Here is a 135442-nt window from a genome sequence, read left to right on the forward strand (position 1 = left end):
TTATGAGATCCAGAGACTTACAGGGGAGGGGTGGATTTTGCGGAGAGGGGAACCTCTTAGAGAAAGGGAGGAAGTGTGTCCAGTACTGTCTGCAAGGAGGGCACCGGGACACCGTAGGGCTTGTCCTTTGGAGCATCCTCCTGGTTCTGGAGACGTGCAGCTAGCTCCTGGTTTATTGAAGAGACAGAAGAACTGACCCCCTCCCCCGGCAGGGCCTGTGATCTCTGGTGCAGGGCAACTCACGAAGTGACCTCTGGCCTCAGGATTCTCACCTGGGTAAAGGGAATGGGGCTGGGCCGTGTCATCTCTAAGATTTTGTCTGGCTCTGACTTCTTACGGTTTCTGTGTGCCCAGGAGCCAGGAATGGAGAGGAGAGTAACGGTTTCATCCCTCACTGTAGAAAACTGTGGAGATCATCAGAGAACACGGTGAAGTATACATGACAGAAAGGGCAGAGTCGCAGGGGGTGTGGTTCACTGAAGGAGAGATTCTGGAGACGATGAGTTTTGCATCGGATCTGGCAGAGTTGCGCAGGGGGAGAGGCAGCAATGTCCTGTCTGCCCATGGCTCGTGCTCAACCTCACCTTCCCCAGATCTGAAATCTGGAGATCTTCCTTCCATCACTGAAAGGAAAACTGCTGTCCAGCGGGGGTGCCTGATCCCCCAGTGTTAACGTTTGTCACAGCTGAGGCCAGGGTGCTTTCAGTCGGTATCAGCAGAGTGCATGTCCCCTTTCTTTCATCGGCACTACTCAGGTGACAAAGCCCTTCCATGCAGGTGACCTCATCTGAGCTTCCTGACAAAGGAGCTGCTGTTAGACCCCGTTTCACAGCGTGTTTGGGTAGGGAGGGAGCGTACTGGGTTGGGCAGAGGCCTTGGCACCGGACCCTGCTTCCTAGCCATGCGCCACCCCCCCAAGCTGCGTCACCCCACTGAGCCTCAGTTTCCTCAGAAGAGTGTCCTGAGCGTGACGTATCATAAGCTGTGAAATGGCAGGTATGGCGAGTCCTACATAGATGCCATTGCCAAGAAGGTGTTAGTCACCTGGTTATTGGGTTCCAGAGCCTAGACTTGAAGCTGGGTTGTTCAGCCCCTGGACTTACACCTCGGATCTTACGTGCATTCAGCAATTCCACAGTAAACCATCTTTCAGTGTGTTATACGTGCTATGATATGTTAAGATGGAGTCCGTATACCCCAGCGATGGATTGAATATAGAGGTTATGGACCAGAGCGAGAAAGTCAACCACGAAAGACTGATGGAATTTAGTGAGTCTTTATTAGCTGGCCAGCAGCACTCTCTCCAGCAGGGAATCCCACCGAGCTCGGAGTGCGGCCCTGAGCACGGGTTTTGTGACAACTTATATACCCTTCACCATTGCACCATATGGAACATTAAACATATACACCTTGGGACATCTTAGGCAACAATTTCCAGCTTCAAGGTTATGAGATCATCCCAAGACCCTCCAGTCCTATCTGATTAACTATTTTAAACAATCGAGTAAAAAGCAAGCAGGTTTACAGAAGCAGATAGCATCAGTTAGAACAAAGTACAATTTCCTACAACCTAAATAAGCATTGTAAAATTTAACTTCATATAACTGGGTAGTATTTGTTAAATCGACTCCCCCTTCCCTCGGACCTAGGACCTGCCTTAGGTCACTTTGATTATGCACCCATTGTACTATGCTAGCAGATAATCATCAACACAGTCAATAATCACGAGACCTTCTTTCTTTTCTCTGCATCTGGGGTGGATGCTGGCCTTCCGCCTAACTGGAGAGACCAGAATTTACATCTGCTTATCACAGTGGTATTTTGTTTCATTTGTCGAATTAAAGCAGACTCTCAAAAACAAATGGTTCTATATGATTAACATTGACTTCAATTCCTCTAAATCCATTCATTTGTTCAACAAATGTGTATTGAGCTTCTTTCTACAAGGTGTCAAGCACAGTGATCTCCATCTCAGTGATTTAACCATTTTTGATGGTTACAGACCCTTTTTAAGAATGTGATAGAAAACTCTAACCCCTCTCCTCAGGAAACTGTTCTTTTTATTTTGCTTTGATGAACCATTTCAAATGACGCTGTAGTCATGAAGCTCTAAATACTATGGCATCTATTGCCTAAATGTACAGACATTCTCACATATAACCTCAGTAAATACCATTAATAAAATAATTTCTTAATATCTAATACTCAATTCATTTTCAAATTTCCCCTAATAGTCCCAAGACTATTTTTATAGCGTTTTTTTTAAAAAAAAAACTAGAATCTAATCACAGTTCACACATTGCATTTGGTTATTATTTCTCTTTAGTCTTCTGCAATCAAGAACAATCCTTTTAAGTTTTTTATGATATGGACTTTTTAAAAGACCAGGTGAGTTGTCTTGTGGAATGTTCCACATTCTGGACTTAATCTGATTGTTTCCTCATGGTGTGATTTAACTCCTCTATCAGCAGTTTCCAGTTGTAACATACTGCAAAGTGTTCATTTATCCTTCATATTGTCTGTAAACTGGAAATTAATTCTAAAGGCTTCACTAGATTCATTCAGGTCAAACATTTCTGGCATGAAAGCTTCATAGGTGACGCTGTGTGATTCATATGGTGCCACTTTGCTCTTCTGTTACTAATGCTGGGTTTGGTCACTTGGTTGAGGTGACCACTAGATCTCGCCCTCGTCAAGGTGCGTTAGGAAGTAATCCACTGGGTGGTACTTTGGCACCATGGGAACTATCCTGTCCCCCAGGACCTTTTACTTAATGGTTTTAGCATCATCTGTCGAAGATCCTTGTGCTATTATAATGTCAGCTGCAAAATGATTTTCTGATTCTGTTACCCCTCTACTTATTGGCTAATGTTCTTCTGTAATCCCCTTGGCAGTTTTATTTATCTAGTTTATATACAGTGTTTCTTATACAGTGTCAGCAGTTTTAGAGACCACTGAAGCCCAGCATGGAGCCTGGGTTGGTGTCAGCTCCAAGTGACGACGGAGTCATACTTTGTGGAAGGGGACCTGTGGCCGAGCTCTTCGCAGCCCTTTCATACTTCCAGTAAATTGCCAAATGCATCCCTATCCCCAAAGATAACACATGTCCCCCAACAAAAAAACAACCTCAGCTTTTAAACTTCCAGGCCATCCAACAAAGTGGCGTGGTAGAGCACTGGGCCTGCTTTTTCCTCAACAGTAGAGCCCGGGAGTTGGGCCAAGCAATTCATTCCCGGCGTTTCTCCCAGCCTTACTAACATGCTAGAAACTTGGTACATTACCTTCATGTAACAGTCAATTCCTGATCCTTTTATATGAGCTTTGGACGTACATGTTTTTCACCTCATTACAGCTCTAAAAGTCACACATCTCGATCCATTAGTGCTTCAGTTGGGACTTAGGATCAGCAGTTTAATAAGCCCTAAATCTGTACATTCCTTTCATTTTGTAAAGCATTAGATCATCAAGGAGTAGGCATTAGATTCCTGTTTTGTTTTCTTTTGGGTCTTAGAGACTGGAGTTTTTATTTCTGTCCCATTAAGGTCACCACCGACAAAGGCCACTGAGCCCTGTTGTGATAGACTTCCACTGTACGTAATCATTAATGGCACTGATTTGGCTTCCTTCCAGCCTCTGCGCCCTGCCGGCTGTCCTCCCAGGGTGCTCCGGCGGCTTGCGGGGGTCTGCGGCAGAGCACGTCCCCCAGGCCCTGCCCTGTGAGGATCTCACACTCTATGGCACATGTGTCGTGGGACTGTTTCCGCTCACTCCCTCCCTTGCTGTCACTTTGAATTTGAACTCTTTCTTTGTGATTCAAGCACTCACTGGATTTGGGAATGAAACGCTCTGGGTTCTTCTAGATTCCTCCTGTGTACCAGGCTTCGTACTTTCAACATAATTCTTTCACAGGACCTGCTTAGAAACCCTTGAAGGTGGATAAACTGAGGCTCAGTGCTTGAATGACTCCTGTTGTCACAGTCAGGGGCAGGAGGCTGGTCACCTCATACAGGAGCTGGGCCAGGACTGCAAAGGGAGACAGGAGCAGAGCCCTCTCTACGCAGGCTCTGTGCTCCCTCACGGCAGCCACGGCCCCCTGTGTCCCCAGATGGTCCCCTCGTGAGCTCAGCTCGAGGGGGAGTCGCAGCTGAGAACGAGTCCACCGTGGCCAGCTGTGCCCCTCGCGGGGGTGAGTGTAGATGGAGTCCAGCCTTTAGGGGAAGTAAACAAACCAAAGCTACAAAGCAGCCCAGGGAAACACTCAAAGGGGAATGTATTTATCGCGACAGCCTTCTAGCAGGTGGTGATGGATGGGCCTATCACAGCCGGCGCATCAGAGGGATTCCCCGGCGGAAGCAGGAAGGGGTGTTGAGACGGGACTGCTTTCCCAACAGCAAGGTGTGCGCGGGTGGCAGTCTTGCTCTTCGCTCTGCCGAGCTGCTGTCTCCCAGCTGGGATCTGAAAACGAGGGGCTGGCCGAGATGGGCAAGGTCCCTTTCACTCTGACACTGTGTCAGCCTTGTGGGAGCTGGTGGTGTCTGGGGCTGGCGGCCCTGGGCAGGCCGCCCCCTCTGCCCTTTTGCTGTCCCTGCTCTCGACTCCCTGTCTGGTCTCCAAGGAGAAGAGGCCCCCACCGGTGAACGGAGAACCCTGTCAGCTAAGGGCACCACGGCCACGTCAGCCCCACTGCGGAGCCTGGAAGAAGAGGTGACCTGCTCCATCTGCCTCGATCACCTGCGGGACCCTGTGACCATCGACTGTGGCCACGTCTTCTGCCGCAGCTAACCGCCGATGTCCGCCCCCGCTCAGGGGGCCGCCCCGCGTGCCCGCTCTGCAAGAAGCCATTTACGAAGGAGAACACGCGACCTGCGTGGCAGCCGGCCAGCCTGGGGGAGAACATCGGGCGCTGAAGGCGGACAAGGGCCGGCAGCCGGGAGAGGAGGCGCGGGCGCAGCCGGCTGCGAAGCTGTGCGGGCGGCACCGGGAGAAGCCGCACTGCTGCTGCGCGGACGAAGGGACGCCGCTGTGCGCGACATGGCGCGCGTTCCGGGCGCACAGGCCCCGCGCGGCCGTGCTCGGGCTGGCGGAGGCCGCCCAGCCCCGCGGGGTAAGCCCGCCCCTGCCGGCCCCTGCCGCCTCCCCGGATGCTGCGCTGCCGCCCTCCTAAGACCCCCGAGTCCGTCCTTCTGCCCCAGCCCAGAGCATCCACCTGTCCCCGCTGCGTCTAGTTCCACAGGAAAAGTCCTGAACCACCTGAGTACGCTGAGGAGGGACAGAGAGAAAATCCAGGGCTTCCAGGCCAAGGGGAAGCTGACATCCGGCTGCTCTGGTTAGCAAGGCTGCTGGGAAGCCCGGTGGCGCCCGCGCGGAGCGGGTGAGTGGCGGCTGCTGGGACGGTCCCTGGGAGCCGCTCACCGGGAGGACGGGCGTCGGGCTGGCAGTGGTGACCTGACTTTTAGCCCAAGCTCTGTCCGTCTGAGCTGTGTGGCCTTGGGCCTGTTTCTCGTCTGAGAGGTGAGTGGGTCGCCTAGATGTCAGCCAGGGTCCCTTCCCGTCTCTGTGACTGTCACCTCAGCTGCAGGGTCCATGTCTGGCAGCTGCTTCTCTTCTGCCAGCTGGCTGAGGAGGGCTGGCGTCATTCTTTTAAAGACGGGGAGAAGGCCAGGATTTGCTGAGGGCGGAGGGAAGCCGGCGGGTTTGGCAAGAGGGAGCTGGCTCCAGGGTAAGAACTGAGGGGCCGAGGCGGCCACGGCGGCCTGACCAGCTCTGCTGGCACCGTGTTGGTGAGACGGGCCGGCCGCGGTCGCCACCGCAGTCGGCCCTGCCTGTCGCGGGCTCTGCGCCCGTGGACTCACCAACCACAGAGTGGAGATATTCAGAAAAAGGAAAAGTGCCTCTATGGAACATGTATAGAATTTCTTATCATTTTTCTCTAAACAGTACAGTGTAACAAGTGTTTGCACAGCGTGTTCACTGTACGGGGTGTCATGGGTAATCCAGACGGAGGCTGTGCGCACACTGTGCCCTTTTGTATCAGGGACTTCAGCATCCTCACATTTTGGTATCCTCGGGGGAGGGGGTCTGGAGCCGATCGCCCACTGGTGCCAGGGACGCAGTGGTGATGACGGGGATGGGGGGTCTGGAGCCCTTCGCCCACTGGTGTGAGGGACGCAGTGGTGATGACGGGGACCGGGGTCTGGAGCCCTTCGCCCACTGGTGTGAGGGACGCAGTGGTGATGATGGGGACCGGGGTCTGGAGCCCTTCGCCCACTGGTGCCAGGGACGCAGTGGTGATGATGGGGGAGGGGGTCTGGAGCCCTTCGCCCACTGGTGTGAGGGATGCAGTGGTGATGATGGGGATGGGGGGTCTGGAGCCCATCCCCCACTGGTGCGAGGGACACAGTGCTGATGAACAGGCAGCATGACGTGTGCTTGATTAGACAAAGGCGCCAGGAGGGAAAAACTGATGAGCTGGTTCCAGTGCTCTGGGGAAGCATGTCTGTTGGGAAGTGGGCAGTGGAGGGATATTGGGGCCCCGGGAGAGGAAAGATAAAGGCAGGGATGGCCCAAGCCCAAGGTGCATCTCCAGGCCCTCATTGTCGAGGACACCTCCGGCCCAAGGTCAGTCAAAGGGGCACTGAGGTCTGCAGCCGACTCCCGCGGGGGCAGGGCGGCTGGAGGCAGGGGCGGACCCGGGCCCTGAGGAAATGGCACAGTCCCGTGTGGCAGGGACGGGTGCACATGGACATTTTGGACCTGCTGGCGGGGTACTGAGGAGAGAATTGAGCAGGCTCGGATGGCGTTAGGTAAGCAAGCTTCCGGGAAGAGGCGACAGGCGGATTCTGCCCAGGAGGGAAAGTGGGCTGGCTCAGGAGTGAGACCCGAGTCCCTCAGGGCCCTGGGACATACCGGTTTGCTGGAGCAGATCTGGCTGGCCAGGCAGGCGGGGTCGGGGTTCTGGTCGCGCAGGGGCTGCGTGAACTGAACTGACTCGCTGCTTGCGCCTTTGGGAAGAGGAGGGCGGACCAGGAGCCCTTGTTAGCTCCTCCCGGGCAAACGCTGCAGAATTCCCGAATGGGGTAGGGAGGGAAAAGACCATCCTCGTGTGCCTTGGATGCCGGGTCCTCCACCCCGAGGCAGAGGTGTCAGCCCTTCCCCCGTCCCGCCCCTGCAGATGAAGCTCCAGGACCAGAGGCGGCACTTGGTGGCTGAGTTTGAGCAGGGCCACCAGTTCCTGAGGGAGCAGGAGCAGCACCTGCTGGACCAGCTGCAAAGTTGGAGCAGGAGCTCTCTGAGCGCAGGGAGAAGTTCAAGGCCCGGGCATCGGGGAGCTCGCCCGGCTGGCCTGGTCGTCTTCGAGCTGGAGGGCAAGGCCGGCCGTGGAGCTCACGAAGGTGAGAGACCCTCGCAGGGCAGTGGGTGATGGCCCTGTCACTCACTGCAGGACCTTGGGAGGTCACTGTCTCTTGAGGCTTCAGTTTTCTCCTCTGAAATATGGGGGTGATAATCCTTAACCTCCCATTATTTCAAAAATTGCATGAGCATAAAATGAAATAACTGGTATGATGTCACTTCAAAAAATAAATTTTCTACAAAAATATGCTTAAAATATTACATTTAAAAGTGTAAAAATGGAAGGGAAAGTTACTAATATTACTGTCCTCCATTCTCGTCACTGCCATCTAACAAGACAGTGAGGGACACTTGTCCCATGAAGGTTTTTATGGTGTCGTGCTTGTGGGTGGCTGGGGAGGGCTGACTGGCAGCTCCTCTCAGAGACCCGGAGGGTCTGGAGATGGCAGCTGGGGAAGGGGACAGGGTGGCGAGGTTTTCTCCGGGACCGTAGGGGTCGCCCACAGAGAGCAGGATGGAGAGCAGGCTCGAGGCCCAGATGCCGCCTGGAGGAGAAAGGGAGAGGGTTGGCAGAGGTTTGGCGCAGAGCGGGCTGTGAGGATGCGACCCCACTGCACCTCCTCCCTGGGGACCTCTCATGGCACTGCCCCGAGCAGGGCTCACAGCCTCACAGGGGCGGAGGGCTGCCCTGCTCTTCCGGCTCGGGGCACACTGACGGTGAGGAGGGGACAGATGGCAGGTTCCCTTAGTAAGTGTGCCATTGTGGACCCCGTAGCCAGGTGGCCTCTGCCTGCTCTGGCATCATGGATTCAGGCACACAGAATGGGGACCCGCGGGGATTTTAGACTCTTCCAGTCCAGCCCCTACTGATGGAGTCACAGGGGTCCAGAGAGCTGAAGGGGTTTGTCCTAGGCCGGCCGGGCAGGTCAGGAATCGGGTTAAAGCTCGACTCCCATGTCCCAACTCTTAGACTGTGCTCTTTGCGTTTCCTCATTTTGTCCAGAATCTGCATCCAGCGTCTCCTCCCCTCTGATGCTGTGCTTCCTCACGTTTCTCTCCTGGGACGCTCCAACTGGCTCGCTGGATGCTCTCCAGTTCCCCCCTCCTCCCTTCCTTCCTCCCTTCGTTCCCCCTCCTTCCCCCCCTTCCTCCCCTTCTTCCCCCCTCTTCCTCCTCTACTTCCCCCCATCCTACTCTCTTCCCCTCCTTCCCCCCCTTCCTCCCCTTCCTCCCTTCCTTCCCCCCTTCCTCCCCTACTTCCCCCCATCCTACTCTCTTCCCCTCCTTTCCCCCCTTCCTCCCCTCCTTCCCCTTCAGGGTACACGTCCTTCCTTTCCCCAGGCACCACCGTGTGTTGACCTGCAGTTGTGCTGGAGGCTTAGGATGCTGCTGGGGGCTGCAGTCCACTGTGTCTGCCTGGGCGGGTGCCTTTTCCTAATCCATCGGAGCAGCTGCCCCCAAAGCAGAGGTTCTGCCTTCAGTGACTCAGCGCTCACATTGAAGCTGTCCCTGGGGGGAGCTTCAGTAAGGTCAAGGGAAGGGAGAGAAAAATGGGTGTCTGCTTAAAACCAGTGCAGGAAACGTTGCTACTGGTGGGGTTTTTTGGTTTTGTTTTGTTTTTTCCTCTTATTTTTAATTGACACTGTAATAATTGTACATATATATGGGATACAGAGTGATAATATGTACATAATGAATACTGATCAAATCCAAGTACTAATAATTACCGTATCCATCAACTCAAACATTTTTAGCATTTCTTTGTGTTGTGAACATTCAAAATCCTCTCTTCTAGCTTTTTTTGTTGTTGTGTGGGGGTTTTATTTGTTTGTTTTGTGTTTGTGAGACAGGGTCTTGCTCTGTGGCCCAGGCTGCAGTGCAGTGGTGTGATCATAGCTCACTGCAGCCTCGAACTCCTGGACTCAAGCAATCCTCCAGCCTCAGCCTCCCACGTAGCTGGCACTACAGGTGCTGCCACCATAGCTGGCTAATTTTTCTTACTTTTTTTGTAGAGATGGGGTCTGGCTGTGCTGCCCAGGCTGGTCTTGAGCTCCTGGCCTTAAGCAGTCCTCCCGGCTGGACCTCCTGCCGCCTCCCATTTCACCCGCTCGCCGCTCTTCCCCGGCCAGTCCTTCCTCATCCTTCCGTCCTGGGTACAGATGTCTCCCAGATGGGTTGGCCCTGTCGTCCCCGACCTCAAGTGGCTTCTGTCACTGTGATGATTTTGTTTTCTTGTTTCATCCAGCGCCCCCACTGCAGTGCCGGCTCCACACGGAAGGGGCCGCGTTTGCTCTGTTCACTGCTCGGCCGCCGCCAGCGCAGTGCTGGGCACGGCGGATTCCAGTCGTGCCTGGTCCTCACTGACGCTGTGCTTTCTTCCCTCGCAGGAGGACTCCAGGGACTCCCGCAACAGGTGAGAGCGCTTCGTCCCCACAGTGCCCCTTGTCCCCTGTGTTTCCTCCCTCTTCCTCACCGGGTCCCCCTGGATCAATGAGGAGCCACAAGGCGCCAGAGGGGCTGCGTCCCGCGATCATCCTGCCGCCTTTCTGGGCAGGACAGCACATTCTCGAGAACTGGGGACTTGCTCTGACCCTGAGCACATCCTCCCTGGCTCCTCGGCCACCGTCCCTGGTAGAGGTGGACAGTGGGGAGACTGGAAGTGGGGCCGAGTAGGCAGCGCGCTCTGGAGGTGGCGTCGGCGGATGTCCTAAGCCCATCTCAGCGGGTGTCTTCGGGCCCGTTTTTCTGTCACTTGTCTGGGAATAATCGTACTTTTCCCGCCCACTTCAAAATTGTCCTGAGGATTGAGAGATGAATATGCAGAACAGCAAGAAGAGCTAAGTAACAGGCCGTGATGTGTGTCACCGTCTTAGGTACCCACGGAAGAAGTTCTGGATTGGGAAACCCATCGCGTGGGTGGTTAAGGGCAGCAGAATTCTCGGAGAAGCTCCTCTCTCTGCAGGTGGCCTGCGGGAATCCAGGGGAAGGGCTGGGGGGAGCGTTCAGGTGGGAGTCACAGTGGGGCCGACATGCAGAGAGAGGGTCCTGTCTGTCATATTCTCCAGCCTTACTCTTCCGAGGGTCCCCTGCTTGTTGTCGTGGGGACGAGCCCTGTCGGGAAGTCAGTACCGCCCGAGGAAGAAATGAGCCCACCGATTTCCTGGGCTTGAGGGTCATTGCTGTCCTTTGTTCTCCTCAGGGAAGCTGCTGAGAGACTGGAATATAAGACAGGTGAGCGTCCAAAGGGTGTTCCCACAAGTACGTCACACGTAGAGAACTCCCCGTCCTGAGGGCTCCCTTGGCCCCAGGTAGCCCTCCTTGCCACAGGGAGAATTTTCTAGCTGCAAACCAGAAGCTCCCTCCCTCCTTGCATTTTCTGACCCTGCACTGGAGACCTCCGCTTGCTATTGCGACCCTCCTCTGCCCGGGTTTGGTTATTCTGTCCTCACAGGTCCTTTCCCTGTAACCGAGCTTGCTCTTGTCTGCCTGGCCTCGCGGCTTCTGCGTTCTGAGCACACGGAGTGGCAGCCTCAGGCCACAGGCCGCCTCTGCCTCGGCCCCACTGCCGTGCTGCCTCGCAGCCCTGCAGTTAGGTCGCTCACTGCGCACCAATAGGCCAAGACGTGAATGGCGCCCCTCGGACTGTGGAGACTGGTGCCCCCCAGCTCTCTCTTACACGTGCCGTCCCGAGAACCGTGGCGTGGGTCAGGCCTGGCCGGGAGCCACCCAGGCCCCTGAGAGTCCGCCCCGTTCACAGGATGGAATCTTGCAGCGGAGCTCCCAGTCAGCCGCAGCAGACCCCAGTGGCTGCAGCCCCTGCGTTAATGCCCGGGCTGTGTGCGAATGCCCCGCGTCTCATGAGCAGGGTATTCTAATTGCACAGACTCCTCTGGGATGGCTGTGAGGGTAACCCTCACGCATGCTCAGGACTTTTCCAATCTCCTTACAGAGCAGCCTGGCAGTGTTGAAACTGAAACTGAACAGTTTGCAGAGACCCGAGTGGTTGGGTTACAACAGAGAGTGCTTTGCAAGAACGTGTGGAACTCATTTATCCACAGGCCCCGTCTGTCCCCGTTCTCACGCAGGCACCCGCAAGTGGAGTCACCTGTGCCGCCGCAGACCAGGAGCCCACAGAGCAGCGCCTTCTGCCGCTGGCCGCTCCTCAGATGCTGGACCAAATGTGACGTTAAAGATGAAGCTGCAAGAGGGATGAGGTTACTCACAAACAGTTTCATGCGTTTGTAGTCTTCTGGGGAGAGCTTTGTCTTAACCTGGAGATCTGGGCAACAAATGGGCAGGTTACAAGAGCAGATGTTCTCCAGGCTGGTCTTCGGTAAATTGCTGAATACCTTCTTTTCCTTTTTTTTCATTTTTTGAGACGGAGTCTCACTCTGTTGCCCTGAGTAGGGTGCTATGGCATCAGCCTAGCTCACAGCAACCTCAAACTCCTGGGCTCAAGCGATCCTCCTGCCTCAGCCTCCTGAGTAGCTGGGACTACAGGCGTGTGCCACCATGCCCAGCTAATTTTTTCTATTTTAGTTGCCCAGCTGATTTCTTTCTATTTTTAGTAGAGACGAGGTCTCACTCTTGCTCAGGCTGGTCTCGAACTCCTGAGCTCAAGCTATCCACCCGCCTCGGCCTCCTAGAGTGCTAGGATTACAGGCCTGAGCCACCGTGCCTGATCAAATATCCTCTTTTCTAATCCTATGGATGGTAACTTGATTTGTGAAGTAAATTTACTGAAGTTGACAGGGTTTTCGGAAGATGCCTGGAGGGAAAAAGGAAAGACTGACATGGAAGAAATTATTCAGAGAACTGAAAATGTTGTCCTAGATGCAGACTGCAGCAGAGATGCAAAACAGAAACTCCGGAAGCTCGTAGAACTCCGGCTGAGTAACTGGGGCAGAGTCCACACAACTTCAACGTCCAGAGAAGCAGCACCTGAAACGATCCTAACTACTTTACGCGTGAACCAATGTCACACATGTGATGGTGGCCTTCACTGTGGCCAGTCCGGATGACCAAGAGGAGCATCAGGAATTACTTGAAAGGGAGGACTGCCCTCCAGATTATGAAGAAGATGGAACAGTTCTGTCGGGGCTGGTGATCCATGATATCGATGACGGGGTGGACCCAGAGGTAGAAGCAGCTTATGAAAAGCTTCGTTTGCAATCAGAGCATAAGCGAGAACAGTAAAGTTAAATTTCAGCATCGTCTTATAAAGCAGTTTCGGTATAGTGATTTAACAGAGCCTGGGAAAGCGAGAACATGTGTCACCCTTAACACCGAATTCCAGATGTCGAGTTATGTTACTAATGTATGCAACTTTAATTTTGTTTGACACTATCTATCAAAATAAACGTTATTCCTTATAACTTTTTCCCTTGTCCCCGCAGTGAGTGTCACCCTGGACCGCGGTCGGCCGTGGGTGCCTGCGGCTGTCGGGGGACTGCAAGTGCATGAGCGCCCTGTGCGAGGGCGCCTGCCTGCGCCCGGCTTTGACTTCGAGCCGGGCGTGCTGGGCAGCAAGGGCTTCACCTGGGCAAGGACAGCTGGGAAGTGAAAGCGGATAGGATATGGTGGGAAGCAGGGGAGGAAAAAGAAGCAGTGAAATACAGGGGTGGAGCCAGGTGTTTGACAGTAGCTATCTTGGTGGATTCATGGACATCCCTGGTGGGTGTAGTTTTCTGGATGTAGAAATGAGAATGAAGAGTTGGAGGAGGAATGGTCTCAAGATAATAGAAAATGGCCAACATTCTCCCTGGTGGCGGTGGCAAGAGAGTCAGGGGTGACAAGAGGATTTCTCAACTTCACCCCGAGGAGGGATTCTGGACTTTGCAGCTGTCGTCAGCTGGGGTCTATGTACGTACTAGCCCCGAGCCTTTCCAGATCCTGTCCTACTGTCCAGCGCAGACTGGAGTTGCTTTGGATTCCGACAGCGGGAAGGTAACCTTCACCAATGCTAGAACTCAAGAGTTTAACTTATGCTGCTTAAATCTGAGAAGGGAAACACACACACACACACACACACACACACACGAAAGAAAGAAAGAGAAAGGAGGGAAAGAGGGAGGGAAGGAAGAAAGAAAAAAGAAAGAAAGAGCGAGCGTTTATCAGTGAATTCTCATCTTCCTTCACTGGGAGAATTTTTCCTTTCCTGTGGCTTAATTACATCAGATTTAGACTTATACTGAGACCCTGAGAAAAGACCCCACGGGCATGGCCCTGGGTATTTTCATCTGTCTCTTATTCCTCTACATATTTTACAACTGTTTAGCTCTGCTAGACTGTCCTGCTGGGTTTCTGAATCCCTTTAGGCTGACGGGAGCAGTCTAAAGGTCAGGAGTCTCTTATTCTCTCTGCTTTGTCTCTAGAACGGAAAGGATAATACTTGATCTGATTTATCTACAGTGGAAGAGGTGAAATGTCTTTAAAGTATTTATTAAAACATGTGTTACTAGTCTTTTGTTTCTATTTGATTTGGTCGTTGTCTTCTGCCACTGAGACAAAGGCATGGGAAGGGGCGCCTGTGTCATAGGGTTACGATCTCTACCACTCACAGTAATTGATTACAACGTCTGTATGGATTTCTCAAGGGCCTTTCCTGTACTTAACTTCTCCTGCCATCCTTCTAAGCATCTGGGAAAAGAGTAAATATTTTGGTGCAACTCATGCCTGATCAAGCATTTGAACTTTATACATTCTGGTATTTGAGATATCTACAATGAGAATTGGCTTATTAATTTCTACTATGTTCTCATAATTTTTATAATAAAAAGGGGGAGGGAAAAATAAGTTGGGAGGGAGCCATGCGAGGTTTAGCTTATATGAGTTTTGGGGAATTACTGGGTCCTGAAGTCAGTTTTATGTTAGCTGGGTTTTAACATAGTAGAAATAGATATTTAGCTTAAGGTTAAATCAATAGTTTCAGCTACAAACAGCAGAAAGCAAATCTGGCTAATTTTAGCAGCAGGAAAATTTATTAAACAATATTGAGGCCTGTAGAGTGCAAAGGGGGAGGGATATCGGTGTCCACCTGCATGCAAATTCTGGGAGCACTTCGATGTTGCCAGAAACGGCCTGAGAAGGAGTCAGTGTGGGAGCTGCAGGGGGAAGGGGGAGGAGGTAGAGGAGTCAACAGAACCTGAGAGGAGACAGGATTTGCAGTAGATAAACAGAACACACCGCACATGAATACAAGCTAGTAGTCCTGGGTTCAAGAGATGTGGGGAAATCTGCTCTGATTGTTCAGTTGTGAAGGAATGTCTTGTTGAAACATGTGACCAAACAACACAAGATTTCTACATCCTGCATCTGTATCCATCACACAAGCAAGTGGAAGTAGACTGCCTTCACTGTATGCTCAACTCCTCAATACAGCAGGAATAAGGCCATTTACAATCCGATGTTTTCATATGACACATAGCCAAGAGTTTTAACTTACATATTCTTTTAAACATCTCAGTCATGTTTAACAACTTGGAGGACCCAAAGGAACAGAATTTAAGGGGAGAGGATGTAGATGTTCCAATGATTTTGGTTAGAAATAAATGCAAGACAAAATATGATGAGTTACAAAACAACAGGGTCAGAATTTAGCAAGACAGTGGTGAAACTCTTCCTCTTTAGAATCTCTCGCAAAGTCAAAAATTAATCAGATCTTATTAGACACATATATAGAAAAACGCCAGCAGCAAAAGGAGCCTAAGAAATCATGTCTGATGCCAGCCCCACAGTTAACAGCAGGAATGAAGATTGTTGCCTATTTCAGAAGTGCCAGTATTAAAAAACTAATCTAAAGACCATTTTTTCCTGTTTTATATATTTTGTGAAGAATTTAGATTTTATATTGGTTTGCATAAAATTCCCGCAGAAAAATTGCTGTGTATTTGTTTTTCCAAAGCAGATAATAGAATTTTCTCCTTGGCAATAGGAATTATAGCAGATGTGCAAACAAAAATACTTACCTCTATACATCATGGTGATAACAATATATTGTATGCTTGAAATGTATAATTAACACATTTTAATAACAATATATTGTACACTTGAAAACTGCTAAGAGAGATTTTAAGTCTTCTCACCACAAAAAGTACATAAGGTAATGCATATGTTAAATGGCTTGATTCAGCCATTCTACAATGAATACATATATCAAAACATCATGATGGGCCAGGCGAGGTGGCTCACGCCTGTAATCTTAGCACTCTGGGAGGCGGAGATGGGTGGATCGTTTGAGCTCAGGAGTTCAAGACCAGCCTGAGCAAGAGCAAGACCCCGTCTCTACTAAAAATAGAAAGAAATTAGCTGGACAACTAAAAATATATATAGAAAAAATTAGCTGGGCATGGTGGCACATGCCTGTAATCCTGGCTACTTGGGAGGCTGAGGCAGAAGGATTGCTGGAGCCCAGGAGTTTGAGGTTGCTGTGAGCTAGGCTGACGCCACGGCACTCTAGCCCAGGCAACAGAGCGAGGCTCTTTCTCAAAAAAAAAAAAAAAGAAAGAAAAGAAAAGAAAAAACCATCATGATGTACACCATAAATAGATACAATTTTTACTTGTCAATTAAAAAGTACCCAGCTCTAACATGATTGTCATAAAGAGAATAGATGCATTTCAGTTATTAGTTTGACAAGAATAAAATTTCATATTGACCTTTTTTTTTTATCATGATTCCTACCTGTCACATACTAAAATGTGAAACCATTATATATATTTTCTCTCTTTTTTTTTTTTTTTGAGACTTTGGAGACAGAGTCTTGCTCTGTTGCCCGGGCTAGACTGCAGTGGCGTTCGTTATCAAAGCTCACTGCAGCCTCAAACTCCTGAGCCCAAGAAATCCTCCTGCCTCAGCCTCCCAAGTAGCTAGGACTACAGGTGTGCGCCACCATGCCCAGCTAATTTTTTTTATTTTTTTGTAGAGACAGGGTCTCGCCATTGCCCAGGCTGCTCTTGAACTCCTGGTCTCAAGCAATTCTCCCATCTCAGCCTCCCAAAGTGCTAGGATTACAAGCATGAGCCACCACCTCCAGCCTTTATTTATTTATTTATTTATTTTTTGAGACAGAGTCTTGCTCTGTTGCTCAGGCCAGAGTGCAGTGGCACAATCATAGTTCACTGCAGCCTTGCACTCCTGGGCTTAAGATTTCTACACACATGTATTTTCTATCAAACTCATTGTAGCAGGTAAATTTTTGGAGTTGAAACCATTTCATGACAAGAAATATCATTCTGCTTTATATTCTAATTAAAATTGTGCATAATGCTTTGGAAAAATGGGCCCTCTATTAAAAAAAAAAAAACCAGAATGAATCCTTTCCATAGCTTTCAAATCTCAAACACTATTCTAAATCTTGTGCTTTATTGTCAAACTAAATTGCAGCTTTTATGGATGTTTCAATTTTAGCACATATAAAAATGATAAGGGAGAAATCACAGAATTGGTGGGCCAGGAGCTAGTTTGTTAACCAGATACCGGGAACAGTGTTCACAGTCATGTCACAGAGCCGATCCCATGAAGACAGCTGCCTCAGCCGCTTGAGAACACGTTGGTGTCGGACACTGACCACTGCTGCCAGAACTCCTGCTATTTTTGGAAACTGGACATTGCCCTTGCTGTTGTTGTCAGACTTGTTAGAATAGATTATTCACGGGCCTGAGTTCTTCATGTAATTATCTCTGGAATCAAAATCTAGCGTAAGTGCATCTGATTGCCAGAGTATAGGGTGCCTGCACGTGCCTGGCAACAAGGGAGATTGGGACAGTGTATTTTCAGCTTCTGTAATAAATGGTGGTCCTAACTCACGGAGTGAACCAGTCCCAAGTCACGGGAGCAGATGCTCATTGACTGAAAGGAATGATGAAAGTTAAATTATAGTCCGCTTCTTCGTCTCCCAAACATCAACATCTACCCTTCTTCCCACAGGTAAACATCCAACAAACAAAAGCAAAACTTCTTCCACCCAGCATCTTGTATACAACCCAAAACATGCTCTCTTTCTCCCTAATGGAAAGAATAAAGTTTCATCAGTTATTGGTCTAACTCAAAGGTCAGGATCTTTGGATACAAAGTCTATTTTAGTAGTTCTATTATGGTTTCACACTGAAATTCTTGAACTTATGTATTGGTACATATATTATATATAGTATACGCTATGGTTTGGATGTTTGTCTCCTCCAAACCTCATGTTGCAATTTGATCCCCAGTGTGACAATGTTGGAGGTGGGCGTGGTGGGAGGTGTTTAGATCACGGGAGCAGATCCCTCCTGAACAGATTCCTGCCCTCTCTCAGGGGTGAGAGAGTTCTCACTCTATAAGTTCCTCCCAGAGATGGCTGTTAAAAAGAGCCTGGCACCTCCCTCCTTGCTTCTCCTCTCACCTTGTGATCCCTGTGTGCGTATGCTGGCTCCCTTCGCCATTCCACCATGGGTTAAAGCAGCCTGAGGCCCGCACCAGGTGCAGGTGCCCATTCTAGAATTTTCCAGCCACCAGAATTGTGAGTCAAATAAGCCTTTTCTTTATAGACTACCCAGTCTCAGGTATTCTGTTATATTAATAGCAACATGAGGTAAGACAGTCTACGTGACATAAAGTTAACCCCTATCAACATACTCTATATAAAATAGTAGAAAAGATAAAGAAGGAGGAAATTAGTTTTAAAAAAACAGATGAACTTATTTCTTTAGCGGTACAGCAGAGATGAAAATATGAATTGATAACGGTGTTTTTCAATTTTGCAGTTGTTGAGACTCAATAAGTTTCCCTTTTCACTACACAGTCCTGATTTCTTTGCTCATTCCAAGACCAACTGCTTCTGGATGATAGGATAAAAGGTAAAAACACTGATTTCCATCAGTATCATTTATTTTTTTTATTCAGCAACAGTAAATCCAGAGACGGTGAGCTGGACAGAAGCAAGGTGAGTAGGCAATGGAAATCCAGAATGAACGATACATTCCAGTGTGGATAAACACTCATTCCATGGTGGAAGGGATCCAATATAACCAATCTTCCACTAGGGGCTACTAGTCCACATTTGGATATGATAACATAGTTGGGTTTAGGATTCATAACTGCTGGCAAACTGAGTGGTCAGCTATGGTCCAAGCAGGGACACCTTCACTGAAGGAAAATCCATACATAGTCTCTATGCCACCATGGCTTTTTTTTTCCATCCAAAATTGCGATGGCTGAGAAAGAGAAGGACTAACAAATACAGAAGGTCATCTAGACCACCTGTTGAGCCTCGTCTTCAGTTTGGGTGTTTTGTTGAACATTTCCTTGGAATACACATACATATTTGCACATTCTGAGCCCATCCCAAGAATTCAGTGCCTACAAACACCTCCAAAGGTCCTGTGACTAGTCCTCCAGTTTTTATCTTCCATATATGTGGACGTCAGCCAAACATTTGGTCACTACCTGTGAATTTCTATAGAATCTTAACATACCAGTCATTGCTCAACTTCCAGGCAAATTGAGCAATGAGATATACCTTTCAAATCTCTGCCCAATGTGATATTTTGATTTCTCTGTTGTTCTTTAACCACAAAAGAGAGTGTATCAGTAGAAACCTTACTCCTCCCACCTACTCCCAAATCCCTGGACCCAGGAGATTTCTTGAGAAAGTTTTATAAAACAGGGAAGAAATTATTCCGACCTTTCAAAAATTCCTCCAGGAACTAGAGAAAAAAGAGACAGTGTTCTCCAGCTCATTTTATAACAAAATGTGTCAAGCACAGTATAAGACGAAAAGACTGGAAAATTTCCCTCATGAACAAATTCCTAGAAAAATGCTAGCACAACGAATCTTGCAATATACTTAAGGATAAAAACACATAGCTATTACCCCAAGATGTAATATTTGAATACCAATTAATGTAATTAATTAAAAGATGTAAGGAGAAAAACACAATCAATTCAATAGATATGGAAAAAAACATTTGATAAGATTCAGCATACCTTCATTAAGAAAAAAGATATATTACAAACTAGTAATAGAAAGAAACTTCCTTAAAGTAAAACAGGCTGACAATGTACTTGAATGTAAATAGTTAAGTTAAATACACAATATTATATTTACTTTTCTTTGGTATTTGAAATAAATTTATAAATAATTTGAAATTACTTGACTTGCTTTATTTTTATAGGAATTCATAACAGTTAAGTCAAATTTGGAGCACAATTAAAGAAACAGCAATCCAGGACCTCTGAGCAGCTTCCTCTCCCACAATGCAAGGGGATGATCCAATTTCTGGAAGAAGGACCACTGTTCTCAGTAGTTTTGTTTTGTTTTGTTTTGAGACACAGTCTTGCTCTGTTGCCTGGGCTAAAGTGCCGTGGCGTCAGCCTAGCTCACAGCAACCTCAGACTCCTGGGCTCAAGCGATCCTCCTGCCTCAGCCTCCTGGGTAGCTGGGGCTACAGGAGCGTGCCACGACGTCCAGCTAATTTTTCTATTTTTTAGTAGAGACGGGGTCTCACTCTTGCTCAAGCTGATCTTGAACTCCTGACCTCAAGAGATCCTCCCGCCTCAGCCTTCCAGAGTGCTAGGATTACAGGCGTGAGCCAGCACACCTGGCCTGTTCTCAGTTTTGCCAAAATAGTGGGAATGTACAAAGTTGGCTGAAAGGAGGGTGGCAGTCTGTAAGGGGCCGTGACTTTATTCAAATGCTCTGCTGAAGCAAAGGCAAGGCACTGTAACAGCACTTCACTGGAGGGGCATTACAGTGCTTGCTTTCTTCACCTTCCATCTCGTCATTTCTCATCTCCTAATCTACATGAAAAGAGAAAGAAAGCAGCATTCACTTCATAAACTCATCCTGTTCCTAAGTGTATGCAGAGGGAGTATTCTTATTTTGGCTCAATTTATTCAACTGCATTTAAAATTTATCTCTGTTCTGGTCTTCTATTAATTTTCCATAAACAGATGTGACCTTTGACTCTTTTCTATGTGGCATTAAATGAGGTGATCTTTTTTGTCTCTTTTCCAGCTCAAGGTCTTGTACCTTCCTTCATTGTATAACTTCCTTCTCTAGATTTCACTGCTCACATATTCCAAAATACACACATAATCTATGACTTGCTTTTTTCACTCAGTGGTATACTTGTTAGAGCTATTCATGTTGATGCATGTTGATTTAGCTCCTTTCAACTGCTTAATGTATTGAATGATAAAATATTACCTGTTTTGGTTTCTGTGGTAAAGGAAAATTATAAGCTCCATATTTTTTACAGCCCCATAAACATAACAAGTTAGAAACTGCTGGTCGGAGGCAGCCGTTAACAAAAACCTTGGAAGAGATATGAAGACACAGGTGTCTACATTCCCCATGAGACTGCGTGTGGGCCTGTTGTGTTTGTGAGGCAGCCGCTGTACCTTGGTATAGAGATGAGGAATAGTGAAGATTAAAAATATCTCTAATCCTGGCAGAGGGACATGAGTAAGTGCTGGGTTCAGAACTACAGCAGAAAGGAACAGAAACAATGAGAAAGACACACCCCTGAAAACCATTACCTTGACTCCAAAGTCAGGTAAGGACAGACATCACAAGAAAGAGAGCAACAGACAAATATTTTTCATGAATACAGACACAAAAGTCTATACAAAATGTTAGGAAATCAAATCCAAAATATACATGAAAAGGAACATACACTTCTCCACATTAGGTTTTATCATATCATAGGAAATCAAGGTTGATTGAACATTTGCAAAATAAAACACTTCAATCTGTCAAATTACTAGTAAGAAGAAAAGCCATATGTTCATTACAAGGCATGCAGAAAAAGCATTTGTCAAAATTTAACATCATTTCACGATAGAATCTGTAGCAAACTAGGAATAGAAAGGAACTTTCTCAGCATGGTTAAGGACGTTAATTAAAAGCCTAAAGCTAACATATTAATGATGAAAGGCTCAACACTTTCTTCCCAGGATCAGCAATAAAGCAGAGATGTCTGTTAACGCCATTTTTACTTAACCTTGTACTGGATGTCCTAACCAGCACAAAAGGCAAGAAAATAAAAACCTATAAACAGAAAAAGAGGAAGTAAAATTGTCCTTATTTGCAGGAAGCATAAAACATACATAAAAAACCCTAAGGAACTCCCAAAAGTTATTAGAATTAAAGAATCAATTTAGCAATGCCACAGGATACTCGATTAATATGCCAAAAATTAACTGTATTTCTATATTATAGCAACAATTAGAAAATGATAATTTTTTTTACAGGCCGAAATCTTTATTTTCATCTTAAAACCGTTTAGAGGTTTAGATCGATTAGGATCCATCCTCCCCCAATAAAAACCACTAGTCAAGAAATCCGTCTAAGTTCTAGCCGTATTTGGGATACATAAAACAATTTTTAGTTAGTAACAGCTAACACAAGCGCTTTACACGCGTTAATTCTTTAAAATCCTAGTCGTGGAAGCCCTTCCCCATCATCTACCAGCTAGCATTTACACTGCCCTCTGGGACCAATAAAAAGATTAAAACCAAAGAGAAGCAGGAAAGTTTGAAGCCCAGAGGCCGGGCTTATTAGCTCACTATTCCTTTTCACATCCCAGCATCTCTAAAACTTTGAGCAAAGGAGGGAAGGAGGGAAGGAGGGAGGGAGGAAGGAAGGAAGGAAGGAGGGAAGGAAGGAAGGAGGGAGGGAGGAGGGAAGGAGGGAGGGAGGGAGGAGGGAAGGAGGGAGGGAGGGAGGCAGGGAGGGAGGGAGGAAGGAGGGAGGCAGGGAGGGAGGGAGGGAGGAAGGGAGGAAGGAAGGAGGGAGGGAGGCAGGGAGGGAGGGAGGAGGGAAGGAGGGAGGGAGGGAGGGAGGAAGGAAGAGAGGGAGAGAGGGAGGGACGGAGGAAGGAAGGGAGGGGTCTCCGGTCAGGCCCAGGCAGCCGCCACGCAGCCCGTTACCACGTGTCCAGGGAACGGGGGTGGGGAGGTGGGGGGCGGGGGTCCCCTCCCAGCGTGGCCACCGCCCCCGGGGGCGGAAAGCCCGGGGGCTCCACAACCCCCCCCCTCAGGGGCCTCCTCCCTCCACAGCCCCTCCCCTCCCTGGGAATTGCAGCCTCCGCCGTTCTTTCCACCCCCCAGCGGCTCCCCCTGGGGCTTATTTTTGAGGGAAAAGCAGGGGCGTGGAGGAGGTGGCGGGCTCCACACTTGGGCCTGGCCCCACTCCCGGCCCCTCAATAAGCGGCCCCGACTCTCCGAGCACCGGGGCGTTGCCTCGGTCTCGCTCCCTCCCGTCGCGGAGAAGACGGTCGCCGGCCCCCACGGCGCCTCAGCCGTCTGGGAAAAAGCGCTGGCCGACCCCAGGGCGCCTCTCAGGCCGTGAGATCGGGACTCCGCCGGCCTCACGGGACGACCCAGGAGGCCCCGGGTGACCAGCGGCCCCTCCTCGGGGTTCCCTGTCTCTCCGTCTCTGTCCTTCCCGGCCAACTCCTCGTCCCCCCTTCCCTTCCGTCCCCCCTTCCCTTCCGTCCCCCCTTCCCTTCCGTGTCCCCATCCCTCACCCTGGCTGTCCGGGAGCCCGGCGGCCGCAGCTGCGCAGTGACTCGGGGCGGCCGCGGCGGCGGCGGAGCAGGAGGCGGCGCCGCGAGTAGATGGCGCTAAAAAAGGAGAAAGTGGTAATTTTTTAACTTCCGTTTATAATCATATCAAAATTATGTACCTAAATGCAATCTGGTATCCCGGATTGGATCCTGGAACAGAAAAATGTATTAGTGAAAGAACTGGTGAAATACAAATAAATTCTGTAGTTTAGTCAGTTATAACAATAATGTCTTAGTTAAGTTATAACCAATATACAGTGGTCATGTAAGGCACTAACATTAGAGAAAACCGGGTGAAGGGTAAATGGGAACTTCTTGTGCTATCTTTGCAACTTCCTATATATCTAGAATGATTCCAAAGAATAAATTTACCTAAAAGTAACAAAGAATACTTAAATAAATTTAATTTAAAAGATGGAAGTCTTTTACTCTCAAAACTACAAACTATCATAAAGGGAAATAACAGAGAAGACATAAAAAATGGAGGGATATACCATGCACATGGATTAGAAAACTCAATATTGTTAAAAGTCCTCCCCAAATTGATTAATTAGATTTAATGCAATCCAAACAAAATCCTTATAGGTTTATTTTTTAATTGATATGTTCATTTAAAAATTTGTAGGGAGAGGTAAACAACTTTGAAAACAAAAGAACAAAATTGGAAGTCTTAAGATGGGGTGAAAAACAAAAAGAAAAAATTGAAAGGTACTTGTGAAAGTCACAGCCCAGGGGCACAGGTTTACTGAGACTAATCATGGGACTGTAGAACTTTCCCCCTCCCCACATCTTACAACCACATCACTAAAAGCCTATTTGCCAGAGTTCTTTTGATCCAGTACATCATGTCCAATGTCTGCCTCTCAACGAAAAATTACAAGGCATACTAAAAGGCAAAAATAAATAAATAAATAAATACAGTTTGAAGAGATAGAGTAAGCATCAGAACCAGACCCATTTGACAGGGATGTTGGAATTATCAGACAAAATATGAAACAACTATGATTAATATGCTGAGGAGTCCAGTGGAAAATATAGACAGCATACAAGAACAGATGGAAATGTGAGCAGAGAGATGGAAATTCTGAGAGGGAATAAGAGAGAAATGCTAGAGATAAAAAATGTATTAATAACAGAAATGAGGAATGCCTTTGATGAGGCCATTAGTAGACTGAACACAGCTGAGGAAAGAATCTTTGAGCCTGTGAATATGGGAATAGAAACTTCCAAAACCAAAAATCAAAGAGAAAAAAAGGCTGGGGAAAAAAAAAAAAAAACGGAACAGAATATCCAAGAACTGTGAGACAACTACAAAAGGTAGTATGGGTATAATGGCAACACTGGAAAGAAAATGAGACAGAAGAAACATTGTTTGAAGAAACAATGACTGGCCAGTGAGGTGGCTCACACCTGTAATCCTAGCACTCTGGGAGGCTGAGACGGGAGGATCACTTGAGGTCAGGAGTCTGAGAACAGCCTGAGCAAGAGTGAGACCCCATCTCTACTGAAAATAGAAAAAATTAGCCGGGCATGGTGGTGCATGCCTGTAGTCTCAGCTACCCAGGAGGCTGAGGCAGGAGGATCGCTGGAGCCCAGGAGTTTGAGGTTGCTGTGAGCTAGGCTGACGCCATAGCACTCTAGCCCGGGCAACAGAGTGAGACTCTGTCTAAAAAAAAAAAAAAAAAAACAACAGAAATAATGACTGAGAATGTCCCCAAATTAATGACAGACACCAAACCACAGAGCCAGAAAGCCTAGAAAACACCAAGCAGGACAAATTCTGTTATGGTCTGAGACGGGAGAAATGACCACCTAAAGACCGAATTGAGCCAAATCAGGAGTCTTTATTAGTTGGCCAGCGACTACCCTCTGCACCGCCCAAAGGCGGCACAGAAAGCAGCAGGGAGCCTTCGAAACAGAAAGTTTTTATATTGTAAGTTTGTGGGTGGAAAATTACTAAGATAGAGCAAGCACGTGTACAAAAAGCCTTGAGTAAACATTACATCATTTTCTTATCTTTGGTGTAACAGGATCTGGGCAGTTTGGGCTCTGGGCCATATCTTCTTCACGCAAAACATGAGTGTTGTAATAGCTTCATGCAAAACGTGGGGGCTGTAATCATTTTACGCAGAACATGGGTGTTGTAGTCACTTAGGAATTTCTGTGTTGGGGGGAGCAAGCAGGAGCAAGCAGGTTTTACAGAAGCAGATTAATGATTTTTCAGTGCGAAACTCAGACTCTAACAATTCCAAAAAAAAAAAAAAATCTATATCTAGGCATGTCATATTCAAACTGTAGAAAACTAAAGATAAAGGGGGAAAAAAAGAGAAAAAAGAAAAAGGAAAAATATTGAAAGAATCCAGAGGGGGGGGAAACACTTTACTTACAGAGTATCAAACAGAAGAATTAAATCTGACTTCTCAAAAACCATGCAGGCAATAAGAGAAAGGAGTGAAATATTTAAGTGTTGAAAGGATAAAAAAAAAAAAAAACCCACCAACCTAGAACTCTATATTCTGTGAAATTATCCTTCAAAATTGAAGGAGAAATAGATTTTCTCAGATTAACAAAAATTGAGGAACTTTGTTGACAGTAGACTTACCTTGCAAGAAATGTCAAAAGAAATTCTTCGGGGACTAGAGAAATTATATAGGTCAGAAACTCAGATCTACATAAAGTAAGAGCATTAGAAAAAGATTAAATGAAGATGCAAACAACTATTTTTCTTATTCTTTTTTCCCACAATACTTCTATCTTTATTTTTATATTATTTTTCATTGACAATAATTATATGCATTTATGGAGTACAATGTGGTGTTTTGATATGTGCATATAATATGGCACGATTAAATCAAGCTAATTAATATATCCATCATTTTTATGGTGAAATTTACTGTTATTTTGAAATATATAATACATTATTATTGATTATGTCCACCCTGCTGTGTAATAGATTTTAAAACTTATTCCTCCTCTCTGAAACTTTGTACCCTTGATCAACAACTACTTATTCCCTCCACCCAAGCCCCCCTCCCCCAGTCTCTGGTAACCATCCTTCTACCTCTACTTCTCTGAGTTCAACTTTATTATAATATATTCCACATACAAGTGAGATCATGTGGTATTTGTCTTTCTGTGCCTGGCTTATTTCACATAGCATAATGTTCTCCAGATTCATCCACAGTATCACAAATGATAGGATTTCTCCCCTGTTTAAGGCTGAACATTATTCCACTGTGTACATACCACATTTTATTTATTCATCCCTATGTTAATGAGCACTTGGGTTTTCTCCATATCTTAGTTATTGTGACAATGCTGCAACAACTATGGGAGTGCAGATATACCTTTGACCTATTGATTTCAGTTCCTTTGAATATGTACCCAGAAGTGGGATTACTGGGTTGTATATTAGTTCTATTTTTAGTTTTCTGAGAAATCTCTATACTGTTTTCCATAATGGCTATACTAATTTACATGTCCACCAACAATGTGTAAGAGTTTCCTTTTCTTTGCATCCTTTCTAACACTTATCTACCATCATTTTTATAAGAAGCCATACAAACAGGTGTGAGGTGATATCTCACTGTAGTTTTAATTTGCATTTCCCTAATGATTAGTGAGGCTGAGCATTTTTTCATGTATCTATTGACCATTTGTATGTCTTCTTTTGAGAAATGTCTGTACAGGTCTTTTGCCCATTTTTAAATCAGGTTATTTGTTTTCTTGGTATTGAGTTCCTTATATATTTTTGTTATTAACCCCTTATCAGATGTATGGTTTGCATATATTTTCTCCCATACTGTCAGTTGTCTCTTCACTTTGTGAATTTTTTCCTTTCCTGCAAAAAAGCTTTTTAGTTTGATGTCATCCCATTTTTCTATTGTTGCTTTTGTTGCCTGTGCTTTCAGGGTCATATTGAAAAACATCATTGCTCAGACCAATGTCACAGAGCTTTTCCCCTATGTTTTTTTCTAATACTTTTACAGTTTCAAGTCTTATACTTAAGCCTTTAATCCATTTTGAGTTTATATATATATATGTCTAATTTCATTTTCCACATGAATGTCCAGTTTTCCAAACATTTTTCTTTTTTTTTTGAGACAGAGTCTCGCTTTGTTGCCCAGGCTAGAGTGAGTGCCGTGGTGTCAACCTAGCTCACAGCAACCTCAAACTCCTGGGCTTAAGCGATCCTACTGCCTCAGCCTCCCGGGTAGCTGGGACTACAGGCATGTGCCACCATGCCCGGCTAATTTTTTCTATATATATTTTAGTTGGCCAGATAATTTCTTTCTATTTTTAGTAGAGACGGGGTCTCCCTTTTGCTCTGGCTGGTCTCGAACTCCTGACCTTGAGCGATCCACCCGCCTCGGCCTCCCAGAGTGCTAGGATTACAGGCGTGAGCCACCGCGCCTGGCCCAAACATTGTTGATTGAAGAGACTGCCCTTTCCCCATTATGTGTTCTTGACAAGTTTGTCAAAAATCAGTTGATCATAAATGTGTGGGTTTATTTCTGGGTTTTCAATCCTGTTCCATTGATCAATGTGTCTGTTTTTATGACACTAACATGCTGTTTTGATTACAATTGCTTTACAATATGTTTTAAAATCAGGAAGTGTGATTCACCTTTGTTCTTTTTCCTCAAGATTGCTTTGGCTGTTCAGGGTCTTTTGTGGTTGCACACAAAATTCAGGATTGTTTTTTCCATTTCTATGAAAAATGACATTGGAATTTTGATAGGGATTGCACTGAATCGGTAGATTGCTTTGGGTAGCATGGACATTTTCACAATATTAATTCTTAGAATCCATGAACATGCGCTATCTTTCCATTTCTCTGTGTTTTCTTCAATTTTTTTATGTTTTATAGTTTTCAGTATACAGCTCTTTTACCTCCTTTGTTAAATTTATATTTAAGTACTTAAAATTTTTTGCTCTTGTAAATGGGATTCTTTTCTTAATTTCCTTTTCAGATAGTTTTATTTTATTTTATTATTTATTTATTTTTTTTTTAATTTTTTTTTTGAGACAGCGTCTCACTCTGTTGCCCAGGCTAGAGTGCCATGGCATCAGCCTAGCTCACAGCAACCTCAAACTCCTGAGCTCAAGCGATCCTCCTGCCTCAGCCTCCCGAGTAGCTGGGACTACAGGCATGCACCACCATGCCTGGCTAATTTTTTCTGTATATATTTTTAGTTGTCCATATAATTTCTTTCTATTTTTAGTAGAGACAGGGTCTCACTCTTGCTCAGGCTGGTCTTGAACTCCTGAGCTCAAACGATCCGCCCACCTCGGCCTCCCAGAGTGCTAGGATTACAGGCGTGAGCCACCGCGCCCGGCCTAGATAGTTTGATTTTAATGTATAAAAACACTACTGATTTTTGTATGTTATTTTTATATCTTGTAACTTTACTGAATTTGTTTATCAGTTCTCATAGGTTTTCTTGGTGGATCATGTCATCGGCAAATAGGAACAATTTCAGTTCTTTCTTTCCTATTATGACGCCTTTTATTTTTTTTCTCTTGCCTGATTGTTCTGGCCAGGTCTTCCAGTACTATGTTGAAAAAAGTGGTAAAAGTGTGAATCCTCACCGTCTCTCTCATCTTGGAGGAAAAGCTTTCATCTTTTCACCATTTAGAATGATGTTAGCTACAAGTTTGTCATATATGGCCTTTATTGTCTAGAGGTACATTCCCTCTATACCTAATCTCGTTTTTTTTTTTTTTGAGACAGAGTCTCACTCTGTTGCCCAGGCTAGAGTGAGTGCCGTGGCGTCAGCCTAGCTCACAGCAACCTCAAACTCCTGGGCTCAAGCGAACCTCCTGTCTCAGCCTCCCGAGTAGCTGGGACTACAGGCATGCACCACCATGCCCGGCTAATTTTTTCTATAAATATTTTTAGCTGTCCATATAATTTCTTTCTATTTTTAGTAGAGATGGGGTCTCGCTCTTGCTCAGGCTGGTCTCGAACTCCTGAGCTCAAACGATCCGCCCACCTCGGCCTCCCAGAGTGCTAGGATTACAGGCGTGAGCCACCGCGCCCGGCCTCGTTTTTTTTTTGTTTGTTTGTTTGTTTTTGTTTTTTGAGACAGAGTGTCACTCTGTTGCCCAGGTTAGAGTGCTGTGGCATCAGCCTAGCTCACAGCAACCTTAGACTCCTGGGCTTGAGCAATCCTCCTGCCTCAACCTCCCAAGCAGCTGAGACTATGGGCATGCGCCACCATGCCCGGCTAATTTTTTCTGTATATTTTTAGTTGTCCAGCTATTTCTTTCTATTTTTAGTAGAGACAGGGTCTTGCTCTTGCTCAGGCTGATCTCGATCCTCCCACCTCGGCTCCCCAGAGTGCTAGGATTACAGGTGTGAGCCATGGAGCCCGGCCCCCTGAGTTTTTATAATGAAAACGCATTGAATTTTGTCAAATGTTTTTTGTGCATATATTGAGATGATCGTATGATATTTACCCTTCATTAGTGTATCACATTGATTTGCCTATGTTAAACCATGCTTGAATCTTATGGATAAATCAAAGTCAACCATGATGAATGATTCTTTTAACATGCTCTTGAGTTTGGTTTGCTAATATTTTATTGAGGGTTTTGCATCTATGTTCGTTGGGGATATGGGCCTATGTTCTTTTTTTGTAGAGTTCTTGTCTGCCTTTGGTATCAGGGTAATGCTAGCCTTGCAAAATGAATTTATAATTATTCCCTCTACTTTGATTTTTTGGAAGAGTTTGAGAAGAATTGGTGTTAGTTCTTTAAATGCTTAATAAAATTGATCAGTGAAGCCATGGGCTTTTCTTTGGTGGTAGACTTTTTATTATGGATTCAATCTCCTTACTTGTTATTGGTCTGTTCAGATTTTCTATTTCTCCATGATTCACCTGCTTGGTAAGTATTATGTACCTAGGAATTTATTTGTTTCTTCTGGGTGACCCAATTTGTTGGCATATAATTTTTCATAGTAGTTTCTTATGATTCTATTTTGGTGGTTCAATTGTAATGTTTCATCTTTCATTTCTGATCTCATTTATTAGAGTAGGTAGTCTCTTTTTTTCCTAGTCTACCTAAGGGTTCGTGGATTTTGCTTGTCTTTTCAAAAAACCAACTCTTAGTTTTATTGGTTTTTTCCTATGAGTTTTATAGTTTCTATTTCATTTATTTCTGCTCTGATCTTTGTTACTTCCTTCTTTCTGCTAACTTTGGCCTCACTTTGTTCTTTTTATAGTTTCTTGAGATTTATTTTTATTGTTAGATTATTTATGATCTTTCTTTTTTGATGTAGTCATTTATTGCTATAAATTTCTCTCTTAGGACTACTTTCACTGTATCCCATAAGTTTTGGAATGTTATGTTTCCATTTTTGCTTGTCTCAAGATAATTTTTTAACTTTCTTTTTGATTTCTTCTGTGACTCATTGGTTGTTTAGGACCATGTTGTTTAATTTCCAAATATTGTGTATTTTCCAAGATTTCTCCTTTTATTGATTTCTAGTTTCATGCCATTGTGATTCAAAAGGATATTTGATATGATTTTAATCCTCTTAAGTTTTGTTAAGACTTGTTTTGTGGCCTAACATAGGATCTATCTTGGAGAATATTCTGTTGCTGTTGGCTGGAATGTTCTATATATGTCTGTTAGGTCCATTTGGTCTAAAGTGTAAATCCAGCCCAATGGCTCTTTATTGATTGTCTGTCTAGATGATCTGTCCATTGTTGAACATGGAGTATTGAGGTCCCCTACTATTAAGTATTGCAGTTTATCTCTTCATATCATTTAGTATTTGCTTTATGTATTTAGGTGTTCGAATGTTGAGTGTATATATATTACTATTTACAATTATGTCTTCTTGTTGAATTAATCCCTATATCAGTATGTAATGACCTTCTTTATCTCTTTTTATAGCTTTTGGCTTAAAGTATATTTTGTCTGATATAAATATAGCTACCCATTCTCTTTTAGTTTCCATTTGTGTGGAATATCTTTTTTCATCTATTCTTTTTTACTCTGTGTGTTCTTAATATTAAAATGAGTGTCTTGTAGGCAGCATATGGTTGGATCTTGTATCTTTGTCCATTCAGCCACATTCTGTCTTTTTATCAGAACATTTAACCAATTTACATTCAAGTAATTAATAAGTAAGGACTTGCTACTACCATTTTGTAATTTATTTTCTGCTTGTTTTGGAGGTCCCTGTTGCTTTCTCTTTCTTCATGTCTTCTTTTGTGGTTTGACAGTTTCTGTGGTGGTATGCTTTGAATCCCTTCTTTTTATATTTTGTGCAACTGTTTTTTTGCTTTGTGGTTATCATGAGGCTTACATTAAAAAAAAAAAAAAACTTACCCTTATAACAGTCCACTTTAAGCTGATAACTTGCCTTTCATCACATACAAAAACTCTACATCTTCACACCCTCCCCCTACCTTTTATCATTTTCATGGCAAAATTTACACTTGTTTTTGTAATGTGTATTTCCTAAGACTTTATTGTACCTAGTTTTAAATAGTTTTGTCTTTTAACATTCCTTGTAAGGATAAGTTACTTTACTTACAACTCTTAAACAATATTAGAGAATTCTGAGTATGACTATGTATTACTTATATCACTGTTCTTTATTATTATATACTTGTTATTACTAATAAGAAGCCTTTCATTTCAGCTTAAAGAATTCCCTCTAGCAATTCCTGTAAAGCAGGCTTAGTGGTGATGAATACCCTTAGGTTTTGTTTGTCTGGAAAAGTTTTTATTTCTGTCTCATTTTCTTTTCTCTTTTTTTTTTTTTTCTTTTCTTTTTTTGAGACAGAGTCTTGCTCTCTGGCCTGGGCTAGAGTGCCGTGGCATCAGGTTAGCTCACAGCAACCTCAAACTCCTGGGTTCAAGCAATCCTTCTGCCTCTGCCTCCCACATAGCTGGGACTACAGGCATGTGCCACCATGCCTGGCTAATTTTTTCTATATATTTTTAATTGTCCTGATAATTTCTATTTTTAGTAGAGATGGGGTCTCACTCTTGCTCAGGCTGGTCTCAAACTCCTGAGCTCAAACGATCCGCCCACCTCAGCCTCCCAGAGTGCTAGGATTACAGGCATGAGCCACCAGGCCCAAAGACAGGCTTTCTGGGTAAAGTATTTTGGGGTGGCAGTTTTTTCCTTTAGCACTTTGAATATATTGTATCACTCTCTCCTGGCTTGCAGGGTTTCTGTTGAGAAATCCACTGAAAGCCATACTGGGGCTTTCTTGAGTGTAATGTTTCTTGTCTCTTGCTGCTTTCAGTAATTTTTGTCTATATATATATATATATATATATTTTTTTTTTTTTTTTGGTGAAAGCCTCCACAAGTATGGAACAACTTTGTCTTTAATTTTCGATAATTAGATTATTATACATGTATGTCTTGGTTAACTCCTCTTTGGGATGAATTTGATTAATAACCTCTGAGATTCCTGTACTTAGATATTGTCTTTTTCCAGATTTGGGAAAATTTCAGCCAATATTTCCATAAATATGATATCTTGTTTAGGGAGGAGAGAGAGGAGCCCTTTTTCTCCTCTTCCCCTTCATTATCTCCTAATTTGTGAAGGTTACTTCATTTAATGGTATCCTGTAATTCCAGTAGGTCTTAGTCATTCTTTACCATCCTCTTTCCTTTTTGCTCCTCTGATTGAATAATTTCATATGTTCTGTCTTTGAGCTCACTGATTCTTTCTTCTGCTTGATCAAATCTGCTGTTGAGCTTTCTGTTGAATTTTTCAGTTCAATTATTGTATTCTTTATCTCTAGGATTTCTTTTTTTGTTTGTTTGTTTGTTTTTTTGGCAGAGTCCTGCTCTGTCACCCTGGCTAGAGTGCCGTGGCATCAGCCTAGCTCACAGCAACCTCCAACTCCTGGGCTCAAGTAATCCTCCTGCCTCAGCCTCCCAAATAGCTAGGACTACAGGCATGCACCACCACGCCCGGCTAATTTCTCTCTATATATATTTTAGTTGTCCATATAATTTCTTTCTATTTTTAGTAGAGACGGGGTCTCGCTCTTGCTGAGGCTGGTCTCAAACTCCTGAGCTCAAACAATCCACCCACCTCGGCCTCCCAGAGTGCTAGGATTACAGGCGTGAGCCACCGCACCTGGCCTAGGATTTCTATTTTTCATTGTTTCTATTTACTTGTCAAACTTCTAATTTTGTTCATAAATTGTTTTCCATATTTTAATTTTATATCTCTATTTTCATGTAGTCCCCTAAACTTCTTTAAGGTGATTATTCTGAATTGTCAGTCATTTCATAGATCTCCATTTCTTCTGGGTCCATTACTGGAGTTTTATTTTCTTTTGGTGGTGTCCTATCTCCCTGATTTCTCATAATCACTGTGTCATTATGTTAATGCCTGTGCATTTCAGGAGATGGCCACCTCTTCCCAATTTTGCAGGTGTCCTTTGGTGTTGATAGACCTTTAGTATTTAGTCTAGCCTGGGTTTCTGGATGGGCTGGCTGATAGCCATACCTGATAGGCAGACATTGGTGTCAGGTTCTCTAGTTGGGCTGGGTTCCTTCCTGTCCTCTGACGTTAAATGGTATTGTTGGCTGTGCTCTGTGTTCCAGTGAGACCAATGGCTGGACCACTGGCTGTCAGGAGAGGTTACTGGCTGGATTCTGTGACTGTCTTTGATTGGGCAGGGTTTTAGGTGTCTTCCCTGGCAGGGAAGTACTGTTGTTTAGAATCTGTAGATGGGCAGGATTGTGTGATGGGCTCTGAGCCTATGTGAGATCCTTGGGGTTGCTGCTTATCCATACAGGGTGGGCAGTGCCAGAGCCTATGCTCCACAGATATGTGTGGATTTGGGGTTGCCTCCCAGCCTAGGGTAGGCTTAAGCAGAGCATTGAGGTTTGGAGTCACCACTTTGCAGCTACGGTTGTGTGGGTCCAGATGCTCCCTTTGTGGATAATTACTGACCTATAGTTGCCTCCTGGCTTGGGGAAGACCTAATAGGAGCACCAGAGATTAATTAGATCACTTCTCCCCAACTAGGATTGGGTGGGGCCGGATGCTCCCTCTGTAGGCAACTCACGACCTCCAGTTGCCTCCTTGTCTGGGTCTGGAGAAAAAAATGTGAGTACACGAGTTGCGTGGGGAAGCTGGAAAGAGATTTAAGAGTGGAAGATCTGTGGACTGTGTTACCTGCAGCGTGATGCTGTTGGCTAGTTTCTCTGGGTGCCACCTTCACTGGCCAGAGTGCAGAGCAGTCACCAAGATCTGCACTCTGGTTGCTATGTGCCCCACTCGAATTCTTTGTTTCTAACTGAACTCAAGTGGTCTAGCCCTGATGGTACTCCAAATAATTCCTATGGGACTAAAAAGAAATGAGCCCCCTGTGAAGGATCCCAGGATGGTGGAGAAGCTAAATATCTCCCTCCAACTCACTTTTTCCGCTGTAGAAACCATGAGTCCAGGGGAATTCGCAGTGTGTGGAACTGTGCCTGCTTGGGGACAGGGAGGCACAGTTGAAGAGAACTATTCCTCTTGCATTCCACCACAGCTTTTCTTGGCTCTGCAGTGCAAGGGAGTATCTCAGCCTCACAGTGGGGAGCTGCTAGTTGGATTTCAATACAGGGCATTGAAGCCTGAGAACTATTCTGCCATCATGCTGATGTCACTCCTGCATTTTTCTTAGTCTTAATTAATCTAGCCAAAAGCACATTGTTCAAAATAATAGCAACAATATATTTGATGATTATAGTTTACGTTTAAGTGAAATGAGTGACAACAATGACACAAGGGAAGGGAGGGAGGAATCTGGAACATTTTGTTGTTCTAATGTATTTGAACTCTTCATGAAGCAGTGTGGTGTTATTTGAAAGGGCAACCACAAAAAAGAATTAAAAAGTATAATGATACACTAAGAAAGGAAAGAAATGTAGTCAAATAAAACCCTCAATTAAAACTGCAAAAGGCAGAAAATGCATGGAAGACAAACATAGGAACAAAGAACAGAAACAATAAATAGAAAACATGGAGCTATTAATCCAATTATATCAACAGTCAGTTTAAGCTTCAAAGGCCTAAATTTGCCAATCAAAAGACAGAGATTGTCAGAGTAGATTAAAAAAATAAGACACAATCATATGTTTATACCAGAAACCATCCTTAAATACAAAGATACATATAGATTAAAAGTAAATGGGCCAGGCGTGGTGGCTCACGCCTGTAATCCTAGCACTCTGGGAGGCCGAGGTGGGTGGATTGTTTGAGCTCAGGAGTTTGAGACCAGCCTGAGCATGAGCGAGACCCCGTCTCTACTAAAAATAGAAAGAAATCATATTGACAACTAAAAATATACAGAAAAAAGTAGCCGGGCATGGTGGCACATGCCTGTAGTCCCAGCTACTCAGGAGGCTGAGGCAGGAGGATTGCTTGAGCCCAGGAGTTTGAGGTTGCTGTGAGCTAGGCTGATGCCATGGCACTCTAGCCCAGGCAATAGAGCGAGACTCTGTCTCAAAAAAAAAAAAAAAAAAGTAAATGGATGGAGAAAGATGTACCCTACTAAGACTAATCAAAAGAAAGCTGTAAAAGCTATATTAATTTCAGACAGGCAGAGGTCACAGCAAGGAAAATTAGCAGGGATAAAAAGAGATACTACTTAATGATAAAGAATTAATTCTCCAAGAAGACACAGTAATTTTTAATGTGTATGCATGTGAAAACAGAGCATCAAGATTCATGGAGCAAAAACTGATAGAACTTCAAGGAGAAATAGATGAATCCATTATTAAAGTTGGAGACTTCAACACCCTCAATCAGAAATAGACAAATCCACCAGGCAGAAAATCAGTAAGGACATGATCAAATGGCACCGTAATTAAGTTGATATGATTGACATCTATAGACTACTTAATGCAACAGCAGAATACACATTCTTCTCCAGCTCATGTGCAACACTCACCAAGACAGACTACATGCTGGGTTATAAAACACCTTAACAAATTTAAAAGAATAGAAATCATACAATGTCTACTTTCAGACCACAGTGAAATTAAATTAGAAATCAATAATAGAAAGATAGCAGAAAAATCCCAAGTATTTGAAAATTAAGCATTACTCTTCTGAATAATACATGGACCAAAGAAGAAATCTCAAGTGAAAGCATGAAATAGTTTAAACCATAATAAATGAAAATGACGATACAACTTATCAAAATTCGTGGTTTGCAATCCCATGCTCACGGACTGAAAGAATCAATATTGTTAAAATGACCACACTGCCCAAAGCAATCCACAGATTCCATGCAATTCCTATCAAAATACCAATGTCATTTTTCACAGAATTAGAAAAAAATCCTAAAATTCATATGGAACCAAAAAAGAACCCGAATAGACAAAACAATCCTATGCAAAAAGAATAAAACTGGAGGCATCACATTACCTGACTTCAAAAATAACCCACGGAGACACCAGTGGAGGCAGCTAAGTCCCTGTGTCACCCCTTCCACGACTCCAGGCAATACAGCTTGGGGAGAGTCATCTACCACGTGGGAAAGGAAAGGGAAGAGTACAAAGGTCTGTCTTGCAACTTGGCTGCCCACTCAGCCACAGTAAAACAAAGTACCAAACAGACTCCTGAAGCCAGTGATTCCAGGCCTTAGTTCCTGGACAGCATTTCTAGATCCCGTTGGGCCAGAAGGGAACCCTCTGCCCAGAAGAGAAGGACCCAGCTCTGGCAGGATTGACCACCTGCTGACTAAAGAGCCCGTGGGCTCTGAATAAACATCAGAGATAGCCAGATAGCAGTCACCACTGACTGTGTGTGGGTGAGACTGCGCTGGCTTCAGGTAGGACCTGGCGCAGTCCCAGCTGTGGTGGCCATGATGAATGCCCACATCACTCTTCCCAACTCCAGCAGCCCAGCACAGAGAATGAGGGAAGAGAATGAGAGATTTTGCCTGGTAATCCAGGGATTCTCCTGTATCTCACTCAAGTTCACCAAGGCAGTACCACCAAGAGTCTGCAAAAATCGCAGCACTACAGGGCTTAGGGCACCCCCAGTGAGAGAATTCAGAGAAACAAAAAAAGAAATGTAGGTGCAAGGCCTCAAAAAGAAGGTTTCCAAGAAGTTGTTCTTTCATGGGGCTTGAGGAGTGGAGGGATCTGGAGCCGTGGAGGAGATTTAGAAATAGTCTCACGGCTTGGACTGAGGTGAGTCCCCTGACATAGGACTCTACTCCAGGTCCCCTGCTGAAGCTGTAGCATCTGAACCCCTGAGGCTTCCTCCCTCTCCCTCCTAACGTCCCCTTCCCCAGCACCACCTTTGGTGTCTCTGTGGGAAACGCCCTGTCCTCAGTCGGGAGCTCCAGCCCTGCCACATGCTGTGTCCCGGGGACAGCCACCGCCCTCTGCAGGCTTCAGCTGCTTTGAGTCTAGAACAAAGCAACAGGCTTGAAGGCCCAGGGCCTCCAGCTCCTCTAACATTCTGTAATTCCAGGGCCTCTGAAGTCACGCGGTGGCCGTATGTGATGAGCGTGTGGGAGACGGTGCAGGCAGAGGGAGGGGCCCCCGGACAGGAGGGACAGCCAGCAGCGATCCCTGTCCCAGCAGCCTGGTCTTGTTTCTGTGCCTCAAACATGTCCTTTCCAGCCCAGAACTTTCAATCCCTTATTGTTCCCTGGTCTGGAATCCTCTGCCCCACCTACCGGCCACCTTTGGTCTTGCCCTGTTCAAGTCTCTGCTGACTTGTTACTTTCTCAGGGAGGATTTGCCTCACTCCCCACCCTCAGCCCAGGCGGGGTTAATTCTCCCTTGTGTCCCAGCACAGCCAGGGAGCCTCACACGATTACGCGTTCACCATCCACCTGCCAGCAAATCCACAAGTTTGCTTTCTTATTGGTCACTGAACTCTTAGTGCCTATAACAGCATCATATTAAGGTGCTAGAGAGAAATGGAACCAGCAGGGTGTGGGTATATACAGAGAGATTTATTTTAAGAAGTTGACCTGCAAGATGGGAGCTCCCAAGTTCAAAATCTGCAAGGTAGGCTGGCAGGCTGGAGACCTAGGGAAGAGTTGATATTGGAGCTTGAGTCCAAAGGTAGCCTGGACAAGCAGTGTAGCCGGGTCGTATGTTCTTTGCTCTAAGATTTTGAAAAATTGTCAGTTTATCATTATCCTAATATTGTCATAAGCTTTTAAATAGCATGTTTATTTGCTTTTACTTCGTTCTTTTTGTTAGTGTGTTATTATTGTGCAGTGTGTTGATATCAAGAACTTAGAATACTAAAACAGTAAGAATAAAGTGACAAATGATGTTTGGATACATTTTTAACATTCCTTATAAACATGATAAACATGAATCTTCTGGATCTCAGAGGGAACAAGGAAGCAACGATATTAATAATGAATCACAGCCAAGAACATCTGACATTGTACAAAAATTTTTTTTTTTTTTTTGTTGAGACAGAGTCTCACTTTGTTGCCCAGGCTAGAGTGAGTGCCGTGGCGTCAGCTTAGCTCACAGCAACCTCAGACTCCTCGGCTTAAGCGATCCTCCTGCCTCAGGCTCCCGAGTAGCTGGGACTACAGGCATGTGCCACTATGCCCGGCTAATTTTTTCTATATAGATTTTTAGTTGTCCATATAATGTCTTTCTATTTTTAGTAGAGACGGGGTCTCGCTCAGGCTGGTCTCGAACTCCTGACCTTGAGCAATCCACCCGCCTCGGCCTCCCAGAGTGCTAGGATTACAAGCGTGAGCCACCGCGCCCGGCCCAAAAATTTTAATAACTGGGAATGCTGTTGCTATTGTATAAGACTCGGTTAAAAAGAAATAATAGTTTGCATTTCTAAAATTTAGAAAATCTCTGATGATTCTGACAAAACTCACAGGTGGCTTGTTATTGCTAGCAAGGTAACTACTGGATGAAAATCATGGTCAAAAGCCGTGTGAAAAACTGTGCCACGCACATCCTGTCAGTGGTCAGAGTTCAGCGAAAAAATTAGCAATAATCAAGGACAAAACTGTGAAGAATATTAAGAATATCTTTGTATAATAAAGTATTTGAAATAGTAAAACCTTCGGAAACAATACTGTATTCTACCATAGTAAGACAACTTTTTGGAAACTTACACATCTAAGTAATAAATCATTATCAGTGAGGCGTCAACTGTTTCACAAAAATGTATTTTAATCAGTCACTCAAATATTAAATGTAAGACTTGCAGGAATGATGGTCTTTGTTGAAGTGAGGAACTCAACCAATATATCAGCCTTACTTATCAGTGCTCGAGAAAAATGGTTCCACTGTGAAATATTAATAGTTAGATGATAGTACAGATGGTGCCAGTATGTGCTACAAAGAAAATTTGGGTCTCACCAAAATTTTAGAAAAATTTCTGAGTTTTTAGATTTGGCATATGGTAGCAGAAGTCACATGACATTCTCACGTCTACCCTTTTCCATATCTGGCCCCTGCTGACCTGTCCGCGTGGGCATCTCCATACGGGGACCAACTCAGAAGGCTGCACGATACTTCTTCTTTGCCTGTTTCCATGAAGCCAAATCCTCTGTCCGCTCTGGTTGCCAACACTAGTTCTGCTACTGGGCTGCACACGTGTGGGCAGATTCCATGAAAATATCAAATTCCCTTAGCAGCTTGAACTAGGGGGAGGAGCAGGGGAGAGAGTTCCTGAGCCACTGACTCACTGAGATGCCCAGGCTGTAGACAGAACCAGGTAGGAAAGGAATCATTTCCTGATCGCCTATGGGAAAAACAGACTAGTCCTCATGCAGAACAGTCTGCACAGGCTCCTCCACCAGAAAGGAGAGTGAAGGCGGCACCTTCTCCAGAATGGCAGACAGGGGTGCTGCCTCCCACAGTCCCCGCAGGGGTCTCCTGCCTCCCAGAGTCTACTCCTCAGCCTTCGGGCCCCACCCAGCCTGAAAGAGGGGAGGGGGCGGGGGGAGTCAGGCTGGGGATGGGGCAGTGAGTGCCCTGGCCCAACCTGTTGCAGGTTGCAAGCGCAGGATTAACCCAGGGTCAACACCAATTACTTAGCCCAACATTTGGCTAATGTTCTAGGAAGGGAGGGGAGAAATGGAACAGAGTCTTTTTCAGTTCCAGAAGAGGGACGTTTAACTTCAGCGAAGGTGAAACTGTTCTTTCCTTTTTTCTCTCTTCTGGAGTTCCCATCTCCTCCCAGGTTGTAACACTCCCGGCTGCAGGAAACGGAGGATCCCAGGCAAGACCCAGGCTTTTCCGCTGCCTGCCTTCCTTCTGCACCGTGTGTCCAGGATGAGTTCTCTTGGAATTGACTTGTGGAAGGAAAAGGGCAGACAGGCCCGGACCCGAATCTCAGTCACGAATCTGCAGAGTTCCTGGAGACGGAGGATGGCAGAGGAGGGTGACTGAGGCTGCTCGATTGCTGGGGAATGCAGACAAAATGGTTTCCACTCTTTTTTGTCTTTCTCAAATCCATTCCAACTTTCTCTTCAGTTTTCCCTCCACCTCTCTAAAACCACCACCAATTCTACTGTTCTATCATGTGGAGCTACTTACGGGTGGCAAAGGGCTTGGCATTACCCGCATTCACTTAACACGGTATTAAATAGAGTAATTCCTCCTGTCAGGTCCCAAAGCCATCCTCAGCTGCAGTGGAAGAAAATAGAGGAAAAAAAAAAAAAAAAAAAATTATTGTATTTGGTTGTGGGTTTGCAGGTGAGTTTATTTTTCATTTTAAAAATTCTTGTTATGATTATAATAATGTGAATTTCTTTTTTAAATGGAAGAAGGAAAAAGTTGACTGGTGATTTCATAATACAAAGAAAAAAGCAAAACACAACAAAGAACAACAAAGAAAAGCAAACAAATCAGAGATTCATACGTAATACCCCGTTTAATTCATTTAAAACTCTGTGCAGTCAGTCAGGTGTACTTTCATTGTTACCTGCTATATAACTAACAGATGTTAGGAATGAGACTCAGAGGCGCCCGGTCCGTGTGCACACAGCTCGCGGGGCCCAGGTTCTCTGAACTCGCCCCGTGCTCCACCTACAGTGGTGACTGAGTGAGGAAAGGGCCTCAGAGATCAGGTGGTTTACCCTTCACAGTGTCCCCTCTCTACCCATTCTCAGACCTAGTGGTTGAATCTCTTTAGTGATGGGGAACTCACCACCTGCCAAGGCCACCCATTCTATTATTAAGTCTAATTTAAAAAGAAAAAAGACCCTCATGATGAGCCCAACTCTGTATCTCTCATACTTCTACAGAAATGAGCAATTTCTGACCCCTACATCAGAAAGAATAATTCTTCACATTACAGCCCTCCAAATATTCGCAATCTCTGTAGTGATAGCAAGGTATATCGCATCACAATAAATGCTGTGTTCTGCAAGAGGGTTGGTCTAAATACCCAAGCCCTCCCTAACTAGTTTTTGGGGAACTGTATAATCTATTAATTCAAATTGTATTTATTTGGGCGGGACATGTGCCAGGCGCTGGGGATGCAGCAGTACACAGGTCGAATAGCCCAGCTGGAAAGACAGGCATTTGGAGCATAGAAGTAGGTGCCCACCCTAGGCTGGGAGCAGCTTAGGACATCCTCCCTGAGCAAATGATGTGTCCACTGAGCCCTGAGTACAACAGGCGTTGACAAGGAGGCGTGATTCCTACAGAGGGACCAGCGGGGGCAAAGTCCTGCATGTTGGACAGGGTTGTGGGTTCTCAGACTCAGCTTTAGTCGTCGCCTGTAAAATGGGAAAAAATGTTAGGGACGTTGCAAGGACTGTGAGTTGACACACGTGAAGGGTTTAGAACAAGCCTGGCTCACAGCTGACATTCAACCCGTGTTTGCTTCTACAAGGCAGGAGAGAGAGGGGAGGCTGGTGATTCAGGCTGGGCTTTGTAAGCCTTCCGCAGCCTGGCACCGTAAACAGAGAAGTGAGGATAAGACTTCCACTTTGAGGAAGGCCACTCTGGGCACAGTGTGGAGAGGCGATGGCAGAGGGTAGGAATGTGCGTGTGGACAGTTAAGAGGTGACCGCAGAGCCAGCACCTGTGGCATAAATTATCTCCGTCCTGAACAACTCTTCTTTCCATCTCAGTTCCTTTGCCCATTGCTGACCACATCCTCCTCCCATCACACAGGCACAGGCACAAGAAGTCGTGAACGAACTGCTGAGCACACCTTGGACAGCAGTTATGGCAACTGGGCCCACTGCTGGGGACCTGCTGGAAGAGGTGGCCTGCAGTGTCTGAGTGGAATTCATGAGGGGCCCTGTGAGAATCTTCTGTGGCCACAGCTTCTGCCAGGCCTGCATCACCAAGTGCTGTGCCACCCTCAGGTCCACCAGGGAGCCATGTGCTGTCCATTCTGCAAGAAGCCATTTCGAGAGGGGAACATCAGGCCCAACTGGATTCTGGCCACTTGGGTCTCCAGCCTCCTCCGCTCGAGCCCATGGGCAAGAGTCCAGCACAGGGAGTTTGGTTCTGTGAGTGCCCCCGGGAAGGCCTTTTTCTATTGCCAGGAGGACCAGCAATTCCCGTGCATGGTCTGCGAAGATGTCACAGAGCACAAATACCACCTGGTGCTACGACAGAAGGAGGTAGACACCAGGTCCTACAAGTTAGGTAAGGCCTTTTGCTCTCTTGTCTAAAGTGGGAAGGAACCTGGTTGACTGCATTACTGGCTTCAGCACTATTACCAAAAAATTGACTATCGTATTCTAAACACAGTTCTAAATGCAACAATGGCTTCTCTTTTAATCCGGATTATGTAGTTTTACTTGCAAATGCACACCATCTCACTCCAAAAATTCTCAGGCACCAGAAGATATCATAATTTCTCTGCCTGCATGACATGGAAACTTCAATGTCACTGTAGGATTTCACACACCTTTGGGAATCCACTGGAGGCTTCTGGGTATAAAGGAAACATCACTGGACACAAAGTTGAAAATGGCAAAAAAAAAAAAAAAAAAAAAGCCCTGAATGGATAGGGCTTTTTTTTTTTTTCCCCTCAGATCACACAGTGAGATTTTTTTTTTTTTTTTTTGAGGTGGGTTAAAATATCTGGGCAAATAAAAATACTGTTACTCCTAGAAAAGATATTTTTGGCTAGAAGTGACAGAAATGTAACTCTAGCTTGTCAAAATGGGGATTCATTGTCCTCTTTAACAAACTAAAGGAAAAGCAGGGAAGCAACTGAACCTCAGGTATAACAAGGGACTTGAATGCAACTGAGACTCCCCGCTCTTATTTCCTCTTCTCTGTATTGGCTCAATTTGTTCAACTCATTTCCTGTATCAGCTGTAATTATAGCCATGTCTAGGCTTCTAAGTCTTATCTTGCCAACAAAGAAAGACAGAGTTACTCTCTCTGGTCACGAAGCAGCGAATTCCAGGAAAGAGCTCTGAACCAAGGGCCTACATCCTGCCATGCCAAGCGCTGTGCAGAGCTGAAAGACTGGCTGAAGCCCGAGCTAGCAGCAAGCTATCCTAGGCTGGGCGCTGCCCTAGGAGTCAAAGATCCTCCTGTAGCAGTATAGCAGGATAGCCTGGGTTAGGCTGCAATTATATACAACTCTCATATCTCAGGGGCATAAACCAAAAAGATTTCTTTCTCAGGCTACCTGTCTACCAGAAGTTGCTCAGAGGGGCTCTGCTCATTGCAGTCACTCGGAGACCCAGACTCTTGGCACAGCCTCCATCTTCAGCACTGGTTATTGTTATGCCAGTGGCAAAGAGAGAGTCTGCAATAACTTGCACCAGCAGTTAAATTCCCAGCCCAGAAGAAACATATATCAGCCCTGCTTACAACTCATTGCACGACAGCAATATGGCACCCCTCCCTCCCCTACAAGCTAGGCCCAGGAAGTAATCGTGACCACGTGCCTGCAAAGGGGAGAACCAACAAAATTTGGTGACCAACTATGATGCCGCTGCACCTTAGCCATGCTCATGGTGGACTGATCAGCAGTAGCTGGGGACGGGGTGGAGCTGCTCAGGGACTGCCAAAGAGGTGGCTGATCACAACTGAACCCTGGCGGAGGGTGCAGCGTGGGACTTCCTGGAAGAATGGGGCCCTGTGCCGGTTAGATCAAAACACACAAATAAAGTTTACTACATTGAGTATAAAGCTGGGCAAGAAGCTATTATCCTAAAACAAGATCTTCATCATTCTCTACTTGTTTGTTGGGACTCCTATATTGAAATCCTGGATAAAATGTCCCCTAAGTTTTTCCTCTAACAATGAAACTCTGTCCCCAACCTCCTGTTGACTTTAATTGCCTGTAATCCCAAAGAGGTATTAACCTTGACTTGTACAGGCTCACTCATTTATAGTTTCTTCTCTTCGCTTTTAACATCTGACTTTCTCCTTCCTTCTGTTAAAACCACTAGCTTGCTCTTCAGCCAGCCTCTCCACTCTGCAGAGTTCCAGACGTGCCAGGACTCAGGCTCTTGATTCCATCACTAAATGCGACCTCATTCTCTGAAGAAAAGGCCATCAATAACGCAATCAACAGGAGAACAGAAGACGAGGGAAGTATTCCTCATCAGACAAGCGGGTAGAGTGAGGCAGGTTGATCAGGGACAACTTGCTGGAAAACCCTCTGCTTCACGATCCCCAACACCAACTTCATGTACTTGTAAGTTTATAGAACCCTCATCCTATTCCTGATGACACGCTTAATTCACTCCCTAATCCCATTTCTATCTCACTTTCTCCGTGAGCCCCTTTGGATGTCTATGAATTTGGTTCTGAATCTGTCAGTAACCTAGTTTAGAATATGAATCCCGGAAATACATAAGTGTTGGGATAAAATGTTTTGATTCATAAACATGAGTGTCCTCTTGTCATGGGATTAATTCCAGAGCTTCTTGAGTCTGAAGAAAGAGAGGGAGGAGATTAAGATGAAGCAGCCAGCCATGGGGGCTCACACATGTAATCCTCCCAGCACTTTGGGAGGCCGAGGCAGGAGGATCACCTGATCCTGGGAGTTCGAGACTGCAGGGAGCTGTGGTGACACCACTACACTCCACCCAGCCTGGGTGACAGAGTGAGACCTTGTCTTGGCAGACAAAAAAAAAAAAAAAAAGATGAAGGAGGCGGGAGAACAAGCAACACAGGTTTTAATGGTGTGTGAACCATGTCTTGCTTTTCTATTAGAGTTTCCCAGCTAAGAGATTCAGGTTGTTTTTCCTGAGGAAGATGCCACTCACCAATGGTGACCTGAGTAGTCACAGGAGAAGAGAGGAGAGAATTTCTTATCTAAAAGGGAATATGAGAGATCTGACATTGTGTGCTTGGGTAGGAAATAAGAGTCATAGCCACCATGTCTGGAGAACAACAAAAGATCTAAAAGGAAGCAAAAGTTTCTTTAGCTCCAACTTTTGACCTTTGAATCCAGCTTTCAGTGAATTTCCATTACATCAATTCCCATCTACTAAACGTTCCCATTCACATAATTACACCAGAATGATCTGTCCATACTTTCTAGACTTCTGGAAAAAAACTGAAACCCAAAGAAGCAAATAGTGTTCATGATGAGCCTAGGACTCTGAATGGTCCGTGAAAACCAGTTCTTAGAGTTCAGTCCTCTTTTTTATGTTAACTTTCTTATACTATGTGCCATCTGCTAGACACTAGGAAACAAATGCAGGATCCAGCAAGGTCTAATAACAAATTATTGGTACCCCTCAATGGGTTGTGTTCATTGGGACTCCAGGTTCCAGACCGTCACTTCCTTTGTATTTCTTCTCTAGAACCAGATGCCAGCCAAGAAGCAGCAGGGGGTGCCTGAGTACAGGCAGACTCGGGAGCTCTCGAAGCCCAGGAGCACCTCTTCCTGGCCCAGATGGAGGCGCTGGAGACGGAGCTCACCAGTGGAAAAGATGAACATGTCACCAAAGTACCCAAGGAGCCGACCGATCCTGACAGGCTGAGGAGTGAGGTGGAGGAGGGGAGTCCTCACTCAGGGGTGGGGACCCACAAGGGCACGCCCTCTCCTCTTTTCCCACATTCCTGTCTTCCTTCTCCATCTTCACCACAGTCATGCCTGCCTCTCCAATCCTGCAGCCCAGGACCCAGAGACACGGGTCAGGCCAGGATCAGAGCAGGCACCAGCACCGCCAGGCCTGGTGAGATGGGAAGTCCAGGTAAGGCGTGGCCCCCGTCCATGTTCCGCCCACTGTTCTCTCCCGCTGGCATTGTTACCCAACAGACAGAAGTTATAAAGGGGGGGTAAGGGACAGGGATGACAGCCATCTCCATCTGAGTATGTGATACAGGGGCAGGCCGGAGCCTCCCATCCACATATTTACAGTGGATAATTATATCCAGGCAGCCAAGAATATAATTCCCAGTAATGGGGCCTGTGTTCTGCTCTTAGAAAGAGGGTGGAGCGAGTGCTGCTTCAATGGAAACGGCTGAAAAGGGAAACTGGGAGAGGGAGATTTGTAGAATGAGGTTTGTAAGCCAATGGGGGCCTTATCGGGGTAATTCAAGAGGGAAAAGAAGACAGAGTAGCTCCTTCCCTGAATGTGTGGCATAGCACTAATCAGTGTCCCAGCAGAGCGTCAGGGACTGACCCCACCGCAGCGCTCAGCTGCCTCTACCCTTGGGGCAGACGGGAGGCAGTGGTCCCACTACACAGCGGGGGCTGAACCCGCCGCTGCCCTCTGCAGGGTGAGTGCCCAGCACCACTTGACAGCTCCCCTCTGTGCGGCCCTGAGAAAATTGCACTAAATGAGGAAGGCGAGGGGACAGAAAGTCATGACTACCAGGAAAAGTTAGACTTTAGAGCTAGGAAAGACTTTAAAAATCATTCTAGGCTGGGCGCGGTGGCTCACGCCTGTAATCCTAGCACTCTGGGAGGCCGAGGCGGGTGGATCGCTCAAGGTCAGGAGTTCGAGACCAGCCTCAGCGAGACCCCGTCTCTACTAAAAAATAGAAAGACATTATATGGACAACTAAAAATCTATATAAAAAAAAAAAATTAGCCGGGCATAGTGGCGCATGCCTGTAGTCCCAGCTACTCGGGAGGCTGAGGCAGTAGGATCGCTTAAGCCGAGGAGTCTGAGGTTGCTGTGAGCTAAGCTGACGCCACGGCACTCACTCTAGCCTGGGCAACAAAGTGAGACTCTGTCTCAACAAAAAAAACAAACAAACAAAAAATAATAATAAAAATAAAAATCATTCTAAATTTTATAATGAGGGCAAATCAATTTTTAACGGCCACTAAGGCCAGCGAGTGGCACAACGTGGACGCACACCCAGGGCTCCTCCCGGCTCGTCCGGTGCACTTTCCATCACGCCATGAGGAAGGGCAGAGCAGGAAGGGCCCAGAAGGGCTGGGGCTCATCTCCTTCCACTTCTTTTCCTCATAGAAAAGGAAAGATTCACATGGAGCCCAAAATTCAGGCCACTGGAAGCTTCAGGTCTGTCTTCGAAGAGACCCGGGGTTGAGTTAAGTTAATGTGTTTGACCATGGCGCTTTAAGCCACAGACGATAACATTGCAAGAGGTGGGAGCCAAGTATCAGACGGTTTCCGTTTTCTCTATAAACCGTTCAAGCCACCTCACAAAAAGGTTGTTAATATAGAGGAAAAATGAGGAATCAACATTAGATATAAAAAGGATACCCCACCTTTTAGGAAGACTGGGTATTGTAAGTCGTAAAACCCTTATAGCAATGAAGATGAATTTCAGAAGGACAGTTTGCCTCTTGCTCAAGAACGCCATCCAAGAACAGGACTGTATGCACAAGGCTAAGAGCCCAGTTTAAGGTTCACAGGCAACACAGACAGCCCCGTCTCCTTCCTGGTGGCTCCTGTACAACATCAATAAATATTCATGAAGGAAACCATGAAAGGCCCTCAAAGGTCTGTGTTGGAGGAGCAACTGTGGTTAAAACTGGATAGCGGGAAAAGTTTAAGATTCCTGGATAAGTAACTAATAATTCAGACTTAAGACTTTTTAATAAGATGATGATTTTAAATTTTCTTCCAGGGCCATGGGCATCAACCCAGAGAGAGAACAAGGACACCTAGGCCTTTTGTGAGCCGCAGGTTGAGGCGTCCACATCAGTCGGCAACAGCTTCTACAGCAGCAGCCACAGAAAGCGAGTAATAAAAATTGGAGGAGAGAGATACATAGAAGTCCCCTTTCCTCACCTGGACAATGAAAGAAACAGGAAAAGGTCAACGCTACGGTTACAGCAGAGCTGCTCCACAATCGGAGGTAGCCAGGGGCTAGGCACAAACCGCCCGGCCTTTTGAGCCTCAGCTGTCCTGTAAAGGAGCAAGGGACTCCCTCCCTCCATGCCTCTCAGAGTTGTCTTTTCACTGTATTCTTTGCGTGTTGTAAGATACCATGTAAATTTAAGTTGTTTTAATAGTATTCATCAATGATAATAAAGACTTTCCCCATCTTGTGGAGGGGGAAACTGAGGAACAGATCACTGAAGCGATCTGCTCCAATCCAGCCAGGGCGGTATGTCGGTTTCCTACATCCAGTCCAGTGGTGCTCTGACCCTCGGTCTTTTTCTCTAGCTGTGGGAGTGGCCTTGGTCAAGACATTGCTCACACAATGTCCTGGTCTCTGAACAGGGCCAATGTGTGACCACAAGAAGTTCTGCGAGGGTTGTCTGCTCATCCCAAGAGATTCAACACCAGCCCCTTTGTGCTCCCTAGGGAAGGCCACTTCTCCGGGACCCGCTGCTGGAGGGTGGAACTGTCATAGGGGGAGACTGCATCCTAGGCATGGCTCGAGAGTCGCTGAGAAGGGAAGGACCTTCCTTTGTCAGAAAGAGGGGGTCTGGCCTGTGAGGGTCACCAGGGCATAATTCTGGGCTCCTACCCCAGAAACCAAACTGACCCTGTGTCAAAATCTCCAGAAGGTACAGTGACCTTTGCCAATGCAGATAAAGAGGCCATCATTTTTGCTTTTCAGGATTGTTTTACAGGGAAAACAGTCCCACTCTTTGGTCTTCAGGGACCAGGGGCCAAGCTGACTCTGTGTCTCTGAGACGGACATGGCTTTCCCACGGCCTGAGTACCTGCCCAGCAATGAGTTTTTGATGAACAGGATCAGTGTGGTTCCTATCATCGATTGGTCACTGAGGGGACATATGTGGCGGTCTCCTGCCATCACATCCATGTGACTATTGAGCACGGCTATGGAGAGGTCTATGTTCTCCACAATCAACTGGATCTGCCCCACTGATTCCCAGCAGGAGCCGTGGCATGTGTGTGTCAGTTTCTGAACATCGTCATTTCATTTCCAGCCCACAGCCCACCCCTGCCCAGATTTCCCACCATCTAAAGCAGGGGTCCTCAAACTCGGTGTGCACAAGAGCCTTAGGGCACTTGCTGAAAATGCAGAGTCCTGCACCACACCCAGAGAAGCAGCTGCAGTCCCTCTAGGGTAGAGCGTGAGAATTTGTTTTGTTGGAGCTCAGGTGTTTTTGTATAACACTTAAAGAAAGGCAGTCCTACAACACTGCTTCTAAAATTTAATACATAAGCAAATTATGGGCAGCTTGTTAAAATGCAGATCCTTATCCTGTAGGCCTGGTGTTGGGCCTGAAATTCTGCATCCAGAGAAGCTGATGCTGCGGGTCCTTTTTGACCACACTTTGAGTAGCGGGACCCAGGGTATTTCCAACCTGCATTTGGGCCTGAGAGAGCAAAAATGCCACAAATGCAGTCTTAACCTTCCCTTAATTCTCTGTAAAGCCTTTCTCTCACCTCCAGTTAGACATGTCTCCATGGATGAAGGGGTACTGCTTTGGCTTGTGTATCCTGAGTTTCTTGCTGTGGAACTCTGTTTTGATTTCACTAGCCCTGCTACTGGAAGTGCTGAGCATTGGTTTTCTGTGTGTACAAAGTAGCTAATAGAAAAAAGAAACATCACACATGAAGGTGATAAAACATTAGGAAGGAAAACCATTGGAAGCCTTGGAGTTTCCATCCATAGAACACATCAAGAAAATAATGTGAACTGTTAGCCATCCCCCAGAAAGCGGACAGGTCACTTTTCAAAGGTCCTCCCAAGTTTGGGATCTCAAACTCTTTCTGATAATATCCATCTTGACTCATTACTTTTTTTTTTTAACTTAAAAAATGAGTTGCATTTAAGTTTTCTCCTGAAAGAACTGCAAAGATGAACCTCGGCCTCGTTATATATTCAAAATTTTTGTCCAAGGGTTTAAAAGACTCCCTTTTCGACTGATAACTAGAATCTATTTAGAACTCAGGAAAATCAGCAAGAAAAAATCAAACAACCCTATCAAAAAGTGGGCAAAGGACATGAATAGAAATTTTTCAAAAGAAGATAGAAGAATGGCCAACAAACATATGAAAAAATGCTCACCATCTCTAATCATCAGGGAAATGCAAATCAAAACCACAATGAGATATCACTTAACTCCAGTGAGAATGGCCTTTATCAAAAAGTCCCAAAACGATACATGTTGGCGTGGGTGCGGAGAGACAGGAACACTCATACACTGCTGGTGGGACTGCAAACTAGCGCAACCTCTGTGGAAAGCAATATGGAGATACCTTAAACAGATTCAAGTAGACCTACCATTCGATCCAGCAATCCCATTATTGGGCATCTACCCAAAAGAACAAAAGACATTCTATAAAAAAGACACCTGCACTCGAATGTTTATAGCAGCACAATTCACAATCCCAAAGGTGTGGAAACAACCCAAATGCCCATCAATACATAAGTGGATTAGTAAAATGTGGTATATGTATACCATAGAGTATTACTCAGTTATAAGAAATAATAGTGATATAGAATCTCTTTTGTTCTCCTGGAGAGAGTTGGAACCCATTCTAAGCGAAGTATCCCAAGAATGGAAAAATAAGCACCACATGTACTCACCAGCACTTGGTTTCCCTGATCATCACCTAAGTGCACACTTGGGAATAACACCAATTGGGTGTTGGGCAGAGGTGGGGGGAGGGGATGGGTGTATACCTACATGATGAGTGCAATGTGCACTGTCTAGGGAATGGACACACTTGAAGCTCTGACGGGGGGGGATGGGCAATATACATAACTTAAACTTTTGTACCCCCATAATATGCTGAAATTAAAAAAAAAAAAAAAAAAAAAAACTCCCTTTTCATCAGCCTCTGGACCTACCTAATTCTTCTCTAGTCCTAACCTCCATAACCCTAAATCTGAGCAGTCTTGTCAGCAGCTCCAGGAGTAAATCACAAGACTGAGACCACAGCAACGAGAGAAGCAGAGTCAAATGACTCAACAAGGCAGCCAAAGGAAGGGACTAAAAGGAGAGATGGAGAAATGCAAAATAGAAAATCTGACTCTACCACCTGGGTAGTTCCCTCCACTCTCCTGTGCTTTCCTTTAAGTCATTAACAGATGACCTATTATCTTTTTGATTTCTTCAAAAACAAATAAAAACTCAAATCTGCATTTGGGAAACTGAGAAACTTTCAGGAAACACAAGGACATCTCTTCAGGACCTAGGACAGCAGACGATGGCCAGGCCTACTAGGGAGGAGCCCCCCAAGACTGCGGAGGACATGCCACATCTCTACATGCTGATGAGGGAAAGAAAGAGCAGAGGATCGTACAGTCACCAAGGCAGAGTGTTCAGGTGACTCAGGATGTAAGACTGAGGATACAGTAGTCAAAAGGGGCCCTACAGAATGTCTACAGTCAACCTCCTCATAGAAAGGCTACTCCGAGCTAGATGATAAAGAAATTTCAGGCCAGGTGCGGTGGCTCACGTCTGTAATCCCAGCACTTTGGGAGGCTGAGGTGGGAGGATTGCTTAAGGTCAGGAGTTTGAGACCAGCCTCTACCAAAAATTTAAAAATTAGCTAGATGTGGTGGTGTGTGCCTGTAGTCCTAGCTACTTGGGAGGCTGAGGTGGGAGGATCACTTGAGCCCAGGAGTTCAAGGTTACAGTGAGCTGTGATCATGCCACTGCACTCCAGCCTAGAAAGACCCTGCCTCAAAAAAAAAAAAAAAAAAAGAAAGAAAGAAAAAAAAAAAAGAATGAAAATTTCATAAAGATAAAGTACCTCATCAATGCAGAGTAACACAGGAGTGCTAACCCAAGATTAGCTCTCAGACATCTGACTTGCGTGCGGTCTTTTCTTCTCTCTAGTTGGTGAGTGGTTAAATTTCTGGAGTCTGCTTCTGGCTCTGCCATACACCAGCTGTGTGACCTTAGGCAAATTCCTCAACCATTCTGAGCCTTGGTTTCCTTCTTTGAGTTGGGTACCTCCTACGTGTCAGGCACTGTTAGGAGATGAAAAACAAAAATAGTCTCTGCTCTTAAGTAGCTCCCCAGTCTAATAGAGGATATATGTGAAAATATCAATAATCTAACAGTACTACTTAAAAGTACAAAAGTAGTGCAGAGAAAAACATTAATAACCTGGATCTAGGAGCAAGATTAGGAGGGCTTCACAGCATAAGCAAAGGGAAATTCAGGAAGAAGAAACAGCAAAGACATCAAACTGTGAAATAGGGCATCAGGTTTAGGGAACTACTAATAACGTATTAATAGTTTTGATGGATTGTGATGGTGGGTTGTGGGGGAGCAGTGGAGTGATAAAACCTGCCACATACAGGTGTTGTGGAACTCCAATGAGACAGAGCACTACAGATGATCACTAGCTACTATTACACCAAGAGCTACCCCTAGCATGTAAAAAATTCCTTAATTTAATAAACATTTATAGAATATTTCTCTGTGCTCACTATACTAGGAGCAGCTTCTTCTTTTGTCCCCTTCCTAAAGAAGTAGAGCCAGTTTGGGAATCAGGAAAATCAAGTTCTGCACTTTCCTAGCCTATGGAAGACCAGTCAAGAGGTAAAAGTCGTCTTCTATCGATATCCTGTAAAGGGGGGTGGAGGAGAACTGGACAATCACTTGATTCTTCCACTGAAGTGCTGCTTAGTTGAGCACGTCTTGCACTTTGCCTAGAGACCAGAGTAGGCAAGGGATCACCTCTCTGGGAGGACACCCTTGTCACTGAGTACTCAAGCAAGGCGGTAACATGACACAGAGTCAGACTCGATAAATCAAGTAAGGTTCCCAGGTCCAGCTGACCAAAAAACTGGTCTGAGGAATAATATTCATGCCTATTAGCATTTTCAACCTCTTGTACTTAATACTAATTCTCTTAGCTTCCTACACCCAGATATGTGCATATGAACGTGTAGCAGCCATTGCCCTGCAATTTGACTAGTTCACTGCCCAGCTCCATGCCTGCATCAGGGACATCTGGCTACTGTAGCGTCATGGAAACTCTCCTCTCTGGTGAAGAGTATCTAGAGACACCAGTGAATTTTAATATCTATACCCTGTACTGTGTTAAATAATGCCCCCGCCCCCCGCAAAACTCATGACCATCAGGAACCTCAGAATTTGACCTTATTTGAAAATAGGGTCTTTGCAGATATAATCCAGTTAAGATGAGGTCATGCTAGGTTAGGGTGGGCCCTTAATCCAATGACTGATGTCCTTGTAAGAGGGAAACTTGGACACAGACACACAAACATGGAGACTGTAATGTGATGTGATGATGGAGGGAGAGATTGGAGTGATGTATCTACAAACCAGGAATCACCAGCAAACACCAGGAACGAGGAGAAGCATAAAATTTTCCCTCAGGGCCTCCAGAAGGAACCAACCCGGCTGATACCTTGATTTCAGGTGTCTGCACTCCGTAACTGTGGGAGAATAAATTTCTATTGTTTTAAACCACCCAGTTTTTGGTCCGTTGTTACAATAGCCCTAGGAAACTGATACATGCCACCATCACGCCACAGAACATGTATTTTCCTTCTGTGTGTCCTAGTATTTGGGATACTTTTTAATCTTCTTAGAGAAGGGCAGTTGTCAACGCTAGTTACTGCGCCAACACATGGAAAGGGCACAGGGCAGAACAGGAGGATGAGGGAACAATCAAAATCAGATTAGCAACTGCACAGTAAGGCAAAGGGCACGGGAATTTACTTCTGAAATGGGAGATTCTTGAAACCCTGTGATTGTTTTTATATAGAGACAAATACTTTTCCCTTGAAAAGGCAAAGCCTAATTCCCCTCCCTTTGAGCATGGGCTTTTCTTATTGACTTGCTTCTAAAAAAAACCAATGTGGCATCAGTGACCATATGTGACTTCTGAGACTAGGTCATAAAAACATGGTAGCCTTCTCCTTGCTCTCTCTCTTAAATCACTTGCTTTGGGGGATGCCAGCAGCCATGGCATGCAGATACTCAAGCAACCCTAAAAAGAGATTTATGTGTGGGTGTCCTGTCAACACCCCACCAGGCATGTGAGTGAGGCACCCTGGAAGAGGTGCCCCCTGCCCCGCTCACGCCTTCAGATGACTGGGGCTGCAGTCACGTCAGACTCTGAGTCAGAGCCACGTAGCTAAACTGCCTCCAGATTCCTAACCACAGAAACTGTGAGATAACAAAAGTTGATTGTTTTCAACCACTGTATTTGGGATAAAATGGGGCAACAGATAACCAACATAAGACCTTTTAACAGAGTCCTCAAAGCCCAAGTATTCTTCCTGCCTACAAGATACTCCCTATGTGATTTCCTTCAGCCTCTGACACACCTCTGCGAACAAGTTTAATTTAAAACCCCTCACCCAGCCTAGAACACAGAATTCACAGATCTCTGCTGTTGTCCTCCCCTCCAGCTCAAAGACTGTGATGGCCACGTCCCGAAGGCGCTCAACTAGGCAGAAGCAAGAGTGGCCTCCAGGGATGATCAGTGGCCAGGAGGAAGGACACTTGAGATAAGGGTCCTTGGGTTCTGTGAGATTTTCATTTGTGAAAAAGAATTAAAATGGAAAACAAAATTTAATCATTTAAAACACATATTCATGGAGGATATTGCGTGTCCAACATAATACTAGAAAGCAGGCATAAAAAATGGCCCATTTATAAATTCACAGAAATGACAAATAGGTTTTGTAACAGAAGCTATTGGTGCCCCATTCATACTCCCTTAGACTCAGGTCTGGCTCCAGAATTTGTGGAGCCCAGTGCAAACATTATTCAAAAAATATTCAAAAATTACTAAGAATTTGAAGAGGGCAGAAGCAGAGCACTAAGCCAACTGCACACGGCAGATGCCCACGAAGCCAGCCCCGCTCAGGCGTTCCCCTCTATGTGAAGGCTGCTAACTGCTCTTCTAGCAACTTTGTCTCTAGCTGACTATCCGGCTTGCACCCAGGGGAAGCAGGAACTGCTTAATACTCCTGGAAACAGACCTCAATGAAAGACAAAGTGGGAGCTGGTAGATAAATACTTCAGCTTCCTCATCTCTTGGTTGGTGTAACTCTGGAGTATGCTAGTTTTCAGTTTTCCAGTGGGATCGGGATGCATGTGCCCACAGTGGTAACTGGGGCATTTCCTGGGGTCACGTCCAAAATAAACTACTTGTACTCATATTCCTGTCTCATAGTCTGCTTCTCAGGGAAACCAAACCAAGACAGGTTTCACCTCATAAGCCAACTCTAATTAGTACTGGCTGCTTGGAACACAGTATAATAAAGCTCGTCTGGATTCAATGGGAACGAATGTATTAGTAATATTGGCCATCGCCATGGCAAAGACTGGTGGCTCTTTAATCTGAAAGATGAAAGACCTTGTATTAGGTCATTAAGTATGAAATGTCCGATTTCCTTAAGTACTAAGTTTGACAGTTGATATCTCTGATATTTCACTTTGACACTTCTTGGTTTTTTTTTTTTCCTATTGTGAAGGCACATCCTCAGTCTTTCAAATGCATGTTTTGGTTTGTGATTATCTTTCACATTTTTTTAGAGCAATTTTTGTGAAACCATGGAAAAGTCAAAAATTCGTGTTATTTTTGAATGTCAGTTCCATCATGCAACCAGTGCAGCACAGACAGCTCGAAATATAATCAGAGCGTTTGGGAAGTATGTGGCTAACGAACGCACAACACAGCAACACACAGTTGATGAGAAGTTCCATTCTGGTGATTTTAATTCTGAAAGTGAGTCATGTGGGTGACCTGAGACCAAGGTGGATGATGATGAACTGAAAGCTGTAGTGGAAGCAAATCCATCTAAACCTACATGTGAATTAGCAGCAAGGTCTGACGTTACTATCCCACCAATACTGGACCATTTGAAACAAATTGGCAAAGTAAAGACGCTGGACCGCATGTATTAAACAAGCATCAGAAGAGAAATCATCTTGAAACCTGCCTTTCTTTGCTGTCACAACATAAAGGTGAACCATTTCTACACCGTATTGTTCCATGTGATGAAAAATAGACTCTTTTTGACAATTGCAAGCATTCAGCACAATGGCTGGATAAAGATGAAGTGCCAAACACAGTCCACGATCAAATATTCATCAAAAAAATCTAATGGTGTCTATTTGGTGGTCCAGCACTGGTATTATTCACTCGGCTTCATGAAACCTGGTCAGTCGATTACAGCGGATGTCTACTGCAACCAACTGGATGAAATGATGAGGATGCTTGCGATTAAGCAGCTGAGATTGGTCAATAGAGACAGGCCAATCTTCTTGCAAGACCACATGTTGCAAAAAATAACGCTGCTCAAACTACAGCAGCTGGACTTGGAAACTCTCTGTCATCACCATATTCACCAGACCTTACACCAACTGACTGCCACTTCTTCCAAGGACAATATCCAATTCTCAACAAACTGTGGAAAACACCTTTTGTGATTTCATCACCACTCGCTCTCCAGGCTTCTTACGCTGCTAGTGTAAATAAGCTACCCTTAAGATGGCAAAACTGTGTGGATAGTTTAGGCGCATACTTTGACCAATTACACCGCTTCTTGTTTGAGACATAATAAACTAAACTTCTGAGTCAAAACCGGACGTTTCATATTTAATGACCTAAATATTTGGACTTGAGAGACAAACAGCAGTTATTGAAGGCTGTTAAGTAGCAGTTACAGGGTCTTACTTCTGTTTTAGGTAGTTTTTTCCCCACGATGTATAAAATGTATTAAGGGGCGGCAAGACTGAAGGTTATGAAAGAAGCTAGCACATGGTAAGACAGGATAGGATGTCTACCTGGGTAACTCCCCACATCACTGACCAAAAGGAGAAAGCAAACTAAGCTGTCGTGGATAAATTAATCTGTGATGCATAAGGGACCAACAGTACTGGGAACACCTAACCATCAAGCCCCTGACCTAACTAGCAAAGAATGGGAAACAAAGAAGGCCAAGAGGAGACTTTTGAGAACTGGGAACTGATGGCTCTTTCTGACACTTAGGTTAAACTAGGAACACAAAGCACTGACAGTGCTCACTTCGGCAGCACATATACTAAAACTGGAACGATACAGAGAATATTAGCACGGCCCCTGCACAAGGATGACACGCAAATTTGTGAAGCGTTCCATATTTTTACAATAAAAAAAAAAGAAAGAAAGAAAAACAACAAAGCACTGACAGTACAGCCCCATCCCACCACTGACTTTCACCAAGGAATACTTAATGAAATCAAAATAAGAACTTGTGTCCCAAACACAATTCCATAATCTCAGGGCCACTGGAAACTAAACCTTATGACTCTTCAGCAATTTAGGCGATCACAACATGAGACATTGCCATGGTGTCTAGTTTATACAAGCTAGAAGTCTATTACTCTGACATGTGATGGTCTTCTATAGACAGTCCTGGACTAGCATGCTGTCAGCAACATAAACTTCTTCAGTGTCTTGTTCTGCAACCCCCAAAGCAGTGGTGGTTATCAAACTGTGCTACACACTGGAATCACTTGGAGATTTTTAAAAACACTGATGTTGGGCTTCCACCCCAAAACATTGTCATTTGATTGGTATATGGTGTGACCTAGGCATTGGGATTTTTAAAAGCTTCCTAGCAAATTTTTTTTTTTTTTTTGAGACAGAGTCTCACTCTGTTGCCCGGGCTAGAGTGCCGTGGCGTCAGCCTAGCTCACAGCAACCTCAAACTCCTGGGCTCAAGCCATCCTTCTGCCTCAGCCTCCCGAGTAGCTGGGATTACAGGCATGCGCCACCATGCCCGGCTCATTTTTTCTATCTATTTTCAGTTGTCCAGCTAATTTCTTTTCTTTCTTTTGAGACAGAGTCTCACTCTGTTGCCCAGGCTAGAGTGAGTGCCGTGGCGTCAGCCTAGCTCACAGCAACTTCAAACTCCTGAGCTCAAGTGATCCTCCTGTCTCAGCCTCCCGAGTAGCTGGGACTACAGGCATGCACCACCATGCCCGGCTAATTTTTTCTATATATATTTTTAGCTGTCCATATAATTTCTTTCTATTTTTAGTAGAGATGGGGTCTCGCTCTTGTTCAGGCTGGTCTCGAACTCCTGAGCGCAAACGATCCGCCCACCTCGGCCTCCCAGAGTGATAGGATTACAGGCGTGAGCCACCGCGCCTGGCCTGTCCAGCTAATTTCTTTCTATTTTTAGTAGAGACAGGGTCTTGCTCTTGCTCAGGCTGGTCTCGAACTCCTGACCTTGAGCAAAACTCCCGCCTCAGCTTCCCAGAGTGCTAGGATTACAGGCGTGAGCCACCGCGCCCAGCCATCCCTAGAAAATTCTAATGAGGAAAGTTTAGGGATTACTGCCCTATGAAATCGGTCATATCACATGGTTCAAGATGGCTTACCACCATACCTGCATTCCAAACAGTGGAAAAAAGGAGAGGGCAGGAACCAGAAGCTGCACACCCCATTTCCACTCACCCTCACTGGTCAATCACACAGCCATACCTGGTTGCACGAGGTATGGCTCTGAAAAATGTAATTTTTACTCAGCCACGTGCCAGCTAAAAATTCTTTTATTAGGGAAGAAGAAAAAGAAGACAGGTATTGGGTGATAACCAGCAATCTCTCCCACCACCACCTCTTTCTTTTCTAAACGAAGTAGTCCCATCTGGCAAAAGTACCAATCCTTGGATTTGGAGACAAAATTTGTAACAGGCTTCTCTGACTTTATCAGACATTCTACATCCATTTGTAGATGCAGCCAGAAACTGTAACAAATCAGCACCAGAGGGAGGAAGATCCAAGCTTGATGACATGTGTCAAAATGTCTACTCGAGCAAATTCCTGAATTTTCACTTGAGTTGGAAGAGTAGATTATTCCACTGGCCAAAGGCAGGCAGCAATATCAAAACTCCACGTACATGCTCTAGTTTAGTGAATACAAAGAGGCAGTCTCAGCACAACAGTACAGAGAAGGGCTGGGCGCAGTGGCTCACACCTGTATTCCTAGCACTCTGGGAGGCCAAGGTGGGAGGGCTGCTTGATCTCAAGAGTTCGAGGCTGGGTGTGGTGGCTCACGCCTGTAATCCTAGGTCTCTGGGAGGCCAAGGGGGGCGGATCGTTTGAGCTCAGGAGCTCAAGACCAGCCTGAGGAAGAGTGAGATCCTGTCTCTTAAAAACAAACAAACAAACAAAAAAAAAACCACAGAGAAACTTCAAAGCATTCTAGATTTGTTTGGTGCTGCCTGTGCATTCAAGTCTTATTTCCCAGAAGTGCAGACACAATCCAATTGTAATTGCATCATTGCGCATCTTGGATGCTGCAGTTAGCCTAAATGAAATGAAATATACGTAAGTAAACCAAGTGACAGCTTGTCTTAAAAAGTGATATTCAGCAATGTATAAGAACTCAACTTTCACATTACAAACACGGCATCAACTAAACAATTCCTTTATGATACTCTACTATTAGATACTGTTTACAGATGAAAAATACTGAAGTTTGGAAAAATAATTTGTTTAAAGTCACATAACTAGTAAATGACTACTTAAAACTATTAAATGACTAGACTTCTAGATTTGAACTTCTGATGGTCTGACTTCAAAACTCCTATTTTTTTCACTACAACACAGAGCGCCCCATATATCACCAGACAGCTATATTACTGCTGGTTTTTTATGTCTAAGCTATTTTCTCTTCCTTTTCCACTTCCGCCCCTCCACTCACCCTGCTTCTCTCCTACTAGACAAGGTCCTTTGCCTAGCTGCCGACCTCTGACCCCACGCACGCATCGTCTCACAGGAGGAGGAAAGCAGGCAGGGCAGACTGGCCCACCGGCCCACCACCTTCCAACAGCCCTCTGTAGAGTCTGGGCCCCGTCAGGCCCCCAGTCACAGCCACAGCAAGCTTCTGGCGACTGCTCAGCACACCCTTAGGCCTCATTTCCCTGGACTCCATTTGTATTATAATTTTGCTTTTTAATTCGTCTGGTTTAGGCATTCCTTCATTTCACATTAAGCATCTATTTCTTCTCTGAAATCCCTGCCTCTGGTCCCTTTTTTGTCCTATTCATTTGGACATCTATTACTAAGTAAAATATTCGAAATTCCATTTTCATCATCTCACTCCCTAGCCAAGATCATCAGAAGCTTCCCATTATCAACTGACATTGAAAAATCTCCAGTGTTATCATGAGGAGACTACTCAATGTTTGCTTGGACATTATTAAACAACACTGAGAGACAGGGCAAGATGGCCAGATAGAGACATTGCTCACCCAGCCATCCTGAAGGGAAGAAAAGGTTTCAGATAAAGGAGAGGAGAGAAAGGATACAGCTCAGTACAGTGTAGGTCAGAGAAAGAAAAAAGACATTGGCAAGGATCAAACCCAGAAAGGCTCGGAGCCCAGTGAAGGGTAAGTGGGGGATCCCCTTCTTCTTCCCACACTACTTCGGTGGTCAGCGGGCTACCAAGTTACTTGGAAGCTTTTCCACCCTCATGAGCCCAAGCACTGCAGCAACCGTGGAACGTGGGGGAACTCGCATGATCCCAGAGCTTGGACATTCTATGCGGGAGACAGACCTGAGAGGCAGGAAAGCCACCTTTCTTCCATTCAGACTCTTAACCTCCCCTGCCCCTCCCCAGCCCAGCACAACTGGGAGAGCAGTTTGAGCCAAGAGTTTGGAGAGTGGCCACCTCTCGCCGACCCGGCGTGTCCTCCAGTCTGAAGTTTCTGCAGAGAGTGGGGCCCACGTCTTTCCCCTTGAGGACCTACAGTGGACCCCGGACGCCTGATCTAGGAGCTCCCCACCCACCAGCATTTCCTGGAGACACACAGCAGCCGGTGAGACATGCAGACTGGATCCTGTGCCCCTAGGACTCCAGCGGGTTGCTGAGGGACACAGGGGAAATTTGGGAGCTGGCCTCAGGAGGCAAGGGAGCCCACGTGGGTGCAACTGATGGGAGAACACTGGGGGCGGGGGAAGAATGGTCCGAGACACTGCGATCTGGGGGGGCGCCCATCCCTCCACAGGAAAGCCTTGCCATTGGACTAGGGCAGGTCCCCAGGCGGGAAAGATCCCAGCCTGCAGCACCATAGCAACCAAGTACGGCGCGTTCAGGCACACACTTGCAACCGGACGCTGGAAGGCAGGGGTAACACAAGAGGGGCGGAACTTACTCCTAACAGCCAGTCTGGGAATTGCAATCCCTTCCTCACAAGCAGCCTTCCCGGTCTGGAGAGCCTGCCTTCACCTTCCCCCCTGCGGATTTCCCTAGCAGCCAGGAAAATGACACTGGAACCCTGTTGAGGCTCAAAGCTGAGCTGTCAGACTAAGGAGGGTCCCCTGGGTAGAGGGGGAACCCCAGCCCACAGCTCCACAGCAACCAAGGGCAGTGCATTCAGGTGCCTATTTGCAACCAGACACCGGCGGGCAGGGGTAACGCAAGAGGGGCAGAGCTCACTCCTGACAGCCAGTCGGGAATTACCACCCCTTCCTCACAAGCAGTCATCCTGGTTTGGGAGCCTTTCTCAACCCTCCTCTCAGCGGCTCCCCCTAGCGACCAGAAAAACAACCTCTGAGCCCTGCCAATGCTTTTACAAAGCCTTTCAGGTTCTCCCACCCTAGCCACGCCTGCCCTTACTCCTTCACCTGCCTCTGCTTTGATGGAGAACAAGCAACCCCCTGGGAGCTACAGGGCCCCATAGCCTGGGGCATTCAAGTGCTCCTTCTGAGGGACTAGAGCTTATCATAGGCCCAGAAGAACAACCCTACAGTTGGCTTTTTCCTGCAAGCATCAACCACCGGCAGGGGGAACAACTCTACAGCTCATTACAGCATCTACCGACTCAGTCAAACAGGGTGTAGCAGATTCTTACAAACATCACCCACCAACTCAGAGATTAAGCTGGGCGTCCCAATACAATTCACACTGCTGAGAAGGGGTGAGGGCAGCAGGAGAGAAGCAACCTGAGTGGACAGCGCTTCTTAGGAGAGAAACAAAATTTACAGAGCTCGATCTGTGAGGGGTCTCCCTCTTCCACTGCAGACCACTGGGCTGATCGGGGAGCTGCTCAGAGTCTGTGCAGAGTCATTCCACTGGAGAACAGGTGCAGCTCAGATCTGGTGCCTGCCATCTCCAGGTTCTGCATCCAACCGCCATCCTGATCACTCTGGCACACGGAGTCAGCACCACTCAGGACCCAGGTTTCCAGCAGTAGTTTTTGCATCGCCCCCGCAGGGTTGGGGAGGAAACAGAGGCTCCCCTGTGACTGAGGGCTGAACACACCTCCTTCCCAGTGTGGGAACCGAACAGGGGAGGAGCCCCAGATGCCACAGGCACCACCTGGGAAGCTCTGGGCAAGAAGCTCTACAAAAAAAAAAAAAAAAAAAGAGGACAGTCACATATTTCCCTTGTCTTTTGTTTTCCTTCATGTACCATACAGCAGGACATTTTAGGCTAGAGTTTGGAACTAAGACAAATTTTCTTTGGAGAAATCGAAAGCATGCAGCTAAAGTCTTGCTGATAAAGAAGGGTCAAAACTGAAAGAAAAGCAGCTATCTGATTCCAGAGTGCTTTGTACTCACAAAGTACCAGAGCACACAGAAATGGCACATATTTCCCCTAACGTTTATGATCATAAGAAAAGATTCAAGGTGAGTCTTCTACTTAAGCCTGAGAGAATGCCAGGACTAGCTTAAGCAGCAAATTGGTAGTTAAAGTTTAGTAAGAATGGCCAAATTGTATCTTGGGGTTTACAGAAGGGGTGGATAGAACTTCTGAAAAGTTTCCTTAAAAGTGAGGAGGAGATGTTTTCCCCTTCTTCAATCCTGTTGCTGGGTACACAGATATGACAGCTAAAAGTCTAGTACCAAATCTAGGCCATGACAATTCAGAAGGCCACAGCCTGGGGATGTCAGAATGTAAACCAGAAGGAAACTGAGTCCCAGAAAACTATGATGAACTGTCAAACAGATGCTGGTGGGCCTACCTCCAAGCATGTTTTACATAAGAAAGAAACCTCTAAGCTGTGTAAGCCACTGGTATCTTCTGTCTATGATACATGGCCAAACCTAACCTGAGAGGCTCCATCTCTCTCCAATAATCCAACCGAGTCTCAGACTGCCTTTCTCTACAAAGTTAACACCACTGTCTCTTCCTACTATGAACTGTTCCTTTATGAAATGTTTCAAGAGCACACAGTAATGCTTGAAGAACAAGAAGGTGAGAAGACTTTTTTCTATCAGCTATCAAGACTTAAGACAAAGTTACAGTAATTATAACAGTGGGGTAATAGGCACAAAACCAGAGGCAGGCAAATATAGATAAGGGATTGTTGACAATGATGACATTACAGAGCAGTTAGGAGAAGAACACTCTTTTCAAGAGTGGGAAATCAACTGAATGTTCTCATGGGGAAAAAAATATAATTTGATCCCCCATCTCGAACCATACTTCCTCAAATGTATTCCAGGTGGGCCGTGAGATTTAAGTGTACAAACACACAACAATAAGCTTCTAGAAAATAACAACAAAATATCTTTATGACCTAAAGCTAGAGAAAAGACATCTTAAACAGGAAATAATAAGTATTAACTATACAAGAAATACTGATAAACTGGATTACACTAAATTTCAGAACTTCTGCTCATCAAAAGACATCAAGAATGCAAGCCATAGAGTGGGAGAGCTCATAACTAGACTGTATGAAGAAATCTTCCAGGTGTAGAGGATGCTGACATGGAGTCACGGGAGACTACTCTCCAGCTTTAAGATTTAATGTCTACCCTCTTGGCTTTTGGACTTGCTTGGGGCCTGTTAACCCTTTCTTTTGCCCTGTGGGAATGTCTACCCTATGCCTATCCTGCCACTGTATCTTAGAAGTAGATAACTTGTTTTGATTTCACATATGGGACTTCGGAGTTTTGAGTTGATGGTAAAACAAGTTAAGACCTTGGTACTATGGGAATGGAATAAATGTACTTGTACGTGAGAAAGACAATGAGTTTGGGGGCCAGGGATAGAATGCTATGGTTTGAATGTTTGTCCCCTCCAACATTCATGTTGAAACTTAATCCCCAATGTGGTGATACTAACCAGTAGGGCTTTTAAGAAATGTTCATGGGTTAATGGGTTATCATGGGAGTTGGACTGGTGGCTTTATAAGAAGAGGAAGACACCCCTGAGCTAGTATGCTCAGCCTCCTTACCATGTGATGCCCTGTGCTGCCTCAGGACTCTGTAGACTCCCCACCAACAAGAAGGCTCTTGCTAGATATATCCTCTTGACCTTGGACTTCCTAACCTCCAGAACTAAAAGAAATAAATTTTATTTCTTAATTTTAAAAAAAAAAAGAACTCCCCCATAAGAAAAAGGTTGACAACTCAACAGAAAAGATGGGCAAAAGAGACGTTTCAAAAAACAGAATACCAAATGGCCAATAGACTTAGGAAAAGGTATTCTATCTCATTTGTTTTTTTGTTTAATTTTTTATTATTTAGAGTCCATCTACACTGGGATCTATCTGATTTGTAATCATGGAAGATAGGAAAAATGGCTAAAATTATATTCATGTAAGATACATACATGAATATTCACAGCAGTCAAAAACCAGCAAAGAACCCCAGAGTTTATCAATAATGGCATGAATAAATTGTGGCACACTGATAACATACTACAAAGCAATGAAAACAAAGGAACTACAAGCTACAAGCAACAACAGGTGAATAAGAAATGTAATGTTAGCAAAAGAAACCAGACATACAAAGGCATTCAATACATGATTTTTTTTACATAAAAATAGAGAAACAGGCAGAACTAAAATATAGTGTTTAGGGATGCGTACAGAGGCAGTGAAGCTATAAAGAAAAGCATGGGCAGAACTACTGCAGAGGTCAGGGCAACTGCACAAGAGGGAGAGGATATAATCAAGAGGCGGAAAAGGGGGGAATTCTGAAAGGCTGGCAATGTTTTATTTCTTGAGCTGGATGCTGGTTAAACAGGTGATTTTCCTAGTGAAAAATCATTGTGCAATACTTCTTTAGTTTTATGAGTTTTATGACTTTGTTAATTTCACAATTTTAAAAAGTATATCTATATCTACCTATCTACCTGTGATACCGACTTTGTTAATATCTACCTATCTACCTGTGATACCTTTCCTCCCCATCATCAGGGTCACAGCTGACACTTCTACAGCAAAAGACAGACTAACAAGAAAAAAGCATAAGAAATTCATTTAATCAAAGTTTTACATGACACAGGCACTCTCAGAATGAAGACCCAAAGATCCAGGGGGAACTATTCACTATGTTTACGTCTGACAAAGCACGGACAGCCATGCAGAAATGTGCTTGGACAAGGGTACGATCTGATGCTGACAGACAGAGTGGGGAAACCCAGTAAAGCCTGTCTGTTCACATTCTTGTTAGACTCTCTGTATAGTATTCCTTCTTATGGGGTACGGGGCAGGATCCCTTCTTGAATGAGGGTCTTAGGACCTATCATCAAACAAGGTAGGTTAGAGAATTTCTTTATGGCCAGCTCTTACACAAAAAGGTGGAGGAGGGAGGGGAAATTAGAGTAGTATTTTAGGTTTTATGGCTGGCTTTGGGGAAGACAAGTTCTAGTTTCTATGAACCCCTCCTTAGGGAGAAGGAATTCTACTTTCTATGGCTTGCCTTGGGGGAGAAAAGGAATCAGGGGAAAGGAGGGCAGGTGAAAGTCATACAAGACTTTGCTTCTGAGGTCTACTTTCCTTAAGTTCAAAGTATTCAACATGCCAAAGCATCATAATTTGGGGTATTACTTTCTAAGCCCCAACATTATCTACCTGTCTAGTTTTAAAGTAATTAGGGAGAAACAATTATTCTTCATTCTCCTAGTTTTCTTGAGAAAGGTTATCCCCAAACTCCCTTCTCTCACGCTAGCATTCTGAGACTGACCTAACCAGCGAGTTTGGGAGCAGGAACTGAGCGTGCTTGGCGAGGCTCCTTGCCCTCCTCCTCTTCACATCTGCATGCAGAGGAGATGATTTTCATCTGCTCCCAGCCATACAGAAACTTAGCCGACAAGTTCGATGCGAGAGAGGGTAAGCAAATCAAATGGCTATTTGTAAGCTATTCTCTCCAATTACAATTTCATAAAATTAATAAAAGGGGTATCTTAGACTCTGCTTGACTCCTACATCTCTCCCTTATTTTGAAATTGGCAGGGAGAAAAGGGAATGTTATTTATTGTGCCCCTAAAATCTCAAAAAGCAAGAATAAATGATTTTTGCTTCTTAGCACCAAAAGAAAAGTTCACTATTTTCCTTTCCTTACTACTGACAACCAGGGAGTTACTATTACATACATTAGAATCCAACTCTTAATTATGAAGCAACAAAATCAGCAAGGAGGACCTATGCTATCTATATGTAGAATCATAAATGATACTATTATCTTTTAAAAATTTAGAAATTTGGGGGGGAGATGGGTAAATTCACACCTAACAGGTACAGTGCACACTATCTGGGTGAGGGACACACTTACAACTTTGACTCAAACTGTAGAAAAGCAATTCATGTCACCAAAACGTTTGTACCCCCGTAATGTTCTGGAAAAAAAATTAGTCATTTACAATCTTAATGAGTTAAAAATTTAAACATGTGGGAAGAGGTGAGGAAAGCAAGAGAACTCCTCAGAATACTACAAGGTGCTAAAATCTCATGCTCAAAGAGATGATATAATGACAGAGGTTCCAGAAAGAGAGAGGCCACAAAATCCACATGAAGAAGCAAAGCAGGCTGGGAAACCACAGGCCTTGCTAGCTGAGATCTGGTCTGCTTTCCCTAGTAAAGCTGTCACACCCACTGTATTCCTCGAAGTCTCCTAGACAAGAAACTGTGCAGTAGGATAAGAGAAAAAAACTCCTTCTTCAACTCCTTATTGCTTTTGAAAAAAGCACTATTCACCTTCTCACTTTGAACATTTTATTGATAATCACTATGAGTAAAGGGACAGGGATCATGAACTTGAGGAATTCATTCTATGCCTATTGTGCACGTATGTGCTATAAAATGTATTAAGTTGCTAGGGATGAAGATAAAAGACCATTTTTATTTTTTTTAAAGACCATTTTTATCCCTCAAATGCTCAGTACAGCTAGGGAGACACAAAAACAAAAACGAGGTGTGCAGGTGGGGGATGTGCATTCACGGGTGTTTGAGAACCAGAAAAGAGTTTGGATAACCAGCTAGATGTTTGAGAAATGACACCTGTATGAAGTTTTAAAAGATAATTAAGAACTAAAACAGCACTTACAGAAGTATGTAAAGCTCAGCATGGGAGGTGAATGTGGTACAATGAAGTGAGCTGGGCCCCGCACGGTGGCTCACACCTATAATCCCAGCATTTCGGGAGGCTGAAGTGGAAGGATTGCTTGAGGCTGGGGGTTCTAGAACAGCCTGGGCAACACAGCGAGATCCTATCTCTAATAAAAATAAAACAAAAAATAAAATGAGTGATTTGGAGGGGTCTAATCATGTCTATTGTGCTAAATCTGCTATGTTAAAAAGTTTAGACACAATCCTGAAGGCACTGGGCAGCCACTGAATGGTGGAGGAAGAAAATGAAATCTATACTTGAAATGGAAAGGGAAAAAATGGCCAGGGAGCCTACTGCAAACTCCAGGTAGAAGAGAACAGCAGCAGTGGATAATAAAGAATTCTTGAATCTAAGTAACAATTTAGTTGTAAGAGGTAAGAGGGAAAAATCCCAGGTCTTGTCCTGCGTAAGTGAATACACCAAAACTTAGCCACTATCCAGTTTGTGCAGAGACCTACTGGGAGACACGCACGTATCTGAGATGAGACAGGCTCTTCAGCTTCGGTCTCACAGCAGATCCTCACAGGGCCTAGTCTCAATCTCCAGCCAATAAGCCATTGGCTGTGCAGGAACCTGCTGGGAGGCACGCCAGTCTGAGTCACCGGGATAGTCTTCCAGGCTCAGGTTCCCAGCCGGCTTTCTCACACAGCCCAAGTGGCCTCCTTGGGTCTTCCCAGGTCCATTTGGGCTGAAGAGCTGTGCCAAATTCAGAGCCTTCACATGGCCAACCTGGGTTTAGAGCACCCTCCAGAGCTGAGACAACTGCGGTGGTCAGAAGCTCAAGGAACAGAACAAATTCTGCTTAGAATTTCTGGAAAGCCCTCTGGAGAAGGATGGTACAAACAAAGCCAAACTGCAAAGAATGTAGTATTATAAATACCTAATCCCTCTATGCACAAACACTTGCACAAGTCCACAAGCACCAAGAACATTCAAGGAAATATGACCTCACCAAACTGACAAAATAAGGCACCAGAGACTGACCCTAAAGTGATGGAGACGTGTGATCTCTCAAACACAGAATTCAAAATAGCTGTTTTAAGGAAGCCTCAACAAACTTCAAGAGAACAAAAAGAAACAATTCAGAAATTTAACAGAGAAACTAAAATAAAAAAAAAAAAATCAAACAAACTCTGGAGCTGAAAAATACCATGAAGTAACTGAAAAATGCAATAGAGCACATCAACAGCAGAACTGATCAAACACAAGAAAGAATCAGTGAGCTTGAAGATAGGCTGTTTGACAATACAGTCAGAGAAGAAAAAAGAGAAAGATATAGGCCGGGCGCGGTGGCTCACGCCTGTAATCCTAGCACTCTGGGAGGCCGAGGCGGGTGGATCGCTCGAGGTCAGGAGTTCGAGACCAGCCTGAGCAAGAGTGAGACCCCGTCTCTACTAAAATAGAAAGAAATTATATGGACAACTAAAAAATATATATACACAAAAAATTAGCCGGGCATGGTGGCGCATGCCTGTAGTCCCAGCTACTCGGGAGGCTGAGGCAGTAGGATCGCTTAAGCCCAGGAGTTTGAGGTTGCTGTGAGCTAGGTTGACGCCACGGCACTCACTCTAGCCCGGGCAACAGAGTGAGACTCTGTCTCAAAAAAAAAAAAAAAAAAAAGAAAGATATGGATATCCAGATATAGAAAGGTCAAAGGTCACCAACAGGATCAATCCAAATAAGAATACCCCATAATCAAACTCTCAAAGGTCAAACACAAAGAGAGGAATCTGAAAGCATCAAGAGAAAAGAAGAAATAGCATGTAAGAGACATGCAATATACCTGACAGCAGACTTCTCAGAGAAACCTTGCAGGCTAGAAGGGGATGATATATTCAGAATGCTGAAGGAAAAAAAAACAAAAAAACAAAAAACCAAACCCACAAAACAACAACAACAACAAAAAAAAAAAAAAAAAAAAAAAAAAAAACTGCCTACCAAGAATACTATAGCCAGCAACATTATCCTTAAAAAAATGAAGGAGAAATAAAGACTTTCCCAGACCAAAAAAAAAAAAAAAAAAAAGCCAAGGGAATTCATAGCTTCCAGACCTGTCCTACAAGAAATACTAAAAAGGAGTCCTTCAAATCAAAAGAAAGTGATAGAGTAACATGATTGTTATTGTAATACTGGAATTATGGTGTGGAAAGCACTTCTATCTTCAGCATGAAGACTAAAAGACAAAAAACTATTAAAAGTAAAATCTTCAACAATATCTTTACACCAGAAAAACAGATAAAAGTAAAACCTACAATAATTTGTTAAGAGATAGGAAATATTAAAAAAATGTAAATCGCAAACTGAAAATTCAAAATGTGGAAAGGAGAATGGAGTTAAAATGTACATTTTTTTTGTTTCATTTATTTTCTTTGTACTCAAGATTAAGTTGTTATCAGTTTAAAATGACTTGTAATAACTACAGTTGTCCCTTAGTATTACTATATGCAAGGGATTGGTTCCACGACCCCCACATGCACCAAAATCTATGCATAGTGAAGTACCATAGTCAGCCCTATAGAGCCTGCATATATAAAAAGTCAGCCCTCCATATATGCGACTTTTACATCTTGCAAATACTGTATTTTTGACCCACGTTTGGCTGAAAAAAACCTGTGTATAAGTGGACCCACAAAGTTCAAACCTATGTTGTTCAAGAGTCAGCTATATGGGATTCTTTCTGTAAACCTCATCTTACCACAAGGCAAAAACTTATTACAGACACACTAAAAATACAAAGCAAGGAATCAAACATACCACTAGAGAGAATCACTTAATCACAAGGAAGACTCTAAGAGAGGAAGGAAGAAAGGATACACAAAACTAGAAAACAAGTAACAAGATGGCAATTATAAGCCCTTACCTAGAAATAATTACCTTGAATGTAAATGGATTAAATTCTTCAATTAAAAGACGTAGAGTACCTGAATGGATTAAAAAACAAAAACAAGACCCAACTATATATTGTCTAAAAGAGACCCACTTTACCTGTAGGGGATAGAAAAAGATATGGCCTTGCAAATGGAAAGCAAAAAGAGTAGGAATAGCTATGCTTACATCAGATTAAACAGATGTTAGTCAAAAATTGGGGGGAAAAAAAGGCGGCAATTATATAATGATACAGAAGGAAGATATAACAATTATAATATATATGCACCCAATAGATAAAGTAAATATTAACAGACCTAAAGGGAGAGAAAGGCTGCAATACAATAATAATAGGGGATGTCAGCAACCCACTTTCAGCAATGGACTAATAGATCATCCAGACAGAAAATCAACAAAGAAAAATCAGAGTTAAACTGGCCTTTAGACCAAGTGGATTTAACACATTTGTAGAAGATTCCACCCAACAGCTGCAGAATACACATTCTTCTCAACAGCATATGGAACATTCTCCAGGACAGATCATATGTGAGGCCACAAAACAAGTCTTATCAAAGTTAAATCAAAATCATATCAAGTATCTTTTGACCACAGTGGAATGAAACTAGAAATCATTAACAGGAGGAATTTTGGACATTGTAAAAATATATAGAAATTGAACAACATGCTCCTGAACAACCAATGGGTCAATGAAGAAAGTAAAAAGGAAATTAAAAAATTTCTTAAGACAAATGAAAATGGAAACACAACATACCAAAACCTAAAGGATATAGCAAAAACAGTTTTAAGAAGAAAGTTTATAGCAATAAACATCTACATCAAAAAATAGAAAGATGTCAAACAATTTAATATTGAACCTCAAGGAACTAGAAAAACAATAACTAAATCCAAAATTAGTAGAACGAAAAAAATTAATAGAGATTAGAGTAGAAAGAAACAATAGCTGGGTATGGTGGCTCACGTCAGCAACTCAGGAGGCTGAGGTGGGAAGATGGCTTGAGGCCAGGAGTTCAAGACCAGCCTGGGCAATATAGCAAGACGTTGTCTTTTAAAATATTGAAAGAAAAATTAGCCAGGTATGGTGGCACACATCTGTAGTCCCAACTACTTGGGAAGCTTAGGCAGGAGGATCCCTTGAGCCCAGGATTTCCAGGCTGCAGTGACCTATGGTCATGCTACTGTACTCTAGCTTGGGTGACAGGGGGAAAAAAAAAAAAGAAAAAAGAAAAGTGACCATTAATAAAAAAAAAAAAAAATACAAAATATTAACAAAATGAAGAGTTGGTTTTTTAAAAAGATAAACAAAATTGACAAGCCTTTAGTTAGACTACCTAAGAAAAAAAAGAGGTGACTCAAATAAATAAAATCAGAGATGAAAAAGGAGACCTCAAAACTGATACCACAGCCTGCAGTCCCAGCTACTCCGGAGGCTGAGGCAGGAGGACAGCTTGAGCCCAGGAGTTTGAGCCTCGTTGTAATGGGGACTTCCCTGGAACCCCGAGACAGAGCCGTTTATTAAACAAACAAACAAACTTCTGATACTACAGAAATATAAAGAATTGTTAGAGATTATTGTGAACTGATACACCAACAGATTGAATAATTTAGAAGAAATGGTTAAATTTCTGAACACATACAACCTACCATGACTAAATCAAGAACTAGAAACCTGAACAGACCAACAACCAGTAGTAAGATTGAATCAGTAACAAAAGTATCTCATCCAAAAAAAAGCCCAGGACCTGATAAAATCTACCAGACATGTAAAGACTAACACCAATTCTTCTCCAACTATTCCAAAAAATTGAAGCAGGGAGAATTCTTCCCAATTCATTCTACAAGCTCAGCATTATCCTGTTACCAAAACAGAAAAGGATAGAATAAAAAAACAAAACTATAAGCCAATATCCCTGATGAACTTAGATGCAAAAAATTCAACAAAGTGTTACCAAACTGAATCCAATAGCACATCAAAAAGATCACTCACCATAATCATGTGGGATTCATCCCAATGATCCAAGGATGGTTCAAAATACACAAATCAATAAACATGATATCACCTCACATTAATAGAATGAAGGACAAAATCATAGACTCAATTCAAAAACCATTTGATAAAATTCAACATCCCCTCAAGAAAAAACCCTAAACAAATCAGGTGTAGAAGAAACAAACCTCAACACAATAAAGTCCATATATGAGACACCCACATCATACTCAATGGGAAAGACTGAAGGCTTTTCTTCTAAGATTGGGAACAAGACAAGGATGCTCACTCTCATCACTTCTATTTAACATATTACTGGAAGTCCTAGACAGAGCAATTAGGCAAGTAAAAAAAAAATAAAGGGCATCCAAATTGGAAAAGAGGAAGTCAAATTGTCCCTGTTTACAGACAACATGATATTTAAACCCTACAGCTCCACCAAAAACCTATTAGGACCAATAAATGAATGCCATAAGGTTTCAGGGTACAAAATCAATATACAAAAATCAGTAGTATTTCTGCATGCCAACACCAAACAATCTGAAAAATCAGGAAAGCAATTCCATTTATAGTAGCCACAGATACGTAGGAATAAATTAAACTAAAAAGGTAAAAGATCTCCACAATGACAACTACAAAACACTGATGAAAGAAATTTGGGAGAACATTAATGAATGGAAAGATAACCAGTGTTCAAGGATTGAAAGAATTAATATTGTTAAAATTTCCATAACACCTAAGGTGATCTACAGATTCAATGCAATCCCTATAAAAATATCAATCACATTTCTCAAAGAAATAAAAAAAAATCCTAAAATTCATATGGAACCAAAAAAGACCCCAAATAGCCAAAGCATCTTGAGTAAGAACAAAACTGGAAGCATCAGACTACCTGACTTCAAAAATAAACTACAAAGCAAAACAGCATGGTATTGGCATAAAAAAAGACACACAGACCAATGGAATAGAATCAAGAACTCAAAAATAATCCATATATTTATAGCCAACTGATTTTTTGACAAAGGTGTCAAAAACACACAGTGGAGAAAAGACATGTTCTCTTTAATAAATGGTGCTGCAAAAACTAGATATCTACCTGCAGAAGAAGGAAGCTAGATGCCTCTCGCTACCCATAAAAATCAACTCCAAATGGAATAAAGATTTAAATGTAAGACCCAAAACTATAAAAGTACCAGAAAAAAACAGGGGAAATGCTTCATGACATTGGTTTGGGCAAGGATTTTTTTTCGATAGAACCTCAAAAGCACAGGCAACAAAAGCAAAAATAGATGACTGTGATTATATTAAACTAAAAAGCTTCTGTACAGCAAAGGAAACAATCAACAAAGAGACAACTTATACAACAGGAAAAAATATTTACAAATTAAGCATCTGACAAGGGGTTAATATCCAGAATATATAAGAACATCAATTAAATAGCAAAAATAATACTAATAATTACAAAATAGACAAAAGATCTGAATAAACATTTCTCAAAAGAAGTACAAATGGCCAATAGGTATATGAAAAAATGCTCAACATCACTAATGCAAATCAAAACCACAATGAGGTAGGGCACAGTGGCTCACATCTATAATCCCAGCACTTTGGGAGGCCAAGGAAAGGTGGCAGGATTGCTTGAGACCAACCTGGGCAACAGTGAGATCCTGTCTCTACAAAAAATTAAAAAATGAATGAACCGGGCACAGTGGCATGCACCTGTAGTCCCAGCTACTCAGGAGGCTGAGGCAGGAGGATCATCTGAAGCCCAGCAGTTCAAGCAGTTCAGATCATAGTGAGCTATGAACACTGCACTCCAGCATGGGTGACAAAGCAAAATCTTTCTTTAAAAAAAAAGAAAAAAACACCACCACCACAATGACGTATTACCTCGCCCCAGTTAAAATGGCTATCATCAAAAAGACAAAAAATAACGCTGGTGAGGATGTTAAGAAAGGGGAACTCATAAACTGTTGGTGGGAATGTAAATTAGTATAGCCATTATGGAAAACAGTATGTAGGTTCCCCCCAAAATTAAAAATAGAACTACCAGGTGATCCAGCAATTCCTCTCCTGGGTACATATCCAGAGAAAAGGAAATCAGTGTGTCCAAGTGATATCTGCATCCCACGTTCACTGCAGCACTATTCACAGTAGCCAAGATATGACATCAACCTAAGTGTCTATCAGCAGATGAACAAAAGACACATAAATATGGTGTATATATACACAACAGAATACTATTCAGCCATAAAACAGAATGAAATCTTGTCGTTTGCGACAACATGGATGAACCTAGAGGACATTATGTTAAGTGACATAAGCCAAGCACAGAAGGACAAATACCGCATGATCTCACTCACATGTGGAAACTAAAAAAGTTTATCTTGGCCGGGCGCGGTGGCTCACGCCTGTAATCCTAGCACTCTGAGAGGCTGAGGCGGGTGGATCGCTCGAAGTCATGAGTTCGAGATCAGCCTGAGCAAGAGTGAGACCCCGTCGCTACTAAAAATAGAAAGAAATTATATGGACAACTAAAATATATATATACAAAAAAAAAAAATTAGCCAGGCATGGTGGCGCATGCCTGTAGTCCCAGCTACTCGGGAGGCTGAGGCAGTAGGATCGCTTAAGCCCAGGAGTTTGAGGTTGCTGTGAGCTAGACTGACGCCACGGCACTCACTCTAGCCCGGGCAACAGAGTGAGATTCTGTCTCAAAAAAAAAAAAAAAAAAAGTTTATCTTGTGTAAGTAGAGAGTAGAATAGTGGTTACCAGAGGTTGGGGAGAGTAGGAGAGAGGGGAAGATGGGGAAAGTCTGGTCAACTGGTACAAAGTTTCAGTTAGAGTAAGTTCTGGTGTTCTTTTGCATACCAGGGTGACTATAGTTAAAAACAATGTATTGGCCGGGCGTGGTGGCTCACGCCTGTAATCCTAGCTCTCTGGGAGGCCGAGGCGGGTGGATCGCTCAAGGTCAGGAGTTCAAGACCAGCCTGAGCAAGAGCGAGACCCCGTCTCTACTAAAAATAGAGAGAAATTATCTGGCCAACTAAAATATATATAGAAAAAATTAGCCAGGCATGGTGGCGCATGCCTGTAGTCCCAGCTACTCGGGAGGCTGAGGCAGGAGGATTGCTTGAGCCCAGGAGTTTGAGGTTGCTGTGAGCTAGGCTGACGCCACGGCACTCACTCTAGCCCGGGCAACAGAGTGAGACTCTGTCTCAAAAAAAAAAAAAAAAAAAAACAATGTATTGTATATTTCAAAATAGTTAGAAGAGATGATTTTGAATGATCTCACCATAAAGAGATTAACAAATGTTTGTTTGAGACAATAGATAATAATTACCCTGATTTTATCATTACACAATGTATATACATGTATCAAAAAATCACGCTATAGCCTATAAATATATACAATTATTATGTGTCAATTAAAAACATGCGCTTCAACTTAAGACTAAGTAAAAACAATAAAACTCTAAAGAATAAACAAATAAAAATTTTAGGGAAGGAAAAACAAAACCTCTTAGCCAGAATACGAAAAGAAAACTAATCTCTTTCTTTTGTTCCAATGAGAAGATAATATGTTCAGTTTTACACATGTTGAGCTTGAGGTATCTGGTTTCAGGAGAAAGATATAAGCTAGAAATAAAATTTGAGAATCTTCAGCATACACATTAACAGATCTCTAATGCGCGTCTCTGGCCAAATGCATAAGAATTATCGGGAGAAACCTGTTGAAATCATGGAGTGCCAGGCACACTTTAATAAACTCTATAGTTAAAAAAAATCTTTCTATAATTATTAAGAGATTTTGATAGGGAGACTATATATGATAAACAGTCAAATACCAATTATTTGTTCTTTATTCAAGTAATAAAGCATCTGGTTTGCTTACTGGAAACTGGGGGAAGGGGGAGGAAATTTCCATTCATAACAGTAACAAAAATGATAAAATCTGTATCTGCCTGGCATGGTGGCTCACGCCTATAATCCTAGCACCTTGGGAGGCCAAGGCAGGAGGATGGCTTGAGCTCAGGAGTTCAAGACCAGCATGACCAAGAGCAAGGTCTCTACTAAACACAGAAAAATTAGCTGGGCATCATGGCTCCCACCTATAGTCCCAGCTACTCCAGAGGCTGAGGCAGGAGGATCACTTGAGCCCAGGAGTTTGAGGTTGCTGTGAGCTATGATGATGCCATTGCACTCTACCCAGGGCGATGGAAAAAGATTCTGTCTCAATTAAAAAAAAAAGAAAGAAAGAAAGAAATAAGAAGAAGAAAATTACAAGATCTCATTGAATAAAACAAGACCCAGGCCGGGCGCGGTGGCTCACGCCTGTAATCCTAGCACTCTGGGAGGCCGAGGTGGGTGGATCGTTTGAGCTCAGGAGTTCGAGACCAGCCTGAGCAAGAGCGAGACCCCATCTCTACTAAAAATAGAAAGAAATTATATGGACAGCTAAAATTATATATAGAAAAAATTAGCCGGGCATGGTGGTGCATGCCTGTAGTCCCAGCTACTCGGGAGGCTGAGACAGGAGGATCCCTTGAGCTCAGGAGTTTGAGGTTGCTGTGAGCTAGGCTGACGCCACGGCACTCACTCTAGCCTGGGCAACAAAGCGAGACTCTGTCACAAAAAAAAAAAAAAAAGACCCAAACAAATGGAAAGGTATACCATTCTTGAACAGGAAAAATGCCAATTCTACCCAAATTAAGTTATACACTTAATACACTTCCACTCAGAATCACAATAGAGGCTTTTTTTCTTTGAGAGAAGAGGATGGAAAAAAATCATTACAGAGTTTATATGATGTTGGTATAAGAGAAAAATAGATGAAAGGATTAGAAGAATATAGAAATAAAAATCAGAAACAGATCTTCCAATGAAACAATTTAACATAAGACAAGTTTAAGTCAATTCAATGAGAGAAGGATAACTACTTAATAAATAGAGCTCACACAAGGGACCATCCTTCTAGGAGAGTGCTGTTCCTGAAGGCACACTGAAAAATCAACTCACAAAAGGCAGAGTGATGGGAGAAAAGGCATAGGAATTTTTTTTTTTTTAAGAAATAGTCACCCAGACTGGAGTACAGTGACGTGATCACAGTTTACTGCAACCTCCAACTCTGGAGCTCAAGTGATCCTCCCACCTCAGTCTCCTAAATAGCTAGGTAGGCCTACAGGGGCACGCTACCATGCCCAGATCATTAAAAAAAAAAAAAAAAAAAAATTTTAAGAGATAGGGTCTTGCTACGTTGATCAGGCTGGTCTCAAACTCTTGGCTTCAAACAATCCTCCTACCTCGGTCTCTCAAAGTGCTGGAATTATAGCTGTACACTACCCGACGCAGCCAGACATAGAAATTTATTTAATGTGCATACAGTGGGAGAATCATGGAGTGATTATGCACCTCCGAACAAGATTCAGAAGCCTATATATCATCCTGGCAAAACAGGTTATGTGGGGAGAGGAGAAAAGGATTCTGTTGAGGGGCAATAAAGGATTATTAGGGAGAATGAATGGATCTGGGAACAGAGATTAACTTGTAAATAGTTCCCTTTAATGAAAGGGTCTGTTCTGATGTGTTTTATGCTATTGGTCTAACAACAAGGGGAAGAAAAAACAATTTTTTTCCTTAGTGGGTTCTGGATCTTAGGCAGATAAAGGAACTTTAACTTCTTAGGGAGAAAAGGTAGGGCAGGGTGTAGGGGGAGGTCAGAGAGACTGTCAGGCTTCTTCAGTTCAGTTTATTAAACAGCCATATTTTGGGGTATTGGTTCTGAGCCTGAACTTGGCCATAAGCACTTAACATGGGCCTAGTCTGAACTGAGGTGCGATGTAAGTGTAAAATATATATGAGATTCCAAAGACTTGATATGAAAAAGAACATAAAATATCTAATTTATAATTTTTAAAAAATTGATTACATGTTAAAATAATTATCTTGAATATATTGGGTCAAGTTGCTGAAATAAAATATATTATAAAGGTTAATTTTACCTGTTTCTTTTTATTCTTTTCACATGGCTATGACTAGAAAACCTAAAATTATATAAGTTGCTTGCATTATATTTACATTGGACAACACTGCTGCTTTTTATATATTTTCAAAAATAAAAACTTAGATGTAAGACATAACAAATATAAGAAAAGCTAAGAAAGTCAATTGGAACCTGGGGGTCAGGAAGGATTTCTTAATAAGGACAGTATGTGTGCATGCAAATGTGTGAGCACACATGCATGTCTGCTTATGTACGTAGAATTGATAAGAAAAAGACAAACAACCCAACAGGAAAACTGGGCAAAGGACAGAATTGGAAATCCACAGATAAACAAATCTGAATGACAAGCAAACAATAACAAAAGGATAATCAAAATTACTAAAGAGAAAATGTAATTAAAAGTAACTAAGACTTCTCTTTACTGGCTGGAAAACAAATAAAAACATAGATAAGACCTGTCTCCGGTGGGCATGGGGAAAGGGGGCAAACTCATGCATTGCTGTAAGGAATGTGAAAGTTAAAGCTTTCTGAGGATGCAATAAGGCAACATCCATTAAATTAGAAATATGCAATATCCTTCAACCCAGAAACCTTTCTCAGAGAAATAAATCCACCAGCACATAAAGACCTATGTGCCGGGAGTCTTTACAGTAACACTGTGTACTAGCAAAAAAACAAAAACAACCAAACAAACAAACAAAAAAAAAACCTAAAGCAAAATGGAAACTAAGTAAGAATCCCCAGGAAACTAAGTAAATGCCTATCGACAAAAGTGTTTTAAGAAATTACCTGCAAAACAAGACCTACAATGCAATCATTAGAAATTATAAATAAAAAATATTAGCAATTCTTTTGAAATATGAATTGCCGGATGTATGAATGAAGGGCCGGACGCGGTGGCTCATGCCTGTAATCCTAGCACTCTGGGAGGCCAAGGTGGGAGGACTGCTTGATCTCAAGAGTTTGAGGCCCGGCGTGGTGGCTCACGCCTGTAATCCTAGGTCTCTGGGAGGCCAAGGCGGGAGGATCGTTTGAGCTCAGGAGTTCGAGACCAGCCTGAGCAAGAGTGAGACACCCCCCCCCCCCCGCCGTCTCTACTAAAAATAGAAACAAATTATCTGAACAACTAAAAATATATACAGAAAAAATTAGCCGGGCATGGTGGCGCATGCCCGTAGTCCCAGCTACTTGGGAGGCTGAGGCAGGAGGATTGCTTGAGCCCAGGAGTTTGAGGTTGCTGTGAGCGAGGCTGACGCCACGGCACCCTAGCCTGGGCAACAGAGTGAGACTCTGTCTCAAGAAAAATAATAAAATTATTAAAAAAAAAAAAATAAAGAAAAGAAAGAAAGGAAAGAAAGAAAATATCAGCATTGGCACCACTGAACGGAAACAGACTACAATAGTCTCCCCTTATCCAAAGGGGATATGTTCCAAAATCTCCAGTGAATATCTGAAACAAAGGGTAGTACAGAACCCAATTACTGTCACTTGGAACACATTTCTGGTCATGTTTTCCATCCACAATTTTAATGCTTTCTCTCTCTTAATGAAGGCACTGTGACCATAACTTTTGCAGTTTGAGGTGTAATGGCAAAACTAGCACAAATTTATTTTTTCTTCTTCATAATTTCACAGATAGAAGATTCATTCTTACCATAGATCTTAGCAACCTCAGCAAAGAATTTTCTTTCTTTCCTTTATTACGTCGAGAACTTTTACCTTTTCACTTAAAGGAAGAACTTTGTGGCCACTATCACTACTCTTGTACTTTGGGGCCATCATTATGTAAAATAAGGGTTACTTGAACATAAGCACTATGACAGAGTCGATCTGATAACCTGATAACCAAGAAGGCTATATTAAGTGACTGACAGGTAGCATACACAGTGTGGTACACCCTGGACAAAGGGATGATTCACATCCCACAGAGGATGAAGCAGGGTGAGAGATTTCATCATGGAACTCAGAACTGTGGGCACACAATTTAAAACTTAGGAATTGTTTGTTTCTGAAATTTTCCATTTAAAATTTTCACATCACAGTTGACCAGAGGTAACTGAACCCTCAGAAGGGAAAAAAAAAAAAAACAAGGATAAGGGGGGACTACTGTATTTCATGATATGCTGGGTGTGGATATAAATAAGTACAACCTTATGGGAAGGAAATTGGAAGAATCTACTAGAATTTTAAATCTCCATGTCTTCTGACCCAGCAGCCCAACTTCTAGAAATTTATGCTACTAATATAATGGCATGACAATCTAAAGATATATGTGCAAGGATGTTCACTACAGCCTTTATTTAATAAGAATTGGAAAGAACCTTAAACGTCTATTCAAAAGGGTGAATAAATTACATGTCTACACAATGACGTAATAACACAGACTTGAAAAAGAATGAGGTAGTTCTATGTCACTAAATTGGAAAGATAAAAGATATATAAAGTATAAAAAGCAAACTGAAAATGGTCTTTCTTTATATTAGAAATTTTTCATCATAAAAAAATGAGAAAAAAAATGGCAAGGGGATCAGGGGGTGGGGGGGGCATGGGCAATATACATAACCTAAACTTTTGAACCCCCATAATATGCTGAAATTAAAAAAAAAAAAAATGGTGGCCGGGCGCGGTGGCTCACGCCTGTAATCCTAGCACTCTGGGAGGCCGAGGTGGGCGGATCGTTTGAGCTCAGGAGTTCGAGACCAGCCTGAGCAAGAGCGAGACCCCATCTCTACTAAAAATAGAAAGAAATTATATGGACAGCTAAAAAATATATATAGAAAAAATTAGCCGGGCATGGTGGTGCATGCCTGTAGTCCCAGCTACTCGGGAGGCTGAGACAGGAGGATCGCCTGAGCTCAGGAGTTTGAGGTTGCTGTGAGCTAGGCTGACGCCACGGCACTCACTCTAGCCTGGGCAACAGAGTGAGACTCTGTCTCAAAAAAAAAAAAAAAAAAAAAATGGTAAGGGGAAATTAGATGCTTTGCCTTTTCCTGAGTAAAAATCCCAGAAGTCTGGACAGTAAAAAACTGCCCTACTGTTCCCCTCCCTCTGCACTCTCATCATACCTTATCTGATCACTTATGCACTCATTTACTGAAGTAAAAACAATATTAAAAATATGTATTTAAAAAATTTTATATTATACTTCACCCCATCATTATAATTTGTTTTTGTCCTTGGCATAAACAGCATTGAAACTCAGCATCATTTCATTTTTCCTGAACTATAATGCTTTTTAATTTTAAGTAAGGAATACCCTTCCTTTGTTTAAAGAATACACTTGTATTCTAGTACATTCATCTCAGCCAAGTTTCAAAGGTGATAATAAATTTGTGTTAAGATCTCAGACTCTCATTATTTTGTGTTATTAAATAGATGATCCCACTATGTTCACTCTCTTTCCCTATTATTCTCTTGTGAAAAATACTGGGTACTTCATTATTAATCTGTCAGAAGTCAAAAAACTATGGCCCGCTATCTATGTTGGTATGGGACAAAAACTAAGAATAGTTTTTACATTTTTTAATGACTGGGAGGTAAATCCAAAGGCAATATTTCATGACGTGAAAATTACACGAAATTCAAATTTCAGCATCCATAAGTAATTCTATTGGAACACAGCCATGCTCATTTAGTATTGTCTATTGTTGTTTTCACACTACAAGAACAAAATTGAGTATGAGCTGCAAAACCAAAAAGATGTCCTCTCTGGTTCTTTACAGGAAAGGTTTGCAACCCCTGTACTATGTCATACCACATGCCCTTCATAATTTTATAGTTTTACCTAAACATAACCCCCCCCTTCTTTCCATATTCAGCATTAAATTCCCTTAATATTAGTCTCTAGACAAGCACATTCTTCAGTCCTCAGAATTGGATTTCCTCCTGGTGATTTCCTTGGTCTAATCACATCCCTGGTCATCCACAAACAGAAAGCCAGAAAGGAGCTAGCAACATGCTAAATGCTACAAATTAACATATCAAAAGACAAACCAAATCTCACCACCATCACTCACTCTCCCTCCAAAGCCAAGGCTAAAGAGGCCGACCACCCAGTTAGTGGCTTTCAAATTACTTTACCTTAGAATTAAGGTGTCGGTGAACTAGAACAAGTGCTGCTGCTACTGCTAAAATCCTAATGGCCAAATAGCAATGACAAAAAAAAAGTTGACAAATGTAATTTTCTCAAATTTAATCTTCTTCAAATCGTTGGATACCAAAAAAGAAAAGTCAACAAAAACCAAAGGAACAGTAATGAAAAAGTAGACCAATTCCATTGTATCAATAACTAGCATGTAGGATCCTAAATTACACCTCAGACATTTGATCATATTTTTCTGCAAGAAAATAGTTTCTGGCTCCCAGAAAACGCATGGTGTCTGTAAACAGCAGCACAACTTACACAGGAACAAGTTAGACTATTTCCTCTCCAAGAAGAGTACATCAAAATTTGCTCATATCTTTCAATCAACACTCTGCCTGCCAAATGTTGGGGTCGGGGAGTGGGGGGAGGGGGGACAAGCTATCTTTTCCACCAGCAGTGTCACACCCTACCTAGGTCCTCCTCCCAGCCCCTTCACACCTGTGCCCAGCACTAACTCCTCCCCAGCTCCATCACCTCTACTCAGCCCCTTTTCCCTGCCCTAGCACACCTCCACCAGCTGACTCTTCCCCAGCCTTATCACCTCAGCCGCTTTCTCCAAAAATCACAGACCCGAGAAGCTTCCAGCAGCAGGAGAGCAAAGCTAGGAGACTATAATGCAAAAGTCTGGAGTTCCATCTGCCCTTGCGGAGAAAACTCAAGACACAGCTCCAAAAGCAGAAAGGGTGGGCCGTGGCTCTCACCCAGTTCACGAGTGTTTAGTGAGGAGCGTGGGATACAAAGGTGAGCAGCAGAGTCGCAGGCCCAACTCTCTCCCGGCTCCCACTCCAACGGGGAGATAGATAGTTTCGGTACAGTTCGCCGGGCAGGACAGGAAGCACCTGAAGCCCACCAAGAGGAGAACTTACCTGATCCCTGAATGTTAAAAGGCTAAAACTCAACTAGTCGGAAGTGACGTGCCAACTGAGACCCGCAGGTCCGCCACGTAATTGGCCGCCGCCTCAACTAGCCACCCTCTCCCCGGACTGGCCCGCAGAGGAAAAGTGTGACTGATAAGTCCAAAACCCGCCCTCGGCGACTCCCAGCCCCAGGGGATCGGCGGAGCCAGGCCGGAGCCGGGCCCGCAGCCTGGACAGCACCGCCTCACCGGCCTGGGCACTCGTCCGGCGCCCTGCGGGCAATGGGCTTCAGCGCCCCACCACGCGCATGCGCGGCCCTCTTTCTCCAGAGGATTCCTCGGGTCACCTGGACGCCGGCATCTCAGCCACCTGCCCCTCCGAGTCCCTTCTCGCCCTTGCCTCCGCGTTCTGGTTCTCACCTGCGGCCTCTTGCCTTCTCCTTCGTCCGCAGGCATCGCTAGACCCGGCCGCAGCCGCCCACCGACGCCTCAGCTTCCACTGACACAAGCCTCGGCGCGGCTTCCGCTTCCGGCGAGTATTGTGTGTCGCGCCGCGGGGCGGGGGCGAGGGGAGGAGGAAGGAGGGAGGCAGCGCTCCGGCGGCTCCGCGCCCCGCACTCCCGGACCCGAAGCCGGGAAGGTAGGTGCTGTCCCGCCGCCGCGCCCAGGCCTGGGGCCTGCCCACGCCGGCCGGCTCCGCACGCCGCGTCCCAGCGCCCCGCGACTGCGTCACGGCCCCCAGCACGTAACCACAGCTGCCTCCGCCCGCTTCGGGCCCGGGCGGACGTTTTGCCGCCCCGGCGACGTCAGCGCGTCCGGCGTTGCTTGGCTACCCCGCCGTTCCCCCCGTCCCGCTGCCGCTCGCCTCCCCGGGTGAAACTCTGACGCAGTCACCGCCGGTCTTGGCTGCGTCATAGCGGCAGGCAGCCCACCTTCACGTCACACCTCTTTCTCACCTGCACACGCATCCCTCCCTCCCCCGCCAACCACGACGTCTCCTCTCCCCTTTCTCCAATCCCCCACCCCCTGATGGGGCGGAAGAAGATGGAGATGGGGGCGGTGGGACAGAGTTGTGGACAAGGCTCAGGAGAGGGTCGCGAGGTGGGAGCCCGAACAGTGGAGAAGCAAAATGAGGACGTCTCTGAAGTTTGCCCTTCAACTGAGACATGAGGAATAGAGGGAGAGGAAGGACAAACCCAGGGCACTCAAGGTCTCACTGTGGCTGTGGCTCCAAGTCCTTTCCATTCTTCCCTACCTTTTCCACATTTCTCTTTCACACCACTTCTTTGCCAGTCTAGATCCGTCCTGGTGCTCCACTGTGCATACAATGCAACAGATCCCAGGTGAGGAGGCCCCCCAATTTCTAGAGGACTGAGGAAGGGGCGGAGTCGCTAGTCAAAATTGGATTCCCATAGGTAGAGAAAAATAATGCGACTGAACTTCTCCTACTGTTGAGAGGAGAAATTCAGGTCCAAATAAGTTATCACTTGTACCATCGATGTATACAAATAATCGTTGTTAATTAGCTCATTATATAGCCACTTCTCTCTCAGCACATAGATCTACCAAATTTCCTTCTGTTAGGTCTCTTGGGGTCAGGGGAAGAAAGGATTATGAGGATAGAGAAATTTTATTCATGGATAAAAATGTTGACGTTTTAAGGATAGAGTGGGTAACCAGTCTTCTGCTTTATAAACTCTCTGATGCCGTTTCCAATTCTTTTGATGCTTCACTTGAGGGAGATTGCCTTTTTCCTTTCTCTAAATTCTGAACCACTCCAAATAAGTTGGGGACACAGTATATAACAGTTCCAAATGTCTAAATGCACACAAGTAGAAATGAGATGTTTTATGAAACATTTCATTCCAAGAAGAGGGCACATTTTCTTCCAGGCTAGTCTGATAAGAGGAAGAATAATTTCAAATTTTCCTGAAAAGAGGATGCGTGTTACCTTTGCCTAACTCATTCAATTTATTACCCTTTGGAAGAATAAGAGAACAGTGGCAGAGAATCAAGCTTAGGCTCTAGTGGACTATTATGATAAAACTCTTCTGTAACAATAAACTTTAAAATATACCTAATTTAAGAAATCTTAATACTTTGACTCTTATGACGCTTTTTACTTCCCAAACTCCTCTCTCATCTATTAGAAACAGATGTTAAACTAGGATACGGTGGGCTGGAACTATTGGTTCTAAGATACAAGTGGGATCAGCTGGATCAGGAGGAGTATGCTGAGCTAGAGTTGAAGGAAGCCTCTGTTTCTAACAAGAGAAAGCAGAGGTAAGAGACGAGAGATAGAATGGGGGTTGTGTGTCAATTTGCTGAAGAGAAAAAAAAATAGGTTGATGGCTGGGAGTCACAAGTTTTGGAAATGTAGAAAGAAGTTGAATCTAGTGGAAGAAAAGATAGAGAATAACTAGCTGGGGCTAAATCTGGAGTTAGGATTTAGCATGGGGGTAAATTTCAGGCCAAGGATGCAAAAGAATTAAACCTCCAACTAATATTTATCTTTTCTCATCTCCAAGTTAAATAATGGCCGAAACGAGTCTGTTAGAGGCTGGGGCCTCTGCAGCCTCCACAGCTGCAGCTCTGGAGAACTTACAGGTGGAGGCAAGCTGTTCTGTGTGCCTGGAGTATCTGAAGGAACCTGTCATCATTGAGTGTGGGCACAACTTCTGCAAAGCTTGCATCACCCGCTGGTGGGAGGACCTAGAGAGGGACTTCCCTTGCCCTGTCTGTAGAAAGACATCTCGCTACCGCAGTCTGCGGCCTAATCGGCAACTAGGTAGTATGGTGGAAATTGCCAAGCAGCTTCAGGCTGTCAAGCGGAAGATCCGGGATGAGAACCTCTGCCCTCAGCACCATGAGGCCCTCAGCCTTTTCTGCTATGAGGACCAGGAGGCTGTGTGTTTGATTTGTGCAATTTCCCACACCCACCGGGCCCACACTGTTGTGCCACTGGATGACGCGACACAGGAGTACAAGGTGGGGAACCAGACATGTGACACTAATGTGGGGAAAGAGGGAGGAAGCAGCAGAGGATGGAATATTGCCTGGGTAGAAATTGTAAGCTCCTGGTACTCACCCCATCGTCCCCTCAGAGCTACATACACAGGGGGCACACAGTATGTCTGGTCAATTGTCCTCTGGCATGAAAAAGAACAGTGTGGAGGAGTACCCCAAAATTCCTCGGTGACTTTTGCAATATATTTGAGTATTATGGGTGAATAGTGGTATTTGTGGTCTGGGATGTATCATATTTTTCATAAATGAATGAAACCACATAGAGAAGATCAAATTTAGGAAGAACTGAAAAGTAGTGTGGTTTCTTTATTCTGCCTCCCTACTCAGAATGTTCCTTGTTTTCCCATTGGTATTGGGAACAGATAACATCACTTTAAACTGATACCCACCAGACTAAGCTGAACCATTCTGTTGTTTGCATTTTCCTCCAATAATGGGTAACATGGCATCTCATTTAACTTACTGCTGGGACACGGGGTAAATGTTTGAGTAATGGGAACGAGAGTTGTTAATGTCTTAGCACTTTATCGTATTCTTTGCTTAATTAATAAAGTCTTGAAAACAAGATTTAAAGTAATTTACAGTATGATAATCAAGTTTTTATTGTAGGTGTGGTGGTTAGAGTTGGATGGGAGGACAGGTTTCTTTTTCTTTTTTTCTTTTTTTTTTTTTTTTTTGAGACAGAGTCTCACTTTGTTGCCCAGGCTAGAGTGAGTGCCGTGGCGTCTGCCTAGCTCACAGCAACCTCAAACTCCTGAGCTCAAGCGATCCTCCTGTCTCAGCCTCCCGAGTAGTTGGGACTACAGGCATGCACCACCATGCCCGGCTAATTTTTTCTCTATATATATTTTTAGCTGTCCATATAATTTCTTTCTATTTTTAGTAGAGATGGGGTCTCGCTCTTGCTCAGGCTGGTCTCGAACTCCTGAGCTCAAACGATCCGCCCACCTCGGCCTCCCAGAGTGCTAGGATTACAGGCGTGAGCCATCGCGCCCGGCCAGGAGGACAGGTTTAAACAAAGATACCAGGGTACAGAAGATTGCTTTGACGGTAGTAGGCAGTTGCCTGAGCAAGAAAATGGAAAGGAATGGGGAAGGAGACAGAGTTGGCAACTGGACAGCTATTTCAGATTCAGTGAGAGGACAACTGGGTAAACAGGGAAGGTGATGGGGACAAGTTTGTGGCAGAAGGGACCTGTAGGAGGTTGACATCCCAAATGATAGGCAAGGAAGGGAGTGGTGAGATGGCTAGGAAGCAAACAGATGGGTTAACCTCTGAATGATGAGTGTAGCAGCCAACCCCAAATATCACCTCTCTCACTTCCTCCCCACCCCTCAGGAAAAACTGCAAAAGTGCCTGGAGCCCCTGGAACAGAAGCTGCAGGAGATCACCCGCTGCAAGTCCTCTGAGGAGAAGAAGCCTAGTGAGCTCAAGGTAAGGGCAGGGGATCCCATTTGGGCTGCTCTGCAGGGTATTTGCCTATGAGGGAATTAACCACACATTATTTAATCCACCAGTTTTAGTTCATTAGAAAAATGCTGTTCTCTCAAAAATGATGGTATTTTATTAGGTTTGGTTGTAATTAAACATTGTACTTAAATTGCTTGTCATGAATTAAGTATTGAAGAGAGGGGTATAAGAGATAAAGAACTGATGGACCATCGTATATCTGATGAGTTGAGGGAATTCATGCCCACTGCTCTTTTTGGTTTAAGCAGCAAAGCACAGCTTTGGTTAAAGCACAGAGCTGAGAATGCAGAGATAGGAATTTCGTAGAAGACTGAGGAGAGGAGAATTTGGAAGGTTCACTGGGGAGGGAGGGAGAAGGAGCTGACCAAGAGTCCCAGAACTGCCCAGTGACATTAGGGCCACATTCTCATAACTCAAGTAAGGTCGAGTATGCTAGATGATATTGGTTTGTTTCTAGAATGTTTGTCCCTACCCCACCCTCCACTCATAGGATCTTACCTATCGTTCAGGCAGGGCGAAAGCCACTTCTATGCAGCCTTTCCTGACGCTTCAGAAATTAACTTTCTTAATTTTCATACAATTTTTCATCTCTTTTATAACATTACCCTATTTGTAGCATGGTGTTTTGGTATCTGTCTCATTTCTTCTTTTGAACAGTGAACAATTATTAGCTCACCATTAACACAAATTGTAAGTAGAATTGAGTCCTGTGCATGAATTCATTGAGTGTCCATGTGACATTCCAAATTTACACAGTTGTTAGGGTTCTGCCCAGGTTGGAGTTCTAAGAGTTTAGGCCACATTGGGACAAGTGGGACACAGAGAAGCTACAAGACAAAGAGACAAATGAGAAGGAAATCCTGAGGCCATCTTTGGCAAGATGTAGGGGTAAAGTTAGATGATCTGCAAGGTAGGTAATATTTCCCCCAGGTTACACAGGAAATGGAACCTGGATAAGTGTCTAGTCCAAGATCAGACAGCACGTAAGGGGCTATGGAAAAAAACTAGGAATACTAGTTCTTCATGAATCAGTAACTATTTATTAAGCTCCTGGCATAGGCCAAGCTATGTATCTGACACTGGGAAACAGTGATGAGCAAAAACACAGTTCTTCCCTTTCTTGAGTTTAACAAGTGGAGAAAATAGATAGTGGCACACAAAGCACAGCTGTAAGTTCATAAGAAGACAACATAGAAATTTGACCTCATTAAGGGTTTCTAGAAGAAGTAATGAGTTTTTACAATTGAGATTTAGGGATCACCAGAAATTAAACACAAGTTTTAAGAGGAGGAACAGTAATTTTTTAATGAATGACAGCATTTCAGCAGAAAGGAAGTGTTATTACTGGAGTGCTTTATACATTTTTAACAAAGCAAACATTTGAATTTTTAAAAATTTGAACTAATTTTGGTTACAAAAGTGAACTTTTTAAAAAGTTCTTTGTCCTTTCGGAGGCCTCGTGAGAAACTTAAAATACATGAAATCAGTCATTAACTTTCCTTTTCATGTTGATTATCTTCCTGAAGGCAAAAAGAGGGAAATAAAATTTTAAAATTTTAAAAATCTTGTAAATTCTTGAACAACTGTAGTGTTTTTAAAATTGTAAATTATTTCAGTGAAACTACCACCAACATTCCTTTTGTGACCATTTGAATTCTTCTTTTTCTTCTTCATCATACTTAATGCCCCTTTTAAAAATAAAAATAATTTGTAATTAACTATACTGAAACGAAAATTATACATAAAATAACCTAGCTACATAATTTTAAAGAAACTTATGTCCAAATATAATATAAGAAAAAGTAATTTATAATAAAATCTGGGCCAGGCATAGTGGCTCACTCCTGTAATCCTAGCACTTTAGGGGGCCAGGGCAGGAGGATTGCTTAAGACCAGAAGTACGAGACCAGCCTGGGCAACATAGTGAGACCCTGTATCTACAAAAAATATGACAAATTAGTTGGGCATGGTGGCACATGCCTGTAGTCCCAGCTGTTTGAGAGGCTGAGACAGGAGGATCGCTTGAGCCCAGGAATTTGAGGTTGTAGTGAGCTATGATGACACCACTGCCCATTAGCCCAGGCAACAGTGTGACCCTGTCTCAAAAAAAAAAAATTAAAATTTAAAAAAATAGGCCAGGCGAGGTGGCTCACACCTGTAATCCTAGCACTCTGGGAGGCCAAGGCAGGCGGATTGTTTGACCTCAGGAGTTCTAGACCAGCCTGAGCAAGAGTGAAACCCCATTTCTACTAAAAATAGAAAGAAATTATATGGACAGCTAAAAATATATATAGAAAAAATTAGCCGGGCATGGTGGCGCATGCCTGTAGTCCCAGCTACTCGGGAGACTGAGGCAGGAGGATCGCTTAAGCCCAGGAGTTGGAGGTTGCTGTGAGCTAGGCTGATGCCATGGCACTCTAGCCCGGTCAACAGAGTGAGACTCTGTCTCAAAAAAAAGTAATCTGTTGTGTAAATATTTGGGTATGACAACCCTTAAAGACTCTACGGTATAGTTATATACTTGTACATATATGTGACATCATCAACAATGTAATAAATATAAACTCAGACTGAGATAGATGTATGGCAGTGTGACTCAACCACCACAATCTGCTTAGTTATTGGTGACATGATTTTTCAAAATAATGTCTTAAGTTCTAAGAAAAACAAAATATAGTCTTGAGGAGTTTTACTCAACTTTTCCTGAAAAATTTGGGTACAGTAAAGCCATTTAAGAATTACTCCGTGTTATACTATATAAAATGGCATTCAAGCCCACATATACTTTTTTTTTTTTGAGACAGTCTCACTCTGGCTACAGTGCAGTGGCGTCATGATAGCTCACTGTAACCTCCAACTCCTAGGTTCAAGCGATCCTCCTGCCTCAGCCTTCTGAGGAGCTGGGACTACAGACACACACCACCACACCCCGCTAATTTTTCTATTTTTGGTAGAGACAGGGTCTCGCTCTTGCTCAGGCTGGTCTCGAACTCCTGGCCTCAAGCAGTCCTCCCACCTTGGCCTCCCAGAGTGCTAGGATTACAGGTGTGAGCCACCGCGCCTGCCCAGGTCTACATTTTTGAATATCCAACAGAACATTAGAAAGGTTGCAGGTCAGCCAACCATGCAGGGTTGTCTCTCACGACTGGAGGAGTGCCAGCATCCTTTTCAGGAGCATCCCCAACCGTGGCAAACAAAAAAATGCCCCATTTCCAACATGTCCTCAGAGAGAGGTGACCCACTTCATTAAGAACCATTGCCCTACAAATATAGAGTGAAAAAAAGAGAAGAGGTTACAGTTTTATAAGAGGGAAAGCCTTTTTGCTTCCTATTGAAAACAGGTATGAATCCTAAACTTCTACCCATACATCACTCCTAAACAAACACACATAAGTACACACACAGACACGAAAAAAGGCTGTGTTTTACTTGAGGGCGAATGTGAATACATGTTGTCCGAGTGTACACCTGAGAAGGCAGCAGTGGAAAGTGAAGCAGAATCAGCCCTGACCTAGTCAGCCTGTGCTGGGAACTAGCGTGAAATCCAGAAATGCCAGGTTTGTAAGGCCCACCCTGGCATTGCATCCCCGCTCTGTCTTCACACTCAGCCCTGCCTTCTAGTCCCTGTGCACTTCCTTCCAAAGTACTAGTCTCTGTTTCTCACTGTGCTTCCCCATCAGTCACATGACACTTCGAGAATCCTGCTTTGGGGAGATCACTTAAAGTTGCAATAGAGGAGCAGAAGGGAGGATGTGCTGATAATCTTCAGAAAGTGTTATGGCTGGTATTTGAGTCCTGTATTATGAAATTTCAGAAATGTTAGAGGTATAAGTCTATGTTCTGGCTTAGAGAAAGCATATTGCAAACATCAGGCAATTAAATTACAAACAAACTTCTGGATGGAACCTGTTCCTGGGGTGGGAATTACCAATTCTCTGAACTGACTTGAAACTATTTAACAAGTTCAGTCCTAAAAATCTATATACATATTTTGTAACAACCCATTGTTAAACTGTCACTGATTCTTCCAGCCTGGGCAATAGCGACCCCTTCTCTAGAAAACAATAAATCAGCCATGGTGGCTTGTGCCTGTAGTCCCAGCTACTTGGTAGGCTGAGGCAGGAGGATCACTTGAGCCAAGGAGTTTGAGGTTGCTGTGAGCTACGATGATGCTGCTGTGCTCCATCCTGGGCAACAGAGCAAGACCCTTTCTCAAAAAAATAAATAAATGAAAAATAAATAAACTCTTACTGATTCTTATACTTTTCCAGTTGGGTCTCTGATTTTTATCAGGTAGACGTCCTATAACATGCAAATGATGACAATCTTATCTTTAACTTTGTAGTACTTGTACTCTCCTTTTCTTGACAGATTGCATTAACTAGAACTTCAGAGGTGGGAATAACAAAGATGTCTCTGATATCTGCAATAGTTAATGCCATCATGTCATTGAGTCCTTATATCTTAAGTATATTTTATTAAAATGTAAAAGTAGGCCAGGCATAATGAGTGGCTCATACCTATAATGCCAGCACTTTGGGAGGCTGAAATGGGAGGATCACTTGAAGCCAGGAGTTCAAGACCAGCTTGGGCAACATTGTAAGACCCCATCTCTACAAAAAATTTTTTAAAAATTTGCCAGGCATGGTGACACATGCCTATAATCCCAGTTATTTGGGAGGCTGAGCCAAGAGGATCACTTGAGCCCAGGAGTATGAGGTTACAGTGAGCTATGATTATGCCACTGTACTCCAGCCTGAGCAACCTAGTGAGACCCTGTCTCTTAAATAAAAGTACAACTTTTTTAGAAGTTAATGAAGAAAATAACACTTTTTTAAAACACTGATTTTTTTTTTTTTTAAAAATCTCCCCAGTAGACTTCCTTACCAAGTCATCAGTGGGGATGACAGGGATGGAGCCATTCTTTGCAAAAGGAAATTCCAGTGGAGAGAAAAATGAGTGTCCTGTTAAACTATTTTCAATGAAGCTGGAAGTCTGTGTTAATTTGTACACACGGTAGGTGGGGGAAAGGCTCCCTTTTGCCCCACTGACCCTACTGATACAACATCCTCCCTCTTTTCTCAGAGACTAGTGGAGAGTCGCCGACAGCAGATTTTAAGGGAGTTTGAAGAGCTTCATAGGCGGCTGGATGAAGAGCAGCAAATGTTGCTTTCACGCCTGGAAGAGGAGGAACAGGATATTCTACAGCGACTCCGAGAAAACGCTGCCCACCTTGGGGACAAGCGCCGGGACCTGGCCCACTTGGCTGCCGAGGTGGAGGGCAAGTGCTTACAGTCGGGCTTCGAGATGCTTAAGGTTCGACCTTTGCCCCTGCATAGCCCCTCAGGTCAAGTGCAGTGTAGCTTTGCACATGCTGTTCTGTCAGCCCGGGAAGCTCGCTCTTCTGCTCTGCTTCCCTAAATCCAGTTCTTTCTTCCAGACATCCTCAAAGGATCATTTTCTACAGAAAGGCTGCTTTGATTTCTCCTATCCCCTTCTAATCATTTTTGTGTTCTTACATTTTGTCAGCAGTTATGTCCTTAATCTGTACCAAAGAAAGAATTCACTCTTTTGAAAGGAAGGAAGTCTAGTCTGAAAGTGAAAAACTATACATTAAAAATTTTGTAAATGCAGTTACTATTACTTTTAAGTCCTGGAACTTGATTTATCTGGCACTACAAAAGAATAGAAACATAGTTTAAAGCATACAGGCACACCTTGGAGATATTGCGGGTTCATTTCCAGACACCACAATAAAGTGAATATCACAGCAAAGCAAGTCACATGAATTTTTGGTTTCCTAGTGGAGTTGTAATCTTTTTCCTGGTGGAGGGTCTTGCCTCAATGTTGATGGCTGCTGACTGATCAGGGTGGTGGTTCCTGAAGGTTGGGGTGGCCGTGGCAATTTCCTAAAATAATACAAAGTTTGCTGCTTCAGTTGACTCTTCCTTTCACAAAAGATTTCTCTGTAGCATGTGATGCTATTTAATAGCATTTTACCTACAGTAGAACTTCTTTCAAAGTAAGAACTAATCCAGTCACGTCTTCAGGCACCACTTCTAGTTCTAGTTCTCTTGCCGTTTCCACCACATCTGCAGTTACTTCCTCCACTGAAGTCTTGAAGCCCTCAACGTCATCCATGAGGGTTGGAATCAACTTCTTCCAAATTCCTGTTAGTGCTGATATTTTGACCTCCTCCCATGAATTATGAATGTTCTTAATGGCATCTAGAATGGTGAATCCTTTCTAGAAGGTTTTTTTATTTACTTTTCCCAGATCCATCAAAAGAATCACTATCTATGGCAGCCTTATGAAATATATTTCTTAAGACTTGAAAGTCAAAACTGACTAGGTGCGCTGTAAATGAGCAGTAACATTTTGAAAGTAATCTTTTTTTCTGAGCAGTAGATGTCAACAGTGGGCTTAAAATATTCAGTAAACCATGCTGTAAACAGATGTGCTGTCATCTAGTCTTTGTTGCATTTCTAGAGCACAGGCAGAGTAGATTTAGCATAATTCTTACGGGCCTTAGGATTTTTGGAATGATAAATGAGCATTGTCTTCAACTTCAACTCACCAGCTGCATTAGCCCCTGACGAGAGAGTCAGCCTGTCCTTTGAAGCTTTGAAACCAGGCTTTGACTTCTCTTCTATAGCTGTGAAAGTCCTAGACGGCATCTTCTTCCATTATAAGGCTATTTTGTCTTCCTTGAAAATCCGTTGTTTAGTGTAGCCACTTTCATCAGTGATCTTAGCTATGCCTTCTGGATAACTCTCTGCAGCGTCTGTATCAGCACTTGCTGCTTCTCTTTGCACTTTTATGTTCTGGAGATGGTTTCTTTTCTTAAACTTCGTGAATCAGCTTCTGCCAGTTTCAGACTTTTCTTCTGCAGCTTCCTCACCTCTCTTGGCCTTCATAGAATTGAAGAGAGTTACGGCCTGGCTCTGGATTAGGCATTAGCTTAAGAGAATGATGTGGCTGATTAGATGACCACTGAAACTTTCTCCATACCAGCAATAAGGCTGTTTGGTTTTCTTAGCACTTATGTTTTCACTGGAGTAGCACTTTTAATTTCCTTCAAGAACTTTTCCTTTGCATTCATAGCTTGGCTGTTTGGCACAAGAAGTGCGTAGCTTTCAACCCATCTTGGCTTTTGACATGCCTTCCTCACTAATAAGCTTAATCATTTCTAGGTTTTGATTTAAAGCAAGAGATGTATGACTGTTTCTTTCACTTGAACACTTAGAGGCCATTATGGGATTATTGTTATAATTGGTCTAATTTCAATATTGTTGTGCTCAGGGAATAGGGAGGCCTGAGGAGAGGGAGAGAGATGAGGGAATGGCCAGTCAGTGGAGCAGTCATAACACACACATTTATTGATTAAGTTCATCATCTTTTTATATCAGAATATTACAGAGGTACAAATGTTTTGATTACATGGATTGCTTTTGTACTACTTGATTCAAAGTTATAAGTGTGTCCATCACCCAGATAGTGTACATTGTACTTGTTAGGCATGATTTTACCCATCCCTTCCTCCGTAAGTTCATCATCTTTTATGGGCACAGTTCATGGCACCCCAAAACAATTACAGTAGTAACATCAAGGTCACCAATCACAGATCATCATAACAGATATAATAATAATGAAAAAGTTTGAAATATTGCAGGAATCACCAAAATGTGACACAGAGACATGAAGTGAGCACGTGCTGTTGGAAAAATGGTGCTGATAGACTTGCTAGACACAGGCGTACCACAGACCTTCAATTTGTAGAACACGCAATATCTACAAAGCACAATAAGGCACAGTGCGATAAAACGGGGTATGCCTGTACTTGAAATTATGTGTAAATAATATATTGCTTTTGATATGTAAATAATACCTCTAAAATGTTTGAAGTAGTTTGTTTTCTTAAGCAAATGAATACTGTGTTAGCAAAGCTGTAGGAAACATATTTCTTATCTTAGAGATCAGATTACCAGCATTTGAATCAGTGAGGCTTCATTGTACATTTTTTCAAATGTTATGTATTACTTGGTATTTATTCCTGTGTCCTTTCATGTATGTGTGTTCTGCCTTCCACATTAAACTGGGAAATCCTTGTGGGACAGAGATTTGTCTTCTTTGTCTTCTGGACCCCAAGTATTCTCAAATCAGGATTGGCACACAGTTATGAATGCTTATTAACCAATGCCAGGCAGGGGATACCAAACCACAACGGGAAAGTGTGATTTGTTCCTATGCCACCAGTCTGGAACTGTCTGTACTGATCCTCAAGGAAACTGAGGTATGTGGTTGGTACTTGGGGGACAGAGTAAAGAGCAGACACAATCCCTGTCCCTTTCAGCGAGCTCCCAGTGTCCTTGAGGAGCAAAGACAAACATAAGAAACCATTTGGAAGTGATATAAATTACCAAGCTTCATGATGACCAAAAGTTGAAAGTGGGGACTTGGCTGGGAGAGATGCACTTGGATCCCTCTGGAGCTCTTCCTCTTGCATTGTGACCTTCAGTTTGCCCTGTGCCTATTTTATAGATCTGGAACTTTTGGGAGGAGGGGGAACCTTTTGCCTTCACGACCATTGAATACCAGGACCAATATTGCTTTCTTTTCTCCTTCCTTCTAGGATGTCAAAAGTACCCTGGAAAAGTAAGTGATTCTTGTGTCTCTTTGAGTGAGTTAAGTCTTGGCTTAGAGTTGAGGGGTACAGTAAGGAGTTGAGGCAGTAAGGGTAGGAAAGTCATGCAGTGCCTAGGCAGGGTATGAGTGAAGGTTCATTGCACCCATGAAGCCAAGAGAGAACAAATTATTGGGAGTAGTAATCCCTTTCCTTTTGCCCTTTGAGCATCAGGACTTCTTGGTGAGGAGAATGGTAAGGTAGAACTGGAGTTGATTTGTACCCTGTGGATGGAATTGTGTCTGAACAAGATAGTAGGAGGAAGGGGCTGGGAGAGCAGGGAGGGTGATTATCCATTTGCATGCAATATGAAAATACCCCTAGAAAGTTCTAAGGCTCATTCTCAAGATAAGGTCTGTCCAGGGGATCATAAAAGAAAGCAATAGGTGAACTCTTGAGTTCAGGGAGGAGGGAGAAAGTGGGAAGAAGGAGAATTTTAGTTTCTCCCTGAAGATGACAACATCTGAATACTCACTTGGCTGGAGCTTCCCCTGACCCTGCCCTTTCTCCCCCTATCTCTCTATCCCTCCTAGATGTGAGAAGGTGAAGACCATGGAGGTGACTTCAGTATCCATAGTGCTGGAAAAGAACTTCAGCAATTTCCCCCGACAGTACTTTGCACTAAGGAAAATCCTTAAACAGCTAATTGGTGAGTTGTTCCCGAAAGGAAACTAGCAGAGGGAATCACTAGAGAGAAGAAAGTCTCTAGGGTCTATCTCACATGGGCTTCAGTTCTCCCGTCTCTCACTTTTCTTGCCCACACCTGCACCTGTCCCTTTACCTGGCTTGCTTTCTGACCCTGACTCACAGAAGTCAAAGTGAGAAGAAGCCTTACGTGTCATCTGCTCTGAGGTCCATGCTTTTCTAAACAGAGAACCAGAAAGGTTAAATAATTTGCTTAAGTCATCAGGTAAAGTGACCATACAATTTACCATCTAAACTAAGACAATCTTGGGAGTGAAAGGGAGTGTCGTTAATACTAAAATGCAGGGAAAACAGTCATAAACCAGGCCTGTTACAGGGAAACAGACACATGGTCGCCCTGTCCCTACACCATGTGCTACCTTGCTCTGTGTCCTTCTCTACACTTGCCATTCTTTCTGGCCCTCAGACTGTGCCTTGTACTTCTCCACACAGTGAGATAAATGACAATGTCAGAGGGAGAGGGAGAGAGGACGAGGCGGCCACCTAGACTAACAGCCCCTGCAGAGTCAAGAGATCGTTACCTGTTTATTTTAGGGTCAGGGTACGAAGGGAACCATCGTTCCCTCCCCTCTGTGGTGACACCATGGACTGAGAGAGTTAACCAAACCATGGTGTTCGGGAGACCTTTAAGGGACCAGGCTCAGTAAAGGCAGGCTGGTAGAGTGAGGCAGGGGCGTTTAGCTGTTCCCATCCTCATCTAGCTCCCCACTCTGGCTTCTCCCGCCAGCGGATGTGACCCTGGACCCTGAGACCGCTCATCCTAACCTAGTCCTGTCCGAGGATCGTAAGAGCGTCAAGTTCGTGGAGACAAGACTCCGAGATCTCCCTGACACACCAAGGCGTTTCACCTTCTACCCTTGCGTCCTGGCTACCGAGGGTTTCACCTCAGGTCGACACTACTGGGAGGTGGAAGTGGGCGACAAGACCCACTGGGCAGTGGGTGTGTGCCGGGACTCCGTGAGCCGAAAGGGCGAGCTGACTCCACTCCCTGAGACTGGCTATTGGCGGGTGCGGCTGTGGAATGGGGACAAATACGCAGCCACCACTACACCTTTTACCCCTTTGCACATCAAAGTGAAACCCAAACGGGTAGGCATATTCCTAGACTATGAGGCCGGCACACTGTCTTTTTACAATGTCACAGACCGCTCTCATATCTACACTTTCACTGATACTTTCACTGAGAAACTTTGGCCCCTCTTCTACCCAGGCATCCGGGCTGGTCGGAAGAATGCTGCACCGCTTACCATCAGGCCCCCGACAGATTGGGAGTGACGGGTTGGGACGTGGGAATAACTGGGGTGAGGCAGGGTCAAGTGCTGTGGGCCTTCCTTCCTGTGTCCTGCTGGAACGTCTTCATGTCTGCCTGGTTCCAGCCCTGAATCATCGTGGAGAAACACCTCGGTTTCCAGGATGGTTTGTGTGGAGTAGTTAGGACTGGGCTGTGATGAGAGAGCATAGCTGTGTCCCCCTCCTGACTGTGAGGGTGGGAGCTGGTTCCCAGGGGATTGTCTCCCACGAAGTCCATCAGGTCTTCTATTGCACAAGGATGGGTTGGGAAGGAAGGAGAGGCTTTTCCAGAAACAAACAATCTGTGAGAGGTTCTGACTTGCTCAAACTGGAGGAGGAAACAAACCCCTGTACATCCTTTCAGGGGATTCTTTGACTCAGAATCGTCTTGTTTCTTCAAGTAGATCGCAGGGGTCTGTGTACCTCTGGATTGAAGAAAGATGAATGACAGTTGCTCTCATGGGGCTAGAAGTTGAGGAGTTTTTCTGAGGGCAGAGATTGGGCATCAAAAACATTAGAAGGAAGGTCAGGGAAGGGGGCTAAAGGAAAAGCTTCCTAGAGACCAATGAAGGGGAGGGGGGTTTCTTTGGTCTTCTGTTCCAGGATAAGTTTGCCATTATGAGTAGGATTGGCCGAGGATGGGAATGCGGGGAGACAGAGAGGGTGAGAAGAAAGCAGAGGACCCAAGTCCCTGCCTCAGCCTTCAGCAAAGTTGGCTTACTGCCTGCCTCCTTACAGTTGGTTGTCTCTAAGAAGTCAGTCACTTTGCTCCTCTCCAGAGGCAAAGTGGAAGAGATCTTGCAAGACACATCCACCCTTTCACTGTTTTCCCAAGGGAACTTGGAAAGGAGAGTCCGGTATTAAAGGAAAGAGAAAGGTATTTCTATCCAAAGCCCTGGCCTTAAAGAATGTTACTAAGTAGCTACTCCCAAGTTGTCAATCTTGTTACCTGACCAAGGTATCCGAGCCCGAAAGCAAGAAAGGTAACGGAGTTTTTCTCACCCTGAGAACAGGGTAGAAGAGGGTGGTGTGTGTAGGGAAGGGCCAGAAAGGCAACTTCCTTTGGCCTGTGTGCATCTGGCCTAGAACACAAGAGCCAGACTGTTGCGTATTTGTTGCCATCCCTCACCCTTTGCCATTCCCCTTTTCAGAGAATGTAAATCGTTTTAATGTTAGGCCAAAATAAACAACTTTAGGGTACATATGTTGTCATAAAAGGTAGAGCAATGCATGCCAAACCAAACTAAAACGATTTGGATTATCTGCTCTTTGGGTAATCTACACAGAAGACTGAGACAAGAAACTACAATTTATTGAGGGCACTTCAGTTCCTCCTACCACCTCAACAGGACTTTGTCCAGACTCTCCTCTTACCTTTGTGCCTTGACTGTGGTTCTTTGTGGCAAGATACTTTGGTTGGTAAAAATAATATGGAACAAAGGATCCACTGAAGTGATCTCTGTGTTGTATGGTAATTTGGTGATGGCTTTGTGTTGATGTGTAAGAATCCCTGGGTGTTAAAAATGCATGGTCCTGGGTCTCACCCTCAGTGATTGATTAAGGGGTGGGCCTGGGCGTCTACATTTTAAACACACATACATCTCTCATTTGAGTCTGAGAATGCTTGTGAAACTAGTACCAGAGAAAGTTTCAGCCATTTCCTTCCCCTGAGTTGGAGGCCTGGTCTCTGCTGCAGCCCAGCAGGGAGTCTGAGGGGGAGGAAAGGTCCTGACTTGTGCTGCCTTCCCCATCTCAGGGTTCATTCATGTTCTGCCCCTCCAGCTCACATCCCTGCGCTTCTGACCTCAGGAACCGATAGCCACTAACTGTAAGTCACAGGTTGCTAGACAGAACAAATGGGAGACGAGGTCAGAGGAAAGGGTGTCAAGTGGGTGTCTGTGTGGGAAGTGGGGTGAAGTTTCAGGGGCCCAGGTTGCTGTAGACAGGTTTCTGTGCTGTGCCTAAGACTAGGAGTCGCTGACCATTCCCCCAGCAAGTGAGGATAACCTCCTGTTTGTACAGCGCTGCCCAACAGGAATTGTGTTTCTTTGATAAGTGGAAAAGTGGGAGTAAGCTATGCTTTGAGGCGTCCCCTTTCCTCCTTGAAGCACCCTCATGGCCCTTTCCCACTTTCATCCCCATTGGTACCAGTGCTTTTTTTGTTGTTGTCTATTTTTTATTTTATTTTTTACTTTTTCTATTTTTTGGATGTATAACCTCTGTTCCTTGGTTCGGTAGATCTTCCAGGCACCTGTCTTTGGCTTCAGGAGAATAAGGCGGAAGGTCTGGCTGGGTATAGATGGCACATAACCATCTCCCCAACCTATCTCCATAAAGAGGCCAGTCTTCCGTCCAGAAAATGTTTAGCAAATTTAAGATCCTGCCCTGCTACACTAGGCTCTCCAGTCTCTACATAGTATAACTGATCCTGGGCTTGAGGAAAACGAAGAAATACACAACTCCTACAGGGCCCGTGGGCTTGGGTTGCGGGATACAGGGTTACAAACAAGATGGTCTGGGCGGCGGGCGGGCGGGGGGGGGGGGGGGGGGCCGGGGCTCGCGGCCCGGGGACTACACTTCCCGGGGGCCCTTGCGCGGGCGGCGGGGGCGGGGCCTGCGGGCGGCCTCGGGGCGCCGGCGCGGCGCTGATGGCCGGGCAGGTGAAGGACCGCGAGGCCTTCCAGAGGCTCAACTTCCTGTACCAGGTAAGTCCGTGACGGCGGCTGCCCGGGGAGCGGGTCCCGGTGCCGCAGGCTCCGAATGACCGCTTCCTCGCGCAGGCCGCCCACTGTGTCCTCGCGCAGGACCCCGAGAACCAGGCGCTGGCGCGGTTTTACTGCCACACGGAGAGGACCATCGCGAAGCGGCTGGTCTTGCGCCGGTGAGACTGTCGCGGGACCTGGCGGCGGGCGGGACGCGGCAAGAACGGGAGAGGGAGCGCGGGCGCCGGGACCATCTTCCTTCTCCGCCCCCAGGGACCCCTCGGTGAAGAGGACTCTCTGTCGCGGCTGCTCTTCCCCGCTCATCCCGGGCCTCACCTGCACTCAGCGCCAGAGACGTCAGTGTGCCCCCCAGGCGGGATGATTGCGGAGCCCTGCGGGAGGGGGAGATGGGGGCCACACAACCCTTCCTCGCTTTGGGCGGGTGTTGGGCTTGGGTTCCGCCGGAGTCGGCCTTCTCCAGCTCCGGGTTAAGTTGCTACCTCCGCTTTCATAAGATGAGGGGTGGGCTTGGCTTTTTTCCCCCGATCTGGGCAATAGAGAAATGATGTTACTTTGTGAGGCATCCCCACCTAGGCGTAATAAATAGATGTTATTTGGCCTCGTGGAGCACCTGATTCCCATCACCATTCATTTTAAAGTGTGTGAAGTACTGTGCTAGATCATTATTCTCACTGAAATTACAGCCTGATGCGACAAAGAAACAATTGAAATAGTGTAGAAAAGGACTAATGGGGTAAGTAGAATGCAAAATTATTTATGCCAGTGGCGTAAGGTTCATGATAAGCGAAGGGAGTGAGAAATGGAAATTCTAGCCATGTGTGAGGCCGTCAAGGGAATGAGAGTTCAGGGGGCAAGACATGAGGCTGGAGAGGGAAACAGGCCAGATCTTGAAGAATCTTGTTAAACAGTTTGAATTTTATCTTAAAGAGTTCCAAGAAATTGATGGAGTTTATGCAGGGGTCTGACATCATCAAATTTGCGTTGGAATTAGGGTGGGGTGGGGGATTCCTACTGAAAAACAGTGGAGACAAAACTGGCTGCAGGAGACCTCTTCTTCTAAACTGGGCATTCTCTTCTTTTTTCCCACTTTCACCTCAGGCGGCAGGGGACAGCGCTGGACAGTACAGACCTGCCTAACATGCCAACGAAGCCAGCGGTTCCTCAATGACCCAGAGCATCTGCTCTGGGGAGATAGGCCCGAGGCCCAGCTGGGGAGCCAGGCAGGTGAGAGGTGGTAGAGAAAATGGGGAATATCCCAAGAGGGCAGGGACAATGGAAAACGAAGAGTTCAAGAGGACACATGGGTGGATTCTGGATTGGTGTAAGGTGCCACCATCTGAGAAAACTAATTCTGCTCCTGTATTTGTGCTCATCTACCCAGATGCCAAACCACCACAGCCCTTGACAACCATAGCCCACCCCATTCCAGCCCACCTTCCTGAGGAGAAAGTGCAGCCTCAGGGCACCAGTGACCAGTGATGGATTCACCCCATCTTCCAAATAAAGTTTAATTCTGTTTTACTTTGTCACATGCTTTTCTGTGGGTATTTCAACTCATAATTCTATTTCCTTCTGTTTCTGTCTGTATTTCTTGGTCACTGTTCTACTCCCACGGTGCAGGGAGATCCCAGTTTCCATAGACCACTTGGCCCCACTAAGCAGCTCCCATTTCCAGAGCCTTGGCTCCAGCTCCCTGTCACCCTTCTTTCTCGGTGCAATGCCATGTCTGTAACTCAAGCTCCAGAGTTCTTTGCAAGGTCCTGGGCCTCCTTAGGGCATTCCATATTTAGGTAGCCATGACTGTTGACTGAAGGGCTGGACAGAATGCTGTCACTGGTTCTGTTTTTAAATGAGGGGGAGTGTTCATATCCTCCAGGCCCACTCAGAGTTGGTCTTTTTTTGATCTCAAAGTTGTATTCTATAAAATTCTAACAAAGGAAGTGGTACAGACCTGAACTAACAAGGTCAAAGGTGCTAAAAAAAAAAAAAAAAAACAGACACCTTTTAATGTCCTTTTAATGCTGCACATTACACAAGTATGTTTCATAGGTAAACTCTCAATGTTTTCTTGAGAATGAGTGAACAACTAAAATGGTTTCTTTGATATCCCTAAAGAGCCTACCTGAGGACAGAATTCCCAGACTGACCTCTTTGCTGGTTGCCAGCTGACCGGTTTACCCCAAAAGTATACAAACAAACTTTACTATTCCCAAAATGTAATTTTCTTTCTTCTGTTTCTCCCATAAATCTTGTGTCACACTTATCTGTTGCATAAAAATCACTCCATCATGTTATAGCTTAAAATAATAATGATTTATTATTTCCTCTGATTCTGTGGGTTAGGAATTGTGAAAGAGTTTGGCTGTGTGGTTCTGTTCCATATGGAGTCAGCTGGAGTCATAGCTGCATTTAGCTGGCGTCTGGTAGCTGGTCTGGAAGACCCAAGAAGCTTTACTTGGATGTCTAGCACCTCCTTGCTTTTCCAAGTGGACTTGCTACCCAGCCAGCTTTGACATCTTCACAGCGTGGCTGTCTCAGTGTGGTTGGACTTCTTACACCCCTTTTGGCTTCCACAGAGAGCATCCCAATATGCAAGTTCTTATCGAGCCTCTGTTGGTGTAGCACTTGCTAATGTCCCTTTGGCCAAAGCAAGGCATATGGCCAAGGCTAGATTCAATGTGGAAGGGGCTACACAGGTGTGGTTCCTTGGTGACCACCAGTATAACAATCTACCATATCTTTGTTTTGCCTTAGTCCCTGACTTGGTCTCTCCACTGACTCCTTCACATGTCAGAAAATAATTTGCATAGAAAATACTAAACAGTGCAAGTAACTAAATGTTGCTTAGTTATTCTTTGACAGTTTATTTCTGGAAATAGTGCCTACCTGGGTCAACTGTGGCAGCCAATTAAAACACGTAGCCTGAAAGTACACCTCATGCATACCTGGACCCTTTGCATCCACACCTCACCTTCCTTGGCTCCTCTAGTGAGTGTCATTTCAGATGATTGAGCTCTTTGACTCATGTACACTAAATCTGATTCTTGGCCAAGTTTGTCTTGAGTGTGTTATGATTGTGCATGACTGACCACGTCCACAGTGGGATAGCAGTCGGGAAACTGAGTTTTGATTTCATGACTCAATCATTAAGTGATTCCTCTCGTGTGAGAGATCATAGGAATCAGGTCCCAGCTGGGAGGCAGACAAAACAATGTGAAATGTGGTTCACTTGTGAGTCCGGTTTCTTCATTTGTTATGTTTCCGTCAATAGAATTGCCTCTGACCTAAAGAACATAGCACTCTTCCTCCTTCCAAAACTCTGTCCTTTTTCATTTTTACTTACATAAATATACATGATTATATTTAACATACAATTATATTCTCTATATAATATTAGTATAGATATATATAGCATGATAGTTGTATAATATATGGATTTCCTGTGTCATAGATGAAAAGAAACCAAATCCCTATTATGTAATAGATTTTTCAAGCATTTCTCACAATTCAGTAATTCAAAATTTATGCTCTGGCCGGGCGCGGTGGCTCACGTCTGTAATCCTAGCATTCTGGAAGGCTAAGGCGGGTGGATTGTTTGAGCTCAGGAGTTCGAGACCAGCCTGAGCTGCCACTGAATTATATACTTTAAAAGTTAAAATGGTAAATTTTTATGTTAAGTATATTTTATAATACTTAAGTAGAGATATTTTATATCTCTACTACAAATAGAAAGAAATTATATGGACAGCTAAAAATATACATAGAAAAAATTAGCCGGGCATAGTGGTATGTAATCCCAGCTACTGGGGAGGCTGAGGCAGAAGGATCACTTGAGCCCAGGAGTTTGAGGCTGCTGTGAGCTAGGCCAATGCCACGGTACTCTAGCTTGGGCAACAGAGTGAGGCTGTCTCAAAAAAAAAAAGAAAGAAAAAAAAGAAAACAAAATTTATGCCCTTTCAGTACTCTAAATAAAATTAAACAAAAGAGAGGAAAAACTTAGGTCATTCAAATTAAATCAAGAAATGAGTCCAAGATTGAGGCCCACTTCAAAAAAAAAAAAAAGAATATGAGGACTTCTTGTAGCCTTAGAAACCAGGCCTTAATCATTCCTTGAACATTAAGTTCATTTGGCACTTTCAAAACTTGTAAAAATGAGTATCATTACTGTCGGGAGAAAGAAGGATTGAGAGAATGTTATTCTGAATTCAGAAGGCAATTATAATAGAAAATTATTTAGATTCTCAACAATGGGAATAATAAAAATTTTGGTTTTGTCTAGCTCACATAGTTGTATCAAATAATGTAAGTGGAGGCACCTTAAAAATTGGATATTATAAGGTATTTTAATAAGTAATCATAATACTTTGAAAGTAATAACAGGTAGCAAAATATATTTTAAAAGACAGTCATGGACATCAGGGAATCTGAGTTACTGTCCCCGTAAAAAAATCAGTGTGTATCTCTAATTTAAAATATTATTGTATCACCATGAGAATGGTGCCTGTGCCTGGTTAGTGCTCAATAAATTTTTTAAACTATTTTGAAATAATTATAGATTCACTGGAAACTGCGGAGAGTATACAGAAAGGTCCCCTACATCCTCACCTGGTTTCCTCCTGTGCTTACTGTTTTTATTGTGGTATTATAAAATACACTTAACATAAAAATTTACCATTTTAACTTTTAAAGTATATAATTCAGTGGCATTAAGTGTATTTGCAATATTGTGCAACCAGCACCACTATCTAGTTCCAGAACTTTTTCATCAACCCAAACAGAAACCTGTTTCCATTAAATGGTCACTCCCAGTTCTTTCCCACCCCAGCCCCTGGCAACCACTAATCTGTTTTCTGCCTATGGATTTGCCTATGCTGGATATTGCATGTAAATGGAACCATATAATTTGTGGCCTATTGTGTCTGGCCTCTTTCACTTAGCGTGTTTTTAAGGTTGCTCCACGTTGTAGCATGGGTCAGTACTTCATTCCTTCCTACGGGTGAATGATAGTCCATTGTTTTGATAGACCACATTTTGTTTGTCCATTTATCTGTCAACAGACACTTGGGTGGTTTCCACTTTTTGGCTATTGTGAATAGTGCTGCTGTGAACATTTGTGTACAAGTTTCTGTCTGAGTACCTGTTTTTAATTCTTTTGGGTATATACCTGGGAGTGGATCATATGATAGTTCTACGTTTCCCTCTTTGAGGAACCACCACACGGCTTGGCACAGCTGCTGTGCCATTTTACATTCCTACTAGCAACATAAGAGTTCAGATTTCTCCTCGTCCTCATCTACTTTTTATTTTCCATTTGTTGTTTTTTTTAGCCATCCTAGTGGGTGTAAAGTGATTAACTCTTTGTGGTTTTGATACACATTTTGCTAATGACTAATAATGCTGAGCATCTTTTCATGTGTTTTTTGCCATATGTATATTTTCTTTCAAGAAATGTCTTTTCGAGACTTTGGCCTATTTCAACAAATTGAGTTGTCTTTATGTTTTGAGTTGTAAGAATTCTTTATATAATCTGGTTGCTAGACCCTTAACAGATACGTGATTTACAAATAATGTATTTCATTCCATGAGTTGTCTTTTTACTATCTTGATAGTATCTTTTGATGCAAACTTTTCAACACAAGTTTTTTTTTTTTGTTTGTTTGTTTTTTGTTTTTTTTTGAGACAGAGTCTCACTTTGTTGCCCAGGCTAGAGTGAGTGCCGTGGCGTCAGCCTAGCTCACAGCAACCTCAAACTCCTGGGCTCAAGCGATCCTCCTGCCTCAGCCTCCCGAGTAGCTGGGACTACAGGCATGTGCCACTATGCCCGGCTAATTTTTCTATATATATATTTTTAGTTGTCCATATAATTTTTTTCTATTTTTAGTAGAGACGGGGTCTCGCTCTTGCTCAGGCTGGTCTCGAACTCCTGACCTTGAGCGATCCACCCGCCTCGGCCTCCCAGAGTGCTAGGATTACAGGCGTGAGCCACCGCGCCCGGCCCTACACAAGTTTTTAATTTTGATGATCTGGCAACTACTTCCTTGAGAACCAACTGTCTCAGACCTTATCCTCTGCCTCCAACCAGACTTCTTTTGGAACTTACTCTAACCTTAGTCCTGCTCAGTGTGACCCTGCCACTACTCTCCAGCTGTGTCATCTTACAGCATCTTTGTACTTGTCTCTACAGTAAGACCTTGTTCCACCAGGACCTGCGATCATAGGACGACTCAGGCTTGAGCCAGCCTGGGTCCTGTCTCCAGAACCCCACAGGGGTATGGCACGGCACGGCCAGTCCTGGCTCAGGCCTAGCTCCATCCCCGGGGCAGTTCTTGCCATCATTTTCCACATGTCTTATAAAGAGCCAGATTTGCAGTCAGCATAAAGATGAGATCTGTTGTTTCTTGGGCATGATACTGCATTGAAAGGATGTACCATGGTTTGTCTTAACTGTCCCAACTGATCAGCGTCTGCCCCTCCCACTGCTTCACTTGGGCCATCTGCAACATTTTGCTATTATGAACAATGCTGAGATGGAAAACCCTGGCTCCAGACCCAGCTTCGCTATTTGTCAGCTTTGTGTTGCTGGACCATATTAATACTAAGTAATCCCCACTCCTACTGCCCTTAGAACTTCCTAGTTTGCTTCAGAGTCTGTTGTAGAAAACTGATTCATTTGCAGCTGCAACTAACTTGTGAATTTTGTAGATGCTGTTGATTCACTCCATCCAACAAGAGTCTGCAGCATTTGCTGAAAAACCTTTTCTGTGGTGCCTGACGAAGGACTTGTACTTTCAGCGATTGCACAGCTAGATACGTCACTCTGTAGAGCCCCCCCGTGCTTCCCAGTCCACCCCCACCCTCCCAGCCCAGGAGTAAACCCTGAGGTGAGCCTAGGGGTCCCGTGGCTAAGGACAGTCAACTCCATCAAAGTGTGCCAGGGCTGAGAGTCTCGGAATTCTGTGCCTATGCCCCAAATTCAGGATTCTCTATTCTCAGTGCCCCGTGGCTCTTGTGGCGCCAAGAGCCAACGCATTGTGTGAAGTCTATGGGTTGTCAGTTACCGATCGCAAGATGTTTATTCCTCCCACTCCAAGTCCTTTATGCGGTGCAGTAAAACTCCAGCGGAGGCTGCTGGTGGTGCGGGGACCTCATCCCCAGCTGCCGCTGGGTCAGAGGCCGAGCTCGAGGAATTAGCCGAGGGCCACAGACCGGGTACTGTGTCTCTAGGCTCTGCGGGAAGCTGGCCCAGATGGGTCGCCCCCACTGTGCCTGGAAAGAGTGGGATGGTCTGGGTTACTGAGAACCACGGGAGACTCAAGGGGCAGTGTTCGCGATTTATTGAAGATTCGCAATATCTCAATAGGAGGAAAATACAGTCAAATTGAAGAAAGGTCCAGAAGGAAGAAAGGAACACCAGGGACTGCTCCAGAGCTAGAAAATAGTTCGTGAGAGACCAAATAGGTCGAAAAAGCAGAGGAAATGTGTTTTCCTGAAGTCCCTCCGCTGTCTCCTCGGTCACGGGTCTGCTTTGCTCTACGGAGAGTCCCTACCTGGGCGGCATTGCGGCCACCGCGCCACGGCTGAGCAGCTCCTGTCGTCCTGTCCTCGCCCAGCCCTCCTCGTCTGCCTTTGCTCGTCCCAGGTCCGCGAATTCTTAGCGCTCGCTTGCTCGATCCCCCGCAAACCTGGTGCGTCTGCTCGTGGGCGTCCGCCCCCACCCGCCTCCCGCGCGAATCGCAGGCCGTGGCCACTGCCCTAGCTCGGGCCATCATTATCTGTCCCTGAGATTCCTGCCAACAATACCTGACACGTGTCTTTATCTCCAGTCTTACTCCCCTCCAAAAACTCTGCCTGCAACCAGAGAGATCTTTATAAAGCAAAATGTCATCTGGTCTCTCGCCTTAAAAACCTTCGTGGTCCACATAATCATCTCAATTGACGCAGAACAACATTTAACAAAATTCAACACCCTTTCATGACAACAGCCTTATACCTCAACATAATAAAGGCCGTATGTGAGAAGACCACAACTAACGTCCTACTGAGTGGCCAAAGACTTAAGGCTTTTCCTCTAAGAGTAGGAACAAGACAAGGATGCCCACTTCTATTCCACACAGTATTGGAAGTTCCAGCTAGAGCAACTACAGAAGAAAAAAATTAAAAAGCATCCAAAATGAAAAAGAAGAAGTAAAATTATGTTTGTTAGCAGACAGCACAATCTTATAAGCAGAACATCCTAAAGATTCCACACCCAAAAACTTGTTAGAGCCAATAAGCAAATTAAACAAAATGCAGGATATAAAATCAACAAGCAGAAATCAGTTGCGTTTCTATACCATGCCTTGCAATGTGGCATTTCCTCTGATCCTGAAGAGGCCGGTGGACCCAGTCCGGGTAGAGCGCTGACTTAGAGAAGGAGAGAGGCAACTAAAGGAATCTGAACAGGAGGATCAACGTGTGAGCTCAACACAAATCACAATAACAGCATTCCCTCACCCAACCTAAGGATTAAGGTATTTTCAGTCAGTTTGTGAATATTTTGAGAAAGTTATCAAGTATACTTCTTTCTTAATAATTTAGTGAGTCCCGTAACAGAAAACCAGAATCAAAATTTCTATTGCATTTTTCAAGGAAAGTGCCTCCTGGGCACTTTGGATTTTTGCTGAGTCCCATTCTCGATAGATGCTATGAGAACCTAGAAAACTAGGGACTCTTAGCTTTGGTTTCATTTCCTTATTTTGTTTATCTCTTTTGTTTTATGAGTTCTGCTCAGATACTCTATTTCTGTTTATGTTTCTAAGAAACACAGCCCCAAATGTGCATACAATCTTCAACACAAAAGAAGCAAAAGCTGACAATATGTAGCATAAATCTTTAAAGCATTTTAATTGCGGAAAATAGATGCCAAAGTCACAATAAACAACACTCCACTGCAAACTATAGAATGCAATAATTTGCTTCTCTATAATAATTTTTCTCAAAAATCGCTATCAGTGATAGGCTGGTTTATGGCCTCTAATCACAGCCTAATCTCCAGAAACTGTGCATGTTGCCTTACTTGGCAAAGGAGACTTTGCAGATGTGATTAAGTTAAGGATCTAGAGATAGAAAGATTACTCTGGACTTGCCGGGCAGGCCCAATATAATCACAAAGAGCCTTATCAGAGGAGGCAGGAGGAGTCAGAGGGGAAGGGGATGTGATGGCCCAAGGAGAGATTGAAGTGATTCACTTTTTTTTTTTTGAGACAGAGTCTCACTCTGTTGCCCAGGCTAGAGTGAGTGCCGTGGCGTCAGCCTAGCTCACAGCAACCTCAGACTCCTCAGCTTAAGCAATCCTCCTGCCTCAGCCTCCCGAGTAGCTGGGACTACAGGCATGCGCAACCATGCCCAGCTAATTTTTTCTATATATATTTTAGTTGTCCAGATAATTTCTTTCTATTTTTAGTAGAGACGGGAGTCTCACTCTTGCTCAGGCTGGTCTCGAACTCCTGACCTTGAGCGATCCACCCGCCTCAGCCTCCCAGAGTGTTAGGATTACAGGCGTGAGCCACCGCGCCCGGCCTGTGATTCACTTTTAAAGTGAGGAAAGAGTTACAAGCCAAGGAACATAAGCAGCCACTGGAAGCTGGAAAGGGTAAGGGAGTTAGTTCTCCCCTAGAGCCTCCAGAAGGAACCAGCCCAGCTGACGCCTTGACTTTAGCCCACTGAAATTAATTTTGGACTTACGGCCTCAAGACCTCTAAGTGAATAAATATGTTTTGTTTTAAACCACCAAAGTTGTGGTAACTTGTTATAGCAGTCAGAGGAAATTAATACACTACTTTGGTAGGCTGAATGATGACCCTCCAAAAGATATCCATGTTAAATCCCCAGAACATGTAACTCTTACTTTATATGGTAAAAGAGTGAATATTACCTTACATGGTAAAAGATACGATTAAGTTAAGGATTTTGAGAAGAGAAGCTAGCCCAGATTATCTGGGTGGGACCTAACTGCGATCACATGTATCCTCATAAAAGAGAGGCAGAGGGAGTTTTGAGGTGCACAGACACGCAGAGAAGGTGACGTGAAGGTGGAAGCAGAGATTGGAGTGATGCAGCCACAAGCCAAGGAATGCCTGCCACCATCAGAGGCTGGAAAAGGCAAGGAATGGATTCTCCCCGAGAGCTTCTGGAGGGAGCACAGCCCTGACCACACCTTAATTTTGGATTTCTGGCCTCCAGGATTGTGAAAGAATAGATTTCTGTTGTTTTCAACCATCAAGTTTGTGGCAATTTGTTAAAGCAACCACAAGACGCTAATACAACTACCATAATCTAATGTTTAAAAAGCAATCAATTGGGCCGGGCGCGGTGGCTCACGCTGTAATCCTAGCACTCTGGGAGGCCAAGGCAGGTGGATTGTTTGAGCTCAGGAGTTCTAGACCAGCCTGAGCAAGAGCAAGACCCCATCTCTACTAAATATAGAAAGAAATTAGCTGGACAACTAAAAATATATATAGAAAAAATTAGCCAGGCATGGTGGCACATGCCTGTAGTCCCAGCTACTTGGGAGGCTGAGGCAGGAGGATCACTTGAGCCCAGGAGTTTGAGGTTGCTGTGAGCTAGGCTGATACCCCGGCACTCTAGCCGGGCAACAGAGTGAAACTGTGTCTCAAAAAAAAAAAAAAAAAAAAAAGGCAATCAATTGGATGGTTGCAGGGCAAAATCAAGTCTCTCAAATTTAAAAGTTGATACCTGTTTGCAAGAATATCATTAAGTGCAGAAAGAAGTATTTGATTCAAACAAGTTCCTTGAATGCAAAAGCATTTATTTCCATCTAAAAGTATGAATTGCATTCTGCCTTCATCACCATGTAAGATGTTAACAGGATGGCACAAAGCTCAAAAGGTAATGATGCATTATTTTAAGTATTTATGAAACATTACACAAATTAAGTAATTTGTTTTTTAAAAAACAGCAACATTGCTATGGTTCAGGGCATTTGCATTTAATAACTTCCAAAGACCAACTAACCCACCTACATTGTTATTAGACATTGTAAGTTTGCTTTAAGATCCAAAAACTCCCTTGTAGTAAATGGATCTATTTTTTCTTGAAAACTAGTTTGTAGAGTTTGTAACTGCTGAGAACTTTCTCCTTCAGGAGGCTGCAGTATGTGTGGAAAAATTCAGGCCCTGTGGTGCCTGATCTGGACTTTCTGTTTCCTCCAGGGGACAGATGGCTATGTTGTTCTTTGCAGAGCTCCAAAGCATCCCCATCTCCAGTTCCTCCAGGCCAAAAGCAAACCCTGAGGTAAGTCTGGGTCTTTGTGGCTGATGTTTGTAAACCATGCTGAATCTGTAACCAAGCCTCCATTTCTCTCTAGGGTTTGACATGGCTAAAAGTGTACCAGGTTTATGGATTGGTGATTAAATTTCTCATGAAAGGACAGACTATATGCTGTGCCTGGCTGTGGAATTTCAGTTTCCTGCTGCTAGAGCTCTGTGTTCCTTCCATTGCAGGCCCGTACTTGGTGCGGCAGTACTTGTCCTGTGAGGGCCCGTCAGGGTCAAACCCGTGCTGGCAGTGCTCAGCGGCTTTGTTAAGACCAGGGATTAGGTAATGTTCTCTGGTTTCTACATGGAAAAACTGACCATCTTCAACGGAGGAGACATTGTTCACTAAGAAAACAGGTGGATCTATACCAAACTTTCCTTGAACCGCACTCAACACTGGTCTCTGAATGTTAGCCCACATGCTCAACAGGGCAAAGTATCACCCCCGAGATTCTCTCAAGGCTTCTCGAGGCTCTGCTTTGATGTGTCATCATTTCATGCATCAGTGTTGAATTAGGCAAGTTTTAGCAGTTGTCATATTATATCCAGATTATAAAGCCACATCTGACCTCTAGACTTCTGTGTATCTGCTGCCGATGATTGGGAACTGGCCATAATTAAGAGCCTTATAAAGTCAGGACTTTGAAGTGTGCTTTGAAATAGATTTCCTATCGTCTGCGCCATTGTCTGAGGGTTGACTATGAGTCGCCACAACATCTGGCTTTGTGTACAAAGATCTCTCCAAAGGCACCGGATCCACAAGGGTTCCTCATGATAGAACCAGAATGAAGGCCGGGCGCGGTGGCTCACGCCTGTAATCCTAGCACTCTGGGAGGCCGAGGCAGGTGGATCACTCGAGGTCAGGAGTTCGAGACCAGCCTGAGCAAGAGTGAGACCCCGTCTCTACTAAAAATAGAAAGAAATTATATGGACAACTAAAATATATATATATATACAAAAAATTAGCCGGGCATGGTGGTGCATGCCTGTAGTCCCAGCTACTCGGGAGGCTGAGGCAGTAGGATCGCTTAAGTCCAGGAGTTTGAGGTTGCTGTGAGCTAGGCTGACGCCACGGCACTCACTCTAGCCCGGGCAACAAAGCGAGACTCTGTCTCAAAAAAATAAATAAATAAATAAATAAATAAAGAACCAGAATGAAGTTGCTGCAAAGAAGTGATGGTATATGAGACAATGTGACCCCGCAGGGCCTGTGTTTGCTGAGGTAACTGATCCTGAAGTCTGTTTTCTGTTTTGATGATAAGGAGACTCCTTTATGACTCCACTGTGGACTCATGCTCATTCAAGATTTTGAGAATGGGCAGCACAATTTGGTCAGCAGGGTATCTTTGCCTTGCACTGCTAGATGAAGCTGGTTCGGGCAAACGAACTCCCCTTTTTCCTTTGTAGTCTTCATGGCATTGTTTTATCTTAGGTTCTGCAGAATGGCATCTATAGGGCATAGTTGTCAGTGACGCAGGGAGGCCAGGAGATGGCAGGCAAGTGAGGGGACCCAGAAGTAGCCAGTGGCTGTGCAATGCGGGGTAAGCCTGGTGAGACCATGCCCCGCAGTGTGGAGGGCACAGTGGCAGCTGCGGTGGGAGCCTGGGGATTGGCACGCGCTCCAGCACAGACTGCTTCCGGACTCTCTGTGGCCACCGTTCCAATTACAATAAGTGGGTGGGTCTCCTTGACTAAATCAAAGTCTCTTTGAACACTATATTGTCACAGTCCGTCGTTGTGTCTAGAGGAAATTAAATAAATGTTTTTGGATCTATCACTGATGCATTATCAATGATTTTGAAGAGTAAATTTGGAAACCTAAGAAGATACCCTCACTTGCCAACCACTATCATTGTCTCTTCTCATTTCCCTGTTCCTCTCAGGGTGTTTCTGGGACCTTCTGTAGGAATTCTCAGTTCCAAGCTGTTAGCTGTTTCCCCACAGGGGCTGCAGCCCTGGCCTGAACTCTGCAGTGTCACACACACACTTGTGTGCACACACAGTCCTGAGACCTCCGTCCTTCGCTCAGACTTTTGGGATCACATCACACATGCCAAGTGTCGTCCCGCCAGGGTGTTGAAGTGTCTCATCCCCTCCTGCCCTCCCAAGGGGAAGGGCTGGAGCAAATGATCTTGGCCCCTTCAAGTTTCTTTCATGTTCAGGCCCTTCCAGCCTGGGAATGAAAGGACACCGTGGGTTAGTGAGAGATTATGGAAGAGCCAAGGAGCTGGGCAGGGTGGGCTGTTCTACGGGAGAACCAAAGGGTCAGACTGTAGAAAGGATCCTGAGAAAGGAGGGAGTGGTGGTGCTGGGGGTTCCCATGGGAAAATTCATTGCTAAGTACACCAAATGCCTTCAAGTGTGCAGAGGTTCTGAGCCAGGGGGTGTTTTCTTCTGTGTCTTCTAGCTACTCTGGATTTGACTTCACCCACCAGGCTCCAGCAACTGTTAGCTTCTCCACATCCTGTTGAGTGGCGGGCTGCAAATCTACCTGCTGCCCCTACTCTACCCTGGGCTCCACACTGTGTGTTGTCCGTGTCTTCCTAGTGCCAGAGACACGGAAAATCCCAATCCAAGGTTTCCCTTCCCCACTGCCATTCTGCCCCTTCAGAGCAAAGCCTCTCTCTGCTCCACGGCCGGGAGCCTCAGCCCCTGCCCGCTGAGCCTGAGCCATCGCTAGTGCCTGTCCCCTTGGATCTCAGCGTAGCCTCCACCGCCTTAGATCAGGTCACCATTTTCTGTTGCTCAGAGTCCTTCAAAACCTCCTAACCCATTTTATTGCCTTCTATATTGCTCTAGCCCAACCCTTCAATGCATTCCAATTACAGTCATCCTTCTGAAGCAAAAAATCCAATTTTGTCTCTTTCTTGCTTAAAATATTTCAGTGGCTCACTGTTAACCTCAGGGTAACACCAAAAGTTTTAACCATTTTTCCCAACCCTGTACGATCAGGACCTTGCACACTTTTCTAGCTTCCTCTCTCTCCCTCTCACACCAGCCAGCAATCCTGCTTACAGTTGCACAAATATGCTGCAAAATCTCTTATTTATTAGTCTGGACTAGGTATTCCACCTGCGTAGGTCTGGCTGATTCCTGCTCGTCTGTAGGTTATACTTTGCTTTCTCTGGGAAGTTTAACCTGCTTTCCCAAAACTGGCTTAGGTCCTCCTCCTCTCTGTTCTCACAGTTCCTTTCCTCCTTTCTCAAAGCACTTATTACAGTAGCTTCTATTTGCCGGGCTCATACTTCTTTCCCACCACACTGTAGCTCCAGAACATATATGCCTGTGTTCATGGTCCTCACTGTTCTACCCCCAGGAAGGAGTGTAGAGGTTGGCACATTGCAGGTCCTCAAGCTCTACTTGTTGAATAGATGAAAAATGGGGACTGTTATATTATACAAACAATGTGTACTGAGAATGTCTCTCTATAGCAAGAGCTCAAGAGTCAATACGTAAAAATTAAAGATTTTGGCCGGGTGCGGTGGCTCACGCCTGTAATCCTAGCACTCAGGCGGGAGGGTCGCTTGAGGTCAGGAGTTTGAGATCAGCCTCAGCAAGAACGAGACCCCATCTCTACTAAAAAGAAAGAAATTAACTGGACAACTAAAATAGGAAAAAAAATTAGCCGGGCATGGTGGAGCATGCCTGTAGTTCCAGCTACTCGGGAGGCTGAGGCAGGAGGATCGCTTGAGCCCAGGAGTTTGAGGTTGCTGTGAGCTAGGCTGACGCCACGGCACTCTAGCCCGGGCAACAGAGTAAGACTCTGTCTCAAAAAAAAAAAAACTTAAAGATGTTTTATTGCTAAAGTGTGTGATGTTAGGTATGATTGCTCACAGAAGTGCCCATCTCCCCTGCTGGACACTGGGCTCAGTGAGGACAGTTACACCGGCTCTGATTGTTTTCCTCAAACAGAGTCTGTACTTGATCCTTGTTTGTGGAAATAGAGATTCCTATGAATGGACAAGGGAAACGGAGACCCCGAGAGTCGAAGTACTCTGCCCAGAATCACACAACTAATTTGTTATTGGTCAAAAAGGAATGGCTGACAGGGCGTTGATGGGTGATTACGGACAGAGGATGGTAGCGGGGCAGAAAGGAAGAGCCGGAGTTGTGTGTACTTGTTCGTCCCCTTCGAACTACATCTGACCCATACAGCGGTCACTGGGGGCTCAGCCGCCCACAGCCACGCATGTCCACAGCCTTGACCTTTTGACAGATGTGACAGTGTGGCTTTGAGAGTTCCAAATCGTTAATTCATAGGTTTCTGGATATCTGGACACTTTCTTCTTACACTGTTTCTCCATCCATGTCAGGGGCCGTGTGTGGGTGTTACCTGTACTCGTCTTGTGACACAGTTCTGTCTGCCCCGCAGATGGCCTCTTCTCCCTTTGGGTACGGCAGTCGCCATCCAGGTCTTGGGCTGAGAGTCAGCTGATGGCTATGTGGGATGCTGGAGCTGGTGACTTGTCTTTCGTGGCCACCCCACACTTCACAATGGTACTCGTCTCTAAGAAATTACTTAGATTGAAAGAGAAAGAAAAAAACACATATGAAAAATTGTTTATGGGCTTGATGGATCAACATGGAAAATCACGAACTTTCCAGTTTTCTACCTCTCCCTGGGATTTTATCCCTAAGCCTTGAACTCATTTCAAACTTCTGGCTTAACTAGGAATTGCTATAACTAGGTTATTCTAGTTATCCTAGGATGTGGAGAACACAAGAAAACTTTTTCCAATTTAAATACATAGTTCTGGCTGGATCAATGGGTTTCTAGAATCCTTCCTCTGTAGTGCTGATGTAAATTGCACAAACTACAAGTTCATTCTTTTTGCAATCCCTGACACATCACACCTACCAAAAGTATTGGCTGAATTTAAACAGATCTCCTAAATACATCACTGGTTTACATCAGCTGTGGAATCTTTGCTCATGAATCAGGGGTTAGACAGTACATCTGCCCTTGACACTATTAACTAATGTACAGGATTGTGTCTCATCAAGTGGGCAGTCTGCTCTGCGGAGAAACCAGGGAATGTGTCCCCCAGTAACCCCTCCCCTGTATCATTCTGGTTCAAGTTCTCCAGCAGGAGAGACTGGCAAGAGATGCAGGGCAAGGAAGAGATGGAGGGACAGGCCTGTGTCCATCGCGTGGCTGCCGGCAGAGGGGCAGGCAGATGTGGGATTCTCAGTGGCTACTGTGCTAGACTTGAGACCCACCTGCTTTGCCTGTGCAGACCAAGATGAGCGATGGGAGCTTTCTCAGAGGCTCTGGAGAATCACACAATCTCCTAGCGGGGTTCTGAGGACGTCCCAGCAGTGCTTCGGGCTGAGGTCTTCAACATACGCTTCCCTGACCTCCCACCTGCAGCTTCCGAGAGTTTCCGTGGTGACTAGTATTAGTATCCTGTTGCTACTATAACAGATTGTCAAAACTAAGTGGTTTAAAACAACGCAAATACATTATCTTACATTTCTGGAGGTGAGGAGTCTGAAATGGGTCTCTCTGGGCTAAAATTAAGGTGTCTGAAGGGCTGCATTCCTCCTGGAGGCTGGAAGGGAAAGTCCGTTCCCTTGCCTTTTCCAGTTTCTAGAGGATGCCCGCATTTCTTGGCTTGTGGCCCCTGCCTCCATCTTCCAGGTCAGCAGTCACATCACTCTGACCCCTGATTCTGTTGTCACATCCCCTTCTCTAACTCTGACCCTGCTGTCTACCTCTTTCACTTGTAAGAACCATTGCAATTACACCAGCCTGGATAATCCAGGATGATCTCCCCTTCTCAAAAGCCTAAACTTAATCACATCTGAAAAGTTCCTTTTGCTACATTAGGTGACATTTTCACAGGTTCCAGAGGTTGGGACGTGGACATCTATGGGAGACCATCACTCTGCCTACACATGACTTCACCAGTATTGGTGAACCCCCCCACCCCGGTTTTCAAATGTTAATATAGGCTCTTATTCCTATATCAAACACTTTATTCCTGAAATATCAGACTGAGTCTGTTTTCCTGAAAGAAGTCTGTACTGATACAGTTCCCTACCCAGAAGAGCTCAAAAATTGTCTGTCAGCTCAAAGTCTCCAGATGGTACTAATTCCTCAGCGGGTAATAGCTATAAATCAGGCAATGGCTTTGCTGGGCAGTGCAGGAAGGAGAAAAGGGAATGACTGGAAAGTATCTTTCATGCTGTCCCCTGTCCGCGTGTCTGGCCCTCTTGGGCTCTAGGCTGCGATTTCCCTCCCACGTGAACGCAGGCATCTTCTGACTCCCCAGGAGCCTTTTACATTATTCATGTCCACTTCTGGGATTTGTCATTTTCTCTCTACCTTGCCTTGTATCTCCACGTTTGCATTTTTCTTCTCTTCCAGCACCGTAGTCCTGCCTTGATTCTTCGGCCATTGCACTCTTTCTTGCCTTGCCTGTGCTTGAGCCAATTCGCCAAGAAGAAATCCTAGACAGCTCTTCATTGTTACTATTTTTATCTGGATGCAGAGTTTATAGAGCAAACTTTCAAGATTTTTAACTTTCTATTTTTTAAAATTTTACTGTAAAAATAATGCATGATCACAATAGGAGATAAAATAAAACTATGTATAAATATATTTTAAAATCTCTTTTATGGCTAAATCCACACTGACTTTACTGTGGTAATTAATGTTACCAGCCTACTCTCTATATTTCTACTTTCTCAATTGTCATGCAAACATAAACATATATAGTGAGTGTTTTTATCTCGTAGCCTTTTCTGAGCAAAAACTCAATTTTATTTGTAATTTAATCATTTTTATAATCACTTGAGATATAATTTACATACTATAAAATTCACGGATTCAAAATATACAATTTAGTGGTTTTTAGTATATTCATAGAGTTGTGCCCCCGTTACCACAATCAATTTCAGAACATTTCATCAGCCCCAAAAGAAACCCCTTATCCATTAGCAGTCACTCCTCATTTCCTTCCAAACCCCACCCCCCGCCCTTGGAAACCAACAACCTATATTCCATCGCTACAGTTGCCTCTTCTGGACATTTCATGTAAATGGAATTACATGTGGCCTTTTGTGTCTGGCTTCTTTTACTTACCATAACACTTTCAAGGCTCATCTGTGTTGTAGCTCATATCTCTGCCTCTAAATTTCTCTGTCCCTGAAACCACTCTTGTCCTCCAGCCGAAGAGCTGTTCTAGTCCTGTAGTCCTGGCTCTGCCACTTGCTAACTGGTAAGTGTCATCTAGAGGAGGTAAGTAAGGGATTTATCTCCCTCCCCTTCACATCTACTTATTAAATCTCCATGTAGCTCAAGTAGGTTGAGTTGAAAGCATTCTTGTCTTTAGTCTCTTAGCCACTGAGCACACCGTCGTAGCTCTTTCCATACCTTAGTCCTGCTCAAAGATTTAAGTGACTGCTGCCCAGTTATGATAAATCCCAAGCTTCTGGCCTTGGCCTCCTCATACCCCACAGATCCAACCCCCTCCCAGCATGGGAACAGGCGCCTGCCAGGGCAGTCTCCCGCCATCCCTGCTCATCCACAGCTCTCTCTGTGTCTGCACCTTTGCACATGCTGAGCTTCCTGTCAATTCTCAAGGGTCACCTCTAGTTTCAAATAGAATGGATTTTCCTCCGTCTTCATTCCCCCCAACCTCTCCAGGGCATTCTACAGATGCAGTCCTCCTTCTTGCAGTGCCTAATTGGCCTAGATGATATTGCACTCTAGACTCCAGGGTCTGGAATCCAGATTCATGCCAAATCTCATGGAGCCTTTTATAAGCACAAATTGCTGGCCCCCTCCCAGGCCTGCTGAATCAAATCTCCAGAAGTAGAATATCTTGGTCTTAGAAAAATGCTGGGGGTCTTGTAACTAGTGCACGGATCTGTGTTCGGTGTCGACCATCCCACATACCGGTGCTCTTAATTTCTGCTTTCCTCATGCAGTTGACTTTGAGCGACCTTTCTTCTCTCCCTCTTTTCTGTGAGAGCTCAGGCATCACATTCTGGCAGTTTTCCCAAACATTCCCCTACACTCTTAGCCACACCGGTCCCCCCCTCACTCATGGACATCTTATCATTTCGCCTAAGGGGTAAGGAAGCTTTTGCATTTATGCTCTTCCTTTAGGCACCCTTCCTTCCCGTCCAGTTGCAAACTTTATATATACATTTATTTAACACGTATTGACAACTTACTAAGTGGAGGAATTGTATTGGGTGCTATGATTTAATCTCCCCAAACACTGTCTTTCACATTGTCTTTCATGTTCTTATTAATATTTAAAAAACTACTTTGGGGTGATGAGATAAAATAAGGTTTTAAATTCTGACATCAGGTGGTCTACAACATTATCCCAGTCTTTCTTTCAGTTTAGTCAGTTAATTACTAGCATAGGGAGATGCCATGAATCCGATATTTTTTCTACATTTTTAAAGGAGAGGAGAGAGGATGATTTGGAAGGTTAGGGGATATGTATGTCCAGGAGCTCACTACTCTCACCTCAGGGATTTTACTTAACATTTTGAGCCTAGCTTTATTTATTGGTAAAAAGAGAATAAGAAGTTGTTCTCTGGCAGGGCGCGGTGGCTCAGGCCTGTAATCCTAGCACTCTGGAAGGCCAATGAGGGAGGATCACTTGAGCTCAGGAGTTCGAGACCAGCCTGAGCAAGAGCAAGATCGAGACCCCATCTCTAGCCAGGCATGCGCCTGTAGTCCCAGCTACTCGGGAGGCTGGCCCAGGCAACAGAGCAAGAGAAGAAAGAAAGAAAGAGAGAAAGAGAGAAAGAAAGAAAGGAGGGAGGGAGGGAGGGAGGGGAAGAAAAGAAAGAAAGGGAGGGAGGGAGGGAAGGAAGGAAGAAAATGCATCTATGAGATACTTTTGCAAAGGTATCTAACAGATAAAATGTGTGCTCACCACATCTCTTTTTAAGCAAATTATAAAACATTCTCAGGGAACTATAAACTACAAGACTAAAAGGTCAGCTTCTGCATGGAAGATATATGTTGAATTCCACGTCCAACCCTCCTATCATCATTATAGTTCATTCTGTAAAATTGGAAGCTTGAACTTTTCATTAAAATGATTGGTTTCTGCTCTGCTTATAAGTTTATTCCCACTTGACTGGGAGGATGGTGATGGCCAGAGGCTTTTAAAGATATTTATTGAGGCTGGGCGCGGTGGCTCATGCCTAGAATCCTAGCACTCTGAGAGGCCGAGGCCAGAGGATCGCTTGAGATCAGGAGTTTGAGACCAGCCTGAGCAAGAGCGAGACCCTGTCTCTACTAAAAATAGAAAGAAGTTAGCTGGACAACTAAAAATATATATAGAAAAAATTATCAAGGCATGGTGACGTATGCCTGTAGTCCTAGCTACTCAGGAGGCTGAGGCAGAAGGATCACTTGAGCCCAGGAGTTAGAGGTTGCTGTGAGCTAGGCTGACACCGTGGCACTCTAGCCCAGGCAACAGAGTGAGACTCTGTCTCAAAATAAATAAATAAATAAATAAATAAAAGATAAAGGTATTTATTGGGAAGAATGTTCTACATAAGGCATTTGACTAATAAAAACACAGCTATAACTGCTGGCAAAAATGCAAGCAAATATTTCTTTAACTGCCTTGCCCTTGGTACATTCTTCTCTTCCTGCTGAGGAAGTAGAATTAAAGGAAACCTTTGGGTAAGATACTGAGAACTTCTATAAAATTTAGCTGGGCTATGGTTAGAGAATTTTCACAATATCAACAAATTTTACAAAAGAACTGCTGATCCAACAAGTATTCAGAGATCCTATATGGGAACCTATGAAAGGGAAACTTTCTGAAGGTATTACATGGAAAACAACAGCAGCAACAACTATAATAATAATAATGGCTGCATTTAAATGTTACTTGCTATATTCCAGGCACTGGCTTAAGTACCTATGTGGGCTAATTTGTTCAATATTTACCATGACCATATAAGAAGGATCTTATCCATGATAAAGAAATGAAATCTAGAAACTGTAAGTAACTTGTTCAGGAAAATTACATTCGGAGAGGTTAAGTAACTTGCCCAAGGTAACACAATTATGAAGATTTGAGGCCATAATTCAGTTCTAGACAGTTTTATTCTAGATCTATTGCTCTTAGGCCACTATATTATTGTACCAAGACTAGCCTGAAGCTTTCTTCTCTGCCCAAACAGGTCCTTCTATTATAGCGATCATGAAATACAAGGCTAATGGAGTATTGGGCTAAGGGACGGGAGTGGAAAGAATGCAGTATTTGAGACTATGATTACTATGTTTACAATCACAATTCCATGATTATTAGGGTTTATCTTACACTTTTCTCCCTGACATTCCATTGTATCTAGTTGAGACAGGACACTGGCTCCCCAGACCCTAGGATATGTAGACCTGTCCGTGGTTCTGAAAGAATCCCCATGTCCCTGGATGTATAGATCTGTCCATGGTTCTGAAAGACAAATTGGCAAGTCCTACCCACTTCTTTTTTTTTTTTTTCTCCTCCCCTCGCGTCCTTACCCACTTCTTAATGCCTTTTTTTTTTTTTTTTTTAGACAGAGTCTCACTCTGTTGCCCAGGCTAGAGTGCCATGGCATCAGCCTAGCTCACAGCAACCTCAAACTCCTGGGCTCAAGCGATCCTCCTACCGCAGCCTCCCGAGTAGCTAGGACTACAGGCATGCACCACCTTGCCCAGCTAATTTTTTCTATATATTTTTAGTTGTCCAGCCAATTTCTCTCTATTTTTTTAGTAAAGACAGGGTCTTGCTCTTGCTCAGGCTGGTCTTGAACTCCTGAGCTCAAAGGATCCACTGCCTCGACCTCCCAAATGCTAGGATTACAGGCGTGAGCCACTGCGCCTGGCCATAAGTGCCATTCTTATTGTGGAAAACTGTCCACTAGTGGAAACTGTAAATAAATTTGCACATTTATTAATTACAGGATTAGAGAATCTGAAGTACTGAACAATGCAGCAATAAGTTGAAAAGATAACATAGAAAGACCCACAGAATATTCTCTTTATATCCCCTAAACTGAAATGTACAAAACCACCAACACAGATCACAATATGTGTCAGAAGTTTATCTTGAAGTTTTTAATCAGATTATAAAGAAAACAAACCCAGCATTATTGTGGGGAAAAGAGAGAAATCTAGATTTTAATTAACTGTATTTATTCCCTTAGAACTTATATCAATATGTTATCCTTTTTAACCTCACCTTAATTTAAATTTAACCACACATTTACTTTCATTTTCTGTTTGCTTTTTGCCATCTTATATCTTGTACCTGGGATTTCTCCTTTTGCCTGAAGTGCATTCTTTCTTATTTCAGAATATTAAGGGGGTGCAAATGGTTACACAGATAATTTTTGTAATGCTTAGTCATGGCTGTAAGTGTGCCCATCACCCAAATAGTGGTCATTGTACCTGTTACATAGGGTTTTGCCCTGCCCTCCTCCCTTGAAGTATGTTCTTTAGAACTTCCTTTAGTAAATGTGTTTGTGCCAAATTTTCTTTGTTTGTAAAAATCACTTGAGATTTTAATTTTAAATATTATGTTTTCATTTCTAAATGTTGTATATTTGTCTTTTCAAATTTTCCTGAAAATTATTTATTGTTTCTTATTCACTAAAATATTTTAAACCTTGTTTTTTAAATCATAGTAAGATTAGCTATTTTATATCCTATTCTTATTATTCTATTTTGCAGATTCTGCGGTCTGTTAAAATATAACAGACTCGTGCTTTCATGGCACCTTGTCTCTGTGAACATAGTTTTTGTTGTTGTTTTGAACTCACAAGTGCTCATTTTGTAATGATTTCTTGAAATTTTCAAAGTGTGAATGGTAGCACGTTCCTCCAGAGAGGACTTTTGTTTCCTTCTGCCAGGTTCCTTGCAGTCTGGCCTGCTTTAAACTGAATTCATGGCTTGATAATTTTCAAGCCACCCAGGTAGTGTGAATTTGGGCTGCAAATCCATGTGAGGCGCTACTTGTGTTTAATCTCAGAAGCAAGTTTTCCATCTCACTCCACTCAGGACCAAGGCAACTGTCCCTGTAGGCCTTCAAGCATGGGACATTTTCCTTACCCTGAGGAACTGTCCTCAGGGGTCCTGGCTAAATGGGGGAAATCATCCTATTAAATTTCCCACTTTTTTGCACATATAGTAGTAACATTCATCGGGTGTCAGGCAGGTGGGAGGGGGAGGAGGGGATGGGCATATATACACCTATTGGGCGCAGTGCGCAAGGTCTGGGGGACAGACACGCTTGAAGCGCTGACTTGGGTGGGGCAAAGACAATATATGTAACCTAAACATTTGTACCCCCATAATATTCTGAAATAAAAAAAAATTAAAAATAACATAAAATAAAATAAATTTCCCACTTTTTTTTTGAGAGGTTCTCACTCTGTTGCCCGGACTAGAGTGCAGTGGTGTCATCATAGCTCACAGCAACCTCAAACTCCTGGGCTCAAGCGAGCCTCCTACCTCAGCCTCCTGAGTAACTGGTACTACAGGCTTGTACCACCATGCCTGGCTAATTTTTCTTTTTTTTTTTTTTTTTTTTTTTTTTTGAGACAGAGTCTCACTCTGTTGCCCGGGCTAGAGTGAGTGCCGTGGCATCAGTCTAGCTCACAGCAACCTCAAACTCCTGGGCTTAAGCGATCCTACTGCCTCAGCCTCCCGAGTAGCTGGGACTACAGGCATGCGCCACCACGCCCGGCTAATTTTTTTGTATATATATATATTTTTTAGTTGTCCATATAATTTCTTTCTATTTGTAGTAGAGACGGGGTCTCACTCTTGCTCAGGCTGGTCTTGAACTCCTGGCCTCGAGCGATCCACCCGCCTCCGCCTCCCAGAGTGCTAGGATTACAGGCGTGAGCCACTGTGCCTGGCCAGATTTCCCACTTTGAGTGCTACCTGAGCTTTGCCTTCTATTCCAAATGCCTCATGAGGCTGTGGAGACTAAAGCTTAACTATTCTACGTTAAGTAAATGAGCTCAGGACAAAAGTAAATTCAGCACTTCCTGATTTTTGATTAGATGGTTTTTACTAAAGCACAAGCCTCTTAATACTTTTGTGATGTGTTTTATGTTTTGATTATCCGTTTTTGCTCGCTTGAGGGTAGACATGGATACCTACTGTGCCGCATGAGTGGTCCTCACCTCATCCGCAGAGCTCTTTATCACAAACCTTCCCGTCTTGTTCCTCTCAAGTCATCACGTATCCGAGCAAACTTTTACCCACTGCCCATGCATTGATAAGAATCCAACAATATAGTAGCTGGCTACTGAAAAAAATAAAAATATAATAAAATAAAAGAATCCAACGATAAGACATTGCTCTTTTTGGCAGAGTAGACTTCCAGCTGGTCTGATTAAAAATCTTCTCACTGGGGGTATTTTCCCTTCTGCTGCTCTTCATAACAATCCCTGAAAGGGGCTGTGATGCTGTAACAATCCACTTCTGGATGTTCAAAACTATTCAGATTTCTTCCTCTATAGCCAACAGTCCTTAGAGAACTTCTCAAGGCCTCCAGGATGAGACAAGGGAGAGCAGACTCTCCAGCAATAATAAGAACGCCACGAGTGTGGTACAGATCACTGCGCAACGTACCTGGCCTTGCAGGGCCTGCTCACGTCTGACGCCCTGTGCACCGCCTCCCCTCGATGACTGGATGCCGTGAGCATTACTGCATGCCTAAAACCCAGCTCATGGGGGGCGTGTCAAGTCACTTGGTCATTTGCTATATCGTGATCATGGCATTCAGAATCTACCCGGGCCCAGTAGCAAGCCAGGAGCCGTTACTTAAAGGGGGAATAAAGAATATAGCTTTTTCTTAAAACCTTGAAACTTGGGCAGTGGGTGCCTCTGACTGCTTCACACACACACACACACACACACACACTCAACTTAACAATATCCAAATAAGCATTTAGGGCCAAATGGCAGATATGCTTGACTACTGCCTGGATCAGAGTGACATTTCCATTTCTTATGGGAACATTTTTGTACTTGTGCTACCTTATGGGATTTGGGACCAGGGAAATCCCCTTGCAGGATAAGAAGTCACAACTTTTTCTTTGGTGAAATTATCTGTCTTCATTAGGGTTCAATAACACCAGTGCAGTTATTTCTTAAAGAGCGTGTACCCCTTAGAGTTAGAGGATTTTCTGCAGTTAAAACTCCCAGGGCCTGAAAAGTAGGGGAGTCTCATTTCCGACAGCTAACAACCGGCTGTAGAATTGATTCGTGACACACGCAATTGCATGGTTTGGGGGAGGATAGAGGACAAGGGCAGCCCTTGCTTCACACTTAACTGAACCACTTCCATGACCTCCATTCAACGTTAGCTGCAGTTTTGGTGGCTTGACTCACAGACTCTCAGAAAAGTCTCAAGTATGGAATGTGCTGTCTCCAATCCTAAAGAGGAATCAAATGGCCACAGGTGGAGCCTGATCTCCAGCCACCTTTGTGGCCTCTTGGGCCGGGTCCCAGGGTACTTAAGCCACAGAGCCTTAGCCTGAGCACCTAAATCCGCCCCTGCTGCTCGGCTGCAGGCTTTTGGCGCTGGGGAGCCCCTCCTGGTCCGCAACCCTCCAAACCACAGATCAGTCAGCAGGGCCAGAAATTAGCTTTAGGTCTAGGACCGCATGACCTTTCATTTCAGGGATGCGAGACGGCAGGAGAAGGGCCCTGAGGGATCTGGACAGGTCAGTCTGCTGAGATCCGGGAAGGGGAAGCAAAGGGCCTGGGCCCTCTGAGCTGCGGAGTCGACCCCCTCCAGGCTTCAAGAGGGTGCGGGATCCCACGCCCGAGAGAGAGGGCCCCCCGTGGTGTCCTGGGGAACGGTGATGGAGACGGGGTGTAAACTTGCATGACGCAGTATAGGTATTGAATCAGGGACCTCTGTCTGGTGCTGTGTCCCCCGTGAAAGGAGTACATGGGTCCAGGAATCAAGGGATGGCAGGAGTAGGCCCATTTTCCAGCACAACCAAAGCCCCATTAGAAGAATTTGTGCTGCTTGTCTCCTCACACCCAGGCCCTGCTGGATCAGAAGTCGTGGCCCCACCTGCCGGGTGACTCGGCATTAACTGCGCGGAGCTCACCGCTATGCGAGCTGTGGCTGCTGCGGGCACTCTGGGCTCCTGGGGTCCAAACGCCGGTGGGGAAAGAAGAGCCTCAACACTGGCCCCAACAAGGGGACACGGTGTGGCTGCTCTTCCACAGTGACGACAGAGAAGAGTATGCGTGGAACCCACGTAATCCATGTGGTTGCCTCTGAGCTCTCGTGCCCGATTGTGATGTTAAAGAGCACACGCAGCAGCCCTAGCTGAGAAGCATGTGGTTACCAGGGCCTCGTGTCCCTTGAGAGTCAGGGCTTGGATAACACCACCAGGTAAGCCATCAAAACCCGACAAATTCAAGAAACTTCTCAGTTTTCCCAGATTAACACCAGGAAGGGCAGGACCATTCTGTGCAGAGAAACTCTAGAGGTGAGTTTGCCTTTGGAGAGAATTATAAAATGAAAAAGTCAAGTTGGATTTTGTCATCCCCTATCAAGTCCAGCTTATCGATTAAATGGTCCCAGGAGGATGGTGCCCAAACCAGAACCGATCTCCTGTGTTCTCACCCAGCATCTGTCCTTTAAACCTGAGTCTCTCCTCCTCAAGGACGACCACAGCCCCCTCCTCACGCTGTGGGACCCCGCCTTTCCCTCCCGACTGCAGACCCGAAGGTACAGGTTCTAGTCTGAGGTCATCGTGGACACTGGTTCCTCGGATGTGGCGGAGTCTTAAGTCCAGCCTCTCCCGAAGGTGAGGTCCAGTCTGGGCTGGAGAGCGCCCGCCTGCTCTTTGCTGATAAGCTCGGGCTGACGGGGGAACTCGTCTGCGACCTCAGAAAAGCCCTTTTCTAACCACAGATTCCTCTAGAACAAGAAACCTTCCCTAGGTTTACTAAGGCCACAGGCAAACTGCAGCCATCCGCAAAGGAACCAAAAGCTCAAATGGCGCAAAGCTTTCTACTTGGTTCCGCAGCTCACAGTGGAGCAGGGGCCGGCGAGGCTTTAGCGGACCCAAGACCCCAGGGGCTGCGGCGGAGCGGTGTTGGCCCCGGGGTTGGGTACAAGGGCTCCTTCTTCACACCAAGGCGGGGACAGTCTTGCCGCCTGAGCAACCTTCCCCTGGGCTCTGAGATTTTCCGTTCTGACAGGGACAGGGCTAGGAACTCGGGAAGGCCTTGAACTTGGCGAGATCAAGTTGAGGCGAAAGGCTGTCCGTGGCAGGACCACCACCTGCGGTCTCCCGCAGAGCCGAGCTGCCGAAGCCCGATGGGAACCGAAAACCAGGTGGGCGCCCAGGTGTAAGCAGTGGATGCGGCTCCACTTGCCCGGCGACCCCGTCTACTCTCACCCTGTGCCTGGGTGGGCCAGGCCCAATCGGGTGCCTCGGGAACCGGTCTGCATTTGGCGGGTTTAGAGACCGATCTGCCCTTTGAGGACAAGTGCTGGGCTTCCCTGGGAGCAGCCTGTGAACCTTCAGCGCCCTGAAGGAGGAAGAGGCCTCCGGACAGCCACCGTCAGGACCAGGCCTCCCTATTTCTGTTTCTGGTCTCCAGGCTTGTCAAAATACTGAACTTGAAAGGACCTTGATTCTGCCCCCCTGTCCAGTCCCCTCTTTCCCCTTCTGGTGACCAGGAGAGCACAGGCTCAGGGCGTGGGCAGGAGCGTGGGCCACAGGTGGCCACAGGGGACAGGAAAGGAGTGGCAGACATCTCTGGTAGGCCCTGCGGCTGGGATGTCTGATGCTGCCGGCTAGCTCTGAACCAAGAGAATCTTCAATGCCCCAATTACAAAGGCCCTGGGCAGGCGGCCTCCAGGCCCAAGGAAAGGAGCCTGGAGGTGATGGTGTCTTTGAGAATCATACAGAAAAGAAATTTTAAAAAGTCCAAATTCATGTTTGCTTTTCCCTCTTGAGTGCAGCTCATAAATAACTATTTCCACAGGGAACAGTGCTCGTACTACAACTGGTCTCCTGCCTCCCTATCCAGTGCCTCCCACGTAAGCTGGGTCTCCTATGCTCTCAAAAAGAGCAAACCCCCAGCGAGGATCTCAGCTCCCAGAATTTGAATTCCATCTCAGCTGCCCGGGCACCTGCCACACTGTGCAGGAGCAGAGAATAACGCCCTGGTGGGCCGGGCTAGGTGGCCCGCAGGTGGGCCCACCTGTAATCCTAGCACTTTGGGAGGCAGAGGCAAGAGGATCGCTTGAGGCCAAAATAGCAAGACCCCATCTCTGAAATTTTTTTTTTAATTAGCTGGGCTTGGTGGCCTGTTCCTGTAATCCCAGGTATTTGGGAGGCTGAGGCAAGAGGATCCCCTGAACCCAGGAGTTGGAGACTGCAGTGAGCTGGGATCATGCCACTGCACTCCAGCCTGGTTGACAGAGTGAGACTCTGACTCCAAAAATAAATGAATGAATGAAAAATACACGCTGACCAATCAAAGCCCAGGAGCCTGGGAAGAGCTTCCTGCGGGGAAGTGACTGGGTGTGCAGAGGTTCAGGGAGCTGGTTGGGCCTCTGGGGCCAGCTCCCTCCCCCCAGCTGTCCTGCAGGTTGTCACTAGGCCCATTCTGCAGCAGTAAGGGCACCCACCCGGGAGGGTACAGGCTTGGTGGGGTCGCCTGGACTTTGCAGCAGAACAGGGGAGAGATGAGAGGTGAGGAGCAGTGCCCCTCCCATGGAATAAGGGGAGTAAGGATGGAGAGCAAGGGGAGGGGGGAGAAAAATAAATAATTTTTTAAAAATCTAGAGGGGGAGATTCGGGCCTGGGGCCGGTCCAGTGGGACCAGTTACGCTGCCACAAACCAAGCGCTGCCTGGAGCCACCGGGAACTGCACCAGGCAAGGAGGGAGGCTGCCTCGGGCCTTGGGCAGGAACGTGGCCGCACTCACACTGTCATTGCAGACTTCTGACCAGTGGATCTGTGAGACAATTAATTTCTGTTATTTTAAGCCACCAAGTCTGTGTTACATAGTTATCGCTGCCCCAGGAAGCTAACACCATGTGTGGTCTTTTACATTTGTTTTTAAAACTATATATGGAGTCTACTATTTCTTGCTTTTTGTTAACAAAATTTTTCATGTTAATCAAAATGTTTTTGGCCCAGAAAACAATTATATTATTAGGAATGCATCACTAAAGTATTAATTCCACCTTCCAGCTATTGCCAAACTCATCGAGTTGTTCTACTTTGTAATCACTGAGATTCTAGCTCACCATTATTCATTTCTTTTTTTTTTTTTTTTTTTTTTTGAGACAGAGTCTCTCTTTGTTGCTCAGGCTAGAGTGAGTGCCGTGGCGTTAGCCTAGCTCACAGCAACCTCAAACTCCTGGGCTCAAGCGATACTCCTGTCTCAGCCTCCCGAGTAGCTGGGACTACAGGCATGCGCCACCATGCCTGGCTAATTTTTTCTATATATATTTTAGTTGGCCAGATAATTTCTTTCTATTTTTAGTTGAGACGGGGTCTCGCTCTTGCTCAGGCTGGTATTATTCATTTCTTAACCCCACTCACAGAGCCTTGTCTGGTCCGTGTTCAGCCATGCTCCCCTGCCCTTCCCACGCTCCATCCCCCCCCCAGCCAACTCTGCCAAACACCTGGTATTCATTCCCAACTTAATTTAATTTTATTTTATCTTATGATATTCAGAAAATACACTCTGTGACTTTTCTCTTTAAATTAATTGAGCCTTGTGTTCTAGCACTCTATATCGCCATTGAATTGCATGATATACCTACCTCATGCCATGGGGGGAGGTTTATTCTTCAATGGCTCCATGTCAATGGTGTATAACTGACAATTGGATCAGGGTGGTTTACAGTGTTTTCAGATTCTCTGTCTATACCGATATTTTGTTTAGTTATCCCAGCAAATGCAGAGAGTGGTGATAAGTCTACTGACTGTGGAATTGGATGGACAGACCTTTTGTTTATTCCTATCTGGCTGCAAAGTGTCATCCGGCTCCACCTGTGATGGTCCCTCCACTTCCAGGGAGGATGAGCTAAGAGACTTTTCAGTTTCCCCAGATGAACTCCGCCTCCAATAGGCCACCTCTGAGCCTGGGGAGTCAGGGTTGAGGATGGCTTTGGAGAGAACTGTACAAACAAAAATGACTTGCGCTATTGCACTGGCCCTGCCAAGGTGCACGCGTCTATAAACCAGTCCCAGGAAAGCAGACCTGGTGCCACGACCAGCCTGGGCTCCCGTGCAGCTCCTGGCTCAGGGCCTAGTACCCCCTCCGCCCTGCAAACAACAGGCCCTCCCGCAGAGGGTCCCCAGCAACCTTCCCCTGGGACCGCAATGCCCAGCAGACGCTGAGGGAAGAAGAGGTGTCTCTGGGGACAGAGAGACCCCTGGAGACGTGTGAACCTTCCTGCAAGTGTCCCAAGCCTGTCTCAGGGCAGAAAACGCCTTCCGGGCGGGGCCGAGGACAACCACGCGGTCTTCGGGAGCTCATTGGGCCGGGCATCCGCGGCTGAACCCCAAGCCAGGTGGGAGGCCGGAGCGGTGACAAGCTGACGTGGGAAGCCCTGACCACCATGTGAAAAGGCGGTTTTAGGAGCCAAACGCGAGCTAAGGAAGTGGCTCCCGAGTCCAACCTGAAGGATGAAACGCAGGGATCCACGAACACAAACTGGGGGGAAGCGGGGAGAGAGATGGGAGAGGGGCCTGTCAGGCTGGGAAGCAGGTGCCAGGTGCGTTTTGTTGCGTTTCTGTCAACCCCGCGCAGTCCTGGCAGCGGGGGAGCGAGACCCGCCGCGGGAGTCACGGGCAGCTCCGGCGCCGCGCTGCGCTCCCGGCTCCCTCGGGCCTCCGGCCCCAGACAGCGACCGCGACTCAGACCTCGCCCGCGGACACCCGGAAGCAGCGAAGGGAGGGTGGAGTCCGGGCTTGCCGAGGCTCCTGGACAGACCCCGGGAGGTCAGTCCAGGGCGTTGCTTGGCCTGGCGGCCGGGTTACAAGCAAGGAGCTTTCCGCAGGACTTTGCTCTTGGCGGCTGGGCGGGGGAGGCGCTCTGATCCCCCCCGCCCGTCCCCGCCCCGAGCCTGGGGAGGGAAACTGAGGCCCAGAGCCCCGGGGAGGCTCGCCCAGGTCACACAGTTCTTCAGCTAGCTCAGCATCAAGGCTAACATCCAGGCCGCTCCGTGGCGGGGCAGGGTCTTCCAAGAGCCCCAGGAGTCAAGGAAGACACATTCCGGGACGGTACGTTACCTTCCGCTGCCGCTGCCGGCTACTGGGACATCGCGACAGGAATGCGCCCCGGTTGGGGTTTCCCAGGCCTAATGGACGGGGGACCCCCCTGAAGACCCAGCTTTCTCTGTAGCAGGTGACCTTGAATCCAGAATCTGTCCCTGAACAAGAGGAAGAAAATCAGACATGCACCGCGTCAAAATTTGACCCCCCACCCCCACCCCATACCACATATCCCACAAAGGACTTGGATCTCGACCTTCAACAGTTAATAAAATTAATCAGTAGGGAAATAGACAAAAGACATAACAAGCATTTCATTTAAAGGGACATGCAGATGGAAAGAAAGGACGTGAAAGGATGCTCCACATCATTGGTCATTGGGAAAATGCAAACTAAAACCAAAATGAGATATTCCTATGCCCCTGTCGGAATGGATAAAATAGGACACAGTGGGACCACCAAATGCTGGTGAGGATGTGGAGAAACTGGCTCATTCATTCCTTCCTGGTGGGAATGTGTAATGGTACAGCCACTCTAGAAAGTGTATGACACGGGGACAAAAACTAAACATGCAGCTGTACTCTAGGGCTGTGGGGTCCCCAGCCCCGGCCAGGACCCTGGTCGCGCAGCAGGATAAGCAGGTCGGATAAGCAAGCCTCACCTGCACCCAGGGCCAGTCCCCATCACTGCCATGGCCGCCCAAGCCCCGCCCCCTACCCCGTCCCTCAGATCAGCGGCGGCATCAGAACTTCATAGGAGCGTGAACCCCACTGCAAAGTGCGCGAGGGAAGGATCCAGGCTGCGAGCTCCCCATGAGAATCCAACGCCTGATGATCTGAGGTGGAGCTCAGGCAGCGACCCCCACCCCACATCCACGGAAAAATTGTCTTCCACGAAACCAGTCCCTGGTGTCAAAAATGTTGGGGACCGCTGCTCTAGGGCATTTATCCCAGAGACGTGAGATCCTGAGTTCACACAGAAATCAGTGCACAGATGTTCGTAGCAGAACAGAGGTGTGAGCAGACAAGGAGACTCCACTGGCACAGCCAAACAGCATCAGCTCCAAGGACTTCCACTGCAGCCAGAGCCTGGAAGGTGACACAGATCTTTTAAAAGTCATGAAGCAAGAACAAAAATAAATAAATAGTCATGAAGCAACTGGTCAATGAATCTGGGCTTGGGGTCCATAACATCATGCACAAGTGCTCCTAACCCCTGTTCCCTCCTTTCCTGCTCCCTGTGACAGGCTGGGCTCCACATCCTGCAGTCTTCCCACTTCTTCCACTGCATCCATCCCCACTGGCTCTCCTCGCTCCTGGGCCTCTTATCAGACCCTCCAAGTGATAAGGAAGCGTTCAGATCTACTTTCTCCTTCAGGCATCCTTCTGTCTCTTCCAAATTTTATCATTCGTGTGTACATTTATTCAGCACATACTGATGGCTTAGTACTTAGAGGATCTCGTGAGATGTTACACATTTAATCTCTGAAAACACTGCCTTTCATGCCTTTATTTAAAAAAAAAAAAACTACAGTGGGTGACAGGATGAAATGAAGTTTTAGAAATCTGACATCAAGGTTGTTTCCAGCACTGTGCCAGTCTATCTTGCAGCTCAGCCAGTTAAGTACTAGGATAGGAAGATACACTGAATCTGAGGGGTTTTCTTATATTTTTTAGGTAGAGGGAAAGAGGATGATTGACAGGTCAAGAATCTGTATGTCTAGAAACTCACTACTCTGACCTTGAAAATTTTATTTAACATTTTTGAGGCTTGGTTTATTTAATACTAAAATGAGAATAAGTTCTTCTCCAGCAAGTTTACAGGGTTTTATAAGAATCAGGTGAGTTCATGTAGTGAAAGCCCCAAGAAAACTATGTATATCAAATGTAAGGGATTGTAATAGGGTTTAACTAGAATTAGAAATAATATATTGAAACAACAAAGGGCAGCACAATATAATGAAAAATATCAGTGCTGCATGTCAGGAGATTTGAGTTGCTTGTTCCTCACTGCACCTGAAAATGAGGGTGTTTGACTATGATGAGTTCTAAAATTCCTTCCAGCTCAAAAACTGAGGCTACCCACATGAAGTTACCGAATCTTTCTATTAGATGGCAAAAAGTAGCCAGATTTCTTTTAAATGCTTAGTTGTTAATGCCACTAAATTCTTAAATAGCCTTTTAGAAATGACTTTATAACTAGTCTTTCTTTTTATAGTTTTATTTTTTTTATGCAAGGTTTTCTTTTATTTAAAAGATCATTCACAAAATACCATATCCATAGATTTACTTTCTGTCATATACTGAATGTGTTAAGTGTTTGGAATTTCATTCTTACATTTAAAAGTCAACTGGATTGCCCAGAAGTTTAGATGAGTGTTTTGTTCTTTTTCTTTTCCACATTGAGGATGTGAGTAGGTCATCTGAACGCATCAGGTTTGATTACAACCACATAATGCATGCCTTTCTTAAGTATTGGTGTTACACAAATGGTTCTTATCTCGGAAGCAGAGAGGCTGACAGGTGGAAGGAAGGAAAAGCGAGAGAGTTCTATAACCACTGAGACCTTGTAACAGAGACACAGTAAGAGA

At 44.7% G+C, this 135442-nt stretch overlaps 2 protein-coding genes, 1 long non-coding RNA gene, 1 other non-coding gene and 2 pseudogenes across 6 annotated transcripts; 5 read left to right on the forward strand and 1 right to left on the reverse strand.

Moving 5' to 3' along the window:
- Positions 1-11238: 11238 nt before the first annotated feature.
- LOC138395689 (polyadenylate-binding protein-interacting protein 1-like) lies at positions 11239-12676 on the forward strand (annotated as a pseudogene).
- LOC138395625 (tripartite motif-containing protein 26-like) lies at positions 12647-13552 on the forward strand (annotated as a pseudogene).
- Positions 13553-38969: 25417 nt separating this feature from the next.
- On the reverse strand, positions 38970-83865 carry LOC138395691 (uncharacterized). 2 transcript variants are annotated; one of them, XR_011235548.1, is made up of 3 exons: positions 83807-83865; positions 51939-52158; positions 38970-40521 (listed from the first exon to the last, which is right to left on the reverse strand). It is a non-coding gene; the product is annotated as an uncharacterized lncRNA (long non-coding RNA). The 2 variants fall into 2 exon arrangements; XR_011235549.1 differs by lacking the exon at positions 83807-83865 and adding an exon at positions 62196-62510.
- LOC138396104 (U6 spliceosomal RNA) lies at positions 57199-57305 on the forward strand. Its single transcript, XR_011235584.1, has one exon. It is a non-coding gene; the product is annotated as a U6 spliceosomal RNA (small nuclear RNA).
- Positions 83866-83975: 110 nt separating the features above from the next.
- TRIM39 (tripartite motif containing 39) lies at positions 83976-100011 on the forward strand. The gene is made up of 7 exons (XM_069488546.1): positions 83976-84026; positions 85915-86374; positions 87752-87847; positions 92969-93199; positions 96516-96538; positions 97100-97215; positions 97999-100011. Exons 2-7 carry the CDS (start codon positions 85922-85924, stop codon positions 98544-98546), a joined length of 1467 nt encoding a protein of 488 aa, XP_069344647.1. The 5' UTR covers positions 83976-84026; positions 85915-85921; the 3' UTR covers positions 98547-100011.
- A 1176-nt stretch (positions 100012-101187) lies between these two features.
- Positions 101188-102810, forward strand: RPP21 (ribonuclease P/MRP subunit p21). 2 transcript variants are annotated; one of them, XM_069488548.1, is made up of 5 exons: positions 101188-101266; positions 101342-101442; positions 101537-101619; positions 102383-102515; positions 102666-102810. In XM_069488548.1, the coding sequence occupies exons 1-5, from the start codon at positions 101210-101212 to the stop codon at positions 102724-102726; spliced, it is 435 nt and encodes a 144-aa protein (XP_069344649.1). In that variant the 5' UTR covers positions 101188-101209; the 3' UTR covers positions 102727-102810. The 2 variants fall into 2 exon arrangements, with proteins under 2 accessions (XP_069344649.1, XP_069344648.1); XM_069488547.1 differs by having other exon boundaries at positions 102383-102508.
- The last annotated feature ends 32632 nt before the right edge of the window (positions 102811-135442 follow it).

The sequence above is a fragment of the Eulemur rufifrons genome, chromosome 15 (genome assembly GCF_041146395.1).
Source record: "Eulemur rufifrons isolate Redbay chromosome 15, OSU_ERuf_1, whole genome shotgun sequence".
In the NCBI taxonomy this organism is placed as follows: domain Eukaryota; kingdom Metazoa; phylum Chordata; class Mammalia; order Primates; family Lemuridae; genus Eulemur; species Eulemur rufifrons.

Bases quoted from the DNA above. Each gene is read 5' to 3' on its own strand.
- TRIM39 (XM_069488546.1), top strand. From the start codon at position 85,922: ATGGCCGAAACGAGTCTGTTAGAGGCTGGGGCCTCTGCAGCCTCCACA. The intron at 87,848-92,968 runs GTAAGGGCAGGG...CTCTTTTCTCAG, and splicing joins AGAAGCCTAGTGAGCTCAAG to AGACTAGTGGAGAGTCGCCG. The intron at 93,200-96,515 runs GTTCGACCTTTG...CCTTCCTTCTAG, and splicing joins CGGGCTTCGAGATGCTTAAG to GATGTCAAAAGTACCCTGGA.
- RPP21 (XM_069488547.1), top strand. From the start codon at position 101,210: ATGGCCGGGCAGGTGAAGGACCGCGAGGCCTTCCAGAGGCTCAACTTC. The intron at 101,443-101,536 runs GTGAGACTGTCG...CTCCGCCCCCAG, and splicing joins AAGCGGCTGGTCTTGCGCCG to GGACCCCTCGGTGAAGAGGA. The intron at 101,620-102,382 runs GTCAGTGTGCCC...CTTTCACCTCAG, and splicing joins CTGCACTCAGCGCCAGAGAC to GCGGCAGGGGACAGCGCTGG.